At 44.7% G+C, this 144,179-nt stretch overlaps 1 protein-coding gene across 3 annotated transcripts; it reads left to right on the top strand.

The window, feature by feature from the left end:
* Window positions 1–15,903: 15,903 nt before the first annotated feature.
* On the top strand, window positions 15,904–100,774 carry DUSP10 (dual specificity phosphatase 10). Of its 3 annotated transcripts, none has more exons than XM_038761089.1 (4): window positions 15,904–15,977; window positions 74,399–75,243; window positions 98,119–98,493; window positions 99,567–99,832. In XM_038761089.1, the coding sequence occupies exons 2-4, from the start codon at window positions 74,442–74,444 to the stop codon at window positions 99,830–99,832; spliced, it is 1,443 nt and encodes a 480-aa protein (XP_038617017.1). In that variant the 5' UTR covers window positions 15,904–15,977; window positions 74,399–74,441. The 3 variants fall into 3 exon arrangements, with proteins under 3 accessions (XP_038617017.1, XP_038617016.1, XP_038617020.1); XM_038761088.1 differs by lacking the exon at window positions 15,904–15,977 and adding an exon at window positions 70,014–70,102; XM_038761092.1 differs by lacking the exon at window positions 15,904–15,977 and having other exon boundaries at window positions 74,442–75,243; window positions 99,567–100,774.
* The last annotated feature ends 43,405 nt before the right edge of the window (window positions 100,775–144,179 follow it).

Raw genomic sequence — 144,179 nt, forward strand, 5'->3', positions numbered from 1 at the left:
TCATTCATAACCTTTTCAGTCTCATCAGCTGTTTACAGCATATTGGAGTTTCAGGGTGGGAAGAGGCAATTCATAACAGGTCTCCAAGCTCAGCGGAGGGGCTGTTGAACTCAGCATGGTAAAAAGATGGCAGCCTAGAGACTGTTGCTGTATTTGTGAGTCAGGCCAAGGACTGTCCATTATCTGTGTGTGAATGGTTCTTCCTCTGGAGCTTCCGGGACTGGACATCCTAGATAAAGAGGAAGTAGCATATCTGAGGTACCTCCAGTTACAGCTGAAACAGGAATTCCATGGGGTTAAGACTCTACTGCATTTAACCATTTTCTGAAATATTCATTCATTCATTCAATCGTATTTATTGAGCACTTACTGTATGCAGAGCACTGTACTAAGAGCTTGAGAAGTACAAGTTGGCGACATATAGAGATGGTCCCTACCCAACAATGGGCTCACAGTCTATAAGTGGGTAAATATGGGTGTCTACCCAATCTATAGCTCCTCCATGATTGGGTCATACTTGTTAATCCTTGCGAACCATATTTAAAATCCTCTTCCCCATGGGCGAATTTGAACTTTTCTGGCCCTGGAATCTTACTGCTTCCAATGGCATTCCAAAATGGTAATGTGGTGGGCCTCCATCATTTTAATTATGTGGTAGTTTTCTGAGGTAATTACTACAGAATTGCTTGGATGCATATAATGATGGTGTATATTTACAAGATAAGTTCTGTGCACTGGCCCTGTCATTTACACTGATTTGGGTTCGGGGCTGTAATAATTATCATCCAGGGAACCAAAATGAGAGTTGTGCAGAAATTATGCTCAAGTGACCCTTTAATTTACCTTCAGGGTTTTCCTGAAATCCTCTACTTTTCCCTACTATCCAACAGGGAACTACCTATCTATAGGTACCCAATAAGTTTATCATAAGATAGGGTGGTGAATGCTTAAATAACACCTTCAGATTGGGTTCATTGTTAGGGGTAATTTCAAGTATCACTCAAATGATTTGACCTTCTACCTCTTCTGTGAATCTAGGTTGAGTCAATCAGGCAATCGTATTTATTGAGCACTAACTGTGTGCAGAGCACTGTACTAAGCGCTTGGGAGAATACAGTGTAACAATATAACAGGTATATTACTTGCCCACAGTGAGCTTACAGGAGTGAGCTAGTAGTAGTACATTCACCGGGCACCTACAGGTTACCAAGGACTGTCCCAAGTACTTGGAAAGAATAGCAGAAGCCAAGGCCTACAATTCCTTGTCCAACAAAATCTTATAAATCTAATGGGGTAGACAGATATTAAAAAATATTTGTGAGTCAGAATAACTGAATATTTAAGTGCAAAGGATGGGTAATATAGTATTTAGCACATAGAAAGAGTTTAACAAACACCATCATTTTATAAATATATCTGCTCACAGAGTGGCTGAAGGGTTGATATGACTTAGGGTGTAGGGAATTAATTAAGGAAGGCTTGAATTTTAGGAGAGCTTTGAACTTGGGTTGGAGAAGGGGGCAGATATGGAAGGGTAGGGCATTCCAGCCTGGGGGATCATGTGAGTGAAGGGTCAGCAGTGGTTGAAACCCATGTGTGCCCCTCTCCCTCTTACCTCCACACCCCAAGAGAATGATGGGCCAAATTTTTCCAAGTGGACCTGTCCCCTCTGTGTCCCTGTGACTTAGCCCAGTTCCATGGCCCATCGGAAGTTGAGGGTGGGATGGGTTGGGGCAGTACTCTTTTAAAACAAATTGCTCCCCAGGAGGTAATATACTTCAGAAGAGGAAATGAAATTGCTCGCATTATCCAACAGCATCAGGTAACAACCACAATTTTTGCAGGAAACTTTGTTATATTGGTGGTTGTGATGGTGCTCTGGGTATATGGAGGAGCTCAGTTAACAAATGACTGGGAAGGAAAGAGATTTGCCACTCCTCCATCAGTGTGAGCTAGAGTGAATAGAGTGGGTCATTTTCCTTCATTCAGGACTTGATGTCCTGCCAGCATCGATTAGAGAACTCCTCAGGTGCTCCTACTCCACTAACTCAACTCCTATCCTGCCTCTATTCCCTGGGTGCTAATTTGGAGATTCAGCCTGCCTTGTGGGTTGATGCCATTGTAAATACTGAATTCCACCCAGATATTTCAAATTATTTCAGGAAGCAATGGAGCGGTTTAAAAATGACATCACAACCAGGGATTACTGAGTGGAAAAAATGCGACATTATTCATTCATTCAATTTTATTTATTGAGCACTTACTGTGTGCAGAGCACTGTACTAAGCTCTAGAAAGTACATTTCGGCAACAGAGACAATCTCTACCCAACAACAGGCTGCTGGCAGGCATGCAAATGGAGACAAAGGGCAAAAGTGAGCTTTTAAAGAATTGTCTAACCAAGAATAGAACTGCTTCCCTATTATGTGTGTGTGTATGTGTCTGTAAATGTGTTTGTGACCATGTGTGTGTGAGTGTGTGTTTGGGCTTATGGAAGGCGGAATGACTCGGGTTTCAAAGGACTCAAATCTTTATCTGATGCAAAATGACATCTTTTAGGAATTTAAACCCAGTGTTTCCAGTGTGCTGGTCCAAACCTCAGATTTTTTTGTGTGCTTTATGCTTTTCAGTAAGAGGAAACACATTTATTAACATGCATAAGGAACCCAGCCAGAGAAACAGATTTTTTACTTATGTTTTCTCATTATCTGGGAGGACCTGAGAAGGTCTACATGCAGCAAAAAGTTCCTCAGTGGTGCCTTTACCCTTTGAAAAATCTGCCCAGAAAAACCTGATTAAATATGGATTACATAGTAGCAATGAAGGGCAGGGTGGGGTCTTTCACTGGGCTGCAACCCTAGAACTGCATTTTGGACTTTATCTTTTTTTTTCACAAACATCCCAGGACCCCAAGCTTCCCTTAGCAGCGTTGGAGGCAGGAATGCCACAGGTGAATGCATTTTTCCTCATTTCTGAAATGTGACTCGTCCAAGGTGACACAGCAGGCAAGTGAAAGAGACGGGTAAGGAGTGACAGAGGGAGAAAGCCCAAGTCACTCCCACAAACACAGAAATCAATATAAAGCACAAACAATAGAAGAATGAATCATAAATGTTACATTAGAACTGAAACCCATACATCAACATGTATAAACTAAGGATTCCTGTCTGTTTCTCTTGGACCTCAGCAATGTGCTTTGTTCGGCATTCATCTAAGGGTCATGGGTCATTTTACGAGATTCTTCCTTGGTTAGTCTCTGCTGTCTGCATCAGAGTCCCGACAGACAGGAAGCAGCCAGCAACTAGCTGTCTTGTGTGGAGCAATATTGGGCACTAGCTTAGTTCTTCAGTGACTCATTTGACCAAAGCCCCATGGGATACCCTCTTCTTGGCATTGGGGCAGCCAGGAGTGGGGAAGAGGTGGTGGGGGTGACGACAGGAATGAGGCCAACAGCAGTGGACAATCGTGTGGGAAATCTTACCAGGAAAAATGCCCGCAAAGTTTAGAGTCTCAAAATAGTTTTGAAATCAAAATGACTGGCTTCCCCTTCTGGGGGTGTTTTTAGATTAGGTGCTCAGACAGGGTGATGGAGGGGAGTATTTATAGTCTCCAGAATCCCTGGGGAATCCAAAGCTGGTTGGAAACCAAAAGGTTGAGTCTCCAATGGATGCAATACAAGTAGCCCAACTACTTGAATGAATCCCTTCCCCAGAGATGCACCGTAGCCAGGGAGAGAAGGTAAACAGTTCTAATCCCGGCTCCACCACTTGTCTGCTGTGTGTCTTTGGGCAAGTCACTTAACTTCCCTATGCCTCTGTTACGTCATTTGTAAAATGGGGATTAAGAGTATGAGCCCCATGTGGGATTAGGACTGGGTCCAACCTGATTACCTTGTATCTATCCCAGTGCTTAGTACAGTGCCTGGCACGTAGTAAGTGCTTAACAAATACCATAAAAGGTAAACAAGAAAAAAAGCACAAAACTTTAAACAAGTAGAGATAGGTGATCACAGAACTTGTTTACTGAGCTCATTGTTGATATACCGACACATTGCACAAGTTTGCAGACTGTGGGGATAAAAATAGGACCCCATGACGTGAAACAGACGCTGCGTTTTCCCCGTTACACTATGATCTGTGTTGGCTGAATCATAGAAATCAGAGGCAGGAAAATCCTACAGGCTGGTCTGACTGACCACTTGCCTGGTCTCATTGTTCCAAAGGCAAGTGCCCCAGCACTTGTCCGGGCTGGTTTTAAATGACTCATCCTGACTCTTATAGTGTCAGTGGGCAGAAAGGGACCCTGAGGTCTTTTAAATTCAGCCTCCTGCCTCCAGGTAGGCCCCCCCAAGTCACCACAAGTAGATTAGTGTCTGCCTGTTTATAATGACCCACTGAGAAGTCCTGCAGTCAGTCAATTATATTTATTGAGCTTTTACTGTGTGCAGAGCACTGTACTAAGCACTTGGGAGAGTTCAATACAACAGAGTTGGTAGATATGTTTCCTTCCCGCAAGGAAGCTATATCTAGAGGGGGAGAAAGACATTAAAATAAATTACGTATATGTATATCAGTGTTGTGGTGAATAAAGGGGACAAGTACAAGGGCAACACAGAAGGGAGGTAGTAGGAGACAGTGCTATGTACACAGTAAGCACTAAATAAATATGTTTGAATGAAATATGGGCTTAGTCAGGGAAGACCTCTTGGAAGAGTTCTGATTTTAGTGATGCTTTCAAGGTGGGAGACGTGAGTTTCTCTTGGATATGAAGGGGAGGGAATTCTAGACCAGAGGCAGGATATATTGCAAGGGGTCAGTGATAAGAGATCAAGGTACAATGAGCAGGTGGTGATAGAGTCAAGTGAGCGTGCTGAATTGTAGAAAATCAGTGAGGTGTTGGAGGTGGCAAGCTGATTTAGGCCTTTAAAGCTGATGGTAAGGCGTTTCCGTTTGGCAGGGAGGTGAATGGGCAGCCACACTGGAGGTTCTTGAGGAGTGGGGAAACATGAACTGAACCAACCTTGCGTGGGAACCCATTCCTCAAATAGCCATTATTATCAGTTAGTTCTTTGAAGAGTTTTACTTAAATGGCTCCATTGGCTCCTTGCAGCCCACTTAAGTTTTCAGCACTTGGTTACCATCCTGTGGGAAGCTCACTGATATTGAAAAAGGTACAAAATCTCCTCTCCACCCTTTTCTTCAAGGCTAAATAGCTCCTTATCCTTTAGAATTTTGAAGCTAATTCAGGAGAAAGCTAAGGGGAGGGGGCCAGGTGATGGAAAGTAGAATTGTTTCTGCTCCTGATTTGCTGTAAAATTGGAGGCAAAGATCAGGGTTAGTGATCATCGTTGCAAGGGTTTTGTGGGAACTTTTGATAGCAGTCCTCATATTCCTAAAGAAGGATATTTTACAATAGTTCTTGACGCTCTCAACCACCCCGTTCTCCTGGAAACGTTATTCAACCTCAGCTTCACTGACACTGGTGTCTCCTGGTTCTCCTCCTATCTCTCTGGCCACTTATTCTCAGCCTCTTTCGCAGGCTTCTCCTCTGTCTCTCACCCCCTAACTGTGGATGTCCCTCGAGGTTCTTCTGAGTCCTCTTATATTCTCCATCTACACTTACTCCTTTGGAGAACTCATGTGCTCTCATGTCTTCAATTACCACCTCTGTGCAGATGATTCTCTAAGCTACATCTCCAGCACTGATCTCTCCCTCTCTGCAGTTTTGCATTGCCTCCTGTCTCTAGTTAGATGGCCTGCCATCACCTAAAACTTAACATGTTCAAAACAGAACTCCTTACCTTCCCACCCAAACCCTGTCCTCCCCTGGACTTTCCCATCACTGTAGACAGCACCACCATCCTTCCTGTATCACAAGCCTGTAACCTTGGCATTATCCTTGACTCCTCTCTCTCATTCAACCCAGATATTCAATCTATCACTAAATCCTGTCAGTTCAAACCTTCACAACATGGCTAAAATCCACCCTTCCCTCCATCCAAACTGCTACCACATTAATCACGTGAAGCAGCGTGGCTCAGTGGAAAGAGCACGGGCTTTGGAGTCAGAGGTCATGGGTTCAAGTCCCGGCTCGGCCAATTGTCAGCTGTGTGACTTTGGGCAAGTCACTTAACTTCTCTGTGCCTCAGTTACCTCATCTGTAAAATGGGGATTAGGACTGTGAGCCCCCTGTGGGACAACCTGATCACCTTGTTACCTTCCCAGCCTTAGAACAGCGCTTTGCACGTAGTAAGCGCTTAATAAATGCTATTATTATTATTAATCCAAGCACTTATCCTTTTCTGCCTTGAATACTGTATCTGTCTCCTTTCTGACCTACCTGCCCTCTGTGTCTCCCCATTCCAAGCCATTCTTCACGCTGCTGCCTGAATTATTTTTGTACAAAAAGGTTCAGGACACATTTCTCCTCTCCTCAAGAACCTCCAGTGGTTGCCTAACCACCTCCGCACCAAACAGAAACTCCTTACTATTGACTTTAAAACACTCAGTTGCCTTGCCCCCACCTACTTCACCTTGCTACCCTCCTACAACAAACCAGACAGCACACTTTGCTCCTCTAATGTGACCTTACTCACTGTACCTCAGTCTCATCTATCTTACTGCCAACCTCTTGCCCACTTCCTTTCTCTGGCCTGGAACACCTTGCCCTCCCTTTTCATATCTAATAGACAATTATTCTCCCCACCTTCAAAGCCTTATTGAAGGCACATCTCCAAGAGGCCTTGCCGTAAACCCCTATTTCCTTTTCTCCCACTCCCTTCTGCATCTCCCTGATTTGCTCCCTCTATTCACCCTTACTCAGTCCCAAAGCTCTTGTATACATATCCATAATTTATTTATTTATATCAATGTCTGTCTCCCCCTCTAGACTGTAAGCTTGTTGTGAGCTGGGAATGTTGTACTGTTCTATTGTATTCTCCCAAGTGTTTAGTCCCATTTTCTGCACACAGTAATCATTCAAGAAATACAATTGATTCTCCACTTTCACCTTCACAGCAGGAGGAACTTGTGCAAACCTTTAGAGGAACTTTCTCAATTTGGGAAGTTTTGTCCCAGAAACACATGACCAAAGGAAACTGTAGAATCCTCATGCTGGAAAGTTTTAAAAATAAGCTAGGGCCATTTATCTTTTTGATGGGGTTTAACTTCAGTACTGCCTAAAGGCAGAGGCGTGGACCAATTAACCAGGGGTCTCTTCTGCTCTGAATTCGAGTTGATAATTTTGTCAGAGAAATGCCTGGTTTCTTTTTTTTTATGATATTTAAGTGCTTACCATGTGCCAGGCACTGTACTAAGCGCTGGGGTAGATACAAGCAAATCAGGTTGAACAAAGTCCATGTCCCACATGGGGCTCACAGTCATGAGAAGCAGCATGGTTTAGTTGATAGAGCATAGGCCTGGAGTCAGAAGGGCCTGAGTGTCAGAAGAACCTGGACTCTAATCCTGGCTCCACCACATATCTGCTGTGTGACCTTGGGCAAGTCACTTAACATCTCTGGGCTTCAGTTACCTCATATGTAAAATGGGGATTAAGAGTGTGAGCCCCATGTGGGACAAGGACTGTGTCCAATCTAATTGACTCTTATCTACCCCAGTACTTAGAGCAGTGCTTGGCACATAGTAAGCACTTAACAAGTACCATAATTATTATTACAGATGAGGTGACTGAGGCATTGAGAAGCTAGGTGACTTGCCCAAGGTCATTCAGCAGACAAGTGGCAGAGCTGGGATTAGAACCCAAGTCCTTCTGACTCTCTGGACCATGCTCTATCCACTAGCTCATGCTGGCTTCCATGATATTCAGCCCCCAGTAGTCACCCAGAGAGGTAGTCCTTCTGGGGAGAAGAAGAACATGGCCTTATTTTCTAAAAGGAAAGGAGGGTGGAAGACAAGTCAATCCATTTCTCGATTTGACTTTTGCCACATCAGTTAACGGAAGGCTGCAATCCTTCCTTCCCGAGTGGTTGTGGGGTGGGTGGGAGGAGAAGAGAAACTGTCAGTTTTGTTCTTGCAGTAGTTTTCATAAAGACTCCAGACCCACAAGATAGATGCTGAAGTACATTTAAGTATAACCATGGGGCAAGTCATCACCCCTGACAAACCCAGGGAAAAAAAAATGACACCTTGCTGGAAGAGACTTCTTTTCTGGGCACTGAAGACATTCTTAATAAAGTACAAAAAAAAATTCTTGTAAAGCCCATTGAGAGGCTTCTGAGATGAATCGTCATTGACTAGGTGCTTGTAGCAAATTTCTGCACGGAGCAGAGATGAATGATTTTCATCCTTGCTCAGGGAACCTGGAATTTCACTTTGGTTTCTAACATACAGCAACCTATAAAATTCTTAGCAAGTTCTGTCGGGTTTCCTTTTTGTTACAGAACTCCAGCAGGTACAGAACTGTTTTATTTTATACCGCGTCTCTTATATGAAGTATCCAAAGTTGCCTTTTGAAGCTGCAAGACGAATCTTGGAAAACAAGATGAATCAGCATCACAGATGTCTTGCCAAAGGGTACCTGAAGCAGAAGAGTCAAACAGATAGCCAGGCACAAGAAAGATGTCCATTGTAAGGCTGGCTTCAAACGAGAAGATTTCTGAGCAGCCTGGGAGCCACTGAGAGGAAGGACGGGTGGAGGTTGGGAGAAAGTTGGGAAGGCATCAGAGGAAGGATGAGGTAGTCTGCAGAGGAGTTGGAAGACAATAAGGGGTGATGCAGTCACTTTTCAAATCCAGGAGCAGCGAAATCCAAACTTGTCTCTCCCCTTCCCCTGACCCTCCCTTCTCCACTCCCCACTACCCCCGCATCAAAAGTCAACAAGGTGTTCATGGCTAGCTCAGAACTGTTCAAGAGTACATTCTGTGATTCCTCCCTCACTGTCTCCTTGTCCTCACCCCTATCCAAAGACTAGGCATACAGAGGTAAGGCAAAAAACCCAGGCCTTATGTGCACATCTGGAGGTTCCAAATGGAGTCACCAACCACCAGCTCCAACCGGCTCATCTCTCTGCCCCAGTTTAGCTCTTCTGATAAATGCAGAATGTTGGATGAGGTCACCATGAACTAAGTTGGGAAATTTAGATTTCTAAATTAAGTCCTAGCATCTGTGGGAGGGCTCTGGAAAACTGAAATGAAGTATTATGGAGTAATAGGATACGTGCCATTTATCTCCTAAACACCTTATTGATTTATGCTTGTGTAGTTTACCTTTGGCCGAGGGCTCTTGGACTCTAATTGTACTGATTGTGCCACAGTTAACAAGGTGATTATGGGTAAGACATGGCAGCAGCCCAAACCCTCAAATTAGAGGCTTGGAATATATATGCAAACCAGATGGACTGGCCTCGCCCAACAGTTGTTCATCACAACCACACTATTCTCTGTGGGGGCTCTCTGCAGGAAAACAAGATTGCCGGGGAAAAGCAGGGTGGGCTCGAGCTTCGATGGTGCAGCCCATTATGTTTAGGAACGGAGGGAGTCAGGCAACTCTAGACAATCTTGGTGGTTTTGCTTTGAGATTTGTAAGACTTTTCTGCTCCAGTGAGGCCCTCAGATCTCCCCTCTCCAACAAGCTCGTTGAAAATTATAAGCTTGGGTCTTTAATGGAAAAGATTTTGGGGCCAAGAGGCAGCCAGCTGAGAGGCCTCCATGTTGAGGGAGTTAAGGAGTGCTACTTCTTCCGGGAACTATGGCTTCTACTTTTCCAGTGATTTTTCTGGGAAGCCTGATAAAGACGAGTCTTATGCCTTTCTTCATACAAGTTGTGGAGGTTGATCATGTCCTTTCCAATTTTTAAAGCCTTCCTGCAAAACCACCTCCATCAGGAGGCATTCCTTGACTAATCTCCACCTCCCTTCAGCTACCCTTAGCACTTCATTCAATTCATTTTTCATTTATTCATGATCACTAATTTTCATTTATTTCTGATCACAAGCATATAGTAAGTGCTTCACAAATGGCATTTTTTTCTCCTTTGCCAGTTTGTTTTTTATGGTATTTAAGTGGTTAATATGTGCCAGGCACTGTACTGAGCCCTGGAGAAGATACAAGATAATTAGGTTGGACACAGTCCATGTCTCACATGGACTTTATCCTCTCTTCACTCTTCATCCTCATTTTACAGATGACGAAACTGAAACACAGAGAAGTGATTTACTCAAGGTCACACAGCAGACAATTGGCAGAGCTAGGATGAGAACCTAGGTCCTTTGATTCCCAAGACAGTGCTCTTTCCACTAAGCCATGGTGCTTGTTTATCCTCTTATTCCCATTTTAGGTATTCAATGTGTGTCTGCCAGTTTCCCCACTAGATTATGAATGAGTCAGCATTTACAGAACACTTGCTCTGTGCAGAACATTGTATGAGACACTTGGGAGAGAACAAAAGCATTAATAGACATCATCCCTGCCCCTGAGAAACTTATGATCGTGTAAGCTCCTCAAGGATAAGGATCATGTCTTCTATTTTTATTATATTCTCCAAGTACCCAGTACAGTGCTCAATAAAAGTTTATGATGAAGGGAAGATTAATGATGATGACAATGATGAATTTACTTTATGCAAATTTACCAGTGATTATGAGCATTGGCTTATGCAGCCTTTTACTGGGTTGCTCCACTTGTTCGCTTTTGACATCTGATAGCAATATGAGTTGTTGACCTGGACTTTTTAGTATCAGACTGGCTGAGCTCTTGCTTCACTATGTAGTAACCCTCCCTCCCTGTACTCTGCTATTGACCCTAGAAGCTCCTGGAAATCTCCTCTTGACAATCTTTGGGTTGGACTTTCCTGATTCTGGGAGCAAGCCATTTTCTCCTGTGGGATTACGGGTCATTACCGCTATCACATAGCTGAGAAAATGGAAGCAGTTGACATGTCTGAGGTTACTCAGTGTGTCAGTAGCAGAGCCTGGATGAAGAGATCTCCTTTCAATCTGTTTGTTGTTGACCATGACCTACTTTCTGTAGAAATGACCCCATGGGAAAGGGACAGAGGGAGGAAGGGGGCTGCCCCAAAGACCTGCACAGAATTTTAGATTGTGAGCCACCCAAGGGACAGGATCTGAGTCTAATTTTCACCTGTGTATTTTTTTTATCAGCAATTAGAACAGTGCTCTGCATACAGTAAATGCTTAATAAATATTACTACTTAAGGGACTCTCTCCTGAGAAGAGCAGGAACATGTCTACCAAATCTGTTGTATTGTAATCTCCCAAGTGCTAGTACAATACTCCAAGTGCTTAATAGAATTGATTGATTGGAGGGCAGGGCAGGCTTGAAACAGAACTGTTTTGGTATGTCACATCAAAGTTGGGAGCCATATGGCATGGAAGACCAAACCCTGCAATCGAAAAGTAATGTGAGTGGAATTGGTGTGCTCTGAGTAACTTGGAAACTTCTTTGTGATCCTTGTGACTCAGGGAGGGGAAAACTGTCAGGCTCAGGAGTCCAGTAGTCAAGAAGAGCCATCCTTTTCAGAAATGATGTGTTTTGCCCTGCAATTTGCTAATCCCTTTCAGAGTTATGGGATTTCCAGTTAGCTCCTGTAACTTACCTCCACCACCTATTAGTGTTCCCACTGCAGGGACCCTGGCACACACTACAAGCGTAATTACTACACGACAGGCAGTCTTAAGACAACTGTCGTGCTGCTTTTCTACTCTCAGCATTGTCTCTAAGGCTCTTTAAATTCTTCTGTATTATGGGGAGGTGTGAGGGGAAAGACAGGTAGGCACCAGTGGTGAACAAGGTTTCTGATTAGTTTCCAACAACATGATTGTGACCTAGTTAGATGACCCCAGACACTGTGGGGACACTTGGGAATCTGACCATTGCTCTTTGCTGAGATCACAAACTCGTCTTCTGACTCCTCATTCCTTCTTCTGCTTCCACCCCAGCTCTTTCCTTTCCATCATTTAAACTGCCCTTGGTACCAATTTTTTTATATGACAAGCAGTGTGGACTAATGGAAAGACCCTGGGCCAGAGAGGCAGAGGACCTGAGTTCTAGTCCCAGGTTTGCCACGTGCCTGCTGTGTGACCTTGGGCAAGTCATTTAACTTTTGTTTGCCTCACTTCTCATCTGTAAAATGGGGATTTAATTCCTGTCCTCATTCTTAGACTGTGAACCCAGTGTGGAACAGGAGCTGTTTCCAATCTGATTATCTTGTATCTGTCCCATCACTTAGTTTAGTACTTGGAACATAGTAAGCACTTAACAAAACCGCAGTTATTATTTTATTATTAGTATTTGCCCCAGGGAACCTCTCCTGACTTTCTCCACACCACCCAGTCCCTCTCAGATTAGACATACAACTCAGAGCCTAGGAGAAAAGCTTTCACTCTCAGTATACTGAGTAAAGAAAGGATATGCAATAGGAAATAATAAAAAAAATTAGTGATATTTGTTAAGCACTTTCTCTGTTCCAGGCACTGGGGTCAATACATGATAATGAGGTCGGACACCATTCCTGTCACCCCTGGTACTCAAAGTAAAGGGAGAGGGAGAACAGGTATTTATTGCACACTTTAAACATGGGGAAACTGAGGCACAGAGCATGACTTGACCAAGGTCACACAGAAGGCAAGTGGTAGAGTCAGGATTAGTGCCCAGGGCTCCTGCGTCCCAGGCCAGTGCTCTTTCCACTAGGCAACACTGTTTCTCACCATGTCTGTTCTTATTCAATCAATTCTACTTAGCCATGCTTAAGAATAAACAAAAGGACCAGAATCTAGAGTTTAACATAATTCCAATCGAGGAAAGCCATTGAACATACTATATTTTAGATTTTCATAAACGCTTGGTGAGGTTTCATGCTATAGTTTTTTTTTTAATTGAGTTACCATGGGGCTGAAACAGAATAATTTTTCACACAGTGGGTGGTAAACATTTACATTGCATTAGCCCAGGAAGTTGAACTAGTGAAAAATATCAATGGGTTCAGAAAGGGTTTGGTTAAATTCTTGGATGAATGGTGCATAGTGAGTTACTGGAGGAAAAATTAGAATTGTAGAGGAAAGGTTAGGGATTTTAGATGGGATGTCTTAAAACAGTAGAATGGGTTGACAAGAGAGGTGGCCACCCCATGGTTCTGCCAAGAGTCCCGCTGCCACTGGCCAAAACAGAATAATATGCCATTGGTCTGATCCAATATGGCACTACCCTTATGGTCTTAAGAGCTTCTAGTTTTCCAGAAACTCTTAGAACCCAATAAGCTCTTTAAATCATTTATTCTGGAACTGAGCTTTGCCCTGGAAATGCATGCATAAGAGCTTTGCAAGTGATTATGACTGGATTTGTCAAATCAGCAAAGACTATGAACTAACCTGAATGCTATTATTACCCTGAAAAAGACTGAGTTGCTGTAGCAGCCTGGATGAAAGAACATCTTTATACCAAGGATTGTCAACTTTTTTCCCCCCCAGCTGCTCCAAACATAAAGAAACTATTGAATGGTTGATGTGCAAGATCCATGTCAGTTATGGCTCCCTCATGACATGTGACAACATTATATTATGCTGGGAAATGTAATGACGTCATTGTGCTGTGAGGAATCTTCCTAGCAACAGCTACTGCTGCCTGTAGAATTCCAAGACAGATGAGGGGAGAGAGAGGGGGAGGGAGGCAGAAAGGAGGGGAAGGAAAAGGAGAGAAGAAGGAGGGCAGAGTGGGAAGAGACGGGAGGGGAGAGTGGGAATGATTTGATGACCAGCCCTGGCAGTAGCCCCCTAAGGGCCCTTAAAGAGGGGGCCTAGATTTGTGGCCTTCTGGGGGTCACCTGTCTCCCCTGGCAGAGGTGTCCTGGGTTGGATACCTATTGTTGACACCCCTCAAGACAACAGTGATGGAACAGTTGTAGGCCAGTTGGCTCCAAGCCATCTGGCACAGTTTTTAGTTAGGTTGCCGTTACAGGTTCATTTTTGCTCAAAGACAGCACCACTGACCTGCAAGCTTTTATCTCTGCATGTGTGTATATGCCCACGTGTGGATAAGACGGATGTGTGACCAACAGCTCTTTCTACATTGTGAAATGTTAAAACAAAAATGTCCTTGCTATGCGGTTGACTTTGTTATCATTACAGCGTGGCACCGTTTTGATTCCTTTTAGTGAAGAGTGAAAAAAATATATAAATGAATATACGTATACATATATATTATATTTATAAGTAGTGATCAAATTTATACAGTTGTTCTCAGTACTTGAGAAGCAGCATAGCCTAATGAGTAAAGCATGGGCCTAGGATTTAGAGGACCTAGGTTCTAATCCCAGTTCCACAATTTGCCTGTGGAGTGAGCTTGAGCAAGTCAGTTAACTTCTCTGTGCCTCACTTTCCTCATCTGTAAAATGGGGATTAAATACCTGTTATCCCTCCTTCTTTAACCGAACCCCATGGGAGACAGGGACTGTGTCTGATCTGCCTGTGCTGTATCTACCCCAGCACTTAGTATGGTGCTTGTGGCACATAGTAAGCACTTAACGTATATCACAATTATTGTTATAAAACTAGTTATTTGGGCATCTTGCTATTGTCCTGCCTCTCGAGATGTGCCACCCAGTGGCAGTGTGGTCTAACAAGTATTATTTGACTGTCTGCAGTGTTGTTTTGTCTTCAGATGTTAAGTGTTTGTGTTTGTGTATTTATGTAAACCCACCCCTCCCAGAAACAATCGTTCCCGTAACCTTCATCCCTTATGCAAATTTCTGTAAGAACTGCTCACCATCCTTCATGTAGTGTCTATCTTTATAGCTATATTATTCATTTTTTTGAGCACTTATGTTTGCGATGCCTTCCTCCATTAGATTGTGAATCCCTCTGGTGATCAGAAGCAGCGTGGCTCAGTGGAAAAGAGCCCGGGCTTTGGAGTCAGTGGTCATGGGTTCAAATCCCGGCTCTGCCAATTGTCAGCTGTGTGACTTTGGGCAAGTCACTTAACTTCTCTGTGCCTCAGTTCCCTCATCTGTAAAATGGGGATTGACTGTGAGTCCCCTGTGGGACAACCTGATCACCTTGTATCCTCCCAGCACTTAGAACAGTGCTTTGCACATAGTAAGCGCTTAATAAATGCCATTATTATTATTATTATTATCAGATCTTGCGTTCCTCTCAGTGTCAAGGCCCCTCCCTTGTCCTCTGTGGGGGCTAAGTAAATATTGTCTCCTGGCTCAGTCATTGAGAATTAGGATGGCAGAAGGCAACTGACTTTCCCTCAGCTGGAATAATCTCTTCTAACTGAACCTGATTAACTTGTATCTCCCCCCAGCACTTGGACTAGTGCTTGGCATGTAGTAAGCACTTAATAAGTACAATAATAATAATAATAATAGCCTCCATAGCTTTCTCCCCTTCCTCAGGGGCAGACGATGCATCATGACAGGCCTATCTGGGGAGGTTATGAGGAAACAGTGCAGCCATTTCCAGTGATTAGTTGCTGGCGTTATCCACTGGCTCCGCACCCAAAAGGCTTTCACAGTCCAGTGATTTGGCCTGAGAGCTCAGTCTGTTCTGAGGCGGAAAGTGGTAGTGCCAAAGCAAGATCCTTAAATACGTCTGCACGTTTTGACGTTGCAGGTCTATTATACTGCAGCCGATTTGATCTTTGAAGGCTGCAGCAGAACAGAGAATCTCATCCTGGGCAGTGATTTCATATTTCAAAGTCACAGAACAAATCCCAAACCCAGTGTGTTTCTCCACTGAATTTCACATATTTTACATTTGATCTCATTTTCCTTTTAATATGGTTTACATTGCATTAATAGCATGTGTTTTTAATGTCTCTATTTAAGCCTTGGAGGTGACCATTTGATTTTTCTTTTTGTTCTTTACATGTTCCAAATCAGTTATAACAGCAAAATTGGGAAATTACCTTCTGGTAACACGCATCTGCCTGGACCCCGCATGTCTTTCTGGATCCTGCATATCCGAAGTAACAACTGTCTGTAGGTGTGCAGCATTGGACGTGGGGTGAGTAAATACCATCATTATTATTACCTTAGCATATGTTTTTCTTTAATGCAGGATTCCAAGAGCAGGCAACCTTCATGTTAAAGGCCAACTAGGGGCATACCCAAGATGGTTACTGCTCTTGCAGTTTCCCCTAACTTGTCAACAGCTATTTTTCTAGCACTATTCCCCAGATATCTCAATGAGTCAGCTGTATCAACTTGACCTGCCAATAAAGAAATCTCAGTCCTTCACCCCAGAAATCAGATAAACTAACAGGTTCATCAAGGAATGCACAATGCACTGGAATTTTGTATAGACTCCTAGTTGACAAGAAAAATAGAAGCCCAGAGACAATCTGGTTGAAAATCTGGCAGGTGCTATACTGGTGCTATACTTGCTGTATAGTGGCTCTGGAAATAGGTGGAGCAAATAGTAGTTGTCTTTATTGAACACCTGAGTGCAAGGTACTATGCTTAGAACTTGACCGTGATGTTTCATTCATTTTACTTAATCATCAATCGTATTTATTGAGCACTTACTGTGTGCAGAGCACTGTACTAAGCACTTGGGAAGTACAAGTTGGCAACATATAGAGACAGTCCCTACCCAACAGTGGGCTCACAGTCTAAAAGTAATGTATGTAGGTAGGCATGTGGGAACAATTCACTTTCTGTACTTATTTCTAAAGCTGCTTTTTAGGTTGCCTGAGAAGCAGCGTGGCCTTGTAGAAAGAGTATAGGCCGGGGTGTCAGAAGATCTGTGTTCTAATCCCAGTTCTACAACTTGCCTTCTGTGTGATCTTGGGCAAGTCACTTAACTTCTCTATGCCTCAGTTTCCTTGTCTATAAAATGGGGATTAAATACCTGTTCTCTCTCCTACTTAGATTGTGAGTCCCAAATGGGAAAGCGACTGTATCTGATTCGATTATCTTGTATTGACCCTGGCACTGCTTAGAGTACTAGAACATAGGAAGTGCTTAACAAGTACCATTATTATTATTATTATTGTTATAATTAATAATAACAACAATAATAATATTTTAGATCTATGGATGAATCAAAGCTTCCCAAGAGAATTGCCTTCCCATCCCTCACCCCTAAGGTTATCTGGCTAAATGAAGCAAACTCACCTGCAGTCTGACTGACAAGGCCCTCTGCTTGTACTGGCTCTCATGGAAACATTTCCAGAGATATTGGACCTTCCTGTGATGCACCTTGGCTCCTAGACTATAGGACCAGCTGGGCAAGGGACTCTGCCCCCTTCCCCCTCAGCTGATTGCAAGAGTCTCAGGGGGATGGTGATGTCTAAGGCACCCTGATCTCAACCCATAAATGAGCTTTAAGGCAAAGAGCAAACCCCCTTCAATCTCATCTGGAAGCTGAGGGAGTCCCTGTGGTCTAATAGAGCTCCAAAACTTTAAGACTGTTAGCTTGGGGCTCCCTAAGGCAATAGTGACCCCCTCTCTGATTGGCCCCTGGGCACTCCTGCTCCAGAATAATATGGCAGAAGGGCAAAAGTGGTCATTTCACTGGCACAGCTTCTCCTAGAAAGAAATGCAGATGAGCTGGCTGAAGTTGTGGTATGTCTGGTTCTGAAGAGGGCACAGCTTCTCCTAAAGAAATGCAGATGAGCTGGCTGAAGATGTGCTCTGTCTGGTTATGGAGAGATGGGAGTCTCAGGGGAATTAGAATATTCTTCTGTTTTGCAGAAGTTATATTTCTGTTGGGAGTGTTGGGTTTCTTTCCTCAGCAGGAGAGGGTCCCTCCTCCTCCTACACCTCCTCTCCATTAATAGAGGGAAAATAGATTAATTTTCAAGCAAGGGTAAAATGTGCTTGTCAATATAATAACTCTCAGGCAATAGGTGAGGGAAGGAGGGAAGAGGAGGGGCCTCCGATTGCATTAGTAGATAATAGAGGAGTGTCTTTAAGACTATCCATTAGTTTAAAGAGTAAGCTTCTTGTGGGTGGGGAATATTTCTTTGTTTTGTCCTTCTCAAGTGCCTAGTATAGGGTATTACATCCTACACATCAGTAATATGCTTGAGGTTGGGGATACCAGCAGGCTCTGGCAGAAGGGAAAAGGGATCTGCCTTATCATACAACTTTCTCTAGAATGCTTGCCTAACAGGACAAGTAAAATTAGCCGCCAAAGAGGTCAATCCATCAGCCTACTCATCTGTTTATTTCCACTGTCCTTCGGGGAGGGGCTAGGAGGTGGGGAATGGGGAGAGGCTGAGTTTTGTCTAAAAATAGAAAGCTCCAGCAGAAATATTTAAAAGCAAAATAGTTGGGAGGCTTCTGGAATGTAGAATCAACTTTTTTTAAGAGGGTGTCAAAACGGGAACAACTGAGGATGTTGTCTGGAGAGGCCCCCCAGCTCTCTTCCAGTTCCAGCGGCAGCCACTGGAAACTGCTCCATGGCAGTCGGCGGGAGCTTATACGTGTGCGAGCAGGTTTGGGTATCTCCGAGCCAGCCTGCCCTGCGGGAATATCTGTCTCTGAGTCCTACAGAAAGGCGCAGAGCCTCTGGAGGAATGATTTCAACCTAGACTAAAAAAATCATTTGTTAATGAGGAACCAACCACCTGTGCATGCCCATCTCTGATGGTACATTGGGTAAACCTCTATTTTGGTGGCCATGTGTGGGGCAGGGACTGTGTCTGACCTGATTATCCTATCTCTACCCCAGTGCTTGGCTCATAGTAAGCCCTTAACGAATACCACAGTTATGTGGGAGCAGCCCAGAATTCCAGGAATCAGCTCTGTATTGAAATGGCTAAGAAGTGGAAGTGGTTATTAGACTCACTGTTGAGTGATATCTAAAGCAGGCCTTCCCCGACTGATTCACAAAACCCCAGCTTTGTCAGCCCACACTCTGCCTTAACATTTATGGATTTATTCACATTCTCAGCACATATCTGCATACCCTTCAGAACTTCAACTTGGAATGGAATTTTGAAAGTACCTAGGTTTTCAGAAAAATCAAGAACTGACTTTGAGAGGAGGTGGAACCCTTGTAGTATGGACCAGGGAATCTTCTTGATAATAGTGAACTGCTTCATGGGAGAGCTTGAAAAAATTGACTGGAAAGCATACTTTACTCAAAGATGACCATTGCTAAGGCCCCACAGCACTTATGCGCCTATCTGAAAATTATTTTATTAATGTCTGTCTCCCTCTTAGACTGAAAGCTCCTTGTGGGCCGGGAACGTGTCTTCCAACTAGGTTATATTGTATTCTCCCATGTGCTTAGTACAGTGCTCAGCACTCAGTTAGTGCTCAATTAATGCCTTTGATTGATCCCATGTATAGGCCATCAAGCACACTGGGTTTGAACATCTCTTTGCTACAGCCTTTCCCCCCACCAGAACTGTAGCTGTAATGAAATGGCTCATTTTCTTTTGGTAAAACCCCCCTACCTAGGTGGCATTTTAAAAAGGCAGAAGAGGGAGAGATTGATTGAGAGCCTAGAAGATTTAGGAGTAGCTGGCTTAATCAATGGAAATTCAGGTTTCTTTTCTGAGTTTAACAGCTAGCAGGACTAGGGCAATGAAAAGTGAAATTAAAACAGATAGGTAGACCAGTACCTCACCCCATCTCAGAGATTAGTCATGAGAAATATATTTGTATAACATCTGCAAAACAATGGGGCTATTATTAGAATGGTAAAAAAAAATCGACTGAAATGGGGAATAAGTAACTTGGGACTAGAAATTAAGCCCTGAGGCATACCAGAAAAATGAAACAAACGAGTTTCCAGGAAAACAAGACTCTTCCAAGAAATGCATCAGGAACCCTTGCTTCATATCATATAGGACCTTGGGTCGTGCCATTTCTCTTCTGCTAGGGCTGTATGGAATCCTTCATTGTGTGAGAACATGATCACTCTCTGTTCCATCCTGCTGTCTGTTTTTGAGCTATCCCAGGTCAAGTCATACAACAAGTGGTAAAGAGAACCACAGCCCAATTAGCAGTTAATCAATCAGTGGTATTAGGGCACTGTTCTAAGCCGTTCAGTAGAGTTGGTAGAAATGTTCCCTGCCCAAAATGGCCTGGCATAGTGAATAAAGCACGGGTCTCGGAGTCAGAAGGCCATGGGTTCTAATCCCAGCACCGCCAGTTGTCTGTTGTGTGACCTTAGGCAAGTCACTTCACTTCTCTGGGCCTCAGTTACCTCATCTGTAAAATGGGGATTGAGACTGTGAACCCCACGTGGAACAGGGACTGTGTCCACCCCAATTTGCTTGTATCCACCCCAGCACTTAGTACAGTGCCTGGAAAATAGTAAGCGCTTAACAAATACCGTGATTATCTTCTAGACTATAAGCCTGGTGTGGGCAGTGATTGGCTCTGTTTATTGCTGAATTGTATTTTCCAAGCGCTTAGTACAGTGCTGTGCACACAGTAAGTGCTCAATAAATATGATTGAATGAATGAATGAGTTTGTAGTATGGGGGGGTGGGGGAGAGACAACAGACAGGCATTAAAATAAATTGTAGATATTTGCATAAGTGCTGTAGAGGTGAGGGTGAGTTGAATACCAAGTCCTTAAGGGTAAGGATCCAAGAGCATAGGTGATGCAGAAGGGAAATTAGGGCTTAGTTGCAGAATGAGGACTTAGTTAAAGAAGTAGTGTAGCCTAATGGATAGAGCATGGGACTGGGAGTCAGAAGGACCTGGGTTCTAATGCCATTTGTCTGCAGTGTAACCTTGGGCAAGTTACTTAACTCCTCCGTGATTAGAACCCATGACCTTGTAACTCCCAGGACCGTGCTCTATCCACTGTACTCTGCCTCTTCCTGTCAGCTTCCTCTCCAGGCAGAAGCCCAGTCAGATCCTCGATCCCTTCCATTTGGAGATCAATATCCAGTCAATAACTTTCTTCAAATTGCTTTAGGAGACTGCCCTTGCCATCAAAGCCTTCAAGCTGTAATTGACATGTCTCGTTCAATAAAGGGGATGGTAAATGCTTTAGGCTTGCTCTCTGTTGGTCATCCACTGCTCTGACTTCTTTTTCCAGAGGATCCATTGAAGAATGCATCAAATGCTTTGTTAACAATCCGTGCTATTCAGCCTAATGAAATCCCCCATTGTTCACCAAGCTTGGCATTGGGTCAAGGAGCACCATAAAGTTTTTCTGACAGGATCTCTTTGTGCTATCAACAGGCTCCCCATGGCTCACCTCTGTGTTCCCACTGAGGCATGTTCAGCTCAGCCCTGTTAAATTGTGGCTCTGTAACTTTATCTATTGAGCGTAGATGAATGGATTAGTCATTTCCCCCTCCTCAGTCCCACACTCCCTTCCACCCATTGGTACCTCTCGTAAGAGTTGGCAGGGTTGTTGGAGAAGACTGTTGTCTTATGGTGCACACAACTCTTAAGGAACTGTGACTCTCCTTGCGATCAATCCTCTTATTCATTCATCTGCTCATTCACTCTCTCTATCATGATACATTCCCTAACATTGCCACATAACTGTGATTTATGGATGGAGCACAGGAAGTAATGCATCTTTCCAGCTCCCAGGACACTTAGTACAGTGCTGTGCACACAGTAAGTGCTCAGTAAATATGGTTGAATGAATGAACATATGAAAGAGAGTCTTGACCTGGGCTGTAGCCTAGAAACCTTACAGGTCCTTTGAGAGTGTTTGAAGTTACCAAACATTTTCGGAAACTTGGTGCCTCACGTGGTCTTTACCAAATAGACAACCAGTCCTGTAATGAGATTATGTTATCAGCTCATTTATAAATAAGGCTTGCTCTGGGAAGAGCTCACAATTGCTCCCTCTGAGTCTATAATTAGATTCAAGCAATTACCCTTAAAGATAAAAAAAAATGGTTTATAAAGATACCAGTGAAAATTCTCTTGTAACTACTTGTACAGGCTCATTAACAGGTACTTTCATCATATTTGAAATGGACAGGTTGTAGAATTTTCAGAATTTGCCTAAATCCTCCAATTGAAGATGTTTATGAGATTCTGGGGCCTAAGTCCTGTAGGGACAGATTTTCCTTCTGAATTTTAAATGGACCAAGTTAAATGGATTCCAGATCTTGGAAGTACCAAATCAGGGAAATCTTCATATGCTGATTAATTAAAACTTTTCCAGATTATTGGAAAAGGGGAAGTTTCAGATGGATGCTAAAGACCTACCATGGGGAGCCCACTCAAAACACTTTTAGCTTTTAGCTTTATTTATGTTATTGATTTCTCCAGAAAATCTCTAGAAAAAAGGTTGGGTGCTTTTCGTTGCACTAGTATAAGTGTAACTGCCAGTCTTTATTCATTCATTCATTCAATAATATTTATTGACTGCTTAATGTGCACAAAGCACTGAACTAAGCACTTAGGAGAGTACAATACAACAACCGACACATTCTCTGCCCACTGCGAGCTCACAGTCTAGAGGGGGAAAAGATTGTAATCTGCTTGAGGGAGAAGATGGTGTCTACCAATCGTATTGTACTCTCCCAATTGCTTACAACAGTGTCCTGCACAGAGTTCACATTCAATAAATTCCACTGATTGAATGATGGATGTCTCTTTGCATTATATTGAGAGTGATGATTGACTTTATAGCTCTCATAGTATCTTACAGGTGCAGCTCCTATTCCTTTAGCATCTTTTAAGACAAATGGCAGCTTTACAAGAACAATGATTCACTTTCAAAAGGCAAGAGAGAGTGACAAGTGGGAAACACTGAGGCAGGAGAATGCCCTGCCAAGAGAATAATTGTCTCATTAGTGTTAGCTTTTGGGGGCTTAGTGACTCCCACCCAGTTTTGCCTAAACATAAGGCGGCAAATATACCTTATATCTGGAGCTCAGGCCACCAGAGTGGTAGCTGGCTGACAGGAGATAAGGAAAACAAGCAACCAGATATCTACTGCCTGGAGAAACAACTGCTGTAAAAACATGGAAGAGGAGGAACAGTTATGGCAGATAAATAAACACATAGATACATATCAATAAGCACACTTTTCCCTTTAGGGGAAAATCATAGCAAGGAAGTACAAGGAAATGATCCAAAAGGAGGATATCAATATGCTGAAGGATTAGGGTAATTATCTTCCAACCCCTGGCCCAATGATCCATTTTTTCCTTAGACTGGATCCTCAGATTCATTCATTCAATCATATTTTTTGAGCGCTTACTATGTGCAGAGCACTGTACTAAGCTCTTGGAAAGTACAATTTGGCTAAAGATAGAGACAATTCCTATGCAACAACGGGCTGAAATGAAATTGAGAGAAGAGCAATTTTCTAGAGATTTCTATATGTGGAAAATTCAGTTGCTTTTTTTTGGAATGGCTACTCCAGATCAATCAGTGAGTGGTATTTATTGAGTATTCACTTTGTGCAGAGTACTATACTAAGCTGTACTAAGCACCTGGGGGAGTCCAATATAATAGATTTGTTAGACTTGTTTCCTGCCCATCAGGACCCTACAGTGTGGAGGGTGAGAAAGACATTAAAATAAATTATGGGTATGTGCATAAGTGCCATGGGGCTGAGGCCAGGGTGAATTTCAAGTGCTTTAAAGGAATCAATCAGTCATATTTATTGAGCACTTACTGTGTGCAGAGCACTGTACTAAGCGCTTGGGAAGTACAAGTTGGCAACATATAGAGACAGTCCCTACCCAACAGTGGGCTCACAGTCTAGAAGGGGAAGACAGAGAACAAAAGCAAACATATTAACAAAATAAAATAAATAGAATAGATATGTACAAGTAAAATAAATAGAGTAATAAATATGTACAAACATATATACATATATACAGCTGCTGTGGGGAAGGGAAGGAGGTAAGACGGGGGGATGGAGAGGGGAAGGAGGGGGAGAGGAAGGAGGGAGCTCAGTCTGGGAAGGCCTCCTGGAGGAGGTGAGCTCTCAATAGGGCCTTGAAGGGAGGAAGAGAGCTAGCTTGGCGGATGGGCAGAGGGAGGGCATTCCAGGCCAGGGGGATGACATGGGCCGGGGGTCGACGGCGGGACAGGCGAGAACGAGGCACGGTGAGGAGATTAGCGGCAGAGGAGCGGAGGGTGCGGGCTGGGCTGTAGAAGAAGAGAAGGGAGGTGAGGTAGGAGGGGGCGAGGTGATGGAGAACCTTGAAGCCGAGGGTGAGGAGTTTCTGCCTGATGCGCAGATTGATTGGTAGCCACTGGAGACTTTTGAGGAGGGGAGTAACATGCCCAGAGCGTTTCTGGACTAAGACAATCCTGGCAGCACTATGAAGTAACAGATTTAAGTGCATTGATGATGCAGAAGGGAGAGGGAGTAGGGAAAATGAAGTCTTGGTTGGGAGGGATTCTTGGAGGAGATGTGCCTCATTTTCCTTCTTGGTAAAATGGGGACTAAATTCCTTTTCTCCCTCTGCCATTGACTGTGAGCCCCATGCGAGAAAGAGACTGTCCCATCTGATTATCTTGTATCTAACCCAGCACTTAGAGCAGTGATTATTAGCGCATAGTAAGTGCTAACAAGTATCAAAATTATAATTATTGTTATTTAACCACCCAAACCTCTTCAGTTTGGCTCCTGTTACTGGGTTACACAACACAGAGGCAGCGGCCATATTCGTAGAGACATGGTAGGGGAACACCATGGCTGTGGAACAGGTGGTAGGATCAGGGGTTCCCTCCCCTGGGGAAACATTCTTGGTTTGATGGTCTCAGTTGGACATCTACAAAATGGTGAGTGTGACATCGTGACTGTGATTTTGGCCTAACTCAGTGACTTCCCTGGATCTGTCTGTTCCCTCTCCCTGAGGGACTAATGGTCAACTGACATGCTGAACTTTTTAGCCTGTATGGTTCCTTTCCAGGGTGCTGTTTGGGCCCAGGTCTGTCGAGGAACTGTCCAGAAAAACTCAAAAGACCAACATCCTCTCCCCTCAGTGACCCAGAAGACTCCTCTTCCCAGAGAGAGGCGCAGTGGTTAAGGGACTGCTTGAAAGAGCAGCCCCCACTGCCGGTGCTTTGCATCTGCAGGAAGGGAAGTGGGTTTTTGAGTCAGTTTTTCCAGGCCTGAGTTTCCTTTGTAGCTAAGCGCTCACTGACCCCAAAACCACACTCTTGTATGCTTTGTAGTGGGGCTCCTAGCTGAGGTATTCATATCTCACTGGAGGAGTAGGCCCGCACTATCATATAGCTCATCTTTCTACAGGTATTGCTTTAGCCCCACAGGGTTCCTGTATCTCAGGTTCTCAAGGTAGAGGACTCTGACCAACTCATGTAATAGGATTAGAGGCAGGTCCATGGCACGAATAGCAGGGGGAGAGCAAACATCTTCCTAGGGTCCCTCAAGGCCACCTCCATGGGTCCATTCTCTGTTTTGCATGATGTGTGAAGTCACACTCTGATGCTGATAGACTGATTCCAGATTCCCGAGATTTTGTTGGTAGTTTCAATCTGCTTGCCTTTGAGGTATGGTGGGGTGGGCTGGACTGATATGGCTTTTTGATTTGAGAAGAGTCAAAGAGTTGTTGGGAGGTGTTTTCTTTCACCTGAAGGGCTCCCTTCCAAGGGGCTCAGTGTTGTTGTCTCTCCTTTTCTTCTGAGCTTGTGAGCCCAAAGGGTCACAACCTTTGTTTGCACTGTTCCCCAGAGTACCTGGGTTTTTACTGCAGCAGGTGAGAAGTCAGGGTGGAGGCTAAGAAAAGGGAAAAATTGGAATTTACTGGTTGAAGTAGAAATAATCTGATGAGGACAAACACATCAACTCTTTCTCTGTCTTTTTTCTCTGATTTTCTCTCTCTTTCTCTCTCTGTCTCTAATAATAAAAACTGTGCTATTTATTAAGTGCTTACTATGTGTCAAGCACTGTACTAAGCAGGGTAGATACAAGATGATCAGGACCCATATGGGGCTCACAGTCCAAGTAGAAGGGAGATCAGGGATTGAATCTCCATTTTACAGATGAGGGACCTGAGGCACAGAGAAGTTAAGTGATTTGTCCAAGGTAGCACAGCAGGGAAGTGGGCAGAGCCGGAATTAGAACTTGGTCCTCTGACTTTCGGGCCCGTGCTCTTTCCATGCTGTTTCTCTATTTATCTTTCTCTTCTTGAAAGGTATCTTGAATGATGACCTTAGCTTTAAAATAGCTGAAGTGGAAATGGTTCCTAAGAAATCCAACTAAATCCAACTACCGTCTTAGGGCAGACAGACTGAGGGCATTCAGGGACATACTATTAAGACTATTTAGTTACTGTAATTCTCTCTCTCTCTCACTCACACCCCCCACCACACACACACACACACTGTACGTGTCCAGTTATTGGTTGTATAGAATTCACTACATGTTTTGTTTTGTTGTCTGTCTCCCCCTTCTAGACTGTGAGCCCGTTGTTGGGTAGGGACCGTCTCTATGTATTGCTGACTTGTACTTCCCAAGCACTTAGTACAGTGCTCTGCACACAGTAAGTGCTCAATAAATACGATTGAATGAATGAATGAATGAATAATGATGGTTTTGTTCCAATCTTCTGATGTTCTCACTCAGATCCATGTTTTCTGAATTTACATTATGGATTATTTGGGATATAGAATAAATCCAAGTATTTTCCTTTGAAAGTGTTTTTTGAATTGAGATGATTGGTAATGGACGAGGGATGCCATGAATCTTTTCAAAACCTTGTTTCCTGAATTATAGAGTCCAGAAAGAGGCCTGAAAGTGACACTTTTGGTTTTGTGCTCTCCTGTCAACAAAACACACAGGGAATTTCCATTGTTCGAGGCAAAGCAGGAAATAAGAAATAGGGAAAGTCTGCACCATTAGAAAGTTTACTGATAATGAAACCACACACTTGAATATTTCATCAGAGTACATAAAACTCCAAAATTATTTTGAGAAGTGGGTGGAGGGAAGGAAACAGGTTGACATTTCTGTTTCTGAGGAAATGTATAACTTGGTTTTTGGGAGAAGGGAGTTGAGAGTTGCCGGAGAATTTAGACATGTCCAATCTCCAGTTAATCCACTGCTCCATTCCTTCAGGGCAGACAAGTCAGCTGGGGCCCCGGGCCAGACTTTGAGGTCTAGAAAAAGTCACAGTTCACACTTTCCATCCCTCATGTCCTGCCTCTCATGGGGAAACACAGATTGGCATCCCAAACAGGAGAATTATCCCGTTGTTTTTTTTCAGAGGTCCTAATGTAGAAAAGTTTTAGGGACATTTTCGACAAGCAAGATGATGTTTCTAAGTTTGACATAAAGAAAAGATTTTAGGAAAGAATGTTGAACAAGGATTCTTGGCCCAACTGCTAATATTTGCCTTAACAATAATGTGATGTTTATGTGTCGAGTAGTTCTTTTCAGCCCCAGTAATTGCAGTGGTGGAAATTAGAGATACCTTCTACCCAGGAGGAAGCTAATGCCCTCACCCCTCAAAGTCTGACCTAAACTGACCTAAATATTGGGGGTGTGAAACATCCAGAAAAAGAGAAGTGTCTTCTGGGGTTGTGGTATCGGCAGAGAAGGTTTCTGACCCAGAAACCAATTAGGGCATCTTGTGTGGTGGACAGGCTCAACAGGAACCCTTAAAATAGTTTCACTTGGGTGGTGTAGACTGTGAGTGGCATGGTGCAAGCCACAATACAATAAACATTTCCTTCGTGCTCGCCCCCACCTACCTCACCTTTCTGACTTCCAGCCTGCACACTTTGCTCCTTTAATGGCAACCACCTCACTGTACCTTGATCTCATCTAACTTGCCACTGATCCCACATCTTCCTTCTGGCCTAGAACTCCCTCCACTATCATATCCAACATACCCCCAACGCTCCCCACCCTCAAAACCTTATTAAGAGCATATCTCTTCCAAGAGACCTTCTCTGACTAAGCCCTCTTTTCCCCTACTTCCTCTTCCATGGGGCTGGGAGTCAGAAGGTCATGGGTTCTAATTCTGGCCCCGCCACATGTCTGCTGTGCGACCTTGGGCAAGACACTTTACTTCTCTGGGGCTGAGTTAACCTTACCTGCAAAATGGGGATTAAGAGTGTGAGCCTTTTGTGGGACAGGGACTGTGTCCAACCTGATAATCTGCACTACCCCAGCGCTTAGAACAGTGCTTGGCACATAGTAAGCACTTAACAAGTACTATAATTGTTTTTAATGTATTCAGATCTGTACCCTTTAAACACTTGATATTCACCCCATCCTCAATCCCTCAGCCCTTATATAATTATCTGTAATTAATTTTAATGACTGTCTCCCCTTCTATTCATTCATTCATTCATTCAATCATATTTATTGAGCACTTACTTTGTGCAGAACACTGTACTAAGTGCTTGAGAAGTACAAGTTGGCAACATATAGAGATGGTCCCTACCCAACAACAGGCTCACAGTCTAGAAGGGGGAGACAGACAACAAAACAAAACATGTGGTCAGGTGTCAAGTCATCAGAATAAACAGAAGTAAAGCTAGATTCATTCATTCATTCAATCGTATTTATTGAGCGCTTACTGTATGCAGAGCACTGTACTAAGTGCTTGGGAAGTACAAGTTGGCAACATATAGAGACAGTCCCTACCCAACAACGGGCTCACAGTCTAGAAGGGGGGGGGGACAGACAATTAAACAAAACATGTGGTCAGGTGTCATCAGAATAAACAGAAGTAAAGCTAGAGTCATTCATTCATTCAATCGTATTTATTGAGCACTTACTGTGTGCAGAGCACTGTACTAAGAGCTTGGGAAGTACAAGTTGACAACATATAGAGACGGTCCCTACCCAACAGCGGGCTCACAGTCTAGAAGGGGGAGACAGAGAACAAAACAAAACATATTAACAAAATAAAATAAATAGAATAGTAAATATGTACAAGTAAAATAGAGTAATAAATCTGTACAAACATATATGCAGGTGCTGTGGGGAGGGAAAGGAGGTAGGGTGAGGGATGGGGAGGGGGAGAGGAAAAAGGGGTCTCAGTCTGGGAAGGCCTCCTGGAGGAGGTGAGCTCTCAGTAGGGCCTTGAAGGGTGGAAGAGAGCTAGTTTGGCAGATATGCGGAGGGAGGGCATTCCAGGCCGGGGGAAGATGTGGGTCAGGGGTCAACTGCGGGACAGGTGAGAACGAGGCACAGTGAGGAGCTTAGTGGCAGAGGAGCGGAGGGTGTGGGCTGGGCTGTAGAAGGAGAGAAGGGAGGTGAGGTAGGAGGGGGTGAGGTGATGGACAGCCTTGGAGCTGAGAGTGAGGAGTTTTTGCTTGATGTGTAGGCTGACTGGTAGCCACTGGAGATTTTTGAGGAGGGGAGTAACATGCCCAGAGCATTTCTGCACAAAGATGATCCGGGCAGCAGCGTGAAGTATAGACTGAAGTGGGGAGATCTCCTGCTGAGCAGGGAATGTATTGATCAACTCTTTTATATTGTTCTCTCCCAAGTACTTAGTACAGTGCTCTACACACTGTGTGCTCAATAAATACCGCTGATGGATTGATTGACTGATACCCAAGACTTCATGACTTGACCGAGGCTCCACTGACATTTATGATGGGGACATTCCATCCTTAGGGCCTCTTGAGTGTAAGGTTCAGAAGGACTCTGAACCACCCCATGCCTGCCTGGAGTGGAGGATTATCCCATTACCATCCCTGCGGTTGGCTTGGCTCTGGAAGAATAGTGCAACGACAGCCACTGTCAAATGCCTGGGAGGGGGGAAGAAGTGGTAATGTACCATTATTCCCCCTCCCCTGGGTAAACAGTGACATCATTCAGTCAAACATATTTATCGATCTCCCCCAAGAAGTCACTACCTCATCCCTTCAGGGAGTTATAGTCCAGTTAGGGAGACAGGGAGAACCCAAATCACAGATTTTTGAACAACAGACATTAAATTCAAGGGTCCTTATGAGGCTTTCCCCAGTCTAGTGTGCAGGGAAGAATCAGGCTCCAAAACCCCTGGTTTGCCTCCCCATGACTGCCTTGTATCTATACCAGCGCTTAGTACAGTACCTGGCACATACTAAGCGCTTAACGAATACCATAAGGAAAAAAAAGACTTATGAGGGTAAAATAATAATAATAATGGCATTTGTTAAGCGCTTACTATGTGCAAAGCACTGTTCTAAGTGCTGGGGGGGATACAAGGTAATTAGATTATCCCACATGGGGCTCACAGTCTTATTCCCCATTTTACAGATGAGGTAACTGAGGCACAGAGAAGTGAAGTGACTTGCCCAAAGTCACACAGCTGACAAGTGGCGGAGTCAGGATTAGAACCCATAACCTCTGACTCCCAAGCCCGGGCTCTTTCCACTGAGCCAAAATACTTTGTGCTCCGGAAATAGACCCTATATTCTGTGAGTCTGGAATGATTCAAGTTATCCTCCTCAGTCAATTAATCAATGGTATTTACTGGGCATTTACTATGTATAGAGTTCTGTACCAAGTTTTTTGGGAGTACAGTAAAACAAAGTTGTTTTACACAGAGCGCTGCACAGAGTGTAGAAAACACTCCCTTTTCCTTTTTTAAATGGTATTTGTTAAGCACTTACTATGTGTCAAGCACTCTTCTAAGTGCTGGAGTAGGAACAAATTAATCAGGTCAGACCCAGTCCCAGTCCTACATGGGGTTCACGACTTAAGTGGACTTGAAAGCACTATGGCCTAGAGAATGGAGCACAGGTCCAAGAGTCAGAAAGACCTGGGTTCTAATCCTAACTCTGCCGCTTATCTGCTATGTGACCATAGGCAAGTCACTTAACTTCTCTGTGCCTCAGTTACCTCATCTGTAAAATGGAGATTAAGAATCTGAGCCCCATGTGGGACAGTGGACATTGTCCAAGCTGATTAGCTTGTATCATTCCAAGTGCTTCGTACAATGCCTGACTCATGCCAAGCGCTTACCAAATTACATTAAAAAAATAGGATTAAGAAAAAGGAGAATTCTTCCTATAGACTCTGTTTAGGAGGCCTTCCCAGACTGAGCCCCTACCTTCCTCTCCCCCTCGTCCCCCTCTCCATCCCCCTCATCTTATCTTCTTCCCTTCCCCACAGCACCTGTATATATGTATATATGTTTGTACATATTTATTACTCTATTTATTTATTTTACTTGTACATATCTATTCTATTTATTTTATTTTGTTAGTATGTTTGGTTTTGTTCTCTGTCTCCCCGTTTTAGACTGTGAGCCCACTGTTGGGTAGGGACTGTCTCTATATGTTGCCAACTTCCCAAGCACTTAGTACAGTGCTCTGCACACAGTAAGCGCTCAATAAATACGATTGATTGATTTCTACCTGGCCTAGACTTGACTAATCCCAGAAGCCTCTGTAGCTGTCGGCCAGCAGAGGCTTGCTTATGCCATTTCAGGCATAGCACTAGAGAATCATATAAAGCATCAAGACATGTTATCTCAAGTGGTGGGGAAGATAAATCCAACCAGAACAACAAGGGAAATTTAGCTAGGCAGAAAGGAATGATCCACAGTTTTGTTGTCTAGTTTTCCCGATGCTCACCAACCACCCAAGCCCATCTCTTATGGTTGACACTGCCTGATATGAGCCTTTGGAGACTGATCCTCTTTCTAGACCCACTGGTTAACTTTGGTAGGAAGGATATTTTTGAGAGAAGGCCGTTGTCAATGACACTTCCTCCTCTGTTGGGTCCAACAGAACCATGACCAAAAGCTATCTTGAGCTTTTGCTTGATCAAATAACAAGCTTATCCATTTTGATCCTTATTAGGAATCCAATTAAAGTCTATTTCTGTGCTTATGTTCTGAGGCCAGTTTCGTAAACGCAAATTAGAAATGAGACAACTCACCAAAGTTTTATTCAGTGGCAGAAACTCTTCCCCTTGCTCCTTTGTATCTGTCCTCGTTGAGTATTTCACTGAATTTTGCTGAAAACAATCAGTCATTTCCCATCTGGACAGAACAGCTGCAGTTTTCTTCTCAACCGAGCACAAAATTTCATTATGTAGAAATTGTAGTATAATGCTGGCCATGTTATTTCTGAATTTTCTAACCTTTGGATAGTCCAATTAGAAGAGGAAATACATCTTTCTGTTAGTCTACAAGGAGGATTAGGTTAGGATGCATATCATTAAGATCACAAGTAGCTTGGGTTCTGATTTAATTAGAAGCAGTGTGGCCTGGTGGAAAGTGTACAGGACTGGGGATGAGAACTTGGGTTTTAATCTCGCGTTGACACTTCTCTGCTCTGTGGCTTTGAGCAAGTCACTTAACTTCATTGTGCCTCAGTTTCCTCCCGGGCTCTTAGATTCTGAGCCCCATGTGGGTTAGGGACCGGGTTAAATCTGATTGAATCTGGAAAGGGGTGGCAGAGCAGTTGACAGTTCTTTGGAGTGGGTTTGACATCACATCGGGATGAGCCAGCCTCCAGCTGGCTTCGTCTGCCAACCGTCTTTCAATCGATTACATCTCTCTGTGTTGTGGGTCTGGGACAACAGACACTTTGGTTTTTCCTTCCCCAGGACTCGAGGGAAACCCTGGAACACCTGGAAGGAATAGTCAGGCCCGCTTCTCTTTCAAACACTCTGTGAAAACCCCACTTCTCCTTCCTTCTGCATGGCCTTCTCCAACTAGGGGAAGTGGAAGAGAAGAGATGCACATATCCCATCTACCTCCCAGCCCACCTCCTGTTTTACCCCCTGCACTTTTGCATTTAGCTCCTGCATATGCTGTAACCACCAAACATTCAATTGTATCTGGTTCCTGGAGAATATTTCTTCAGTCCATTTTAGTCCATGTCAGTGTGATCCATTGTAACCTGAAAGCTCTGATGTGTGCAGCTAATCTTTGAAAATCAGATAATTAATAGTCTGGCATCAATGAGAACATTTCATCCAGAATGTCAAAATTCAATCTTCAACAAAAATCAATTGGCACATCAGTGCTAAAGTGAGGAATAGGTCTCAAGGTGAGGATTAGACCTACAGATAGAGCAAAAATTACAGGTTAGGGTTTACAAAAAGGCTGGGATTCAGTAATTGCTTATGTCCTTCCTTTGGTGTGTTGACTGGGTCAATGCCTAACCTTAATTTGTTTTTATTTTTCAATAATTTGTTTTACTACCCTCATGAGTGGCAGGAGACTGTGTCAAAGTCAAAATCTTCATCAGTCAGCATAGAACTACACACATGTGAGAGCCAAATATACCAATGTGTTCACTTAATAAACATCACCATATTAGGTAATGATGGTGCTTGAAATGCTGAACAGTGACATAAAGACTGAAAGACTGTATTCCGTCATTACAACACTGAGTCATACGTCTCTGGCTTTATGAGTTGGTCGAAATGAAGAGGCTATGAACCGAGAACTTTGCATATCCCTGCTGTGGTTTGGGGGTTTTGGGGAGGTGCTGACAGATATTCAAACACCAAATTAAAAAATGATCATTCAGAAATGGCTAGTCTATGACTTTTATGTGAAAGAGGCCCCTGGATGTGTTTCATAACCCCATTTTGCCTTGTTCTCTTGAGCACCTGACCTAAAATTTTGATCTTGGGTTCTGCATTCAGAGACTCTGCTTCTCCCCCAAATTCACCTATGCCCTTCCCAAGTGCTGACTTAATGTGGAAGCCTCTTAGGTTGCTATTTCCTTTTTTGTTTTGTTTTTTTTAATGGTATTTGTTAAGCACCTACTATGTGCCTGGCATTATACTACGTTTTGGGGTAGATACGAGCTCATCAGGTTGAACACAATCTGTGTCCCATATGGGACTCAGTCTTAATTCCCAATTTACAGATGAGGCTCAGAGAAGCCCAGTAAATTGCCCAAGGTCACACACCATACAAGTGGTGAAGCTAGGATTAGGAACCAAATCCTTCTGACTCCCAGGACCATGTGCTATCCATTACACAACACTGTACAGCCCCTGTCAGGACAAACTGGCTGTAGTTTTGGGTCCAGTGATGTTTCATGACTTTGGGGAGAGTAGATATAAGGGAGTCATCCTTCACTTCCAAGATGTTATTACTGATGGTAAGAGGAAGACTAGTGTGCTCTATCCACTATGTATATATATTATACATGGTGGGGGTGGGGGTGGTGTGTGTGTGATTGTGTGTGTGTGTGTGTGTGTGTGTGTGTGTGTGTGTGTGTGTGTGTGTGTGTGCCGTAATACGAATCTCCTTCACATTAAACCCATGAAAATACAGTAAGGTACTTTTTCTGGGCAATACTCACCCTTGGGTGTTGGAATGGAGGAGGAGAATTGTTCAGATGCAAATCGTTAAGAGAGAAGATGTAGACCTTCACTCCAGCACGCATACTCATGAGTTGGTTTTAGCAGTGATGGTTTGCACTCTGCCATCCACACTCTCCCACCCAGTCACTTTGTGCCACATTGCAAAAAGGCCAGCAGGGAGAATGGCAGCAGCCTGTGGCCACAGGTCAGAATATCCCTGAGGCCTTGATGGAAAGTGGGCACCTCTGTACCCTCACCCATTTTGAAATTTTGTGATCAGAAAAAGAGGAGGGGCTGGGAGGAGTGGGGGAAGTAAAACCAAAGCAGAGAGTTACTACAGACTTAGTGTGCCTGTGCTCCCCCTGCTATTGCTGCTCATAGGTTAGAGTTCTTTGAAACACCCCTTTTGGGCTTCCCTGGGAACCAGGCTTTTGCAAAGTGCTCCCCACTGTCTGTCCTATGCATCTCACATAATCCCAGGAGGTGGGTCATGAACTCAGCTCAGTCTGGAAGACCGTAAAAGGGATTTGGTGCTTGCCCTACCTCGGTATTAGATTGTGAACCCTGTGTGGGTTTCAGACTGTGTCTGCTCAGACAAGCTGGTGTCTACCCCAGTTTTGTACAGTGCTTAGAAGAATCAGTTGAGAATGGGAGAAGCTCTCTCTCCTGTCAGTTCCTCTAAGAGCACCATCCTGGAGGATCAGGCTCAAAATGACCAAGAGGCATCAAAGTCAAAATTGGTCTCAATCCAGTATTGTCCAGCTACCTCTTAATAAACCATCATGCCCATCTCTGGACGCCAATAGGGGACATAGGCCAGAGTCAATCAGTCAGTTGTATTTATTGAATGCTTACTGTGTGCAGAGCACAGTACTAAGTGCTTGGGAGAGCATGATATAATAATAAATGGACACATTTCCTGCCCACAATGAGTTTACAGTCTAGTGGTCTAGAGCCAGAGCTGTCTATGGCTTACAGGTTGGGGTCCAGTTGAGAAGGAGAAAACTCCTGTGGAGAGTGATTCAAGGGAATAAAGGAGATAAAGGCAAAGAAATCGAGGGAACAGCAAGAGCTGATGGAAGATGTCCAGTGGAAAAGGTGAGTTTTTTCCCTCGTGTGGAGTTACAGACCGCCAGAGTCAGGAGAAAACTTGATCGAGGCAGCCAACTCTTGGCTATTCAGGGGTTGATTATCCAACTTGTGGATTATCCTCCCTTTGCCTTTTAACCTTTTGGCTGTCTCAGAGCTGATTAGCACCACCCAGGTACCGAAGAGGGGAAATTCAAACCAGCCATGCTGATCCTTCTCACAAGCTCTACTGAAAGACTGGGTGAGGAAGACAGTTGCACCTTATGGTTGAAATGAAACTTTGGGATCATCCGTGGATTTCACTTCTGTCTATGATATCAGTTTCCTTGGATAAGCAAGAGCTGGCTGGACTCAAATGTCCTCACCATATCCTTGTTCCTGTTCTCGCTACCGCTGAGTTCTCTAAATAAACCTCTGGAAGCCCAAGCTACTTCCTGAGTCAGAGAGCCAATTTGACTCTGAGCTGTGACCTTTGGGCTATTGATATTAGTCCCACCCTCAACCCCAAAGCACTTGTATACATATCTTTAAATTATATATTTTAAATCATTTATATTGATTCCTGTATCCCCCTGTAGACTCTAAACTTGTTGTAGACAGGGAACAGTTGCCAACTCTGCTGTATTGAGCTCTTCCAAGTGCTTAGTACAGTGCTGTGCACATAGTAAGTGCTCAATAAATACCATTGATTGATTGATAGTACTCTCAGAAGTTTTGCAGTCAACCCCTTTCCTTTTGAGCTCCATAAAGTTCCTGCTCTCCTGGCCTCTCTCTCTTAAATTGTCAACTTCTTCAGAGCAGGGAGCGAGTGACTTGCTGTTGTTATACTCTCCCAAGCATTTGGTGAGCATTCAGTAGGCTGTTAATACAGCCCATTGATTGACTAGTAGATTTCCCCATGACAGCTAACCCTCTCTGCCTAGAAGAACTTGAAGCTTGACGTGAGACTCTGGAGTCTAGTGCGGTCCACACGGCCAGGAGAGTCCTCTTGAATTTTGAAAGTTAACATTTCAAAACACATTCTTCATTTCTCTTGCACATCCATTTTGGAACATGTTTCACAGGATTCCCCCATTTAGAGAAAATAATTTTGGAATTCCTTTAGGAATGAAATAGGTCTTCAGTTAAGAAAAGCCCAGTCAGCTTCTAGGATTCTATGATCATCGTGCATACAGACAGGATGGAATTCTCTTTCCAATATCACTGCATTTGGATAGGTGGAGGAACTGAGAGGCCTTTGGGATATCAGGATCTGGATGCTTGGGGACTAATGATTCCTGGGTCGGGCAGAGGATGATAATATTTATCCACAATGTTCTGAGATCAGTTGTGCTATTTTAGAGCAAGCTTAGGCTAACGGTGTAAATTTTTCAGAGCACCGCACAAATGAAAAAACAAAAACCAAGCAAGGCACATTCCATCAGTTTAGGCTCAGACTCTTCCTTTCCTGAAAGTCCAGGGACACAGACTACCTTGAATCCCAATTTGCTAATGAAATGGTCCTGCCTTAATATAGACAAGTGGAATCATTTTTTAATACTCTTCCAAGCCAATATTCTGGGTTCTTGTCAGGATTTAGCTACAAATTTATGATCAGGTTTTGTGAGCATAGAGAGGTATTAACCTGATGGATACATTGGAAGACTATGGGTTGTTGTTTTTTTCCCTTCCAGGGATGTAAACGAGATGAATGTGTAGAATGCCTATCAGTTCATCTGACTGTAATCTCCTCAAGGGTAGGGATTTTGTCTTTTAACTCTACTATACTCCTCCAAGGGCTTAGTACAGTGCTCAGCACATAACAGGAACCCAGTAAGTGTTTTTCAGTTGATTGTTTGGTTCATTAAATCTGGATGTCCCGCACCTCTCTCAAATGCATTTTCTCACGATTCAAGGGAATAGCCAGTGGCCTTTTCCTGAAGGATAGCTGGAGCAGGCCTCGACATTTCTGGTGGTCAGAGTGCTGCTGGAAATAGGAAGTTGGGGCTGATAGCCAAGAGGGAAATGTCTAATGAGTTTGCAGTTGTGGCTGACTCCCAGAACCACAATTTTGGCCAGAGCTCTGGGCTTCTGACTCCCTAACCCCATCATAAAGATTTGGAGTCCAATCTCAGTTCTGTGATCATGTGACTAGCAGACAATCTGAAATAATGAGCAACAATAATAATTGTGGTATTTGTTTAGTACTGTGTACTAAGTAGTGGGGTAGATACCATACAATAGGATTAGACACAGTTCCTGCCCCACCATGGGGCTTGCAGACTAAAGGGGAAAGAGAACAGATATATAATCCCCATTTTACAATAATAATAATTATGGTATTTGTTAAGCACTTACTACGTGCCAAGCACTGTTCTAAGTGCTAGTAGATAGAAGTTAATCAGGTTGTCTCACGTGGGGCTCACAGTTTTAATCCCCATTTTACAGATGAGGTAACTGAGGCACAGAGAAATTAAGTGATTTACCTAAGGTCACACAGCAGACAAGTGGCAGAAACTGGATTAGAACCCATGTCCTCTTACTCCAAAGCCCATGCTCTTGCCATTAGGCCATGCTGCTTCTCTGTAATTGGGAAAACAGATCAGAGAGGTGAAGTGACTTGTTAAAGATCACACACCAGGCACGTGGCAGAGCCGAGATTAGAACTTGGGTCCTCCAAGTCCCAGGCCCGTGCTTTTTCCAGTAGGCCAAGTTGGCTGGCTGCTAGGAGAGCAGGAGCCAAATGTGTGTGGTCATTGCTTTCCAGGCTGGGCATCATGCCCCAGTGACTTCTAAACCATACAAATTCTTAACCTCTGATCTGGATGATCCTATTTTTTTTTCAGGGTATTCATTAAGCATTTAGTATGTGCAAGGCACTGGTGTAGCTACACTATAATGAGGTTGTACACAGACTATGTCCCACATGGGGCCCCCAGTTTTAATCCCCATTTTACGGATGAGATAACTGAGGCACAGAGTTGTTAAGTGTCTTGCCCAAGATCACACAGCAGATGGGTGGAGCTAGGATTAGAACCCAGGTCCTCTGACTCTCCAGCCTATGCTCTTCCCACTAGGACACGCTGCTTCCAAGGGAAGCACTTTCCACTAGGCCAAGCTACTTCCTCTGAGGGAAGGATGCAAAATGTTGTCGAAAGAGACCAACCCCATTAGGAATGGACTCCAGCCTTCAACGTAGTCTTCAGAAGGAGTTTACCTATGGACTCTCCTTCTCTTTTCTGGACAAGCTCTACCAAGCGCTCTTTGCCTACCTTTCTACTCACTAAGAGATCTCTTCTTTTGCAGCTCTCTTGCTGTGAAATAGATTCAACTCACAACAGTCTCCATAGGGGCCAGGCTGAAAGAGAAAATTTTATGAGACTAAATCCCCATTTCAGCAATGTTATAGGCTTTTGTACACCCCCCTCACCCCCACCCTTAAATGCAGCTTTAAAAAATGTATCTGACAGAGCACCAGGAGCAGAATTAACTACAGCCTTGCATCGCTGAAACCATTTCACAATATTGTCCGGAAGATGATTTATCATATTCATTTATACCAATTTGGCAGCTGAATCAGTCATTTGTGTTTCTTCTGCTGCAGTTTTTGATCCGTGACCCTTGTTTCTGCCAACCCTGGGTAATTTGCCTTTACACCTGCAATCTTATTCACCCAACTGACGCCCGGGGCAAATGATGGCCACATGATTGTGTAACGGGGATGGACTAGTCCACGGTGGCTGGGCTGGTGCCAAATGACTTCATCCAATTTCATTTCCTGATTTTCCTAAAATTAATTGGGCCAAGGGTATCAAAGCAGAAAGTTCACAGCAAAGCACCGAGCCTGGATTCCTTTCCACTTTTGACCTGATGCAAACCTTTGAGCATCAGTGCAGACAATCGTTTCTTTGGATCCAACAATGACTCTCGCCCTTCTCAGCCTCTTTCCCCTCCACTGTCCTAATTCATCAGTGTAAAAAAAACCCTTTCAAGGCCATATTTGCCATTTCACCGTTCAGCAAAACAAGAGAGATTTTGGCACTAGCTTCCTTTCCCTCTCCCATTGCAAGGGAGAGGACTATTGGAAACTACAGCTCCAAGTCCTGAGGGCATTGGACCTTCTTTGAGCAGCTGGGACCTGTCATACAGAGTTGGGCATGGCCTAAAATTGGTCAAGGAGGGTCAGATGCCCACATTTCTCTGGTGATTCTACCTTCTATAGCAACTGTCCTTTTTCTCAACTACAGTTGGGAATTTGTTAATCTAATAAGAAACAATGGGGCCTGGTGGAAAGAGCCCAGGCCTGGGAATCAGGCAACCTGGGTTTTAATCCTGGTACTACCACTTACCTGCTGGGTGGCCTTCTCTGTGCCTCTGTTTAACTTCTCTGGGCCTCTGTTTCCTCATTTGCAAAATGGGGATAAAATACCTGTTCTTTTCTCCCACTTAGACTGTAATCCACATATGGGACAGAGACTGTATCTGATCCAATTGTATCGTATCTATCATAGCACTTAAAGCAATACTTGGCACATAGCATCAATCAATCAATGGTATTTATTGAGCACTTACTATGTGCAGAGCACAGTACTGAGTGTTCGGGAGAGTACAGTGCAACAGGGAGCTTACAGTCTAGAGGCTCTACAGTTATTAATATTATTATTATTATTTCATGCTGGGAGCGGAAGTGAAGGAAAGGCTTTTCCTTGCCTTCGATCAATTCTCCTGAATCTGGTTCCACTGATTTCTCCACCCTCACTTTCCCCTCAGTGTTTCTGTTCATTGTCTTTCTGTAAAACGCATGTGTGCTGGTTCCTGCTGCTTGTTCTCTGTTGCATCTTTGGTGTTCCAGGCCTTGGTCACAGTCACTTCATAACTGCTTGCATACTTGCGTATCTTTGTCTGCCCCAGGTTCCCACGACATCCTAAACAGGCCAAAGACAGGATGTTCTCCACTGAAAGAACTCCCTACAGCAGCAAGCCAGGGCTTGGCAAAGAGTGGACCGGAGACTGATGGACTTACCGCTGTTTCCCCTTTCACAACCAGAACGAAACAGGGCCCTGCTCTCTGCTTGCCATAGTCCGGCAAAGCCCATTTGATTAGAGTTATTATTTTTTTCTGGAATTCCCCTTGCCCCAGTCCACAAGGCTTTGTGGTCACCACCTTGCCTATATACTACAGTCTGCCTGAGAATGAAGGAATAGCATTCGCAGCCCAGCAAAAGGCACCCGGCCTGGGCAGATGGCTTAACAAGGAGGCACCTGGCTCCTAGTTACCCGTAGACAGCATTCCCACTGTTCTGGAGGGGAGTTTAATTGGGGTTTCTGCTCTCTGGAAAACTCATCCAGAAGGAGAGAGAAGCAGCATGGCTTACTGGAAAGAACCTGGGCTTTGGAGTTAGAGGTCATGGGTTCAAACCCCGGCTCTGCCAGTTGTCAGCTGTGTGACTCTGGGCAAGTCACTTAACTTCTCTGTGCCTCAGTTACCTCATCTGTAAAATGGGGATTAAAACTGTGAGGATTAAAACAACCTGATCACCTTGTAACCTCCCCAGCACTTAGAACAGTGCTTTGCACATAGTAAGTGCTTAATAAACACCATCGTTATTATTATTATTATTAAGGAGCATGGCCCTGATTCATTCTGGATTAAGAGTATGGTCTGTACACAATTTCAATGAGTAAGCTCCCTCTGGACTGTAAACTTGTTGTAGGCAGGGAATATATCTGCTCATTGTTATATTGAACTCTCCGAAGCTCCTAGTAGAGTGTGCTGCACACAGTATGTGCTCAATAAATATGGTTGAATGATTGAAAAAAACAGCAAATCTAAACTAGCCATTACAATCATCAGTAATGTGAGCGGCTTGAAATGCATAAATGCCAACTGAATTAAAGCAGGTCAGAGGAGCTTAGCTCCAACTCAGGAGAGGAGGCTTGAGGTTGCTGAACTCTGGTTGGCAACTACAGGTGTGGAGAGTGTTTTCATTTTTTCATTTTTAAGTAAAAATGAGTAAGGCCCGGATGAGGCCCACTATTGTTTTCCCCTGTAGTGAGGTTAGAAGGAGGGGACACTGAGGCATCATCTGGGCTTCCCAAGAGAAGTTAGAGCACTGTATGCAGCTTTGACAATCATTTCTAAATTGGCAAAACTCCCTGGGGGAATTTGTTTGATGAATACTTGAAGTTTGGACATTGAACAGTCTAGTCCTGATACATCCCATTATCAGGGTGATATCATCTACTCATTAAGAATCACACCAACAATGCTCGATTCCTATTTCTCATTCTGATCCTATCCGGAGCCCAAACCACCACTGGGTTCATAAGAAGAGGACCGGTCCAGTTGGTCAGCTATGGTTTTTGTTGCTGACAGACTGAACTTCAGCTGTTAATAATGATAATGTTAATAATAGTAACAGTGGTTTAACAGTGGACTATATGAAGAATATACTATATACCAGGAACTCTGCTAAGTGCTGGTGTAGATACAAGATAATCAGGTCAGACATGGTCCCTGCCACATATGGAGAACTGGCTAGGTAGGAGGGAGAACAGATGAGGAAGCTGAGGCACAGAAAAATTAAGTGACTTGCCCAAGGTCACACCGCAGGCAAGTGGCCCACCTGGAATTAGAACCCAGGTCCTCTAACTGCCATGCCTGTGCTATTTCTGCTAGATCATGCTGCTTCTCTGTTGGTGCTGACTTCCTGTACTTTTGTTTCTTGATTGTTGGGCCTCAGAATTTTGTCCATTTGCTGTTGTGCGCAAAGCAGCTTCTCCAACTCCAATTCCCATTCAGAAGAATTTGTAGTCCTGATTACCATGTTGCATATTTCTGCAGAGCTTCTCATGTCTACTTTCTCTGTACTGGAATGGTAAATTCCAGTAATGGTAATGTACTCTCCCAAGTGCTTATACAGTGCTCTGCACACTGTGAGGGCTCAATAAATACCGTTACTTGACTGATGGATTGTTTGATCGATCTGACCTGGGTGGAGAATATCAGCCAATTGGAACAAAACACATTACTAGTGATGATGAGAGAAAATAATCTGGACAGGATCCTCGGTTACTAGGGTTTGCATAAATCAGTTCAGACAGGACTTAAATTCATGGAGAGACTGTGGGTTGTTGTCACTTGTTTATAAGAATTTCACCAATTTATCGAATGTCCTTTTTCTTCCGTTCTCCATCACTTGCCTTAATGTTGCCATCCCTACTTTAACATTCACCTTGACTTACAAGAATATCAAGCTTCTGCTTCTGATGTTACATTTGACTTTGGTAGCCTCTTTTCCTCCTCTGCAGTTTGTACCATTTCTTATCAGGGACTTAATTTGCTGCAGGCTGCACATAACTTGCTCTGGAGCCATGAATGGAGGATACGGAATGGAGTTAATCCCCAGAGTTTTCTTGGACTTGGTCCCCTTAAGCCCTAACCCCAAAACAGGAAGCAAGTTATTATCACTGCTCTCAATTCTGGATTCAGAGGTCAGGAAGAAAAATTGCGCATCCCAGCTCTTAGCACAACCTCTTCCTCCCCTATCAGCTTCAGTAAATAGTGTGGGAACCCATTAAATGAAAACCTCTGTTTGCCAAGAATCAAAACTTCTTCCTGGATCTGCTGGCTTTTCCAGGTGGGGTGTCTGCCAACCCTCTGGTTCCCCTTTTCCTTTTCTAGGAAAGGAGAGAATGATCTAGCTCTTCCGCTAGACTGTGAGCTCCTTGAAGGCAGGGATCATATCTTCCAATTCTCTGGAATTCTCCCAAGTACTTAGTGTCGTGCTTTGCTCATGGTAAATGCTCAGTGAGTACTTTTGATTGACTGATTAATTTTTCATACCTCCCAGTGGGCAATTAAGGTGCCTGCACCATTAGAAAGAGGTTTGAGGTCTTCAGAGAAAGGATCTGTATTAATGCTAAATAGTTTAGTACCCAAATATATACATTTGGTCATTTTTTTTACCATTCCAGTTGGAAATATTGTTATGCTTTTCTACCCAAAGTGTAAGCTCCTTGTGGGGTGAGAACATGTCACTTCATTATTCTGTATTTACCAAATGCCTCTTACGTAGTGCCGCACCAATAATAATAATGACAATAGTATTACATTTTTACTATGTTCCAAGTGCCAGGGTAGATACAAGATAATCAGTCGGACACAGTTCCTGTCCTACGTTGAGTTCACAGTCTGAGAGGAAAGGAGACCAGATAGATAGTTCCCATTTTATAGATGAGGAAACCAAACCATAGGGAGGTTAAGTGACTTGCCCAAGGTCACACAGATGGCAAATGGCCGAGTCAGGAATAGAACCCAGGTCCTCTGACTTCTAGTCCATGCTCTTTTCATCAGGGCACACTGCCAAGTGTCAATAAATGTTGCTGCTCCTCCTCCCCCCCATTATTATTACTACAATGATTACTATTACTAGTATTGGGCTTTCTTCCCAGGACTGAGCTCCTTCCCTGAGATCTAACTTACTCCCATTAAGTAAGGGAAGGATATTCACTCTTTTGTGTCCTTTCCAGCTCATGGTCCATAACATAGCTTCCATCTTCAAAGATATTGCTCAGCTAGTGATTTCTGGGTGCACTGGATGAAGTGAACAATGCAAGACCATCAATTCCTTCCATGCTGAGCACCGGTAAAGACTTTGATTGTTGTGCTGCTGCTGGGGCTTTTCTCCGTTCTTCCTCCCAGGATCACTATCTCCCATCAGCACTGCTTAGCACGCTGCTTGAGAAGTGGCATGGCCTAGTGGAAAGACCATGGGCCTGGGAATCAAATGAGTTGGCGTCTCATACCAGCTCGACCATTTGCCTGCCGTGTGACCTTGGACAAGTCATTTAACTTCCCTAATCTGCAAAATGAGGATTTAATATCTGTTCTCCCTCCTACTTACACTGTGAGCCCCATGTGGGACCTGATCATCTTGTATCTATGCCAGCACTTAGTACAGTGCTTGGCACCTAGTAAGCACTTAACAAATAACACTGTTATTATTATCATGAGTATTATTATTATTATCATCATCATGGCAGACTTGCCTAGTGGATAGACCATGAGCCTGGGAGTCAGAAGGACCTGGGTTCTAATCCCAGTTCTGCTATTTGTCTGTTTTGTGACCTTGGACAAGTCACTTCACTTTCCTGTGCCTCAGTTACCTGATCTGTATAATGAGGATTAAGACTGTGAGCCTGACATGGGACAGGGACTGTGTCCAACCTGCTTATCTTGTATTTACACCAGCCTAGTTCAGTGCCTGGCATATAGTAAGCACTTAACAAATACCACAGTTGTTATTATTATCATCGTGAGCCACTCCATTCCTGACTGCGGCAAACTAGTCTGGTCTCCACTACTGCCTCCCAGAGAGCCCCAGCTCTACACCGCTGTTAGGGATGGGGCCCTACTCTGTCAAAACCTCTCACTGACTGCCTTGCTTACAGACGTGCCACCATTTAGCAGCTGCTTGGGTAGCATTGTTAAGGAACCTAATGGTCTCCACATCTCCTGAGTGAGGCAACCTCCTCCCTAAAAATTAATACAGGGTTCTGCACACAGGAAGCGCTCATTAAATACCATTGCTTGATTGGTAGGTAACTGAAAAGGTACTTTGGCCCTGGAGTGAGCCAGTTGATCATTTTTTGTGGTTGCTGTTGTTGCCCAAACATTGGACGTCTCTCTAAGTAGGCATGCTAAATTCACACTGGAGCCCCCTGAGAAACACTCAAACCACCCTTGAGTCATGAGACCTTTAGGTATTGTTCCCACAGACAAGAGCAAACAAAAAACAAAGTCGGTTAAAACTGCAATGGTGTCTACCCGGCCATGCAACACCACATCCCTAACATCATTTTCCTCCATGGGCCAAAGAAGGAAAGCAGTGGGTGACGGCAGCTTCAATCTGCTTACAAAGTGTGGCATAAGTATGACGTTGATTTCGTTTTGTATGAAAGCAACCTTAAATCCTTTTGCCCTCTCTGCTCTGAATTCCCCAGAAAGCTGCCCTCCAATCCCTGCTGACTTTGATGGGAAGCCCGGAAAGCCCAAACTGTCTCCTGAGCCCAAATTAAACTTGTATTTATGCAGGATTTACCAAATAAATGCAGGAAATGTGGCAGAGATATCATTAAGCTCACACAGCACTGCTTTCGACCTTTACTCTGGTATTTTGAAAGGCTGTGTGATCTTCTAGTACAGTGCAGTCAGGCTTTGATGAGCAGAGTAAATGAAAGATGACGAAGTTCTGTTGAATAAACGAACCCAACCAGAGAAAAGGTAGCGTGATGAATGAAAAAACTACCCATTATTAATATGTTGGCCTCTTCCTTATGTTTTCATGACCCCAATTACTTTGTCCATTTGTCTCCCCCCATTGGATTGTAAGCATCCTGGTGGCAGGGGAAAATGATAATAATAACAATAATAATAATAATAGCATTTTTTAAGGCTTACTATGTACAAAGCACTGTAATAATCACTGGGGTAGATACAGGATAATCAGATCAAACCCAGTCTGTGTCTTACATGGGGCTTCCATTCTAAGGTGGAGGGAAACTGGTATTGAACCCACATTTTACAGCTGAGGAAACTGAGGCTCAGAGAAGTGAAGTGACTTCCCCAAGGTCACTTAGGCAAGTGGAGGAGTCAGGATTAGAACCAAGGTCCTCTGACTACCGGGTCTGTGACCTTCTGTTGTATTCTTCCAAGTCCTTAATACAGTGTGAAGCATTTATCAGAATTTAATAAATACCATTTATTGATTAATTCGTTTATTTTTCTTTGGTAATGTGGATCTACATTGAACCAAGGCACACTTATTTTCGGAAATTGAAAAGGAAATTAATTGCCTTTTCTTTCTGGAATGGGATAGACCTTTTTCTCCTTGTTTCAAGCTGACTGGATAAAGGCAAAATCACAATATTCCTAGAGGGGCAGCTTCATATCCTCCCCAGCCCCCACTTTCTCTCTCTCTCCCCTCTTCACCCCAGTCGTCTCCACTCCACCAGGCCCTTTATAAAGAGGCATCTGATCTGATTTCAATTTATTTAGGCCTTTCCTGAGCAGGATGTGAAGGATTGTTCATCTGTGTGTTCCTGCTGTGAATTTCACAACACTCATTATCCCTGTCCTACAGATGAACTGGAGAGAAGCAAAACCTTGCTAAATAGGGAAGTAAATGAAATGTGATTAACAAAACAATAGCAAAGGCTGTCAGAGCCAATTCAGATAAGAGTTTGTTAGTGTTTCTCCCACCTTGTGATTTGGGAATTTTAACTGTGCCTTAATTGATTCAGTCTAAAACTGGCCATATAAATACTCACTTCAGAGTCTGAAACAAGCACAGCCCTTTCCTGAGTGTGTATGAATAGAATAATTACTATTACTGCATTTAAGCACTTACTATGTGGCAAGGACTGTACTAGAGAAGCAGCGTGGCTCAGTGGAAAGAGCACAGGCTTGGGAGCCAGAGGTCATGGGTTCTAATCCTGGCTCTGCCACTTGTCAGCTGTGTGACTTTGGGTAAGTCACTTAACTTATCTGGGCCTCAGTTACCTCATTTGTAAAATGGGGATTAAGACTATGAGCCCCACGTGGGACAACCTGATCACCTTGTATCCCCCCACCCCCAGCGCTTAGAACAGTACTTCACAAATAGTAAGTGCTTAACAAATGCCATCATTATTATTATTATTACAAAATACTGGGCTAGATACAAGACGATCAATTTGGATGCAGTCCCTGTCCCACATGAGGCTCACAGTCTAAGAAGTAGGGAGAGCAAGTATTGAATCCCCATTTTACGGATGAGGAAACCGAAGCACAAAGAAGTCAAGTGACTTGTCCAAGGTCACACAACAGACAAGAGGTGGAACTGGCATTAGAACCCATGTCCTCTGACTACCAAACCCAAGCTCTTCCCACTAGGCCATGCTGCTTCCCCTAGGCCACACACCTGAGGTCCGATTTGAATAGCATGACTCCAAGATCAAGTGTAACCAAACAAATATGCGGATAAACCCTTGTTACCTCTGCAACCCTGACACAAGGGACATGTATGAAGTTGATGTGGTGGAACAGCCAACAAGTTCAGAAGCATTTGGGACAAATGGTAGGGTAACAAGGCTAAAGAGCTCCAAACCCAAGACTTTTACCCATTTCTGAAGCATATACGTGGACTTTCACACACCAGCACAGCACCACTGAAGAACAGAGACAGCTCCACTCCCATCACAGATGAAGGAACCTTAAAGAAATGGCAAGAACATTTCAATGTGGAAGCTTCTGTCCATCAGAGTGTAAACTTGTGTGCTGAGAAAGTGACTTGTGCTTCTGTCTACTTTCTCAAGCATTTAGAGAAGCAACATGGCATAGTGGATAGCATGGGCTTGGGAGTCAGAAGGTCACGGGTTCTAATGTTGGTTCTGCCACTTGTCTGCTGTGTGATCTTGGGCAAGTCGCTTGACTTCTCTGTGCCTCAGTTACCTCATCTGTAAAATGGTGATTGAGACTGTGAACCCCACGTGGGGAAGGGACTGTATCCAGCCTAATTTGCTTGTATCCACCCCAGTGTTTAGCACAGTGCCTGGCATATAGTAAGCGCTTAACAAATACCATAATTATTAGTAGTACTAGTACAGGGTATTGCACCCGGGAGGAGCTCAACAAATGTCATTACTCCCCTTCTTTCTAAACATTCCTAGTAACCATTAAAGGTGATGTTCTGCAAAGAATAGCTTGCCTGCCAACATGTGTAGACAATGGTTGAAGTAACCCCTACAGTTACCCCTTCTAAGATTAGGAAACTAAGTCCCAGGGCCAGAGAATAACATGCTTTTCAAGGATATCACACTTAGAGTTCTCATTTGAGCAACTGTTCTTTAGAAATGTCCTGCACAGTTTGCAGAACTTGTCTTTAGCATCAGCGTAATACATGTGCTGAATAAATACTGTTATTATTATTATCATTATTATTATTATTATTATTTTCAGCCACCATCCAGAGTCTGAAATACGTGACTCCAGTTGAAACCAATGTGGGAGCTGTTAAGTCTCTTTGCCTGTAGGGTTGTGGTTGGCAGATCCGGACCAAATGTGGATGAGCCCAGGACAAAAGGAGGAGTTACAGGATATTTATATTGGTGTTAGTCTTGGCATCCTTCCTTAGCTTGCTGATGACTTCATCTTCACTGGTGACATTTTTCCAGGCTGTTTAGTCAAGATATAAGCTTAGAAATCATTCAACTGCTCAGAGCAGTCTAGCTCAGGACTGGTCCTTAAATAAAATAAACCAGAAACAACTGAGACTTTTACATTAGAAAATCCTTCCATTGTGCACTCTGGCCGGGGAAGCAAAGGGGCAGTTTGTTCCTTGGAGTTCCAACAGGCCCCTGGGCCTTGCTCAGATACCACAGAGAGGATTGAAAACTCCTTGAGGACAGGAGTAGTGGCTACCTGCTCTTTTTATGCTCTCCTGAGTGCTCAATCCAGTCTTCTGCACATAGCAAGTGCTCAATAAATCCCATTGATTGATTTAGTGAAAGGCTCTGGCAGCCCTTGGAGACGTGGCCCGATGGGACTCCAGGGCCCCAGAGGAAGAGGAAGCCAGTGTGGGAACCCTGAACTGGACCCAGCTGTGACCAGTGGGTCCCAAAGGACCCGATTCTGACACAGAGCTGAAGGCAGGTGGGTTTAGGCCAGTCTCTCCTCTCCTCCCACTGCCTGCATTCCTCTGCAGACTCGGCAATGAGCCAGGGTGAGGATGAAGGGGTTTTTTCTTGGTTTTCCTATTATTTCCCATCGAGGGTAAAAAACATTTGCCCTCCCCGACTGATTGCTGCAGCTGCCGCCACCTCTGCCAGGTACAGGGTGGGAGCTGCGTTGAGTGCACACACACATGGAAGTGAGCGTCCACTTAGAGGCCCGGTCTCCTGAGCCCATCGGTCATACTAACCAGACGGGGCTTCAAGAAATCCAGGGTGCAGGCAAGACAGACTCTGAATTGGCTCTGAGTATGGAACATGGACCAAGACAGGTGGAGGGCTATCCCTCATCACTGCTTCATCTACATTCTCCCATTGAATGAGGGGCTTGGGTGGGAATCGCCCCGGGAAAATCCCCATTTTCCAGAATAATAATAATAACTCTGGTATTTGTTAAGTACATACTGTGCATCAGGCACTGCACTAAGCGCTGAGGTAGATACAAGGTAATTGGGTTGGACACAGACCCTGTCCTACATAGGGCTCACAGTCTTAATCCCCATTTTATAGACGAGATAAATGAGGCAAAGAGAAGTGAGGTGACTTGCCTAAGGTCACAGAGCAGACAAGTGGTAGATCTGGGATTAGAACCCCGGTGCTTCTGATTCCCAAGCCAGTGCTCTATCCGCTAAAACATGCTGCTTCGCCCTAGAAGGTGTCATGGTGGTGCTGCGCTGCTGCTTGACCCTGGGGTAGATCCTGCCATTCTGGCCCTGATGGGGATGGCGTTTCTGCTGCTTTGCTCCTGGTGGGAAGAAGTGTTGGGATTTGGGGGTGTTAGACACCCCCATTTCTTGGGCTGAGTTACAGGTGGATAACAGTAGAGAGATGAACCATCTTGCCCCAAGTTCACCTCTGGGTTTCTAAAGAAATGTGGTCCCTATGATGGCACCTAGGAATAATGATTGACAAAGGGAATAATCAGACCTGACCCAATTTCTGGTTCAGCGTGGCTCAGTGGAAAGAGCATGGGCTTGGGAGTCAGAGGTCATGGGTTCTAATCCCAGCTCCGCCACATGTCTGCTGTGTGACCTTGGGCAAGTCGCTTAACTTCTCTGAGCCTGTTACCTCATCTGTAGAATGGGGATTAAGACTGTGAGCCCCACATGGGACAACGTGATCACCTTGTATCCCCCCCAGTGCTTAGAACAGTGCTTTGCACATAGTAAACATTTAACAAATGCCATTATTATTATTATTATCATCCAAGATTTGGGGAGGAGGGAGTCTGAGAGAGTTCAGAAAACCAGTGTTTGGGTAAACAGTTTCCTCTCACCCCACCCTCCTTAATTAACAAACTTCTTCCACGTGACTGGGGAGCTCAATTGTTTAAAGTATTGGCTGGTCTCTCAGTTAGTGGCTGCCCCAGGCCACCCAAGTGATGGCCCTGATTCTATAGGGATGGAATAAGACCTTGTGGCCCAAGGCCTAGGGATGAGAAATATACTGGTCCATAGTGTATTGTCTTAGGCAGAATGAGCTCCATTTTGTTCTCTGCAAGATAAGGGAGGGGGAGAGATTCTGTCCCTCCCTCTCCCCAACTATTCCCAGATAAACCCACATGACTAGGGAAGAGGGAAGGTCTAGCACATCTCTCTGTATAATCCTTGTTCTCTTGGGTGTCCAATGACTATTTTTTGATGATGGTGATTCATTCATTCAGTCATATTTATTGAGCGCTTACTGAGTGCAGTAATGATTGTGATGATGGCAGTGATGATGAGAAGCAGTGTGGCATAATAGAAAGAGCCCCGGTCTGGGAGTCGAGGATCTGGGTTCTACTCCTAGCTCTCCCATGTGCCTGCTGTGTGACCTTGGGCAAGTCACTTAACTTCTCTGTACCTCAGTTACCTGATCTGTAAAATAGGAATTCAAACCCCTGTTTTCCTGCCTACTTAGATTGTGAGCCCTGTACTGTATCTTATCTGATTGTTGTGTATCTTCCCCATTGCTTGACACATATCAAGTGCCTAACAGATGCCACTATTAATATTACTATTATACAGTATTTAGTTTTCAGAACAATAAGTCTGGGGGACAAGTCCACAAGTCACTCATTGATCTCCTGCCCCCCAGGTTTCCCCCCTGAAATAAAGGAGGACAGAGCTCCGCCACCTTTCTCCCTTCTGGGTGGGTGAAGAAAACTTGAGAGATCTTATCATCAATCCTCATCCTCAGTGGTATTAATTGAGCACCTACTGTATGCAGAGCACTGTACTAAGCACTTGGGAGAGTACAATACAACAGAGTTGCTTATGCTGTTCCCTGATTTTCTTTAAAGACAAGCACACCAACATAGAGCATCACAACCCTGGAAACAGTGTCCAGTCTAATCCTGGGGAACCCCAGCGGGGCTCAATTAAAGTCACAACCACACAAACACATACCTTGAAGAAATTTAACTTTGACACAGTATGGCTTAGTGGCAAGAGCACAGGCCTGGGAGTCAAAGGGCCTGAGAGTCAAAGGACCTGAGTTCTAATCTCTACTCTGCTACTTTGCTGTGTGATCTTGGGCAAGTCATTTAACCTCTCTGTGCCTCAGTTCCCTCATCTGTAAAATGGGGCTTCAATACCTGTTCTCCCTCCTACTTAGACTTGAATCTCCATGTAGGACAGGATCTGTGTCCCACTTGATTATCTTGAATTTGCCCCCGCACTTAATAGAGTGCACTTAATAAAGCATTCGTTCATTCAGTTGCATTTATTGAACGTTTACTGTGTTCAAAGTCCTGTACTAAGTGCTTGGGAGAGTATGATATAATAGCAAACAGACATATTCCCAGGCCACAGCAAGCTCGCAGTTTAGACTTGGTATACAGTAAGCGATTAACAGATACCACAATTGTTATTATTGGGTGTGGTTTATCCCACAGGTAGCATGTTCGGTGGACAGAGATCAAGCACCCTCAGACTTTCTGCTAAACACCCAGCTATTTGCACAGTTTGTTACAAGCCTTTCTTTCTGCCCCTGCCCTAGTTAACGGCGAAAAGAATGTTTTCTCCAAATTCTCTTCCAGGTGCTGGTCCCTCAACACCTGAGGAGGGCTTCATTCTACCTGAGTCACAGATTCATTAACCAGACTTCTGGGGAGGCTTTTATTATTAGAACTTGAGTTGTCCATGTCCTCCTTTTTCACATTTGGAACAAAATCACTCTGGGGCAGGAATGATGCCAAGTAGGGGCTAGTCAGGAAGCTCAGGGCCTGCTTAATTCAGGTGAGAGTTTCTGTTCATCCACTAGCACTTGACCCAGATAGGTCGCTCCCACTGAGGCGCACAGTGTGAGTATCTGGAAGACACTTGTGTTCATGATGCACAACTTGGGTGGGTGCCCCATAGGGAGGCCAGAGGAGAAGCCCATGGTAAAGTTTCGGGGTCTTGAACGGAGGTGAAACTGTCCCATACCACCTCCAGATACCGCTTCAGTAGAAGGAACAGTGTCTGTGCAGCCATTCCCCAACAAATTATTTCTAGGCTGATGCTTTTTTCCCTGGCCCTGGTCTTGGGAAGTCACTGTTAAGATTGTCGTTATTCTCCTGACAAGGACCCTGGGGAAGTTTGAAACATGAGGATCTGGAGCAGCACAGACTCTTGTAATAATAATGATAATAATAATAATAGCATTTTTAACTGTTTATTGTGCCAATAACTGTACTATGGCTGGAGTAGATATAAGATAATCCAGTGAGACACAGTACCTGAACCTCGTAGGGCTCCCTCTAAGTAGGAGAGACAAGTAGAACAAGTGTTGAATCCCCATTTTACAGATGAGGAAACTGAGGCACAGAGAAGTTAAGTGACTTGCCCAAGATCACACAGCAGACAAGTAGCTGGAGATTCGAAAGGAGGTCCTCTGACTCCCAAGCCTGGGCTCTTTCCACTCGGCCATGCTGCTTCTTGTCTATTTCGTGTTGCCATGTGACTTTTTAGGACAGTGCTCTGCACACAAACTATTATTACTACTTCTATAAAAAAATTAATCTCAGGTTTCTCGAAGATTTTATAGTCATTCAGTCATACAGCGATGAACTCAACAAAGCAGAAGCAATAAGAAATTAATAAAATCATTCCAGTTGTGCATTTTGTGTGATAGAAAATCGTTTCCTTAATTTAGGTCATAAAATCAAGGTATCTGCGTCTGGCAGGATGAATATTGTGGAAGGGTAAGTGAAGGTGGAAGGTGATTTTGTGGAAAGTGAAGGCATTCTCACTTTTTTGTTGGGCAGGTTGGAGGAGGTCACCCATAAATGCTCAATTCTTCCTGAGCTTCCACTGATCAATGAACAGTATTTATTGAGGGATTACTGTGCACAGAGCACTGTACTAAGTGCTTGCAAGAGTACAACAGAGTTGGTAGACTTGTTCCCTGCCCACATGGAATTTACAGAGAAAAACTTCATTTCATCTATGGATCAGATTGGGACTCTGGTAAGAGTAGCCTCCTCAGGGTTTCCTCAGTTTACCCTGGTGAGAAGGGAGTGGATTGGAGCTGGTTTGTGGATTGCCCTTCTGGTGTCTGTGTCCCATTAGCCACCCGTTTCAGCTGCTGAGACCTGGGGTACTCAGGCGGCTTCTGAGATCGCCGGGAACTCCACAGGGCGTCAAGAGTTGTGTCTTGAGGAGAGCAGCTAGGAGATTGGGGGCTGCCTTAAGGGTCCAAAGTGACTCTAGTCAGTCCTATCCAGTTTCAGGACTCAAGGCAGCATGGATATTTCTGGGTAACATGTGACTCCTGAGGCAGGTGTTTTCTCTCAACAATGTGCTCTCTGTGGCTCTCCCTCATTCTCTACAGAAAAGACTGGTCTTGTCTGCTTGAAGTCAATCCAGTAAGAATACAAGAAGAATGAGTAGTGGTAGAAGTAGTTGTAGCAGTAATAGTAGTAGTCGTAATGGCAAGTAGTATAATTAAAATCAATCAATCAATCAATCATATTTATTGAGCGCTTACTGTGTGCAGAGCACTGTACTAAGCGCTTGGGAAGTACAAGTTGGCAACATATAGAGTTAAAAAGTAGTCATAGTAGTAGCAGGAGTAGTTATATTAGTAGTAGTCATTCCTGGTTGGGTTCAGATGTGCCTTGCTACTTTCCTGTTTAATCCCAATTGGCCCCTGCCTCCACTCTTGCCTGCCCTCCTCTAGATTATTAACCCTTGCCTCCCCTGGAGGGAATGAAGCATTTCCTCACTGACCTACAGGGTAGAAGAGGAACAGCAAATAGACTGCCCACCTTCATGTTCCACTGTCAGTGCTCTGCCCAAGAGCCCAGAAGAAATCAAAGGCAGAACCTGGACGAGGTCTCAGCATCTCCCCATTGGGCACCATGGGAAGCCATCGGGGCCCCACTCCTAACCATCAGGGTGACAAGCCATAGCTGTGAGGGAGCCAATGCAGCCATCTAGCCCTTTGGTTCAGGAGGAGAGCCACACCTAGGAACTGAGGCATGAGCCTGAGACCGGGATCTTGAGGAAGGGTGAACTTTCACCTGGAAGTGGGTCCTTCCAAACTTTCTGTGACTAGGCTCAGCCTGTGCTTTAATCTAGCATTTCTGTTCCACTTTGCTGTCTGCTATGTCTCAATCCATCAATAAGTAATAATAATTGGGACACTAAAGGTGTGCTGAACACTGGCGTAAAAATAATCAGGTCAGACCCAGCCCCTATACTCCATGGGGCTCACAGTCTAAGGGAGAGAGAGAAGAGTTATGAAATCCCCATTTTACATCTGAGGAAACTGAGGCACAGAGAAGTTAAGTGACCTGTCCAAGGTTATATAGCAGACAAATAATGGAGCCAGGATTAAAACCAGTGGCTTCTGACTCCCAACCCTGTGCTCTTTCTGCCTAAGGTCATAAAGCAGACAAATGAAGGAGCCAGGAAAAGAACCAGGGGATTCTGACTCCCAACCCTGGGCTCTTTCTACTAGGCCACTCTGCTTTTCACCTAAGGAGATGTAGCAACTGCATTTTTTGGTTGCCTACTGTATTCAGAACACTGTACTAAGCTCTTGAGCCTGGATTTTGGAGGTTAAATAAAAAGCAGTTTGTGGAGAGGTCTTTTTTTAAAAAAAATGGGTTTCAATTTCAAATATTTCAAAAAATGCTGATTTTAGTTCAGCTTTTATTTTTATCATTCACACAGTCTGTTCGGCCAATGTTTCTTCAGCAATAGCATTCCCTTCTGGTGTAGGCGAATGTCACAATTGGCTAAATGGACACTCAGTATCCCATTCACAGCTGCCTGTTGGCACCCAGGGCATGTGAATTAATGAAGCCTGCACAGCAGTGGGAGCTGATTGCACCTGGGCCCAGCGCACTGCTGTGGCCCCACTCCTGTCCAGGCCTCAAAGAGCCAACCAGTTCACTCCCTCCACCCACACAGGCTGGCTTGTGGTCTGGCTCTTGGCATTTACATGCCCATAGGGCTTTGTGGGAGCAAATGAAGGGCCCTTAAACCTCCCTGCATGGACAAATGGGAGCCTTCCAGTAGGAGATTCTTCACTTCTCTGTGCTTCAGTTTCCCTGTCCGTAAACTGAGGGTCAAATACCTGTTCTTGCTCCTCCTTAGATGATGAGCCCCACCAAGGCAGGGACTGTGCTTGAACTGTTATCTTCTATCCACTCTGTTGCTTAGTACAGTGCTTGGCACTTAGTAAGAGCTTAACAAATATCACAGTTATTATTGTTAGTAACACTTTCCTGCTCTCTTCCACCTATAACAATAGTTAATAATAATTTTGTATGGTATTTGTTAAGTGCTATGTGCCAAGCACTGAACTAAGTGCTGGGATATCATCATCATCAATCGTATTTATTGAGCACTTACTATATGCAGAGCACTGTACTAAGCGCTTGGGAAGTACAAATTGGCAACATATAGAGACAGTCCCTACCCAACATTGGGCTATAAGATATTTAGATTGGACCCTGTCCCTGTCCCACATTGGGATCACAGTCTAAGTAGAGGGAGTAGGATGAGGAAACTGAGGCACAGAGAAGTAAAGTGACTTGCCCAAGGTCACACAGCAAAGTGGCGGAGCTAGGATTAGAACGTAGGTCTTCTGACTCCCAGGCTTGCACTCTTTCTGCTAGATGACACTGCTTCAGGCCACCAGGCTTCTTCAGGTTGCTCCTATTGGTTCATCCTGGGATGTGGGAAGAGAGAGAGAAAGGATGAGATTGGCCTGCCCAAGGAGGAGAGAAGAATATGGAAGGAGGAGAGAATAAGTCTCAAAGGCAGCAAGCAACAAGAGAAGCCAAATCCAACCATTCAAGTTTTTTCAAGTGTAAACCAAATTTTAATACAATGGATTGGGATGGGAGCTGGGGTAAAATCATGTAGGACCCCCCCCCCCACCCCCCCCATATCTATGTTGTGCTCATCACTTTTAAATGTGAGTGAAATTTGGACGGGATTCATTATGTCCACAAATCAAGTCAGCAAGCATTAATTGATGCTTCACAGGCACTAGGCAAAGGTGCTTGGTCTGCATGTTTCAGAATAAACATGGTGCCCACCCCAAAGAGCTTACAATTTAATAAGGAAGTCAAGATCCCCAAACATACCATCACTGAAAGTACCTATGATAGCTCCTAAAAATATAAGAATGGCTTGAAGAGGGGTGATGGATTGTGAGAGGGGTAAATGATGTAAGTCTTGGACTGTGATTTAAGAGGGAAAGGGTCGCTAAGGGAACAGAAGCAACAGACACTAGCACATATGTTTTTTGGATATAATGCTTTTGGGGAATTCGGGAAGGTTCTTTGGGCTGTGGGTATCTATCTAGAGAAGCAGCATGGCGTAGTGGTTAGAGCACGGGCCTGGGAGTCATTAAGTCATGGGTTCTAATTCCGGTCCGCCACATGTCTGCTGTGTGACCTTGGGCAAGTCACTTCACTTCTCTATGCCTCAGTTACCTCAGCTGTAAAATGGGGATTGAGACTTTGAGACCCACGAGGGATAGAAACTGTGTCCAATCTGGTTTGCTTGTATCCACCCCAGTGCTTAATACAGTGCTTGGCACATAAGTGCTTAACAAATATCATCATTATTATTATTATCTGGGTGGATAGAATGTCCAGTCACAAACGACTAGTCACAAAGGCAGGGTCTGAGAACCTGCTTGTTAGAATGAATTATAGTGCTACTGGTTATCTTGATTACCTTTAATCTACTCCGGTGCTTAGTACAGCACTTGGCACATAACAAGTACTTTGCTTGGCACATAATAAGCACTTACCAAATACTGCCACCATTATTGATTTATGCTGTGCCGCCCTCCCCTTCTCTTCCCTATCTGTGTTCCTAGTAGGGCAGTGAGAGCAACATCCTGAAGATTGTGAACTCCATGCTGGCAGGGATCGTGCCCACCAACTCTATCATACTGCGCTCTCCCAAGCACTCAGTACAGGGCTCCGCACATAGTAAGCACTTAATAGTCGATCGACTGACTGATAGGCAGGCAGTGGTGCAGGCACATTTCAGAGTGCGGGCAAGAATTTTAGACACAAACTCATTCATGCCCCAAGTGACCCCGGCATAATGCCAACAAAGTGCCGCAGCACTGTAACACAACAGGTAATGTTGCCTTGGTAGCTGCTGCCATCCTCATCGCCCTCATTAGCCCATTAATTTCTGAATTCCTCCTGTCACCCCAGGAGGTTCTTCAGCCAAAAACCTCTGCCCCTGCTGGCATAGCCCCAGCAGAAGAGAGCATGATACAACATTGAGAGAAAGAGTTATGCACGTACTAGGTCTTGTCAAGGTGCACCTGCTATATTTCAAGTTTTCTTTAGCATGGTGTTTATCAAGAAGGTAAACCCCCCACCTACCCCTGTGTTACAGAAGGACTGGGGTTTATTTCAAGTTTCACGTGCTAAGTTTCCTTGCTATCTGTTTTGAAGCACTCAATCACCTTGTCCCTTCTACCTTACCTCCTCGATTTCATACTACAACCCAGTCCATATGCTCCACTCTTCTAATGCCAACTTACTCCTTGTACCTCAAACTCATCTCTCTTTCTGCCCACCCCTTGCCCACATCCTGCCCCTGGCCTGGAACACCCTCCTTCTTCATATCCTAAAGATGTTCACTCTCCCCTCTTTAAAAGGCTTATTAAAAGAGCACTTCCTCCAAGGGGCCTTTCCCTGACTAAGCACTCATTTCCTCCTCTCCCACTCCCTGCTGCATCACCCTTTCACTAAGATTTGTACCCCTCCTTCGGCCCCATAGCACTTATGTAAATTTTCACAATTTCCATTTATTTATATTAATGTCTGACTCCCCCTCTAGATTGTAAGCTTGTTGGGGTCAGGGAACGTGTCTACCAACTCTGTTATGTTATACTCTCCCAAGAGCTTAGTAGAATGCTCTGCACACAGTGAAAGCTCAATAAATATGATTCATTGATTGATTTAGGTGGCTCTGGTGACATCAAAGGTTGAGAACGTGAGTGACCTGTCCTTTGGACTTGAATTCTTTAATCACCCAAGCTGCCAATTTGGCATCTCAGATGAGCCTCAGAATTTCTGATGAGCAGCTTGCCTGCTTACGCTTCCAGCCAGAAATAAGAGCTGCGTTTTCTTTTCCGAGCACATACTCCTAATTCCCAAGAACACTAATGAGTTGACTGCCTCTGCACAGGTCTTTGATGAAATGCCTCTTTTTGGCAAAAGCCATTTATCGGCTTCAGTCATCCACTGGATAATAAATACTGTACTAGCCTTCAGGAGATTAATAAATGAGGAACTGCATGTCAGCATTTGCAAGTTATAAAAAGGGAGATGTGGGGAGCGTAATGGGAAAAAGCTGTAATTCCATCAAAAGGACCTTAATTCTAATGAAATACATACATTGGGTAGAAGGAGAAAAATAGTGAATGTTTGCTAAAATTGGAGGCTAAAAAAATCTCCAAGAGGCTTTCTCCTATTAGCCCTCTTTACCCCAACTCCCTCTCCCTTCTGCGTCATCTAAGCACTTGGCTCTGCGCCCTTTGGGCATTTGGCATTCACCTCACCCTCAGCCCCACAGCCCTTAATATCTGTAATTTATTTCAGTGTCATTCAGTAATTCATTCAATCGTATTTATTGAGCACTGTATTGAGCACTTGAAGTACAGTACCACAATAAACAGACCCATTCCCTGCCCACAACGAGCTTACAGTAGGGGTGCGGAGGCAGACATCAATATAACTAAATAAATTACAGATATGTATTTAAGTGCTGTCTCTTCCTGTAGACTCTAAGCTTCTTGTGGGCAGGGAGTGTGTCTACCAACTTGATTGTATTGTACTCTCTCAAGCACTTAGTACAGTGCTCTGCACACAGAAAGTGCTCAATAAATAACATTGTTTGATGGATTGAAAGACTTCCTCACTTGCGTGTTTTAGTAATTATAGGGCTACGTATACTAATTATATATGTAATAAATGTATATAGTAGTACCATCCATATGTATTTTTATTGCTTGTACTCATTTGAATATTTGCTATTATAGGTGTCAGTCACTTGAGATAGTTAGAGAAGCAGAAGTTAGAAGTTAAAGTTAGAGAAGCACTTAGAGAAGCAGCATGGCTCAGTGGAAAGAGCACGGGCTTTGGAGTCACAGTTCATGAGTTCAAATCCCGGCTCTGCCAACTGTCAGCTGTGTGGCTTTGGGCAAGTCACTTTACTTCTTTGTGCCTCAGTTACCTCATCTGTAAAATGGGGATTAAGACTGTGAGCCCCCCGTGGAACAACCTGACCACCTTGTAACCTCCCCAGCGCTTAGAACAGTGCTTTGCACATAGTAAGTGCTTAATAAATGCCATTACTATTATTATTATTATTATTATTATTGTCTATTTCTATGATTTTGAATTTGTGTTTGTCCTGACTTTCCGGCTAGACTGTGAACTCCTAGAGTTCAGGAGGCAGATCACACTGCTCCTTTCTAACCCCTCCCTGGGCTAGAGCAGCATTCTGCAACCTATGCTACCACTCACCCTCAAGCAGTACTAGAAGAGAGGAGATGAGATGCTTGGGAGAACAGTATGATGGCTGCCCTTTTTGATATCCACCATAATGTTTAGACTAGGAGTGTTCCTTTTAATTTTTAACCACTCAATCAATGGTATTTATTGAGTGCTTACTCTCAGCGGAGCACTGTACCAAGCCCTTGGGAGAGTTCAATCTAGAGGGGGAAGACAGACATTAAAATAAATTTCAGGTAGGAATCCGTGTGGCTCTCTAATCCGTGGGTTTATCCAAATCCTTCTTGCTCCTACTGATAGTTTCTACCTGTACAACTTTCTGGGGAAAAAATTCCATATGTTTACCACTCACTTTGTGAAGGAGGATTTCCTTTTGTTTGAACCTCCTACTCTCTTATTCTCTCATATTCTCCCTCTGTGATGATCTGCTCTTGGACAATCAGAGAGCTGTGGGAGAAAAATATATCCTCCCCCTGTGAGCCCGTTGTTGGGTAGGGGCCATCTCTATATGTTGCTGACTTGTACTTCCCAAGTGCTTAGTACAGTGCTCTGCACACGGTAAGTGCTCAATAAATATCATTGAATGAATGAATGAATGAATGTATCTGCCACCAGCTCCTGCCGTTGCTATTAGGACTTGGGGTTTGCTTTCTAGGATTTCTGGAAAGGGGATCTGCATACAAGAGTGATCCCCCAAAATTACAACAACCACAACAATAATAATAGTGACACATTAAGTACTCACTATGTGCCAAGCAATGTTCTAAGGGCTGGGGTAGATTAAAGTTAATCTACTTGGGTACAATCTCTGTCCCACGTGGGGCTCACAATCTAAGTAAGAAGGAGAACAGGTATTTAATCCCCATTTTATAGGTGAGGAAACTGAGGTGCAGAGAAGTTAAGTGACTTGCCCAAAGTCACACAGCAGGCAAGTGGAGGAGCCGGAATTAGAACCCAGGTCTCCTGATTCCTAGGCCTGTGGTCTTTTTACTAGGTCATGCTGCTTCTCAGCCAAAACCCCAGAAACCACGAAGAGCAGTCCCCAGAAACAGAGGTGCCTCTGTCTGGGTTTAAGGTGCTGGGCCATAGGCAGAAGTGGGGATGGGGAAGCCTCTCCTTGCACCTGTTTTCTCCCACACCTGTCCACCAACTGTCCTGTGCAAGTTGAACAGGACTTAACTGGACATGTGCTCTGCAGGCTTGCACACTTTAGGGGTAGAATTGAAGGCCAAAGCTGGCTCAGGCTGTGAAGGCTTTAGTCTTTATTCACACACAGTTTGGTTACATAGCCGTTGACTGATCAGTACTTCAAATGCAAACAGCTGAGGCAGTAATTCAGCTAGGAGTCCCAGTACTGGTCCAAGTCAATGGTAGGAAGATAGAGGGCTCTTCAGTAGAAGGAATTTTTCCACAGCCATTTTAAAAAAGAGTTCAAGATATCCACTTGTGGACATTTAATAAGATTGAAGAAGTATGAGATATTCCACTCCCAATTCTTGGAACAGAAATATTTACTCCAGTTTGATAAACATAAAGGGGCTATGTAATCTTCTAAGTTTTTCAGCTTGAAGAGTTTCAATGATTATGCAATTAAATTATAATAATCTAGTGGTGAGAAAATAAAAGAAAATAATTACCCTATTAAATCTGAATGAAATTGCCATTTGAGATTTTTTTCATCTTTTGTGTTTGGAAGTAGCTATTCAGAAGATCTGGGAGATCAAGAAAATTGTCTGATTTGTTTCAGATAAAGAGGTGATGATCTTGTGTCACTTGGGTCAAAAGTAGTAGTGATGGTAGTTTTTGGGTCCCTACTGAAGGCATCATGGTACTAAGTGCTTGGGAAAGTACAACTGAAGAATGAGACATGAGACTGCTCCCTGCCCACTGGGAGCTTACACTCAAAAAATGTTTTTCTTAAGTGAGGACAAAGCTCTTAAAGACTTCACAGTGAAGGCTGCATTTCCTCAGCCCCTCCAGGCTCTGACTGATAATGGACATATGGGGAGGAAAATGACTCAAATTTGCTATGGATAGCAAGGTGCTAACCCAAAGGGTGGTTTTCTGTACTTTGCACATTATACGTGCTTAATAAATGCTATTATGTTCTCCCCCTCTAGACTGTTCTCCTCTAGACTGAAAGCTCACTGTGGGCAGGGAATTTTTCTTTTATATTGTACACTCTCAAGTGCTTAATACAGTGCTCTGAACACAGTAAATGCTCAATAAGTATGATTGATTGACAGATGTTTCGGGTGAAAAGTTACTACCGATTTATTAGTGTGGTGAGCTACATTTAGATTTCCATTGAATGCCATCAGTCATTTCTACCACTTAATCTTTACTCAATTGTAAATTCAAGTATTCATTTTGATTACTCAGTTTGTAAATGCTTTTGTGTCTGTCTCTGTGGGCAGGGAATGTGTCATTTACTTGTTCTGTACTTCCCAAGGGTTTAGTACAGTGCACTGCTCCCCAGTGGGTGTTCAGTTCATTTGATTGCTACTGTTATTACTGCTGCTACTCGATGGATCAGGTCCTGGTTTCCTGGTGATATCTTGTTGCACCTTCTGAGGGAGGATGATAAATCCCATGCAGATGAAAGAATAGCATTAGTAAGGGTGCCAGAAAGTATGAGTCAAATTGGACAGGGTAAGAGGATTCTCCAAGATCCCTCTTTCCTTCCCTGGGTAATTTATATTTATTGTTTGCTCCCTGGAGATCCTTTCTGTTACAGAGGCACTGGAGAGGGGTAAGGAACAGGGGATCAAAGGCAAGTCCTAGCCTAGGCTTTGTTTTGTTTTATTGTCTGTCTCCCCCTTCTAGACTGTGAGCCTGTTGTTGGGTAGGGACCGTCTCTATATATTGCCGACTTGTACTTCCCAAGCGCTTAATACAGTGCTCTGCACACAGTAAGTGCTCAATAAATATGATTGAATGAATGAATGGATGAAGACCCAATCAATTATTTTTATTGAGCATAACTCTGTGCTTTTGTACACCGTACTAAGCATTTGGGACAGTACAATACAACGGTTAGTAGATATGATCCCTGCCTCCAAAGAGCTTATCTTCTAACAGACCCAACGTGTTGTTTGCAAGTCAGTCTGCAGGAGTTTCCCAACTGAGCACCCACATTGACCATAGATTCCAAACCCAAGGCTGTAACTTCCTGTGGGCAGGGATCGTGTCTACAAACTCTCTTGAATTGTACTCTCCCAAGCAACTTAATGCAGTGCTCTGCACACAGTAAGTGCTCAATAAATATCATTGATTGACTGATGTGCCCTTTCACCACCTCTTAGTGCCTCCATTGTAATAGGGAAGGAATAGCTCCGGTCAAAGTTTAAGTGGCAGAGGAGTTGTAAATCAGTAGGTTCTGGGATTATCATTCTTCCATGAAAATCCAGTCCCTCATCATCCTGGTTGATGATGATGAAATTTTTATGATGATGATGTTGATGAAGTTTTCCACTGTAAATAACAGACAAGATTGTGATCCTCTTGTAAAGGACTGGGTTGTAGGGCTAGTGGTCTGCACAGTGCCACTCAAACTCTCTTGTCCCTACCAGTCACATTTCTGCTGTGGCAGCAGATGCAACAAACCTGTAGGTGGGCAGGGGTGGAGCACATTGTGAAATTCACCCAAGAATTTTATATCACAGATAATTGAAAGTTGACAAACTACAAGCCCTGAAGTGTAGGACCAGGGCTAACGGATGGTAGTGTGGTAATATCAAACTGTGATATAGACAGGTTGTCCTGGTCAGAGAGTGACCAGGAGAACATCTTGGGAGTGGAGGTTGGGATATTTATTACTCTTGTCAACATGACTGATATATGGTCACACAAAGAAATCTAGAGGTAGGATAGGTGTTAATTAGTCAGAAAATCATTTCACATTTTCATGAACTTTGGATAACCTATCAGCTTCCTTTCTGGGGTAATAGAGTAGGTAAACATTGTCCCCTTTTAACACATTTTGGGGCGGGTTGCTGGCTGAGGTTTGTCATTTCCTGATTTAAGTTTCCACTTAAGGAAATTGCATGCATATATCTTTGCCATTTAAGAAGCTTATGCATTCAGGAGTATTGAAATAAGTTTTTAACACTACTAGTCACTGAAAGAAAGAAAACATCTAGGACAACCATGCTGCTCACACATTATTACTCTGTGACTTCAAGAAGATTGCTGAAAATAATGATGATTGTCAAGCACTGTACTAAGCACTATACAAGATCATCAGGTTGGAAGTGGTCCCTGTACCACAGGGGGCTCGTGGTCTATAAAATGGCTACTCTTTCTCCTTCCCTACCTCACTGTTGGTCCAGTGGAAAGAACACTATGTCCACTGATTATTTTGTATCGACTCCTGCGTTTAGTACAGTATTTGACAAATAGTAAGTGCTTAACAAATACCACAGGGGATCCCTGTTTTTCCTGTAGTTGCCAAACATGGGTTAAGACTGTAAGTTTCTTGAGAGCAGATATCTTGTCTACCAACTCTCTTGTACTTTCCCAAATGCTTAGTTCAAGGGAATGTGTATTCCAACTCTGTTGTATTGTACTCTCCCCAAGTGGTTAGGACAGTGCTCTGCACTCAGTAAGCACTCAATAAAAATGATTGATTGCTTTGATCACATTAGGCGCTCAGTAAATACCACAGATTGACTCACAAAGTGCTGCTTACTGACTTGCTAATTACAGTCTTTGCCCCAGCTGGAACGTGCCGGGCAGGGACAAGAGTGTGTGTGGCACTACACAATCCGCTAGCACTGTAGTCAATGGCTCTGTAGAGGTTTTTGGTCCTTTTGATGGGATATTCCATCATCATCATTATCATCTCCTCCAGAGGGACAGAACCAAAGCTTCTTATCTAAGAGCATTGTAGTGATCACTCATTGCCAGGATTTTGTCCCCTATTTAGCCCCCAAATGGGCAGACGTTGGCAAGATTTTTTTGCTGTGCCGTTTGTCATTTCAATTAGTGGGAGAAGCTGTGAGGAAAGAGGGCAGGGTGCCAGTGGTTTCCCAAGTAACAGCAGAAGGCTGCCACTCAATCGCTTCTCCCGTGGTATGTCTTTGGCTGCCCATGGGGTCACTGCTTCAAGGAGGAGTTTGGTAGGAAAGGGTGGAAGGAGATGGGGGGAGAGGAAGTAAAAAAAATGGGAAGTGGGGGAAGGATGGGAAGGGGGGAAAGGATGGGAAGGGAGAGGGGGGAAATAATGGGAAGGGAGGGGAAGGATTCATTCATTCATTCAATCGTATTTATTGAGTGCTTACTGTGTGCAGAGCACTGTACTAAGCACTTGGAAAGTACAATTCAACAACAGAGTCAATCCCTACCCAATAACGGGCTCATAGTCTAGAAGGGGGAGACAGGCAACAAAACAAAACAAGTAGGCATCAATGGGAAGAGGGAATAGGATGGGAAAGGAGGGGAAGGATGGGAAGGGGAAAGGATGGAAAGGAAGGGGGAAAGGATGGAAAGGAAGGGGGGAAAGGATGGAAAGGAAGGGGGGAAAAGATGGAAAGGGAGGGGGAAAGGATGGGAAGGGAGAGGGGGAAAGGATGGGAAGGGAGAGGGGGAAAGGATGGGAAGGGAGAGGGGGAAAAGGATGGGAAGGGGGGAAAAGGATGGGAAGGGAGGGGGGAAAAGGATGGGAAGGGAGAGGGGGAAAAGGATGGGAAGGGAGAGGGGGAAAAGGATGGGAAGGGAGAGGGGGAAAAGGATGGGAAGGGAAGGGAGGGGGGAAAGGGTGGGAAGGTGGAGGAAGTGAAGGGGAGGGCGTCAGGGGGATGGAGGGAGGGCGGTTAGCTCACGGTCCCGCGCTGCCACCGTGTCGGTCCGTCCCCGTCCTTTCAGGCTTGCGGGGCGGGCCCAGTGTCCGGGGCGGGCTCGGACCCGGGGGTGGCGGGCGGGGGGCAGGCCCGGCCGGAGCGGGATGCCGTGAGCAGGGCCGGGGGCCAACGCTCAGCCGTCCCTGCTGCGGCAGCCTGCGCGGCGGGTGGAAGGACCGCCCAGAGAATCAATCAATCATCAATCATATTTATTGAGCGCTTACTGTGCGCAGAGCACTGGACTAAGCGCTTGGGAAGTACAAGTTGGCAACGTAGAGAGACTGTCCCTACCCAACAGTGGGCTCACAGTCTAGAAGGGGGAGACAGAGAACAAAACAGAACATTAACAAAATAAAATAAATAGAATAAATACGTACAAATAAAATAAATGACAGAAATAAAAAGTGTCGCGTGATGCCCCTCTGGCCACGCCCTCAGGAGCCCAACCGTGCCCCTTGACCACCTCACCTCCTCCGGGAGCAGCGTGGCTCAGTGGAACGAGCACGGGTTTGGGAGCCAGCGGGCATGGGCTCTAATCCCGACTCCGCCACTCGTCAGCTGTGTGACTATGGGCAAGTCACTTCACTTCTCTGGGCCTCAGTGACCTCACCTGTAAAATGGGACTTGAGACTGTGAGCCCCACGTGGGACAGGGACTCAGTGGGAAAGAGCCCGGGCTTGGGAGTCACAGGTGGTGGGTTCTAATCCGCCACTTGTTAGCTGTGGGACTTTGGGCAAGTCACTTAGCTTCTCTGTGCCTCAGTTACCTCATCTGCAAAATGGGGATTGAGACTGTGAGCCCCCTTTGGGGCACGGATTTAGTGGCAAGAGCACGGGTTTGGGAGTCAGAGGTCGTGGATTTTAATCCCGGCTCCGCCACTTGCCAGCTGTCTGACTTTTGGGCAAGTCACAATTTCTCGGTGCCTCAATTTCCTCAACTGTAACATGTGGATTAAGATTGTGAGCCCCACGTGGGACGACCCGATTACCTTGTATCGACCTCAGCGCTTAGAACAGTGTTTGGCATATAGTAAGCGCTTAAATACCATTATTATTATAGTAAGCGCTTAGTATTATTTATTATTATTATTATTATTATTGTTACAGTGCCTAGCACATAGTAAGCACTTACTACATGCCAAGCACTGTTATAAGCGATGGGGTAAATTCACGTTAGATTGGACACAGTCCCTGTCCCACGTAGGACTCACACACCTAATCCCTATTTTACAGATGAGGTAACTGAGGCTAGAAGTGAAGTGACTTGCTCAATGTGAGCCCGTTGTTGGGTAGGGACCGTCTCTGTTGCCAACTTGTACTTGCCAAGCGCTTAGTACAGTGCTCTGCACACAGTAAGTGCTCAATAAATACAATGCCCTACTGAGAGTTCACCTCCTCCAGGAGGCCTTCCTAGACTGAGCCCCTTCCTTCCTCTCCCCCTCGTCCCCCTCTCCACCCCCACATCTTACCTCCTTCCCTTCCCCACAGCACCTGTATATATGTATGTATGTTTGTACATATTTATTACTCTATTTATTTATGTATTTTACTTGTACATATCTATTCTATTTATTTTATTTTGTTAGTATGTTTTGTTTTGTTCTCTGTCTCCCCCTTCTAGACTGCAAGCCCACTATTGGGTAGGGACTGTCTCTATATGTTGCCAACTTGTACTTCCCAAGCGCTTAGTACAGTGTTCTGCACACAGTAAGCGCTCAATAAATACGATTGATTGAATGAATGAACGTGGTGGAGTCGGAATTAGAACCCACAACCTTCTGACTCCCCTGCCCTATCCATTTTACCATGCTGCTTAACAAATACCCTAGTAATTATTATTATTTAAACTCGTTCCGCGCTGGGCCACCGATAAGACTCGTAAACCGTGTTCACGAGGGGAATATTTATTACTCTAGTAATAAATAGTACAGTTTAGTACAGTGCTCTGCACACAGTAAGCGCTCAATAAATACGATTGATTGATTGAGGGCTTCGCCATCCTGAATCGCTCTTCTCTTTTCCTTCGAGCCCGTCTCCCCTCCCGAAACTTTCTCCTCCGGCCCCTTTAGTATTATTATTATGGAATTTGTTAAGCGCTTACTATGTGCCAAACTGTTCTAAGCGCTGGGGTAGATACAAGCTAATTGGGTTGACCCACGTGGGGCTCACAGTTTTACTCCCCATTTTACAGATGAGGTAGCTGAGGCACAGAGAATAATAATAATAATAATGATGGTATTTGTTAAACTCTTACTATGTGCCAAGCACTGTTCTAAGCATTGGGGTAGATAGATATTGTTTATAGCTATCATTCTATGAGCCCACTGTTGGGTAGGGACTGTCTCTATATGTTGCCAACTTGTACTTCCCAAGCGCTTAGTACAGTGCTCTGCACAAAGTGCTCAATAAATACGATTGATGATTGATTGTTCTGACGATTTTGACACCTGTCTCCATGTTTTGTTGTCTGTCTCCCCCTTCTAGACTGTGAGCCCGTTGTTGGGTAGGGACCGTCTCTATATGTTGCCGACTTGTACTTCCCAAGCGCTTAGTACAGTGCTCTGCACACAGTAAGCGCTCAATAAATACGATAATAATAATAATAATAATGGTATTTGTTAAGCGTTTACTATGTGCAAAGCACTGTTTTAGGAGCTTGGGGGATACAAAGTAATCAGGTTGTCCCACGTGGGGTTTACAGTGTTAATCCCCATTTTACAGATGAGGGAACTGAAGCCCAGCGAAGTTAAGTGGCTTGCCCAAAGTCACACAGCTAAGAGGCAGAGCCGGGATTCGAACTCATGAGCCCGCTGTTGGGTAGAGACCGTCTCTATATGTTGCCAACCTGTACTTCCCAAGCGCCTAGTACAGTGCTCTGCACACAGTAAGCGCTCAATAAATACGATTGAATGAATGAATGACCTCTGACTCCCAAGCCCGGGATCTTTCCACTGAGCCACCCTGCTTAATGACTGCAAACTAATCAGGTTGACCCACGTGGGGCTCCCAGTCTTAATCCCCATTTTCCAGATGGGGTAGGAAGAAGTTGTGACTTTCCCAATCAATCAATCGTATTTATTGAGCGCTTACTGTGTGCAGAGCACTGTACTATCAATCAATCAATCGTATTTATTGAGCGCTTACTATGTGCAGAGCACTGTACTAAGCGCTTGGGAAGTACAAATTGGCAACACATAGAGACAGTCCCTACCCAACAGTGGGCTCACAGTCTAAAAGGGGGAGACAGAGAACAGAACCAAACATACCAACAAAATAAAATAAATAGGATAGAAATGTACAAGTAAAATAAATAAATAAATAAATAGAGTAATAAATATGTACAACCATATATACATATATACAGGTGCTGTGGGGAAGGGAATCAATCAATCAATCGTATTTATTGAGCGCTTACTATGTGCAGAGCACTGTACTAAGCCCTTGGGAAGTACAAATTGGCAACATATAGAGACAGTCCCTACCCAACAGTGGGCTCACAGTCTAAAAGGGGGAGACAGAGAATAAAACCAAACATACTAACAAAATAAAATAAATAGGACAGATATGTACAAGTAAAATAGAGTAATAAACATGTACAAACATATATACATATATACAGGTGCTGTGGGGAAGGGAAGGAGGTAAGATGGGGGGATGGAGAGGGGGACGAGGGGGGGAAGCGCTTGGGAAGTACAAGTTGGCAACATATAGAGACAGTCCCTATCCAACAATGGGCTCACAGTCTAAAAGTCCCAGAGTCACGCAGCCAAGTAGTGGAGGCGGGATTGGAACCCACGACCCGGGTTTTTGCCGCTAAACCACAATGCTTCGCCTCGGGAGGGGAGGGAAGGGGCGGGGATGGGAAGAGAGCCACCATTGACAATTCGGGCCAGGAACAGGTTAACTGAATCCTGCCGGTTTGGTTTACATGTAAATAGAGAGCAGCTGCTCCGCTCCGGCCCCGGGCGGCCTCTTGAGAGCCGTTGATTGGCTGCCAATGACATCATCACCCGGGCTCTCACCCGGCGGGCCCGAAGGGGCCACGGGCGAGCCGTCCATCAAGAGGCGGAGCCCCGCCCCCCGGCGGCCAGGCCACGCCCCCCTCCCGGCCCACTATTGGTCAGGAGCCACCGGGGGGTCTCCCATTGGCCCAGCCGCCCGTCCTTCACGGCTCGGCCCGCCCCTTTCGAATCTTACATTTACAGTGTAGCCAAAAGAGAAAGTAACTATGTTGCGGGCGGAGATCAATGAAGTGGAGTGAATGGGGGCCGAGCGCGCGAAGCCGTAGCCGCCGCCGCCGCCGCAGGCCGCCAGATGGTGGAGGGACGTTTGGATGAAGTAAGCGGGAGGCGCCGAACGGGCTTTAGGCGGAGCGGGGAGAGCGGCAACGTGCCTCGTCGTGGTTTGGGAGGGGGGGGTTTGGGGACGTGGGACTCCGCTCCGTTGGGAGCCGGTCGAGGGGACGCCGGGGGAGGAGGTTCGAGCTCATTCATTCATTCAGTCGTATTTATTGAACGTTTACTGTGTACAGAGCACTGTATTAAGCGCTTGGGAAGTACAAGTCGGCAACATACTCGCTCTCGCCTGGAATGCCCTGCTCCCTCCGCACACCCGCCAAGCTAGCTCGCTGCCTCCCTTCAAAGCCCTACTGAGACCTCACCTCCTCCAGGAGGCCTTCCCACACTAAGCCCCCCCTTTTCCTCTCCTACTCCCCATCCCCCCGCACCCTACATCCTTCTCCTCCCTACAGCACTTGTGTATATCATCAATCATCAATCGTATTTATTGAGCGCTTACTATGTGCAGAGCACTGTACTAAGCGCTTGCATTGTATATGTATATACAGCACTCTCTTCCTCCCTTCAAGGCCCTACTGAGAGCTCCCCTCCTCCAGGAGGCCTTCCCAGACTGAGCCCCTTCCTTCCTCTCGCCCTCGTCCCCCTCTCCATCCCCCTCATCTTACCTCCTTCCCTTCCCACAGCACCTGTAGATCTGTTTGTACATATTTATTACTTTATTTTACTTGTACATATCTATTCTATTTATTTTATTTTGTTAGTATGTTTGGTTTTGTTCTCTGTCTCCCCCTTTTAGACTGTGAGCCCACTGTTGGGTAGGGACTGTATATGTTGCCAACATGTACTTCCCAAGCGCGTAGTACAGTGCTCTGCACACAGTAAGTGCTCAATAAATACGATTGATTGATATGTTTGTACAGATTTATTACTCTATCTTACTGGTCCATATTTACTGTTCTATTTATTTTGTTAATGATGTGCATAGAGCTTTAATTCTATTTGTTCTGACGATTTTGACACCTGTCTAAACGTCTTGTTTTGTTGTGTCTCCCCCTTCTAGACTGTGAGCCCGTTGTTGGGTAGGGACCGTCTCTATATGTTGCCGACTTGTATTTCCCAAGCGCTTAGTGCAGTGCAAACTGTAAGCGCTCAATACATACCATTGAATGAATATAGAGACGGTCCCTACCCAACATCGGGCTCACAGGCGGGGACCTGCAGGACTCCCCTTTCTACCCGAGCCCCTGGAGTTTGGGGAAGAAAGAGAGACGAGGTTTGTTAGGAAGGTTTTGCCGCAGGTCTGAGGGCGCTTAGGAGATGGAAGGGTGCAGAAACAGAGTGCCACGGAGCTTTTTAAAATTAATCTCATCCCCTCATCGTCTCGACACCCTTTTTTATGTAGAGGGTCCCCCCTTCTAGACTGTGAGCCCGTTGTTGGGGAGGGACTGTCTCTTTTGCCGAATTGTACTTTCCAAGAGCTTAGTCCAGTGCTCTGCACACAGTAAGCGCTCAATAAATACGATCGAATGCGTGAATGAATGAATAAAGGGGGACAGGAGCGGCGAAATGATGAAGAAAGGTAATAATGAGGATGGTATTTGTTAAGCTATTACTATGTGCCAAACACTGTTCTAAGCGCAGGGGTGTATACAAGGTGATCAGGCTGGCCTACGTGGGGCTCACAGTCTTAATCCTTATCTTACAGCTGAGGGAACTGAGGCACAGAGAAGTTAATTGACTTTCCCAAAGTCACACAGCTAAGTGGCAGAGCAGGGATTAGAACCCACGACCTCTGACTCCCAAGCCCGGGCTCTTTCCACTGAGCCACGCTGCTTCCTGTACCTCCTGTAGCATTGCCGGGGACTTTATGGGTTCATAGGAGATATACGACCCTCTGATGCAGGGATGCTGATTTGCTTCTACTGCGTGTGGGAGATGAGTTTATCCACAGATCTCTGGACTGTATTAAACGTAATGTAGTTGTGTGTCCATGCGTCTCCGTTCGGGCCCCTCTTTGGAAGAAAGGAGTCTGTTGATGTGGGGATTAAACCGCTGCAGCCAAAATAAGAGTTTTTACCGTTTCGTGTGCTTGTGGACTCGAAACGATTATTACCTCTTGCCGCAGGACCTTGTTTTTCAAAAATATTCTCCAAGTGGAGAAGTTTTAGTTCGGCATCACCGTCCACATTTATGGAAGGAAAGTCTTAAAATTGGTAGAGGGGAGGGGTGTTTTGAAGGCTGACTCCTGGATTTGGAGTGTCTTGAGAAGCAGCGTGGCTCAGTGGAAAGAGCACGGGCTTGGGAGTGAGAGATCATGGGTTCTAATTCCGACTCTGCCACTTGTCAACTGTGTGACTTTGGGCAAGTCACAACTTCTCTGCCCCTGTTACCTCATCTGTAAAATGGGGGTGAAGACTGTGAGCCCCATGTGGGGCTACCTGATCACCTTGTAGCCTCCCCAGCGCTTAGAACAGTGCTTTGCACATAATCAATCAATCAGTTGTATTTATTGAGCACTTATTGTGTGCAGAGCACTGTACTAAGCGCTTGGGAAGTACAAGTTGGCAACATATAGAGACAGTCCCTACCAAACAGTGGGCTCACAGTCTAGAAGGGGGAGACAGAGAACAAAACCAAACATATTAACAAAATAAAATAAATAGAATAGATATGTACAAGTAAAATAGAGTAATAAATATGTACAAACATATAATAATAATAATAATAGCATGTGTTAAGCACTTACTATGTGCAAAGCACTGTTCTAAGCGCCGGGGAGGTTACAAGGTGATCAGGTTGTTCCTCATGGGGCTCCCAGTCTTAATCCCCATTTTACAGATGAGGGAAATGAGGCACAGAGAAGTTAAGTGACATGCCCAAAGTCACACAGCTGACAGTTGGCGGAGCTCGGATTTGAACCCATGACCTGTGACTCCAAAGCCCGGGCTCTTTCCACTGAGCCACGCTGCTGTGTGTGTGTGTATATATATATATATATATATATATATATGTACACATAGTAAGCACTTAACAAATGCCATTATTATTTACTTAAGGTGGTTATATCTTTCTACATGACAATATTTTTATTTGTAGGTAACATTTTTCTCACATAAAAGGTGTTTAAGCTTTTTTTTGTGGGGTAGATCAGCTCTCTTGGCTGGGGTTTTTGCCACTTCTGTGGGAGAGTGTGTCTACTAAACGGTGGAGACTTAAATCGTGTATGAGGACCGGGATAACGCTCTCTCAAAACAAGTATGTCACTGGCTTCTTGCAGATGAATAGTAAAGTGCCGAGGAGGAAATCTGAGTGTTCAAATTTGAATCCCAGCTTTTAAGAAGAGTTGAAGACAAACTCATTTTAGGAGGATCAGCAAGTCAAAGTTCATTTAGTGGGATCTGGGAGATAGGTGTGGGCGTTTGAGAACAGAAATCGTTGGGTGAAGGACCACTGTTCAGGAAAGGTGGTCAAAAACTGGCCCTGAGTGACTGAAGGGAGGAGGAGAAGGAAAATCGTTCACTCCCTGAGGGTGGACAGGCAGTGGGTGGAGGATGGTTTTGCTAAATCCCCTCTGGAGTGGTGGGGCTCCCAGATTTGACCCTATTGCTCTGGTTTTACAATCCAGTCATAGCCTGTGGTGAAATGGGAAAACTCAGTTTAGCATGCAGGGAAAGGAAAAAAAGGGAGAGAAATTTGTAAAAACGTTTTCTATTCTGGCATATTGTTTTCCTTAAAGGAGTGAGTGATGTTTGAGAAATCCACCTGGGGGAGGCATATATTCAGGAGGGCATTTTTCATTTGGATTTGCTTAGGAAAGTTGACATCCTCTACACTGATGCTTGCCTGCTGTGCATTCCTGTGGATTAAAGAGTTGGGGCTGTCCCCTTTTCCAGTCTTAAAAGCTACAGGGGCCAAGCCAGGATTGTCCACCATGTCCACTCAGAACTGGAGGCAGATGAGATCACCTCTTGAAATCCCTTCTAGCTTCATAGTGCCCTGGTTCTCTGTGCTTGTTAACAATCCTCACAGCTGAATGTTCTGTCAGAAAAACGGTCTGGAGTAGTAGATCATCACCATTTGATCATCCTCAGGTGGAGCACCTGATGACCAGAGTGAGGGGGGAGGGGTGGCAGTGGCAGTTAGTCTTGTATCATCTTTGCCTTCATAAAAAGGAATTGAAAGCTTTTGCAGTTGCACGCAGAGGTCAGAATGATCAAGTGCAGTAATTCCCTGTCCCCAGGTTGAGGAATAGAGTGAGATGGGATATTTTCAGGCTGCATGTACAATCCTTGTGGTGTGTGACTTTTTCCCCCTTTTTTTTTTTTCCCCTCTACAGACTATCTTGAGTTCTTCCTGATTCGCCAGTTTTCAGCCTCCTCATGCCTCCATCTCCTTTAGACGACAGGGTAGTAGTGGCACTGACCAGGCCCGTCCGACCTCAGGATCTCAATCTCCGTTTAGACTCCAGCTACCTTGAATCTGCCTCTTCAGTCGGGGATAGCCACACGGCCCTGATTACCACCACAGTAGTGTCTTTAAAGGCTGCCAATCTCACGTATATGCCCTCATCCAACGGCTCTGCCCGCTCTTTGAATTGTGGATGCAGCAGTGCCAGTTGTTGCACTGTGGCAACCTACGACAAGGACAACCAGGCTCAGACCCAAGCCGTTGCCGGCACCACCACCAACATCGGGACTTCCACCACCTGCCCTGCCAACCAGATGGTCAACAACAATGAGAATTCCGGCCCCCTGAGTCCAGGCCGGGTGGGGAGTCCGGTGTCCGGGACGCCCAAGCAGCTAGCCAGCATAAAAATCATCTACCCCAATGACTTGGCTAAGAAAATGACCAAATGCAGCAAGGGTCACCAACCAAGTCAGGGACCCGTCATCATAGACTGCAGGCCGTTCCTGGAGTACAATAAGAGTCATATTCAAGGAGCTGTTCACATTAACTGTTCCGATAAGATCAGCAGGAGGAGACTGCAGCAGGGCAAGATCACCGTCTTGGACTTGATCTCCTGTAGGGAGGGCAAAGACTCTTTCAAGAGGATCTTTTCCAAAGATATCGTCGTTTATGATGAGAATACAAATGAACCAAACCGGATGATGCCTTCTCAGCCACTTCATGTAGTCTTAGAGTCACTGAAGAGAGAAGGCAAAGAACCTCTCGTTTTGAAAGGTAAGAAATCGCTTCGTTCTTTTGTGCTTATGGTGATTTTATTCTGTGAATGTAGTAGTATTTCTCAGACTTGATCGCCTCGCATACGTTGCACAAACACACACCCTTTGTGAACCTCAGGCTTTTCCATGGTTTTGTTAGTGGTGGGGGGTGCCGGGGGTTGTGGGGAAGAAGAGGGGAGCCGAGGATGCAAGAAGGAAATGAGATCCTAGTTGAATCCCATCACAAAGCGTGCAGATACTCTCCCTGTGGGGAGTTCTTTTTCCTGGTATCTTGGGTGGTGGTAGCTCATAGAGGGAAAGATTTAAAATATTAGGCAGATTGGTTCAGATGCTGTCTGCATGACACTGGTGAAAACAGCCCCATTACAAACAACTTCTACCATTACTGTACCAGAGCTCTACAAGGGATGTCTCCTTTTCCAATCAATAGTATTTACTGAGCACCAAGAACTGTACTAAGCGCTGGAGGAAAGTACAGTACAATAGAGTTGGTAGATATGATCCCTGTCAGCAAGGAGTTTAAAATCTCTTACCCTTCTATCCTTTGGTAAATGGTATGCTGGTATTGGATCTCTAGATTTCCATAAAACAGTTAAACTCTACAATAATCCATTAATAAATAAACGGAAAGATCTAAGAAGGGGGTGTCTTTATTCATATCTACCAACTCTATTGTATTTCCAAGGGTTTAGTCCAGTGCTCTGCACACTGTAAGTGCTTGATAAATACCATTGATTGTAGGCAGGGTAATATTATTTACCTAAAGAATATAGTCCAGTACCTATACCGGGGATGGGATGTCCTTGCTTTTTGTGGAATCAATTAGAAAGTTCTGTGATACTCAGCCTAAACTTGACCTGCGCTCATGACAGCCACTCCTTGTTTCACAACCAATCATTTAAGCGCTTACCATGTGCAAGAATACTGTACTAAGCACTCGGGAGAGTACAGTCTGAGGTGGTAGATGTGTTCCTCCCCACAATGAGCCTTGTCTGAGCTTTGGTATTCCCTATTTTGTAAATATTAGTTTGCGGTAATCCTTTCTCCTCCAGCCTCTCCTGTATTTTAGCCAAGTTATTCGGACTTGGGGCAGATCCTCAACCTGCCAAAGTATTGATGAAAGGCTATGGAAATTTGCATATGCACATCAAACAATTGCAAATGTCCAGTTAGGTGAATAACTTAAGCACTTTGTATATGCCACCAGCAAAACTGCCTCTTCCTTATAGCTTTGGGTCCTTCCTGCCCCCAGTTTGATTCTCTCCCTTCCATACTGTGAGCCCGTTGTTGTGTAGGAATTGTCTCTATCTGTTGCCGAATTGTACTTTCCAAGCATTTAGAACGGTGCTCTGCACACAGTAAGAGCTCAATAAATACAACTGAATGAATAAATGAATTAGCTGTTTCCTTCCTTCTTGCCTCCATAAATCCCACTGTGGGAACAATCCATCAACAGTATTTGAGCACTTACTGCATGCAGAGCACTGTATTAAGCACTTGGGAAAGTATAATACAATAGAGTTGGTAGATATGATTGCTGTCCACAAGAAGCATACAGTCTATTGGGGGAGATGGACATGAAAATAAATCACTGATAGGGGAAACAGTAGAGAGGGAGGATTTGTACACAGGTGCTGGGTTGCTGGGGTGAGTATCAGAGTGCTTAAGGGCAGTACAGCCAAGTGCATCATCAACACGGAAGGGATGGGGGGTGGGGGGAATGAGGGCTTAGTCCCGGAATGGTTATGTCTGTGAAGCTAAGTGGTTCCATCCTGGGACAAAAGACTCTTTCCTTTGGGGAATGTCTCCTTGGCTTCTGATTCAAGGACCATCGCAGGGAGTTCCTACCATCAATCAGTGAAGAGTACTTGAGCACTATTCAGCAGCATAACCAGCATGCACTCAATGTGTGCCGAACACTGTACTAAGGGCTTGAAGAAAGTAGGCAGGACGAGCTGATGGCCCACCATGTTTGTGCCAGCCCTATTGAGATCTCCTTATCGTTCTAAAGGGATGAAGTGGTTTTCCCTGGAAGGCTCCCATTGGGGAAGTGGGTGTGGGTCTCTGTGGTTTGTTTCCTCATCTGTTGCTTGATCTGGTTCTTATGTTTTTGTTTTTCCTCTCATAGGGTAGATGTTCTTGATAGAAAGTAGTCCGGTCTTCTGTCTCGACCCAAGGAGCAGTCACCTAAATGTCAGGATGTCTGTTCACCCCCAAACTGAACGTGGGGTGACCTAGAGCTGTAGAATCACCCCCACTGCATGGCAAGCCACTTCCTGCTGAGGGGATGGGAAGAGGGATTTAGAAATCACCGGAAAAAGTTTGTGAAGGTATTGGTGGGGAACAGGGGGAGTGACCACTCCCTGGCCACATAGGATGCCTCTCGGACTCAGCCTGGCGTGGTTCCTTTGGGCTGGGAGTCTGATCGCCTTAGCGGGGCGGGCCAGAGTAGTGACCTCACCACTGAGCGCCCTGGGCCGCTGCCACTCTGGACCAGTCACTTTCAAGTTGGCGGGGAGCGGAAGCGGCTGGTTTAGAAGGTGCTCTGGCGGTAGGAGTTGGATTCTCTCTGTCTTTTCAGGTGTCATTCTGTGGGTTGGGGTCAAAATCTAGAGCTTGATCAGCAGGGGTGGGGTTGCCTCTTCCCTTCGTCCCCTTTTTCATTTCTTTGGAATGGCCTAGAGGGAGTGAGTGCATGCTTGGGGAAGAGTGCTCTGTTCATACGAGTCTCCATTTTCCTTGTAGGATAGAAGAGGGTCAAGTACAAGGGTCTTCGGAAACTCAATTGGTGCCAGGGAATAGGCGTATCCTAAAACCAGAACGTGAGTCTCTGGGGCCAGACAGACTGGTTTTGCCTTGCTGTGGGTTCTTCAGTTAAATCTTTCCTTTATAGTTTTAAGGTTTAGCTTCATTCATAACCAGAGAAAGGGAGGGGTCGATTGTGGCACCATTTTGATGAGGGAGCGAAGACAGACTTTTTTTTTCCATTTGTGCAGAGGGGAACTGGGTGAGATGGGGGAAAGGACTGAAATATAACAGAAGCCCCTCTAAAGCCCCTTCATTTTGAGAAATTGTCTCGCTCAGTGCAGGTCAGTGGTAATTTATGGCTAGCCCATTTGATCCTCTGTTTTATATTTGTAAACACTGGTTGCTATCCTGGCAGTCCAAGTCTTACATCCCGTTCTCCCCCCCACCCCTTGTTCCGGTGCCATGTTCTCCATTTTTGGTGCTGCCTGTCAAGTAGGAGGCTGCTCTGTTGCCATTTTAGTCATGCAGTGTCAGGTTGGGAAGAAATTGATCAGCAGCCTTCTGAGGACTTTGGGATTCGATTACAGTTCTAATTTACAGTTCCCCTGGTGGGTGACCGCCTGCGTCTGAAACTGTGTTGTATTCTTATCTTTGGGAAACTGCACCAAGCACATGCTCCTGCTTGACCTGCCTCCATGGATCAAGAGGGACATAACTGCCAGTGGATCCCCTTGGCACTTTTGGCAGTCTGTTTAGAGGGAAAGAGACTTGTTGGCATGGCTTAGCCTGAACCAGCTCCACATATGTGCTCCAGGGAGAAGGCAGAGCTGAAGGTGGTCAAAATTGCCACTGCATCTCACTCTGGGTGTTACATGAGTATCATCTGGACAGTGTAACCTCATCCCCTGTCTCTTTTCTTCTCGCTCTTTTCTCTTTCCTCTCTCTTCTGTCTCCCCCTGACACTTGTCAGTTTGAAGCAAAACAAACCCATCCTGATCTTGATTTATACTGTTGACTCTTTGTGTACTTCTCTTCAACATGTAGCCAATTTTGGAAATCTCTTATTGTACCCTCTGTGTGTTGAGCACTCTGAATTATTCTCTTTTGGCAAGAGTTTTGTGGATTCAAGAAGAATCCTCCCAAGTCAAGGTGCTTTTCAGAATCTTGTCCTTTGAGCCTCCACTTCCACAGAACCCCAGTTAATTGATTTTATTTACTGAGAGTACTCTGTGTGCAGAGCACTGTACTAAGCACTTGGAAGAGTACAATATAACAGAGCTGTTAAACAATTCCCTGCCCATACCCACCTTTTTATCTTTCCTCTGCCAGGATATTGTAGTAAATCCAGAACAAGGTACTCATCTTCCTGATGGTGAAGCTAAGGGACTTTATTAGGAGGGTTGAGAAGAAAATGGTGGTACTTGGGGAGACACAGAGAAAGAACCCAGGACGTCAGGACATGGAAAGGTTCCATGATTTGGGGGGTCAGAATCTCATTCTGTGAAAACCCTCTGGGGAGTCTCCAAGGAGATGAGTTACTTAAGATGAAATGATTCCCTAGCAAAAAGGAACTCTGAAAGGAAATGCTTGTGGCCTTTTAAAATACATCATTTGGTGACTGGAGTGGGCTTAGGTCCAATAACAAAGCTAAAGAGCAAGTCGTACTCTTCTCCCTGCCTCTTTTTTTTTTTTTTTTTGAGTTTTTGGTGACTGTTTCAAGGCCCTCCTTCCACTCTGGTGTGAGCTTCAGGGAATGAAATCAAACCATACAACATTTATGTAAACATCAGTATCCCTCTCTCAACACTCTAAAGTGTTGGGCATCTGCCTTCTGGCATTAGCAGAAATGAAGGTGACCAGAAAAAGGGAAATTTGTCAATAAATACCATTGTCTTTTAGGGGGCCATATGTACTATACCACACCAGAGATTTGGGGGGGGGGGGGTGTATGCGTTGCTATGACCTAAAAATAGCTTGGTGACTGCCAACTAATTTAAGTAGCCTACAGTTGGAGCTGCGAGTAATTATAAAAGCACGCTAGGGCCAAGAGGCCCAGACAATTCTGGCGGGTTTAGAGTTGTCTATTTATAAAGGGATTTGTAAAAAGTGATTAGAAACTGGTATCCAGTGACATCACCCAACTCGCCAGATAATGAAAGAATGCGGGCTTGCCTTTCTACCCACTCATCACTGTGGCGTTTCTTTTGCTTCTGGGATTAGCAATCTCACCACCAAAAATGCATTTCTAAAAGGGTGGGATGTTCTGAAATCTGAGAATGAATCAAAGAAGTAATCTTCCCCCACTCACCCACCCTATCATCCCTTGCTGGGCCATGGACATGGGATTTTTTTTTATTTTTTATTTTTTGAAGGAAATCATGCTTGAGAGGCAGCACTGGACTTGCATCCAACATGTTTCATCCTGGTTCTCTTTCCCCCTCTCCCTCCCTTCACACCCCTCAGCCCCACCATTTTGTAGTTTTGTCCTTTTCTTGTTCATTTTGTTACTAAAGTAAACTGACCTGGTGCTGGTTTTCTTTCCCCTAATTTCGTGGTGTGGGGACTCTGGGCTGGGAGGTGACTGTCTATCCAATCTGATTTCTCCTGGCCAATTCATTCCCGCCACTGGGAATTTCTGGGGACATCTTTGTGGGATTAAAAAGTATCCTAGCTTGAGTGCAAATTGGTTCCTTCCACTCTGGTTTGCTTATGCATGTGGATTTGGCTTGAAGCAAGGTTGGCTGTGTGTGTGTGTGTGTGTGTGTGTGTGTGTGTGTGTGTCCAAGGCTTGATATTCTGAAATAACCAGTATTTTTTTCTCCATTGGCAGACTGACATGTAGGGGCTTTCTAACTGTTCACAAGTAAAGTCAACCCTTTGTGGATGATGGACATTTTAACTTCCAGAGAAACTGGAATCTTTTGGTGTGAAACATTTTTAGTGCTAAAAGCCAGTTAAACATTTCTTTCCCCCCTTAAGTTAAAGATTTATTTTCCTTGTTTAAGGTAATTTATCTGTGAGCTAAAGACTCTAGAGCTGAGAGTTCTGGAACCTGAAGCTCTTTTTTCATCATTTTTGTTGCCTTTTCCTTGGCTGTGCAAAATGAGGTAGAAATGAGTCTCCTCCTGCTTCATTCCACTCTTTTTCCTCATCCAGGGCTAATCAAGAACGACTACAGTGCCCAGGACCAGTGATGGAGCTTGAGGGGCATGTGAGGGGAGGGTTGTCTCAAGCGGTTCTGGAATATCATGTTCTAGTCACAGTAACCCATGATGTGCCAGGCACTATACTAAACACTGGGGGATACAAGCAAATCAGGTTGGACACAATCCCTTTCCCACATAAGGCTCACAGTTTCAATCCCCATTTTATGGATGAGGTAACTGAGGCACAGATAAGTGAAGTGATTTGCCTAAGGCCACATAGATTAAGAGCATTACTAAGGCGCTATGTCCCAGGAAACTTCTTGGGCAGTGATGTGAAGCTATAAAAGTGGTTCATGCCTCTCTGCTTTCACAGATTGGCTTGACTGCAGTGGGGTGGGGGGTGGGGGGGTTCTCCAAGGTGGAGGGCAGGATGGAGGTCGGGGGGAAGTAAGAGTGTGAGGTGCCAGGCCCCTATTACAGCCACAGGGCTTGGTCCAAATGAACTGCTTTAATGGCTCAGAGTGAGAATCCAATTTCATCATCTGTTTTGACCCTAGGCTCTGATTACTGTCCTCGTTGGGATACTGAGGTGATGTTGGTCCCCAGGACAGATGGTGTCTCGTTCCTTCTTGGTTTCTTTCCTTTCAGCAGGACTTTGGGTACATACTGATCTTGTTCTACAAAGGGGTTAGGTTAGGCCTGGAAACTATGTAGTACTGAGAGGGCCATGCCTGACAACTGAGTATTTCCCTTTTCAAGGAAGAGGGTGACCTTATTCTGCGCTACCTCGTTATAGGCTCCTGGTTCCATTTCCTGGTCTCCATCCCAAACTACAACAATTGGTGCAGAAATAAACGGCCTGCATAAAGGGGAATGTGGGTTACAAGTCTTATTTTATTTTCCAAAATTATACACCCCCTCCATGTCTTCATGTATATCCTGCCTCTGTCCTTTACTCAAGGCTTTCACCTGATTTCTGTGATTCATTGACAGTATTTTCATTCAAAAGGTTCTTAAGGTCTGTCCATATCGTCTTTCATTACTCAGAACTTGGCAAGTCAAACAATCTCCCATCTAGAAGGGGAATTGATTTATTCACTTTCAAGGGAAACCAACTTTGAACTTGTGCCTCAATTTAGGAATGGACACGTGGGTGCATTTTATTTAAAGGCTATCACCCTATGACAGGCACCCGGAAATGTGGAAGAGTACTTAGAAGGAAAATAGGGGATTGAATGTGTGATGGTGAATGGAATACATTTGACTTTGAAGCTGCAAAATCTTCACTCATGCACCATTAATCGTGTTTTTCAAACTTGAATTTTAGTGGGGGGAAAAAGTATCATCTATTGAATTGTGTGTCCTCCAAATGAGATCCAGGGTTTGTTAAGATGGTGGGGGCTGATCACCAATCCATTCGTCTTCATGGCTGGGTGGATGTTGAAAGCTCCTCCAGGGAGAAGATTCCTCACTCTGCTTTCACTTCCCAGTCTTCTGTCTGACACCCTTTTTAGAGAAGTTCTTCCTTATGGATAACCTTAATCTCTATTGCAGTAGGCTGACTTCATCTGGATATACTGGGTGTTCTTAGTGGAGACAGACCAGCAGGCCAGCAAGGCCCTAAGTCAGTATTACACTGAAGACCATTTTAAGCCCACCCACCATCCAGACTGATTCCTTCTCCAGAACGAGTCACACCTCCTTCACTTCTCCTTTCGAGTTCTACATTTCAGACCTCTGATTCTCTGTCCTTTTTCTCTTTAAGAGGTCCCAGTTGGCCCAAGTGCTCTGATATTGGAGAAAGGTCATTCTGTGCTGGCATTCTAACTTGCGCTAGTGACTCCTAGTGTCAAATCTTTCACTCTTTTGATAAGAACATTGCCCTGCTGAATTGGTCAGATTGTGGTCCGCTGTGATGCCTCCCTCATCCCTCACGACATTACTGGCCAGAGCCCATGCCTCCGGCTTTTCATCTCTATCACCGAGTGCTCCGTGCTTATTACTCTGAATACCTTTCTTCTAATGCTAAAACATTGAGTCCTTAGCATGTTTCAATGATACTTCTCCAAAGGTCTCCAAGTTCGCTCAAGGGTGATTGGAATGGGTGAGAGCCTGAGATGGCCATTTTATTGGGGGAAGGTGCCCTATTGGAGGATCATCCTCCACAGGCCCTTTCTCCTACCTCTGCACACAGTAAGTGCTCAATAAATATGATTGAATGAATATTACCGATGTACAGTAGCCACCTGTGTGATACTATTAGCTGGCCAGTGCAGTGGTGGCTTAGGAAAGCCATCTTGGTGCTTTAGGATTGAAAGGCCTTGTCCATCTGGGGGTAGCAGTGGATGTTGAATTTCTTGAAGGCTGCTGCCTTGAAAAACAGTTGAGGCTGCCACAGTTTTCATTCTCTTTCCGCAGCATTTTCCTTCTGTCAAAGCTACCCAACCCCAGGGAGCAGAAACAGAAGTGTCCAGTCCAGTGTCCCTTAGTTCCATCCAAGGGGACTTGGACCATCTGTTGAGCACAGGTCTTGCTTGGCATGATGCAGTAGCCAATTTCCCCCTTATCCTCCCTTCCTCCAGCCTGGCAAGGTCCTGATGAAATTAGAACAGAATGGACAGAGGGGCAAGGAATTCCTAATCTAGGGATGTCTGTAGTGGACCAGGATACTGCTCCTTCATTCCCACTTCTGTTGATGAGAAGGATGTTCCCTTCTTGGCCCAGCACCATGTTGTCATGCAGAATAAAATATAGATGGAGGTACCCAGAAACTTGTAATTTGACCTCAATCTAATCTCTATATATTAGACTGTGAACCCTGTGTGGGATGGGGATTGGGTCTGACCTGTTTATCTTGTCTGTGCCCCAGTGCTTAGTCTGTTGTTTGGCATGTTGTAAGCATTGATTTAAAAAAAAAAAACCAAGATCATTAGTTGTTCTGAAGCTCCTAATGCACTTAGAAAACAAAGTCCTGGAAATGCATTTAGGGAAATCTGGATTCTATTGGACACCCTGGTCCACCAATAACTTAGGCATTAGAAAATAAGTTGACATCTTCATGGAATCACCTAGGGGAGAGGAATTGGAACTTTCCTGGTGCTGAAGGTCAGAACTTGCTGGAAGAGAACAGAGGAAATCCTGTGGGAGTGGGCTGAACTAGATCACGCTTGCCACTTTTAATATCAGTGACCATTTCTTATTATGAACAATGGGTAAGCTACTCACAGAACTGGGCTTCTTTTCTCTTCAAGGCTTGGGACTGCCTAAAATCACCTCATTCTTTTCCCAAATTTTCAAGCCAGCTGGAACTGAGCCCTATTACAAGGAGCAACACTACCAGGAAAGGGAAAATAAAATTGAGTTGATTTTTGAAGATTAACTTTTTTTAACTTCAAGACCAGAGAGTATAAAATTTTGATTTGTAGCTCTGAATTCTTTTCTAAGCAAACAAGTCTTATGGTTAGGGAATACTGGCAAACCTCACACTTGCTCCACCATGGTTTTAGTTGTAAGGCCTTCTAATAATTGTCTGTCTTCATGGAGCATTTGCTAAACCCCAGTTCCTGCTGTGCCCAATGATTTAACCAGTCTTTCCCACTGTGACTCAGGAGTGTGAACTGTTCTAAATCTCAACAAGAAATCTTGGGGAAGATCTTGGAGGAGCAGCTTGGCTAAGGGCAGGAGTACAGGACTTTGAGAGAGAAGACCTGGGTTTGAATTCCAACTCCACTTCTTGCCTGCTGTGTGACAGAGCTGAGCTGCATTAGATCCAGACATTGCAGCCACAGGGAAGATCCATAATTTTCAGCAGACCTCCCCGAGGGCCGGGCGCATTCATACTATAACTGCATATTCCCAGGCACCTAGCACAGTGTTGGTGCTCAAAAATGGAGGATGGCACCTGGGCCCGGATCATCAAAGTTATTTAGTGAGCTGTATTTGTTCATCTGTATTTACTGTACACCTACTGTATGTAGAAGACCATGTCAGATTCTGGTGAAACTAGAATAAAAGGCACAGTCCCTGCCTTTGACTTGGTTTCCAGTCTAAAGGGGAATTATAGTCCATTGTTGTTGTTTTTTTTCCAAAATAGATCCAAAACCCCAGCATGAGAAACAAACTTACACCACACATGTTACAAAGAAGGCTAGGCCATACATCAGCATGATCATTTTGAGAAACTCTGGGTCTCCCAGCAGCCCTGGATAGATGCTTAGATGGAAATATGTTATATGTAAATATGTTTTATGTCAAATGTGGCCAGAGAGGGCTGCCTTTTGAGGGATCAAGTACAGGAATATAGTTGCCTGATTCCCGACCTCCTTACTGTGTGTACAGGAAGCATTGTGTTTTACAATCTCACCTGCCATGTATTGGCCTCACAATCAGAGTGGAGCTCTCTCCTAGAACCAGAGTGGCTTAGGGGCAGAGAGCACAGGTCTGGGAATCAGAGGACCTGGTTTCTAATCCCTCTTGACCCTTGCTTGCAGTGAGACCTTAGGCAATGCACATAACGTCCCTGGGCTCAGTTGCTTTATTTGTAAAATGAGAATTAAGCACCAGATATCACTATCCCACTTAGATAGGGACCCCCATATGGGACAGGATAGGTGTCTGACCTGATTGTATTTATCCCAGTGCTTGGTACAGAGTGCTGAACAATGCAGTTATATTATCTATCAATAGCACTTACTATATGCACAGCACTTTACTAAACACTTGGGATTGTACAATAAGTAGGCATAGATGATCCCTGCCTACATGGAACTTAGACACTAGAGGGGAAGACCAACATTAAATTACTGGTAGATATGTACATAAATTCTGTGGGGCTGGAGGAGAGGAGAATATCAAAATGCTTAAGGGGAACAGATCCAAGTGCATAAGTGACATACAAGGGAGGTTTAAGACAGGGAAATTAAGGGCTTAGTCTAGGAAGGCCTCTAGGAGCAGATGGGATGTTAGGAGGGCTTTAAAGATGGGGAGATAATTAAGAATACTTCCCAACATGGTGGGGCTTCTTGGGTTTAAAGGAGCTACCAGAGTTGAGGGTGTTTGCCAGGCTTGCGCAGGAGATCGCCCTATACCACAGGCCCTGGGCTACCACCCTGACTGCTCTTGGGAAACTCCATCGCTGGTAAGATGTTTTTAACTTTCCCTAAAATTGACACATTAATTGCTGGGTATCATTATATATGTACCAATTCTGGATTTAAGCCATGGTTCACAAACATGTAAAATTAACAGAGGGGAAAGTATCAATGTTTGATATAGGAAGTGGGCTTGAGTAACAGACCTCACCAGGTAACTACAGGTTAATCCACCAGCCTCGCCATTTCATGATAGAAGGGCAGCTAGGGTCTGGTTTAGGGGGAGACACTGACTGGCCAGCAGAGAGTCGTTTTCCTAAGAGATGGATTTGTTTCCATCTCATTATTTAGGTGGCTTTGATGGTGCTGCTGTCACAGGCCATGACAAATTCAGCATTTGGTTTTGAATACAAATGGGAGGAGCTGGTAGGCCAATCACTGGCCTGCATTGACTTCTAGGGATCCCTGGGCCGCTCCTTCACCCGAGAGCCACGGATATGTGTCCTCAGCTGGAGGCTCCAACCCAGTCTAAGGAGAAAATGTACTCTTCCAAGTGCTTAGTATGGTGCTCTGCACAGAGTAAGTGCTCAATAAATACAGTTGAATGAATGAGAAGCAGTGCTGTACCTCTCTCCCAGTTGAAAGCTAAGGACAAGGAAGGTCACCTCATGAGACTGCACTTGGTCTTTGCTCTACGACGGGGAAGATGAATAATAATAGAAAACTTGATCCTGATTACCTAAATTCAATAAGTATGTTGACAGGCTAATTATGTGTGAGAAAATTAGTTTTCCACTCTATAGGGCATCTTGGGCCATCTTAGGAAAGAAAAATATTCTCCAAAGTTAACACGCCAAAGTGGCCTCTCTGTTCCGAAAACTTCTTACTACTCTAGTCTTTCTAAGCATTTATAAAGATGCCTCAAGGCACTGAAGTGATACACTGAGCAGGAGCGCTTACAAAGAGGAATAGACCACCCCATGTCATGTTCCCTGCCTCCCACCATCCAGTGAAAAAATGCAAAAAAACTTTCCCTCCCCAGCAGTGTTTCCTAAACATTGTAGTTTCACAGTGAAGAAAGGAACTCATATGTAACAAACTGTGTTCATCAGAGGAACAAAGACAAGGAGTGACTTCTTATTTATGAGAAAACGAAAACCGCTATCCTCTTCATCCAGATCCCTGGCTTTGGCCTTTCTCTGCTCTCTGTTGACTGGTTAAGTAAGGGCAGTTTTCTGTGCTGTGGCTTACTGAAACAGAGGACAAGTGAGAGAGGAAACCTGGATGGTAACTTAAGAGTTCTGAAGCTTGTATAGGAAGCATTCATAGAAAACACTAGTTGAACTGCCCTTGCCTTGGGCTGGGAAGAGAGCCCGGGGTAATGTCCTCAGTACCTAGAGAAGCAACATAGCCAACAGCAAGTAAGAGTGAAAACTTCAGCATCTCCCACCTCATCTGCTGCAGTGGAATGGCCCTGATGGCTGTGACAGGTTCTGTCATCATCTGGTCTGGCTGCTGCTACTTCTCCATGGAGTCTCCCTCCCACCAGAAGCCTAACAAGAAGCAGTTCAGAAGGGGCAGGAACAAGTAGAAATAGAACCAACCAATCAGCCAATTGTATTTATTGAGCACTTACTATGTGCAGAACATTGTACTGAGCACTTGGGAGAGTACGGTACAGCAGAGTTGGTAGACGTGTTCCCTGCCTACAGTCTAGAGGGAGAGACAGATATTAAAATAAAGCAAGGTCTTCCCCCGGTAGACTAGTAGCTCCTTGAGGGCAGGGCTTAGGCCTTCTGACTTTATTGTATTCTCCAAAACACAACAGTGCTCTGCAGTGAGCACTTTAATATTACTGCTTGAGAACTAGCCACCATAAGCCTGGGGCTCTTCTGGGGTGGCCCAGGGTGCCCTGAACTCTGAGTCCAATCTGAATCTTGTATCTGCCCCAGTGCTTAGCACTTAGCAAGGGTTTAAACGATATCATCGTTATGACTGTGAAGCTTGGGAAAGTGAGGGTTTAATCAGGGAAGGCCTCTTGGAGTAGATGTGATTTTAGGAGGGTTTTCTTCCACTTATCCTTCCCTCTGTCACTTATGCACCTGGCTCTGTACCCCTTAAGCACTATGATACTCACCCCAGCCCTACAGCACTTATACATGTATGCTTATACTAGATTATTTCCCCTATCTGTTATTTATTTTAATGTCTATCTCCCCCCAAAGACTGCAAGTTCCTTGTTGGCAGGGACCCTGTCTACCAATTCTTATTGTACTTTTCCAAGTGCTTAATACAGTGCTCAGTACTAAGTGCTCAGGAAATACTCCCCCTCTAGACTCTATGCCCCATGTGGTCAGGAAATGTATCTAAGAACCCTGTCATATTGTTCTTGCCCCAGTGCTTAGTTCAGTACTCTGCACACAGAAAGTGTTCAATAAATATGATTGGGGATTCCAACCAGACATCTGAACTCTGAGCAATGTATTCTTCTGCAGCTGCTGTGCCCGCAGAATACAGCTGAACATTCTTGGGCAGCAGGTGCCTCTCTGGTGGAAGCTGGCAGGTTCCTGGGTAGGGATGTCTGGGGGCAGGAGCCAGTCACCTTTCCAGCCCAGGTCTGGCCAGTGGATTGGAGAGAAGAGAAATGATCAGTGGTATTTATTGAGTGCTTAGTGGGTGCAGAGCATGTATTAAGTGCTTGGGAGGGCTAAGAGCACGTGTTTGTCCCACAACAGAGCTTAAGAGCCGAGCAAATGGTCCCTTAGCCCAGTTCATCTGCATAATCTATCGACAAGCCAACTTCAGGTGGCCATTTGGTGTCTTGGACACCTGGTCTACCTGGCCAACAGGCGCAAGGGGTGCAGTGACCAAAGACCTGGTACTTCCAAGCCCTGACCTGGTTCGTACCAGCCTCTCTAGACAAACCGTGGCCACGTATCTATTCTGTGACTCTGCTGCGAGTCAGGTACGCCAGTAAGTCAGTGTGTGCCATGGTGACCCCTACCCTTCCAGACATACTCAGTCTCGTTAAAAATAACTGTTCTATTCTGGAAACAGCTCTCTGCTTTTTATCAGGCTGAATTCTGGCAAAGGCTGGTCTGTGCCTAATAGGAATAGATAAATGGTTGCCTTGTCCACGAGCAATAGAGTAGCAGAAGACCATGGAGAGGTGTCAACTGTGAGATCACTTCATACTGAATTTTGAGGGGAAAGAGGAATGTGACCTATGGCTTATCGACAGTGAGATTGGTGACACTGAAGCAGTAGCAGAGGGGGCATAATTCTCTCTTCCGCACCCTTTTCTTTGGAATTGAGGTTATCCAAGTCTTAGAACTGACTTTCTGTAAAATGGTGGGTTTGGTGGAGTCAGTCCAATGTACGACTCGGTGATTTGGCAGAAGTTGCCTGCAGCCTCCGGATGGTATCTGTTAGGCACCTACTATGTGCCAGGCATTATATTAAGCACTAGGGTAGTTTCAAGCCAGTCAGGTTGGACACAGCCCGTGTTCCACATGGAGCTCCCAGTCTTAATCCCCATTTTACAGATGAGGTAACTGAGGTAGAAAGTAGTTAACTGACTTGCCCAAGGTCACACAGCAGACAAGTGGCAGAGGCAGGATTAGAATCCAGGTCCTTCTGATTCCCAAGCCCGTGCTGAAGACAAATATGTGGTTTAAGTAGAACCTTCTGAACTTTGACAACCAGAACTGACTCTCCCCTCCCCACTCCTTCCCAACTTGAGCTCACTGCATTGTTGACATTTGACCTCCAAGGGAATGTTACAGGATCATTAAACACATAAGGATAGAACAAGGGGCTTGCCGGTGAAAGCACGTAGTTTGTGGGTTTATCACTAAGGTAGTTGGTGAAACTGTTGGAAAACCCACAAACTGCTTTAGGGGTGGAGAGGATAGGATGTTGAACAATTTCTCAAGTTCCGTTGCTTCTGCCACTCCAGGAGCCGTCTAACAACAATGAAAGAACCAAACCAACTCCACCATGGTGAAGTCTTGTCCTCCTGATCTTCCCTGTTTTTGAACATGGTGAATGTTTCTGGCTGACCTTTTGTAAATGTAATTTCTACTGGGAATATTTCACAGTAGAAATATGTGCTCCCCTGGGCCTGGGGCAAGGTTGGGGGTTTACTCTTGACATTTCCAGTGATTTATTTAATTGGGCTTAATGTTAGTTTAAGTCCCGTTGGGAAACATACTTCTGCTGTGAAGTTGTGATGTGTTTAATTTAGGGTTCTGAGATGAATGTCCACCCCCCTGGGAATTGGAGTTGTTTAGCGCCACTCTTCCTGTTCCCTCCCTTTGTCCACTGGCCATACTTAATGAGGAACTCTGTTGCTTTTGGGGTTGTTTATTTAGTAACACGTAATCACTTGGCTTCATCTGCACTGAAAAGCTAAGAATGTTGCTTTCTGGATGGGGAGGGAAAACTGTAAAATGGGGAATGTTGGACTCCATCAATCTATAATACTAAGTCCATACAGTGTGCAGAGCACAGTAAGGAGTGCTGGGAAGAATGCATGGAGAGTGAGAGAGAGAATGAGAGAGAGAGAGAGAGAGAGAGAGAGACTCAGACCCAGCCCCTGTCCCACAGGGAAATCACTCTCTTGATGGGGAGAGACGGTGAGGGTGAGACACACACCTAGAGAAGCAGGCTAAGATAGGCGAATCAGTAACAGGAATAGCGGATTACTGATTGGCAGAGAAGGCCCTTGGCCCTCTGGCTGTGGTATAGAGCTTTTGCCTGCTTTACTGCGGCTTTGCGAAAGGCTGCCCCTGCTTTCTGGGGGACTCTGGAGACCCAGTGATGTGGAGGCCCTAATCTGCATGGGGCCCGACTTGTGAACCGAGCTTTGGGAAGGGGAAATGCCACTCGGCACATGCCGGCCCTCTGGCTTGCATGTCCAGAGCAGCCTGGGTTGGTTCTGGAGCGTTCAGGTGCCCGGGAGGGGCAGGGTTGGGTTAGAATATGCCTGGCATCTCCTTCCCAATCTGAGTGACTTGAAGTTTCAGTTTGGGGCTGTTCCCAGTGATTCACAGGACTCGAGGGAGAAGGTCTGGCTTCCTGCTTCCTCTCTATCCTCCTGTCCCATTCCCCCAACCCTCTCCATATCAAGAATAGACTGAAACTCTCAAGAGGATCTCAGACCCTGGAATGGGTCTCTATCTCTGGTCTCTAGGCTGGGGGTGAGAGAGTTTGTCTATGTGTGTGCACACTGAAAGAGGAGACTTAATGCTGGGGCATTTCAGGGGAACCAAAGGCATTTTGGGCAGTTATCTCCTTGGCCTGGCACAGACTGTGACCTGGGATATGTAATAAGGGGCAGTCCTGAGCCTGGCATATTGGCGGGGAGGGGGCCATGCCAGGCTCCTAAACCAGTCAGCGGCTAGCACATTCAGAGTGAGGGGCCTATCTTCCCCCACACCCTCCCCATTGGGATTTTACGGTTTGGAATTCTAACCTGTTTCTTACCCTTTTGTTATGGTGTTTATTGTGTGCAGAGCGCACTTGGGAGAGTACAGTTCAGCAGAGTTAATAGACACATTCCCTGTCCACAACAAGCTGGCAGTTTAGAGGGGAAGTAGACTTTGATATAAATAATTTATAAAATATAATTTATAGATATGTACATTAAGTGCTGTGGGGTTGAGGGTGGGAGGGCGAATACCAAATGCCCTAAGGTCACTGATGCAAGTTCATAGATGGTGCAGAAGGGAGAGGGAGCCAGGGAAAGGCAGCATAATCAGGGAAGGCCTCTTGGAGGAGATGTGACCTTAATAATGCTTTGGAGGTGGGGAGAGTGGTGGTCTGCTGTATATAGAGCCGGAGGGAGCTCAAGGCTAGTGGGAAAGGGGTCTCAGGGGAGACAGACGAGAGGGGGGCAAAGAGTATGCTGGTGCCAGAGGAGTCTTCCCTCTTGTACAGTGTGGAGTTCCTTGTGCAAATGTGAGCATCCATAATATCTTTTCTGGTTTAACTCTCCCTCAGGCCCATCCCTCAGCTGCTGCTCCTTCCTCCCTGACCCCCAAACTTATCAGAAGTTGGGGCTCCCAGTGGACCCCTTGCCCTCTCCTGTATAGCCTGAGGAGGGGATCTTAGGCCTTGAATCATCCTGGCATAAAAGTCACCGGCTCATTAAAATAACACAAAAGCTGTTTAATTGTTGCCGTCGTGGAAAATTACCACGACTTAGTGCTTTCCCTTCTAATATAAATAAATGAGGTAACAGATTTAAAGGAACAGACTGTATTTACACACATCCAAGTGTCCTCTCAAGCAGCATGCCTGTGTTATTTAAATATTATCGTGTTAAACCTCTTATGTCCAAAACATGTTGGCCTTGGCCACTGCTCTTGGTGAACGACAGGCAATCTACTTTTCCACAAGAGTTTAACCCATAAATTCTCTGGTTCTGCTAACTGCATTTAGAAAGCATTCACCCCCACTGAAGTTGAGCCCAAGGCTTAGTGATCTCCATTAAATATTTGTGCAAATGGGGTTGAAGGCTGAGGTTTCTCTGGCACAGGCGTGTTTCAAGGAAAATGAGTGAATGCATAATAATAATAATAATAATAATAATAATAATTGTGGTTATTTAAATGTTTACTATATGCCAAGCACTTGAGTAGGTACAAAACAATCAGATCAGACAGTGTCTGTCCCAAATGGGGCTCCCAATCTAAGGGGGAGGAAATCCAGGTATTTAATCCCTGTTTTACACATGAAAAAATTGAGGCACAGAAAAGTTAAATGACTTGGCCAAGGTCACGCAGCAAGCAGAGTGGGTGCAGAGTTGTCAAGGGCATTTTACAGTGATTTTCCTGCTTCCCAGAAAAGCAGGGAAGCAGTGTGGCCTAGTGAAAAGAACATAGTCCTGGAATTCAGAGGATTTGGGTGTTAATCCCAGCTCCACCATCTGCCTGCTGTGTGGCCCCTTTGGGCAAGTTATTCAGCTTCTCTGTACCTCAGTTTCCTCATTTATAAAGTACAGTGCTTGGCACACAGTAAGCACTCAATAAATATGATTGAATAAATGAATGAATGGGGATTCAATACCTGTTCTCCCACATGCTTACATTGTGAGCTCCATGTGGGACAGGGACTTTGTTGGCCCTGATTATCTTATATCTACCCTAGGGCTTAGTCCAGTGCCTATGTCCATAATATGCAATAATAATAATAATAATGATGGCATTTGTTAAGCGCTTACTATGTGCAAAGCACTGTTCTAAGTGCTGGGGGGATACAAGGTGATCAGGTTGTCCCACGTGGGGCTCACAGTCTTCATCCCCATTTTGCAGATGAGGGAACTGGGGCACAGAGAATAAGAAATGTAAGAAATAATAAGAAATGTGGTATTTGTTAGTGTTGCCCTTTGATTTCACAGTGAAAGACTGCACCCCTTTGCTTGATTTGTCTGGCACCCTAGGGCAGCCGCCCATCTCATTGGCCAGTCCTAAACTGCCAATTCTGGGAGGTGGGTTGGCATCATTCCCATTTTACAGCTGAGCAAATGGAGGCTTTGTGATTCACGGGATGGAGGGAGGCAATAACATCGCTGGGAACTTAGGAATTTCCTGATTAAGTCAGAGAAAACTGCTGAGTTCAAAAGGGACCATTTCTCCAAAATCAGGCACACCAAATCTGAAAGGAGTCAATCAATCAATTGTATTTATTGAGTGCTTACTGTGTGCAGAGCACTATACTAAGCACTTGGAAGACTAAAATATAACAGGGTTGGTAGACACGTTCCCTGCCCACAGTGAGCTTGTGTGCTAGAGTCTTGGTTTTTTGAAACATTGTGGGCAGGGATTGAGTCTACAAACTCCATTGTATTGGGAACGGGGGAAGCAGTGTGGCCTAGTGGAAAGAGTACAGTGCCTGGGATTCAGAGGACCTGGGTTCTAATCCTAGCTCTGCTGCTTACTGGCTGATGACCTTGGGCAAATCACTTCACTTCTCTGTGCCTGTTACCTCAACTGCAGAGTGGGGAATTCAATACTTGTCCTCCTTCCTACTTAGACTGTGAGTATCACGTGAGACCTGTCTTGTATCTACCCCAGCACTTAGTACAGTGCTTGGCACATAGTGCTTAACAAATGCCATAATTATTATTATTTTATTTCCCCAAGCTCTTAATAAAATGCTCCATACACAGTAAGTGCTCAACATGGAAGAGACTCAGGTCTTAGTTTCCCAAACCTGCCACACAGAAGAGTGCTGGCAGGTAAAGTCTCTAGTGGCCCTCTGTTCCAGAGAGTGCTCTGTCCAGCAGGGCATTAAGGAGCTAAGTCTCTAACACAAACAAAACTTTTTCACAGAAATCAGGATTGGGAATTGGTCCTCTTCAATGGGGCGTTTCTTGAAAGCGGCCCTTTAGAAAGAGGTATGTGGCACTGGTCAAATAGTCCTTATTAGCGGTTGCGCCATGACACTCTGCCTTTTGGAAATTAAACATTGGACTGATGAGCATATTCATTTTAGCTGATTAGAGAGAGACTCTGGGGGCTGCAGTCAGAAAACACTTGACCCAAGCACCGGGGCTCAGGTTTTGAAAATGTTTGCTGTGAAAACTCCAAAAGGGTTGGGGGAGTTGGTGAAGTAACTAATGTTCTTTGTGTCTACTGAAATATACATATTCCCCAGGTATTTACTGTAAATGAAAATTTGAGAGAAAATATCTTGGGATCTAGGGTGTGTGTTTTTTAAAAGTTTTCAGGGATTTGCTGAACGGTGGGTCTTTAATACGTTAATGAGATAAAATGACCAAAGTCTGGAGCTCTGTAACTGGATGTGTTTTAGATAAAGAAAAAAGCTTCCCTCTTTTCCACTGTCTCCCCACCCAGGATAATGACATGGGTGGGGAGAAAGTGAAGGAAGCAATGGTCCTGACTTGTGCATCTCTGAGATTCTATCTTCTTAAATCCCAGCCCCTGGGTCCCCCTACCTGCCCAGCTAAAAGGAGGTAATGTAGAGGTTTATGTGTACCAACTTTAGTAAAATTGAAGCAACTGAGTCAGCAAGTGAGAAGCAAGGAAAGCAGCTTGGCCTAGTGGATAGAACCTGGCCCTGAGAGTCAGAAGGGCCTGGGTTCTAATCGTAGCTCTGCCACTTGTTTGCTGTGTAGTCTTGAGCAAGTTACTTCCCATCTCTGTGCCTCAGTTCCCTCATCTGTAAAATGGCGATTAAGACTGTGGAAGCCCATGTGGGACAGGGATTGGGTCCAACCTGATTAGCTTGTATCTACCCCAGTGTTTAGTACAGTGTCTGGCACATAGTAATTAACAAATATCATTTTTAAAAAAGTGAGTCAGCTGGGGCTGGTGATTTAATCTTTAGATGCTTTCCTCTTACCCTCCAACACATGCCTTGCTTTTCAGTCGTTTGAATTTAGTTTAATTTTTTCTTTTCCTTCCCCACCTTCTCCCACCAAATATTGAGAGGAATGTCTATTGACTGGCTTACAGAAAAGTATACTCGTGTGTGTGTATAAACATTTTAATAAAATTATTTAGAGCTTTCCATCTGCATCGGTTTTGCACCCTATTCCCCTCCCCACCCACTATTTTTCCCCTGGTAGGCAAATGCAAAGCCCGAGCCACCTGTTAGCATTACATCATTGGCTCCCAAGAACACACTTGCACCAAAGGCCTTAAACAAAGTAGTTCTTCTTGTATTGTTTGCACTCAAAGAGCTGCCAACTGATGTCATTGTGTGTCTTTGTGTAACTGCTATGGCAACCAGGCAGGTGGGGAGTCTCTAGCTGATGTCATCGCTAAAGGAGGTGTAGAAAGAGAATTTTAAGAAGCCTTATGCTGCCTTTGTGTGGGTTTTTTTTTCTAAGCCACCCTCTTTAAAACAAAGCATTGCTTTAGTGTCCAAAGAATGATAGCAGTGAGAAAGCCTGTCGATTTTGAGCGTCTGGACTTCTTCCTCTTTTCATATCTATATAGGGTGGGAAGACTGAGATTCTTCGTGGGAAAACAGGACACAAAACTCCGAAGCATGAGGCAGAACTGTATATAAATGGAGGCAAAACTCAGCAGTACTTTAGTAACTTTAGTAACTTCTAGCTGAAAGCCAAGGGGTGACGGAGTGTGTTAAGGAATGCTTTCAGACTAGTGTGATCCTCTTGGGGAAGAGTGTTGGTGAACTGGCAAAGGGGGGATGTTTCAGGACAGTCCAAGTTGGAGGCCTTTCAGGTGTTAACACCTAAAATGGGCTGGCATTCTTCCAGCTCTTTCCTGGGGCCATACTATTTTAATTGTTACATTTAATAGCTCAATGTTAAAATGAATTTTATTTCCACCTTATCATTTTCTTGACAAAAAAATTCCAGTTTATTCCTCCCCTCCACTTATTGTTCATCAGAAGCTGTAATGTTGGTTATATTACTGTTGAGCCTAGATTATGTTTCGAAGCTTTTTCTGGTTGCTATCGAGGAGCCATGGAACTGATGAGATTTTGAGCAGATTGCTTTAGGTTCAGAACATGTGGGGCAAATGGGCTTATTTTTCCATGTCAACATGCTGTGTTGTGTTCACACTTTGGGTGTTTCTTGCTGTACTGTTTTGATCTAGTTGAGGCAGATTGGGTGTGTAAGTGTCTGTGGGTGTAGATGTTTGTTTTTAGCTGCACAGAAAATGACAGCAATGGAATATGCTTGGAGCAATGGACTCCCACACCATTCTTCTCCACATGATTTCTCCATTCAGCCTCAGCCAGAGGGCACGAAGTCAGTACCTGTTCTGGTTTTTACCCAGGGGCTTAGAATTCTATATTTCCCTCTGGATGCAGGTTGCAGAAGCAGCATGACCTAATGGAAAGAGCACTAGTTTGGGAGTCAGAGGACCTGGGTTCTCATCCCAGCTCCGCCACTTATCTGTTGCATGACCAAGGGCAAGTCACTTCACTTTTCTGTGCCTCAGTTCCCTCTTCTGTAAAATGGGGGTTAAAACTGTGAGCCCCTTGTAGGAAATGGACTTTGTCCACCTGATTACCTTGTTCCTACTCCAGTGCTTAGAACAGTGCCTGACCCATAGTAAGCGCTTAACAAATACCATAAAAAAAGGAAGCACAGTGAAGTGACTTGCCGTAGGTCACACAGCAGACAAGGGGCCATGCTCTTTCCACTAGGAAACGCTTCCCCGGGGTCTGACCTATCTCACCTCCCTTCTCCAAGGTACCCATCTCCTCTCCCTTGAACTCCCAGGATTTGGAAGTCCTTAAAAAAAATCAATCTAATTTTGACTCCTTGACCCCCTAGAGAGATAGATCTGCTAGGCCATGTTGCTTTCCAGAGTTGGCAACTCCATGGGTGGCTGACCCTTAGAACTGCCCAGGAATTTTGGAAGCACCTCCAGGAAGTGGAGGTCTTGGAGCAATTTTATAGCATGCTACCCTTCTATGTGAACACGGGCTGGAAAACATAGCTTGGCAAGTTGCTGTCGCCCTAATGCCCCATTTTTGATGAGACTCAGTGTGGCCTAGTGGAAAGAACATGGACCTGGGAAGCAGGAGACCTGAGTTCTAATTCCCATTCCACCACTTGCCTGCTGTGATCTTCTGTGAGTCACTTAACTACTCTGTGTGTTTCCTCATCTGTAAAACGGAACTAAGATACCTGTTCTTTCCCAGACTTAGACTGTGTCTGATCTGCTTATACTATGTTTAGTACAGTGCTTGGCACTTAGTAAGCAGTTAAATACCATTATCATCATCACTGTTAGTTTATAAGCATGGAGTTTAAAAACCAAGAAGACCTAGTCATCCCCAGTGTTGTGGTGGGAGGGGAAGAGTGTTGATATGCTTGGTGGGGAGACATTCCGTGTTACTTCCAGCCTGAGGTCACTTGTTCATTTTTCCTCCCTGCAGGTGGACTCAGCAGTTTTAAACAGAACCATGAAAACCTCTGTGATAATTCCCTGCAGCTCCAGGAGTGCCCGGAGGGCGGGGGAGGGGCCTCCGCATTGGCCCCCTCTGCACTACCTCAGTCCATCCCCACCACACCCGACATTGAGAACGCCGAGCTGACCCCCATCCTGCCCTTCTTGTTCCTCGGCAACGAACACGATGCTCAGGATCTGGAGACCATGCAGCGGATGAACGTGGGCTACGTCATCAATGTCACCACCCACCTTCCCCTCTACCATTATGAGAAAGGTGTGCTCAGCTACAAGCGGCTCCCAGCCACTGACAGCAACAAGCAGAATCTGCGGCAGTACTTCGAAGAGGCGTTTGAGTTTATCGGTAACTATCTCCTCTGGCCATTCCCAGGTGCTCGGTGTTGGTACTTTGCGAACACTGCAGCCCATGTGAGTTTAGTCGCACTAACACCACCACTGAGTGTTATCCACTGGGCTGGTTGAAGACAGATGAGATTGATTTTTCTGTTTTGAGGACTTCCAAATCCTGGGAGCTCAAGGAAGGTGAGATAGGTCAGACCCCGGGGAAGTGTTGCCTAGTGGAAAGAGCATGAGTCTGGGAGTTGGAGGACCTGGATTCTGATTGCAGCTCCACCACTCGTCTGCTGTGTGATCTGGGACAAGTTGCTTTACTACTCTGTGTCAGTTGACTCATCTGCAGAATGGAGTTTCAATACCTGTTCTCCCTCCTACTTAGACCATCTTCCTCAGCGCTTAGTGCAGTGCTTGGCACATAGTAAGCGCTTAACTACCACGATTATTATTACTACAGGGACATGGATTTATGGGGGAAGGGTACAAATGCTTTTGTTCCCCAACCTGTTACCTGGCTTAACCCCTGTTTTTTCAGGGAATGACTCTCCCACTGAGCCTACTCCGGGTGAAAGGTGATGAGCAGATTCTAGGACTCCCTGTCCTCTCTTAGGTCCTGCCAAGGGCTTAGTACAGTGCTCCGCACACTAAAGGCACTCAGTAAATTGACTGCGCTCAGTAGGTTGACACCCAAGTTTCCACTGCTTTTCAGAACAGGTCACGTGAATGCCACCTCTGTGTCTGGTGTCAACTTGCGCTAAAGGAGGAAGATAGCCTCTTTCTCTAGTGTGGTCCAAATTTCTGTGCATTTAAGGCTCATTTCTGGAAAACCTTCCTCAGTGCTAAGTGACAGGTCAGGGAGAGTAAACTACGCCAAGACTGACTGGCGTAGGGCAATCCACAGTATTTATTCAGTGGTTGGGAGAGGATCATATCATTAGAAGACACAATCCCTGCTCTCAAGGGCCCATTTCTGTGGCAGGGGAAACCACCCCCCTCCCTTTCTTTCCCCTCCCCCCCCCCCTTCTTTCCCCTCCCCCCCCCCCCCCCTTCTACTAATTTCCTTTTTTCCTCTTCTCTGCCCAGAGGAAGCTCACCAGTGCGGTAAAGGGCTGCTGATCCATTGCCAGGCCGGAGTGTCTCGCTCAGCCACGATCGTCATCGCCTACTTGATGAAGCACACGCGCATGACTATGACTGATGCCTATAAATTTGTCAAAGGCAAACGACCAATTATCTCTCCCAACCTGAACTTTATGGGGCAGTTGTTGGAGTTCGAGGAAGACCTCAACAATGGCGTGACCCCACGAATCCTCACACCAAAGCTTACTGGAGTGGAGACGCTCGTGTGACCGTGTGTTAGCAGGACAGCATCCAAGGAAGGGATTTCTGCTCTTTGCTTGCTCTGGAAGTGAGAGTCGAGACTCTTTTCTTTTGAAGGGGGTAAACTTTGAATTTAAACAAACTTGTTTAAAACCATATTTTTTTAAGCAAGTGCAAGAAGAATTTCACTTATTTTGATGCCATTGAGATTCTCTTCCCTCCAGGCTGATAAAAAGGGAGGTGGAGAAGTCATTTTTAAAGGCAACAGTAAAACAAAAAAGACTTTCCTTTCTTCTTTTCAGCTACTTGTAGAGTATATGACTAATTAGTCTGTGCAGGTTCATAGACGGAAGAAACTACACTTCAAAAAGAAAAACAAAAGCCAAAAGTAAGCAGAAGAGATACTGAAACATACTGGCCTTGATTCTGCCAAAGGTTTTTTTGTTTTCCTAAGGAAAACAAAAAACCCAGCAGAAAGAGCCAATAGCTGTCACTGCTCAAAGAGAAATCAGAGCAGCTTAAACTGGAAGGGTAGAACCCTTCTCTCACTCTTCAAGGAGACTAAAGATAATGTTTATTTAGTGTGTTTTCAGGTTCTAGGGTCTATTTTTCTATTTGGGTTTAAGAGGTTTTTAACCACGAGGAACTTGACCATTATGCCTTTCCTGGCTTCTTGTGCAATAATAAAGGTGTTTGAGTGTGCAGAATGAGTTAGAGCTGGCTGCCTAATATAAAAATAGTGCAAAACTAGCCAGTTTGGATTTAGAAAGGAGTAAGACACAAGCAATTACTTTTTTTGGTTTCATTTGATTTGATTCTGGTTACAGTGCCATAACCCTTGTTAAATATGTATATCAGAATGTACAAAAAAAGACAAATTTATTTAAAAATATTTTTCGCACAATATCCGTGTGTTTCTGTTGTCTGTGTAAAAAAATTCTTTTGGACTATAAAAATGAAAATTCTTTTGGCATGTGTGTCCTTTTTTTCCTCCTCCAACTGGCTCCACTGACTTCTTGCTATCCATTGTTTAGGTGATAGAACGATGTCCCCACCATTTTTCAAAGGATTATTTTTAGGGAAGGCTCATCTTTTCCTACTCCTGATTGAAGGTGAGAGTTGGGGGCCAGGGGTGTTCACTCTCTCCCTCCACCCCTCAGACTCTTTGTATCTGCTTCTGGAGAAGCAGCGTGGTTCAGTGGAAAGAGCCCGGGATTTGGAGTCGGAGGTCATGGGTTCAAATCCCAGCTCCGCCACTTGTCAGCTGTGTGACTCTGGGCAAGTCACTTCACTTCTCTGGGCCTCAGTTCCCTCATCTGTAAAATGGGGATTAAGACTGAGAGCCCCCGTGGGACAACCTGATCACCTTGTAACCTTCCCAGCGCTTAGAACAGTGCTTTGTGCATAGTGAGCGCTTAACAAATACCAACATTATTATTATTATTATTATTATTATGGAGGTTTCCATCCAATCTCTGGTGGACACTGGAAGGCAAGTGTGGGGAGCCACCTTGAAGTTTGAGCTGGGTGAGATTTCTTGGAAAGAGGTGGAAGGGTTGGCAGGGGGAACCCCAGTTTCTAAATTTAGAGATCGAATGTTGTTGTCATCGAGTAATGTGACAAGCAACGCTGTTGAATTTTACTCTCCCAAGTGCTTAGTACAATGCTCTGCACAAAGTAAGTGCTCAGTGAATACCACTGATTGATTGATGTGCTGTGACTGTATCATAATTGTTCCAGGCAGAGCTTACTCTTGCTTCCTAAACTAGCCCAGTTGCAGCATCTGTTTCAGAACATTTCCACCACCATTCTTCCCTTCCCCTTCCTTTTGCCTCTCCCATTCCACTGCATTCACCTTTTCAAATTTGCTCTGGACTTGGGGTTACCTGTTCAGTGTAGTGGGCTTGGTAGAATTGGAGATGACATTTCTCACTGCTCATTGGGCATTCACATTGCTTGACTCCAGAAGTACCCTTTCCCTGGGCCAGACCCTTGGCCGGTAGCAGCATGTTTGTGTCTGGTAGGATGAAAGAAACACATTTGTTCATTAGGACAATTTCATTTTCCTGATTGAGTCACTCATCTAACCCAGCAAACCTGTATCTTTGTTGCCTTTTTGCTTACAGTTACAAAGTATTTTCTTGAAACTCATTATTTTATTAAATTACCTATATACTATAAGTTATTTTTATTTTCTAATAGTCTAAGAGGTTGGATTACCACTAGCTTCATTACCCCCCAACCATTTTCCCAAGTGTTTAGCTACGGTGCTCTTCATATAGTAAGGACTCAAATAGCATTGATTGATAGCAAGCACTTCTTCTTGCTGACTGCCCATTATGCCAGAGATCTATTTTACTTCCTCCCTGCCCCCTAAACTTGCCTCTCCATCATTTCATGTTTACATGCCAAACATCCTAGTTACAGATAAAAACACAAGGAGTGAAATTCCACAGAAACAACTGTGCCTCTAGGAGTGGCACCCTAAACAGACAGACAGGCCTGGAGAGCCTAAGACAAGCACCTGTTCTCGGGACGGGGTAGAGAGACTGGAGGAAGAATTTGGTCAGTGTGGAGGAAGAGAGGTAGGGAAGGAAAAAGCAAGACCCCTTTTGGAGTCAAAGGACTTGGGTTCTAATCCCAGTGCCACCACTTGTCTGCTGTGTGACCTTGGGCAAGTCACTTAATTCTCTATCTCTGTTACCTCATCTGTAAAATGGGGATTTAGACTGTGGGCCCCACATGTTACATGGACTGTGTCCAACTTGACTAGCTTGTATCTACCCCAGGGCTAAGTACAGTGCCTGGTATGTAGTAAGTTCTTAACAAATACCATTAAAACACCAAAAAACAAAGTTGAGTTCACATAGCCCCACTCTTTAAAAACCCCTATTTATTGCCAATCCACCTCTGCATTAAACATCGACTTAAAGCACTTGATCCGGAGCCCCATATCTTACCTTGCTGATTTCTTACTACAACCCAGCCCACATGCTTCATCCCTCCAATGCCAACCTACTCACTGCACTGTAATCTCACCCATCTCACAGATGACCCTTTGTCTATGTCCTCTTTCGGGCCTAGAACTTCCTCCCTCTTCATAAGCAACAGATCATCTTTCTTCACCTTCAAACCCTTATTAAAATCACATCTACTTCAAGAGGCCTTCTCAACTAAACTCTCATTTTTCCTACTCTCTCTCCCTTCTGTTTTATCTATACAGTTGGTTCTGTACCCTATAAACCCTTGATATTCACCCCATCCTCAGCCCCATAGCACTTCTTTACATAACCATAGTTTATTTTAATATTCATCTCCACCTCTAGACTGTAAATTCCTGGTGATCAGGGAATGTGTCTGCCAGCTCTCTTATTTTTTACTCTCCCAAGTGCTTACTACAGAGCTGTGCACATAGAAAGTGCTCAAATATCATGTTTTTTTTAAACTTTTCTAGTTTGCAAGCTCTGTGAATGCAGGAATCATGTCTACCAACTAAATAATAATAATGATGATGATGGCATTTGTTAAGTGCATACTGTTCTAAGTGCTGGGATAGATACAAGCTAATCAGGTTGGGCCCAGTTCCTGTCCCACATGGGGCTCACAGTATTAATCACCATTTTACAGATAAGGTAACTGAGGCATAGAGAAGTTAAGTGACTTGCCCGAGGTCACACAGCAAGTAACCGTACTGTACTCTCCCAGATGCTTAGTACAGTGCTGTGTACACAGAAAGCGCTCAATATCATTGATTTATTGGCTCATTCAATCATGAGTCTAAGATGCCGAATACTCTTCATCTGTAATATATATTAGACTGAATTACCCTTTAGCCAAGGTCAGCTGGATAATAAGAGCCCATAAGCTTCAAAACATTTTTCTGCAGTCGGGGATGATATAGGTTCCGAATTACCTGCTATGAACCCACTCCTGGCTGAAGGAGCAGTGGTTTTAGCTTCAGGTAAGTACTAGCAAAGCCCAACAGATTAACCCGCTGTGCCACATTTCTTATGTGTGTCCACAGATAACTCACTGCATCTTCTGCTCCTTTTCTCCTATATTTAACTCCACCCTGAGAATCCCAAGGCCTTCAAGTGGGCAGCGTCTGAAATGCAGTTCAAGTTCCCTGCATAGAAATAGCCTGAAAATAGTTTTAGTGTTGTTTCTAATTGCAACGGATGAGCAGACTGGTTCATTAATCCTTCCCTATCAGCAGCACATAACTTATCTGCCCCAGAATAGCCCTGATCTCAGTTACCCCTTAATCAGCCTGAGTGCTTGCGTTTGACGTATTTAGAGAGATGAGTTTGCCCCACTTGGGCCCAGAGAGACTTCCTCTAGGTCAGGCTGGCTTTATATGGCTAAGAAGCCACGGGACTCTGCCATTTTGTTAAAAAAAAAAAAAGTACCGTGGAAGGATGGGTAATGCCACTGGAATGGTGGATTCCCCCTTGGGTCCATTATCAGTAATGTCTTGCTTCCATCTTGGGCTCAGAACGGAGAGAATCCAGTCTAGGGCAGAGGAGCAGTCGTGATGCAGACCCTCAGACAAAATGATACCAATAAAGCTATTAGTAAAGACATTTCCCAGCACTCTGGTAAGAAACATTTACCCTGGGAGAACAATCAGTTTTGAGCAGGGAGGAGGGTTAATACTGCGAACCCGAGATCAAAGTCATGATCTCTCCAGTGAGTTGACTCAGGAGAGTTCATTTCCTGGTTCCCTTCCACAGCGATGGGGAAGCAGTTAATTCCCAGAGCAGTTCATATTACAGGATTAGACCCAGTCCTGATCATCGTTAAACTTTGATGCAAGATGCCCAGCGATCTCCTTGGGAAACGTTTTGATGGAGCACTGGTGGATCAGGCCACCCCACATCCTGTCTCCATTTTCGCGGCTGGCCATGATATTGATCAGAAGGAAGCAGAGAAAGCAGCCTGGCTCAGTGAAAAGAGCACGGGCTTGGGAGTCAGAGGTCATGGGTTGAATCCCGGCTCTGCCACTTGTCAGCTGTGTGACCTTGGGCAAGCCACTTAACTTCTCTGGGCCTCAGTTCCCTCATCTGTAAAATGGGGATTAAGACTGTGAGCCCCACGTGGGACAACCTGATTACTTTGTATTCCCCAAGGGCTTAGAACAGTGCTTTGCACTAGTAAGTGCTTAACAAATACCATTATTATTATGATGATTGGATGTTTGACTGAGGACAGGGATCGAGTCTACTTATTCAACTGTTGTCTCCTAAGGACTTAGTGCAATACTCTGCACATAGCATGTGCTCAATTAATATTATTGATTGGTCAATCTCCCCAGGGACTTTCAAGGAGCTTTAACTAACCATTTTTAGTGATTCTTGGGCAAGACAATGGTGTAGCCTAGTGGATAGAGCACAGGCTTAGGAGTCAGGAGGACTTGGATTCTAATCCCAACTTGGCCATTTGTCTGCTGTGTGACCTCAGGCAAGTCACTTAACTTCTCTGGGCCTTGGTTACCTCATCTGTAAAATGGGTATTAAGACCGTAAGCCCATGTGGAACATGGACCACATTCAACCTGATTTTCTGATATCTACCTCAGCGCTTAGTACAGTGGCTGGCACAGAGTAAGTGCTTAACAAATACCGTAAAACAGTCACTGATTCAATTAGATTCCACTTACAAAATGCCTCCGGAAATTGCACTGAGGAACAGCATTCATCACTTCACCCTAACGAACTGGTGCTGCCTTAGGTGTCTGCTGTTTCCCTCCTCAGAAGCATTTGCACATCCGTCATTACTGTTGGCGATTTCTAATTCACCTCAGGATGCGACATGCCCTATAAAGGGAGCATATTATTAACATAAGACCTTGTTTCATCGTTCAAAATACTTCAACAAACCTTCTGCTCACCCTGAAAACTCACCGAAAACAATGGGGGCTGTGATCACTTATATTTTTCATAGCAACTGACACTTTGGAAATAGAGTGATACCATGAGTTCCTCCTCCAGACTGTAAGCTACTTAATGGGCAGGGAACATAGCTCTGTTTTATTGTACTCTCCCAAGTGCTTAGTACAGTGTTCTGCTCAATAAATATGATTGACTGTATCTCATTAATGCTGTTGTTCCTACTACCAGGTAGTATGAGCATCACTAGAAGAAAAATAAAAGTGCTTGGTGATAATAATAATAATAATGATGGCATTTATTAAGCACTTACTATGTGCAAAGCACTGTTCTAAGCACTGGGGAGGTTACAAGGTGATCAGGGTGTCCCATGGGGGGCTCACAATCTTCATCCCCATTTTACAGATGAGGTAACTGAGGCAAAGAGAAGTGAAATGACTTGCCCAAAGTCACACAGCTGACAATTGGTGGAGTCGGGATTTGAACCCATGACCCCTGACTCCAAAGCTCGTGCCCTTTCCACTGAGCCATGCTGCTTCTCTATTTTTTCACCTGAGGAATTCTAGGACTTCACTACCAGTGAAGCAATTCATCTGCAAAACCTTCCTCTAGATGAACTAAGGGGGTGAATATCCATCCCCTCAGAGAGGCAGCATAGCTTAGTAGATAGGGCATGGGCTTAAGAGTCAGAAGGACCTGGGTTCTAATTCTGGCTCCACCACTGGTCTGCTATGTGACCTTGGGGAAGTCATTTAACTTCTTTGTGCCTCAATTACTTCATCTGTAAAATGGGGATTAAGACTGTGAGCCCTATGTAAATCAGGGATTGTGTCCAACCTGATTAGCATGGCGCAGTGGAAAGAGCCAGGGCTTTGGAGTCAGAGGTCATGGGTTCAAATCCTGGCTCTGCCAATTGTCAGCCGAGTGACTTAGGGCAAGTCACTTCACTTCTTCGGGCCACAGTTCCCTCATCTGTAAAATGGGGATGAAGCTTGTGAGCCCCCCATGGGACAATTTGATTACCTTGTACCCCCCAGCTCCTAGAACAGTGCTTTGCACATAGTAAGCGCTTAATAAATGCTATCATTATTATTATTATTATTACCCCAGCATTTTAGTACAAGGCCTGGCACATAGTAAAGTGCTCAACGAATACCATAAAAAATGTAACAGCCTTTACATTCAGGGATGGGAAAACTCAGAGGCAAAAGGCAAAAATTGCTCATTTCTGCTGATGGAGCAGCCCAGGAGAGGGAATACCGAACAGTTACCACCTTTGGAGGAACCAATAAAATGCTTACAAAACCTCTGTCAGAACTAGAAATCACACTGAAAGGCTAGCTCTGATTTCCAACTGGATCAAAATCTCCTCAGCAGAGACAGCATTGAAGAACAGCATTTGCAGTTCTCCCTTTGGCAGCTAATAATATAAATATAGGTGGCATGTGGTACTGGAAGGGAAGGAGAGTTTAGGTGTAAAGACAGACCAAACTTGCATCTAAGTGAAAATAATAATAATAATAAATAATAATAATAATTTTGGCATTTGTTCAGTGCTTACTATGTGCCAGCACTGTTCTAAGACCTGGGGTGGATACAAGCAAGTCAGATGGAACACAATCCCTGTCCCACATGGGGCTCACAGTCTTAATCCCCATTTCACATCTGGGGCACAGAGAAGTGACTTGCCCGAGGTCACACAGCAGACAAGCAGCAGAGGGGGGATAAGAACCCAGGTCCTTCTGACTCCCAGGCCTGTTCACTAGCCCACATTTCCCCTCAATGAGGGAGTTGATTGTTCCTCTCTTCTCTCTTTGTATTCCACTCTACTGAACTAGAAAACCTGACCCTCTTTCCCTTCCCAAGATGGCTACTTTCATTCATTCATTCAATCGTATTTATTGAGCGCTTACTGTGTGCAGACCACTGTACTAAGCGCTTGGGAAGTACAAGTTGGCAACATATAGAGACTGTCCCTACCCAACAGTGGGCTAACAGTCTAGAAGGGGGAGACAGACAACAAAACAAAACATATTAAAATAAAATAAATAGAATAGTAAAAATGTACAAGTAAAATAAATAGAGTAATGAATCTGTACAAGCATATATACAGGTGTTCTGGGGAGGGGAAGGAGGCAGGGCTGGGGGATGGGGAGGAGGAGAGGAAGGAGGGGGCTCAGTCTGGGAAGGCCTCCTGGAGAAGGTGAGCTCTCAGTAGGGTCTTGAAGGGAGGAAGAGAGCGAGCTTGGCGGATGTGCGGAGGGAGGGCATTCCAGGTCAGGGGGAGGATGTGGGCCGGGGGTTGATGGCGGGACAGGTGAGAACGAGACACAGTGAGGAGGTTAGTGGCAGAGGAGCGGAGGGTGCGGGCTGGGCTGTAGAAGGAAAGAAAGGAGGTGAGGTAGGAGGGGGCGAGGTGACAGAGAGCCTTGAAGCCGAGAGTGAGGAGTTTCTGCCTGATGTGTAGGTTGACTGGTAGCCACTGAAGATTTTTGAGGAGGGGAGTAACATGCCCAGAGCGTTTCTGCACAAAGGTGATCCGGGCAGCAGCGTGAAGTATAGATTGAAGTGGGGGGAGACAGGAGGATGGGAGATCAGAGAGGAGGCTGATGCAGTAATCCAGTCGGGATAGGATGAGAGATTGAACAAGCAGGGTAGCGGTTTGGATGGAGAGGAAAGGGTGGATCTTGGCGATGTTGTGGAGGTGAGACCGGCAGTTTTTGGTGACGGATTTGATGTGAGGGGTGAACGTGAGAGCAGAGTCGAGGATGACACCAAGGTTGCGGGTGAAGGATGGTAGTGCCGTCAACAGTGATGGGAAAGTCAGGGAAAGGGCAGCGTTGGGGAGGCTGCTTCCATTGACAGGATCAGGTGACAGACAACCATGAGCTCCTCCTTCATCAGGAGTGGAGGGCACATAAAAGAAGAGAGCAACCTGGGACCCCAATCATTGGATCCAGGCTAGTTGGCAGGGGTGGAGGGGAGATGAGGGATTTTCTGGACCTCCCCGCCATCCTGCCATCATGGTTAAAATGTAGGAGCAGAAGGTGAGTGAAGATGGTGTCTGATTGTCATACAAGTTAAACTTACTGAAGGGACTGCCTTTTATTTGGTTTTCTGTGCTGAGCCCCAAGCATTTAGTTCTGTGTTATACTGCCTGATAGACCTCAGAGGTGACCAGAATCTCCAATGGTCAACTAATCAGTAAATAGCATTCACAGCCTGTAGTGTGCATTGTATTGGGTGCTGCAGAGAGTAGCAAACAAAGAAACTTGGCCCTGTCTTTGAGGAACAAACTTAGAAAAATAAAATGTCCTTCCTCTAATGAGAGAGCTGATATTTTCCTTTTACCTGGGGTGATTTTATAGGCTGGGGCTTTTTGGAAAGTCAGATCTTCACTGCCTTTCCTACTGGCATAGAAGGGAAGCTGGGATGCTGCCTCTGATGAGTGGCTTTTTATTGAGGAAAAGCAAAGGGGACCGGCTGCCATCTACAATCATTAGAAAATGAATCATTTATGGGGTGGGCATATGCCTCGGTTAGGGGACAGAAGGGAATTGTGTGAACATGGGAAAAGCCAAGAGGCACTGCGTCTTCTGCAAGCCTTCATTGGTTCCCTTAATTAATCATGGATCCAGCATGAAGCAGCCCCTCCCTCCACGTTAACATATGTAACCTGTGGGTATTGGCAGTAGGGAGAAGACACTCTTACCTCCGATGGGATTCTCAGAAAATGCTAAGAGACATCACGCAAAACACCTAGAGACACCCACCACCTACCACATGAAATATTCAAGAGCTGGAGCCTTTTATTTGGGGAGAGAAATGAGTAAGGGGGTAGGGAAGGGGAATGAATAATTGAATAGAGCTGCTCTGCATTATGAAAGGGTTCTGTTACTGTGGATAAGTAAACCAGCCTAGATCAGTTATAGGGTGTCACTTTCTGATAAATTTCTTCTCATAATAAACTAGAATTCACAGCCTAAACTACTGCTATTGGTCCAGTGGCACAGCAGAAGCCAGAGGGACTCATCTCAATCTACTGGAACAAACAGGTCGAGAAGGTCATCCTTCCCAGCTGTATTGCAAAAGATCTCCCACCTGTTCTTGGAAATCAATCCCCTCCACCCATACCTTCCACCCCATCACTTATCCCTCCCTTCTTCCCTCCCTGATCGCCTCATTTTCCTCATCTGTAAAATGGAGATTAAATCCTTTGCCTCATATTTAGACTATGAGCCCCATGTGGGACAGAGAATATGTCCAAACTGATTATCTTATACCTACCCCACCGTTTTGTACAACGTTTGGCACATAGTAAATGCTTAATAAACAACATTTAAAAAAATCCTGCAGTGAGCCAGCAAACGAGTCCTGAAGGATTCTAAGTGAACACAGTCTCTGTTGCTGCATTGATTACAATTATTTTACATATTTAGAGCTAGGATGTAGTGAACATAATTTGCAAATTTATGCAAAGGAACCCACAAATCAGCATGATGAGCAATTGCTTGCTAAACAGGACTGCAGGAGTGGGTGCTAAAGAGGGGTGTCAGCTTTGCATATTGAATGAGAAAGCTGGGCTTCTGTTTACGAACTTCTGGGGGACAGAGGCAGAAAGAGGTCAGAAAGGAGAAGGAGGAGGAGTCAGACAGACACACACACAGAGGAAGAGAGAAAGAAAGCGAGAGAAAGAGAGGGAAGGAATGTGTCTGTTATATTGTTCTGTAGTACTCTCCCAAGCGCTTAATACAGAGTGTCAGCACACAGTAAGCACTCAGTAAATACAACTGATTAGTTGAACGTGGAGAGCAGGTGAAAAAGGAGCAGAAATGAAGACTTGTGGAATTGTACTCTCCAAGTGTTTAGTACAGTGCTCTGCACACAGTAAGTGCTCAATAAATATGATCGAATGAATGAAGGAGAGAGAACTATGGAGAGGCTTAGGGAAACAGAGATAGAGAAAAAAAGTCCTAACCCTAATCAGTTGTCCCCCAATCCCTGTCCAGACCTAGTCTTCCCTGACTTCACTGTGTCTGACCTGATTTTCTTGTATCTGCACCAGCGCTTAGTTCATAAATTGGCACATAGTAAGTGCTTAACAAATACCACAATTATCATTACTCCCTTCCACTTCTCCCTCCATCTTGTGCTTCCTCCCTGACGGCTGGTTGAGCAGAAACATGAAATTTAGCTGGCTGGTGCATTTTGGGTTTCTTCAGCTCCTGTTCCAGGCTACTGCCTGATTCTAATCCCAGGTCCGCCTTGCCAGCTGGCTGTATGAATTTCTAAGCTTCTGTTTCCTCATGAGCAGAATAGAAATTCAATATTGATGCTATTGATGCCTGTCTACTTGTTTTGATGTCTATCTTCCCCCTTCTAGACTGTGATCCTGTTGTTGGGTAGGGATTGTCTCTACTTGTTGCCGAATTGTACTTTCCAAGCACTTAGTACAGTGCTCTGCACATAGTAAGTGCTTAATATGATTGAATGAATGAATGAATGAATACCAGTTCTCCCTCTCAGACAGTGAGTACCATGTGGATCAGGGACTATGCTTGACTTGACTATTTCATATGTAACCCAGTGCTTGGCACACATTAAGCACTTTCTACTTCAATTTTTTCTAGTTATTATTATGATCATGATGCTAGGAGACTTGCTTCCTGGTTCAGGTCACTGCTCCAGACTGTAATTTCCTCCTCTAGATGGTAAACTACTTGTGGGCAGGGAACATGTCTAACAACTCTGTTGTACTGTGCTCTCTCAAGTGCTTAGTACATGCTCTGCACACAATAAGCACTAAATACGCACTATTTATTGACTGATTAACCCTGTAGCAAAATCCCACATCCTCAACAATTTTCTGCCTCTCTTACGGAGGAGAAGAAGCCCTGAGAGCAGGCTGAAGACATGGCCTGAGCCTAGGTAATAGTCAGCCATCCTGAAAGGAGCAACCACAATAGTGATGGCTGCATCGTGGTTCTGCCCCTTCCTTCCTACTAGGTCTCCTAGAGATTGGTATGGTAACCGTTTCCCATTACTGCTGTCTGAATCCATCAGAGTTACAGGCCGGTTTTATCACCAATTGTGGATAGGTAAGCGGGAAACAAACTCAACCGTTAAATACTTTATCACCTTAGTAAGTCAGTATCAACTCTTTATAGTTTAAAAAACAATTCCCGCTTGTCCTGGTCCTCCTTCAGAACCAAAGAAACTTCTTGGTTTTTCAAAAATCTCAGAAGTATGTAACATTAAGAAGTAAATGCATTCAATTGGCATGTTCATGACAAATTAGATCTCAGGATTAGTTGGAGTTTCTATCGCTTCTGCCTTCTCTTTTTCCCCTTCCCTTTCTCCCTTCTCACAAACACACACAAAACCCCCCAAAATCCTCAACGGGTGGGTCCATACATCTAGATGTGTCATTTGACCAGAATGCATTGTTGAACGGCAAGAACTAATTTAACAGAGCCGGTTTTAATTCAGTGCATTATGGGTTCCCCAGGAGGATGTGGTTAGGACAAAAAGTCTCAGACCCCCATCCCCTGGAGCAGTTTCAGTCCACAGGACTCAAATTGGCTTTCAGCAGTTATTGGTGAAAAAATGACTTAATACAGGCATCACAGCAAAATGTGGGGAGTTAGCTGGGGGCCCTGGAGAGGGATTTGTTTGACTTGTGCTTGACATCAAATTAGATCCCAGGATTAGTTTTACAGTTCATGGGTGCCCTGACTCTGAAAGATAGAAAGACTGCAAGTAACGTTCAGAGCAATCTGCAGAAATGAAAAGGTATGCCGGGCCATTGAGTCCACCTTGACCTCCTGTAGGTCCCCTGGCATTACTCTTTTCCATCTGAATTTTGGGTTTCCATCACAGAGATAAGGCAGAGAGCTCTGTGCCAAGGTCTAGTGTGAGGGTCATCGACAATTAACTTTTACTATCTCATTCTTTCTCCTCTGCTGCCCACGGTTGATAAGCCTGTCTTTAATATCGCAATGTAACAATAATTCACTACTTCAAAATGCCTTTCACATGGAAAAATACCCGGAGCCCTTGATAAATGAGAAAACAAACAGGCTCCCATTCACCCAGGCTCAAAATGCAGTTGTTTCTGGTATGGAACAGAGTGACTGTTAAATGAACATTGCTATTTCACAGCTGCTCCAAAGAGGAAGTGATGAAGATTGGCACACCAACTGCAGGGGGCCCAGACGGGGCTCCGGCCCTGCCAACAAATTGAACAGCCGTATTCTTGCGAAAGGGACTGAGGGTCATCGGAGAGATCATGTGACATCTGTCCCATGAGCCTCCTGGAGCCTGCTGGGGTTGGCGGTCAGCACTAGAGCACTGCAGCAAAGCCAGAGAGAGAGAAATGGCCTACTACAGGAGAAGCTCTTCTCCCTCTAGATTCATGAAAATTAGACACTGGCCAAATGTCAAGGCCAAAATGAAAGCAGGGCTAACTAATAGAAATAGGGAAACAGGCCTAATGAAAACCAGTCAAGAGGAGATTCTTGGCTCAAAGCATCCCAAGGAAGTGCTAGAAGGAGTTACATTCGGGGCCCAAGATGTCTTACAGGATAATCAGTGTCAGGTTGGACAATGTCCTTGCCCCACAGGGAGCTCACTGTCAAGGGGATGAGATGCATCTCTAGACTGCATCTTGGCCATTTAGAAAAACCTGCTATCGAATTGCAGGCTGTTATAGCCCCGGGAAGGGGTTGCTCTGTCAGGGCTTCTACCCAGGACTGACAGGAAGTTGAATTACTCTTCCACCGTTCTTCATGGTCTGTGGTCAAAGAGTGGGCATCACCTGTCTGAAAATAAGGGTTGGGAGTGTTGTAAGCACTCTCACTCTTCCCCCTTCTTATATATCATGTCCAATCAATACACTGCTATGGTAGAAATGCTAGCTACAGGCCAGGCTCTGCTCTCTATTGCCTTGGGCTCTCCCTTAGACATCCACATGCGTGAGTGTCCAGGGTGGCCGAAACAGCACAGATGCTAGGAAGAAGCTTCTGGAACAGTGAGAGGCAAGGAGGCTTTTACCCCACCCACTCTAAGGGGCTAATGGACCACCAACCACATTCATTCATTCTACTGCTTACATATCCCTTACAAACTTCATATTACTTTTTGAAAATGCTAGACATTTGTTCTTTTTTTAAATATAGCTTTATGAGGATGGTTTATACTTCTGGGGTATCACTTTGTGAATACAGATGCAGTTGCCTGCTAATCGCAACATTCATAAACATCTGGGCAACATCTTACTTAGTAGATATGGGTATGCATAAAAAAGGATCTCCATAGTTAATGCTAAGATATGAGACTTTAGTCTTGATTGCCCAGATGCTTGAGACATGAAAGTTTTGGAAAATTGAGAAGTCACTTTGATAAGTTACTTACTAGGTGAAAGTGTAAATAGAGGTATTTCTCCTCAAAGGGCTTTCTATTGTGAGCATCCTGAGGGCTAAACACCCGATCTTGCTAATTTCCCACTACACCCCAGCTTGAAAACTTTGCTCCTCTAATATCAACCTACTACAAAGTCCAAACATGGGGCCGATCTCAGCTGATTGCTCTGCCTAGAGGATTCTAGAGTCTCTGCCTAAGCAAACCCCCTTGTTGCTATGTCATTTCCAGGCTAACTTCAGGCTACAGTCCCTAGTTTTGACCCGATGCCCTGAAATTTCCATCTTCCCATACGGATGCCTTATAAATTCACCCGTCATACCTAGCGCTTTTTCTCAGTAAGGAGTCAAGGAAGGATGTTTGGGTTGGGCTGGGACTGGGTATGTTTGGGTGTAAGCCAAATTGAGTGGGGAGGAAATGCTGAGGAAAAAACGTGCAAGCTACTTTTCAGAAGGGAAAGTCACATACCCCTGGCAGCTGTGGCCTTTTTGAATGAACCCATAAATAGCGAGTGTGTAACCAAACTAGGAGGAATGGCAAAAGTGATTAAGTGGCTTGGGTATGCCTCCTGGAGAGGGCACGTTTGTTGTGGGCTGGGAACATGTCAAGTTTCTGATACTTCTCACAAGAGCTCAGTACAGTGCCTGGAACTCAATAGGTGCTCAGTAATTACTACTACTACCACTATGGGTGGTGCAGGTGCACTTAAGCCTTCATGGGAGCCACACGTTTTCTATTACGTAGACTGAAATGTTACACTACAAATGGATTCAGATTTCAGCAACCCCAGGAAGTTTTGGTATTCAAAAAAAATCCCACCTTAAGTGAATCCCATAATTCACACTATTTCCTTAATGGTGCAGCTACCTGGAGACAATGGATGAGGACAAGCCAGCCTGGAGAGCAGCTATCAGGAGAGAGAAGAGGTTTTTCTCAAAAAGTAGCTACAACAGATTGCGATACTCAGAGGCAGAACACTACCAGGTTATGCAAATAGCAAACGTTGCAGTCCATCAAATCAATCAAGGGTATTTACTGAGCACTTTCTGAGGGCAGAGCACTATACTAAGCATTTGGGAGACTACAATACACAGTGGAATTGGGAGACATGATCCCTGCCCTCATAATTCATTATGCTACTGGGATCATTTTTCCAACAGTTCAGTGCATATCTCTCCTCACCTCAAAAATCTCTGATCTCTGATGTCCATCCATTTCTGTATCAAACAGCTCACCACTCTCTGCTCCTCACTTTAAGGCAATCAGCTCCCTATTTCCTACCTAAGCTAGCTCTTCTTCTACAACCACCCAACCCTCACACTCTGCTCCTCTAACACCAATTTACTCACTTGTACCGCAATCTCGTTTATCTGAGCCTTTTGCTGACATCCTCCCTCTGGCCTACTTCTTATTCCTCCTTCTTCATATCTGATGGTTCATCACTCTCCCGACTTTCAAAGCCCTCCTAAAAATCACATCTCCTGCAAAAGGCCTTCCCTGAAGCAACCCTCACTTCTCCCACCCAACCTCCCCTCTGTATTGCTTATGCACTCTGATCTGTATCCCCTAAACACATGATATTAACCCCAACCCCACAACCCTTATACTCTGCTTCTTCCCTATATAAATTCACTTTAATGCCCGTTTTCACCATTAGATTGTAAGCTCATTGAGGGCAAGTTTAGTGTCTACCTAAATCCGTAGTAATCTGGTGGAGGAGATTAAAAATCGTAAGAAGAGTTTTACTTACCCCTTCATAGTCTAAGGAAAAACACTTTTCTTGTTTGTCTCTGCCTCTCCATCCCTCCCACACTGTCCCTGTCTGTTCTTTGTATTTAGTACTGGATACAGTACTTGTCCCACCCAGAGCTCCTGGTATATATTTTATTCCAACTTTACAGAGGAGGAAACTGAGGCCCAGAGAGCTTGCCCAAGCTCGTGGAAAAGCTGGGTCTCAATCCAGGTGACCTGACTCCCAGTCCTGGATTCTTCCCCCTGGGCCGCAACAGAGACCAAGTTTGTTAGGGAAACCCTGTCTCTCCCAACAGAACAACCAAATATGTAGCCACTTAGAATCCATTCAAATCAACTTTAACAGGCAGAAAAGACGGAGCTGATGAGATCATCTAATATATCTCCCTGCCAGGAAGAAAATGATCCAGATTCCAAATCCTCTGGTAGAGTTTACGGAAGGCCACAATTCCAAAGGGGAACCAAAACGATTAGTAGATCCTGGTAAAGCTGCTGAGAGACCTCAGAATTTTAATTTTCCATATCATTTATTGATCTGTGTAGAATTTTGCACTATCTTATAAAGAGTTTAAATTAGAAGCTGCAGGAAATGGCTCTCCTCTAACTAACCTGCTTAATCCTGGCTCTGACTGGCTGGGGGGGAGTTCAAGAGATCACACGGCCTTCTTGTGCCTCGGTTTCCTCCTCTGTAAACTGAGGATAATTACTACAACTTTCTACTGTCTCATAAACATCAGAACCACACATTTATAATAGTTTGGAAGTATAAAAGAACAAATTATTGGACAAAAGGATTTTCATAAATGCAAGCATTAATGTTGTCAGTGGTAAATACTGCTGCCTGAATAAAAAAAAATAAGAGGACTCTGGGTATTGGGTAGAATCTTCAGGGTTTGGTGAGGTCAGTATGGAGATGTACTTCCCAAGTTCTTAGTACAGTGCTCTGCTCACAGTACGTGCTCAATAAATTTGATTGAATGAATGAATGAATGAATGAGGCTTTTGAGATAGGTGGAAATACTATTCCTCCCTAGAGTGCTTTCAACTACTAAAGGCTTTTAGAGAACCAAGAAAAGAAGCGTCCTACTTCTACCCAATAAAGTCAGGCCTTTTTCTGACTGGTAAACCAGTATGTTAAGGTCGCAGCCTGTCAAATCCCAGTCTGGCTGACATGAGCTACACAGCCAATTTTAGCTCCAGTAAACAGCAGTTTCTCTTGGAGCAAAGCGGCACATTATAAACTGGCTTCTGAAAAAAAGGAACCAGATTTATCTGCCAACAGTTGTTTAATACTGTTATTTCTGTCTGGGGCCTAAATGCGACAGATGTTTGTTCAAGGAGATTTGATCCAGAGTCACTAGATTGTCTCCATCAGACACTCTCTGCATTTGATCACACGACTCATATCTCTTACAAAACACCATTTTCAGAAACATCTCACATTGGTTCCTGGGACTCTTAGAGAGAGCGGCTGGTCCCAAAACTCTTGAAGAAGGGCTCACCCTCTTCTACCTAATCATGCTCCTTTCCCACTACAACCCAGCCTACAGACTTCACTCCTCTCACTCCAACTCTTCTAATGCCAACCTACTTACTGAACCTCAATATTACCTCTTGACATCAACACCTAGGTCACATTCATTCATTCAATCATATTTACTGAGCACTTACTGTGTTCAGAACACTGTACTAAGCACTTGGGAAGTACAAGTCGGCAATATAAGTCACATCCTCTCTCCATCCTGAAACAGACTCCCCTTTCATAACCAACAGCTACAGGGCCTAGTGGATAGAGCCCAGGTCTGGGAGTAAGAATACCAGGCCTGCCTCTTGTCTGCTAGGTGACTTTGGGCAAGTCACTTCAACTCTCTATGCCTCTATTACCTCATCTGTAAAATGGGGAAGAAGACTGTGAGTCCCATGTGGGACAGGGACTGTGTACAACATAATACTAATGGAATTTGTTAAACACTTCCTATGTGCCAGGCACTGTTTTAAGTGTTGGGACAGATGCAAGATATTGGGTTGGATACAGTCCCTGTCCCATATAGGGCTCACAGTCTTAATCTCCATTTTATAGATGAGAGAATTGAGGCACAGAAAAGTTAAGTGATTTCCACAAGGTCACACAGCAGATGAGTGGTGGAGCTGGGATTAGGACCCAGGTCCTTCTGATTCCCAGGCAGATTTGCCTGAATCTACCCCAGAGCTTAGAACAGTGCCTGGCACATAGTAAGCACTTAAATGCCACAATTATTATTATTATTATCTTCAAAGCCCTCCTAAAAATCATGCGTTCTCCATGAAGCTTTCCCTGACTAACCTCATTTCTCTACCCTTGTCTCCCTTCCTTCTGTGTCACCTGTGCATTTGGGTCTGTGATCCCCCAGGCATTCCCATCCTCACTACACTCCCACAGCATTTATGGACATATCCTTATATTCTGCACTTCCTTTATCTGAACTTTATTTTAATGCTTACTAGATTACAATGTCCTTGAGGGCACGGATCATGTTTACAAACTATTGTATTGTACTTTACCAGCATACTGACCAATGATAAAGTGATAGAAGGCTGGACAAAAGAGGGAGGATGGCTGGATGGCTCTGCACAAACCATCACCACTAATGAAAAAAATTCAAAAGCAAGTCCTACTGATAGTGTGATGCCTCTTCTTGAACTCAAAAAAGTCCCTTGTGAGCCAAGAAATGAAGCAGCTGTGGTAGCCTTGCTTATGGATTTCAACTGGGAACATAGAGGAAGATGAGTAGAGTTTGTGCTCCAGGATAAGGTTTTAGAACAATGAGTTGTGAAGAGGAAAATATTTACCTCTCCAGCCTTGACCTCTCCTTCTCTTTAGCGTCACATTTTCTCCCGCCTTCAGGGCATCTTTACTTTGATGTCCCACAGAAACATTATGCTTAAGGTATCCTAAACAGAACTCATCTTCCCACACAAAACTTGTTCTTTCCCTGATTTTCCTATCACTGTAGACATTACAGTGGACAAGCAGCATGGCTCAATGGAAAGAGCCCGGGCTTTGGAGTTTATCCTTTCCTGCCTTAACTCTGCCCTCTCCTCTGCCAGACAAAACTATTTCTCCTCCCTTATCGATACCAATGCCCATCATCCCTGTCAGCTCTTCCATACATTTAATTCCCTTCTCAGGCCCCCTGTTCCTCTCCCTCCTCCTTCCCTAACCCCCAACGATCTGGCCTCCTACTTCATTAATAAAATCAAATCCATCAAGTCTGAGCTCCCCAAAGTCACTCACCTGCCTTCTCCAACCCCCCGGCTCTCAACCCTCTCCGCTACTCTCCCATCCTTCCCAGCAGTATACTCAGATGAGATCTCCTCCCTCCTCTCAAGTGCTACTCTGGCCACCTGTGCTTCTGACCCCATTCCCTCTCATCTTATGAAATCTCTTGCTCCGTCCCTTCTCCCCTCCTTAACTTTCATCTTCAACCGCTCACTCTCCACTGGTTCCTTCCCTTCTGCCTTCAAACATGCCCATGTCACTCCCATCCTAAAAAGCCCTCTCTTGATCCCACCTCACCTTCTAGTTATCGCCCTATCTCCCCCATACCATTCCTTTCCAAACCCCTTGAATGAGTCGTCTACATGCACTGCCTCGAATTCCTCAACGCCAACTCTCTCCTCGACGCCCTCCAATCTGGCTTCCGTCCCCTACATTCCACGGAAACTGCCCTCTCAAAGGTCACCAATGACCTCCTGCTTGCCATATCCAATGGCTCATACTCTATCCTAATCCTCCTCGACCTCTCAGGTGTCTTCGACACTGTGGATCACCCCCTTCTCAATATGCTATCCAACCTTGGCTTCACAGACTCCGTCTTCTCCTGGTTCTCCTCTTATCTCTCTGGCTGTTCATTCTCAGTCTCTTTTGTGGGCTCCTCCTCCCCCTCCCATCCCCTTACTGTAGGGGTTCCTCAAGGGTCAGTTCTTGGTCCCCTTCTGTTCTCGATCTACACTCACACCCCTGGTGAACTCATTCGCTCCCCCATGGCTTCAACTATCATCTGTACGCTGATGACACCCAAATCTACATCTCTGCCCCTGCTCTCTCTCCCTCCCTCCAGACTCATATCTCCTCCTGCTTTCAGGACATCTCCATCTGGATGTCTGCCCGCCATCTAAAACTCAACATGTACAAGACTGAACTCCTTATCTTCCCTCCCAAACCCTGCCCTTTCCCTGACTTTCCCATCACTGTTGATGGCACTACCATCCTTCCCATCTCACAAGCCCACAACCTTGGTGTCATCCTCAACTCCACTCTCTCGTTTGCCCCTCACATCCAATCCATCACCAAAACCTGCCGGTCTCACCTCCGCAACTTCGCCAAGATCCGCCCTTTCTTCTCCATCCAAACTGCTACCCTGCTTGTTCAATCTCTCATCCTATCCCGACTGGATCACTGCATCAGCCTCCTCTCTGATAATAATAATAATAGTAATAATAATGGTATTTGTTAAGCACTTACTATGTGCAAAGCACTGTTCTAAGCGCTGGGGAGATACAAGGTGATCAGGTTGTCCCTCGTGGGGCTCTGATCTCCCATCCTCCTGTCTCTCCCCACTTCAATCCATACTTCACGCCACTGCCTGGATCATCTTTGTGCAGAAATGCTCTGGGCATGTTACTCCCCTCCTCGAAAATCTCCAGTGGCTTCCAATCAACCTACGCATCAGGCAAAAACTCCTCACCCTGGGCTTCAAGGCTGTCCATCACCTCACCCCCTCCTACCTCACCTCCCTTCTCTCCTTCTACAGCCCAGCCCGCACCCTCCGCTCCTCTGCCGCTAATCTCCTCACTGTGCCTCATTCTCGCCTGTCCCGCTGTAGACCCCTGGCCCACGTCATCCCTCTGGCCTGGAATGCCTTCCCTCTGCCCAACCGCCAAGCTAGCTCTCTTCCTCCATTCAAAGCCCTACTGAGAGCTCACCTCCTCCAGGAGGCCTTCCCAGACTGAGCCCCTTCGTCCCTCTCCCCCTCCTTCCATCTCCCCACAGCACCTGTATAAATGTATATATGTTTGTACGTACTTATTACTCTATTTATTTTACTTGTACATATTTCTTCTATTTATTTTATTTTGTTAATATGTTTTGTTTTGTTGTCTGTCTCCCCCTTCTAGACTGTGAGCCTGCTGTTGGGTAGGGACCGTCTCCATATGTTGCCAACTTGTACTTCTCAAGTGCTTAGTACAGTGCTCTGCACATAGTAAGCGCTCAATAAATACGATTGAGTGAATGAATGAATGGAGTCAGAGGTCATGGGTTCAAATCCTGGCTCTGCCAATTGTCAGCTGTGTGACTTGGGGCAAGTCACTTAACTTCTCTGTGCCTCAGTTCCCTCATCTGTAAAATGGGGATTAAGACTGTGAGCCCCACGTGGGACAACCTGATCACCTTGTATCCCCCCAGCACTTAGAATAGTGCTTTGCACATAGTAAGTGCTTAACAAATACCATAATTATTATTATTTATTTATTATTACCACTACCCTCCCTGTTTCTCAAGCCTGTACTGTTGGTATTAACCTTGACTCACCTCTCATTCAACTCACTCGTTCAATCTGTCACAAAATCTTGTCAGTTCTACCTTCACAATATCTCTAAAATTCACTTTTTCCTTTCCATCCAAACTGCTGTTCCACTGACAAGTACTTTTGTCCCAACTTGACTACTGCATCAGCTTCCCCACTGACCTCCCTGACCCTTGCCACTTTTCATTCCAGTCTATACCTCACTCCACTTCCCAGATAAATTTTTTTTAAAAAAAATTTACTACATATCTCCCCATTCCTCAAAAATCTCCAGTGGTTGCCCATCCACAGCTGCAACAAAGAGAAACTCCTTACCATTGACCTTAAGACACCTAATCAGCTCTTCACTCCTACCTTGCTGATCTACTACAACCCAACATGCATAGTTTGCTCTTCTAATGCCAACCTACTCTCTGTAACTTGATCTCAATCTGTACCACGTCCTCCATCTGGCCTGGAATTCCCTCCACCTTCATATCTAACAGACTACCACTCTCCCCCCCCACCCACCTTCATCATAGCCCTCTTAAAATCACATCTCCAAGAGGCCTTCCCTAGCTAAATCCTCATTTCCTCTTCTCTCTTGCACTCAAATCTGTACCTCTTAAACACTTGATAGTCACACAACCCTCAGCCCCACAGCACTTATGCACACATACTTACACTCTGTCAGTTCCCCCTATCTGTAATACATTTTAAGGTCTGTCCCCCTCTCTAAATGGTAAGCTCCTTGAGGACCAGGATCATGTTTACCTACTCTACTGTATTGTACTCTCCAAAGTGCTTAGTGTAGTGTTCTGCAAACAGTCAATCAAGGGTATTAATTGAGCACAGTAAGTGCTCAGTAAATACTACTGAGTTATTATCAAGGTCTGCTTGGGGTGTGGTCATTTGCATCTCAGTTCACAACTATATTCTCTGGTTATTTCCTGGCCCTCATGGTAAAGCCAACCTTCAATTAGATGGTGTCCTTACAGGGAAAATCTTCATCTGAATTGCACTGCCACTACACATTGACATAGTTGGTAAATTAATACATGGAGCCCGTGCTCCTCAGTCTCTCCATCCAGTTTTTGATCAGAATCTCAGAGTCGCTTCTCTCAACCATCCAGCGATTGCTGTGATCTAACCTCCTCCCCTCCCCAGCCTGCTGTTTCTTGGCACACTCTTTGCTCCCTCTCTGGGCCACATATAAACCTCTTGCCCCTCACTGACTCAGCCCTTTGCCATCTGTGCATACCTTTCTGATCTGGATGACCACTTTACTCCACACTCCTCTCTTACCTCCCTCTCTGTGGCATGTTGAGTACGCACACCAGCTGGTTTGAGCTTCTTTAGCTGCCAACATGAAAACAAGGGGACCTTCAGAAGAGTCTCAGTCCTTTGATACATAGTTTCCCCCTAAATTCAAGCTCCTGATTTTTCCTCATGTATTGGTGGGATCAGACATATCCAACTAAAGATATGAAACTGAAAACCATGTTTTCAACCCCCTTTCCTTTCCCAACAGGCTTCACTTTGGACCACCTTAGTTACGCCATGGGGTAATAAGAGAACATTTTTAGTGGCCAGGGAATTACGGGAGAGGATGGTGGAAGAAATCGTGGAGCTATCCACATGCACAATCTGATGGCTGTTTGCAGACCTAGCTGAAAGCGAGTAGCAGAGCTGACTACCACAGCAGAACCTCCAGGAAGAGCCTCGACTTGAAGACCATAACCTTCTCTTTCTGGGTCACATTCTGCCCTTCTCAGGGGAGATTTGGAGAAAAAGTTGCTTGGGAACACTTGGAGCTGAGGTTCTCGGCACAGAAAAATCTTCCATCACTAATGCATAGTAATGTCACTGAGTAGTAGTAGTTGTATTTATTTAGCACCCATTTGGTGCAATGCATTGTACTAGGTACTTGGAGAGTACAGAATGTAGTGACATTCTCCTCCCCCTGCCCCCCTCAAGGAGTTAGCACTCTGAATGGGGAGACAGACATAAAAATATTTACAACTAGAGGGATCAAGACAAATAATTAAGCATACATGTAGACATAAGACTGGGAATAGATATATTCTTAAGTGCTAGAGTTAGTTGGCTGATGGGATTATGAATTCAGAATGGCCATAAGAAAATGCTAGGAGGAGAAAATGATTTCAAACTGAAGCAATTAGAGAGAGAAAGAGGCTTATCAGAAGGCTTGTGAGCCTTCTTATTTTCAGGGCCAGAAAGTTCCTCCCACTGGAGCACACGTAGCTTTGTCTGTTCTAGTTTAGAAATCTCAAGCAACGGGGCTTCCGGCATTTTCCTTTAGGAAATATTGAGCACGTGGACAGCCAGCTGCAAAATGTTTATAGTGCAACTATCATGGGGCAGAATTAATTATATCATAGAGATTTGCAAGCAGAATCTGCCTAAATAGATGCAATGGTACCTTACCCTTCAGTTTAATCTTTTGGATAAATATTTCCTTTGCACAATCATCAATACCTGTGTTGCCTATAGCATTCCAATCCACTTTCCAATCCACTGCAATTACAAGAAAGGCTTTCCATAATGATCCAGACCCAAGCAATAGGTCTAGAATAGCCACAAGCCTGCCTAAGAATTTGTTTCCTTTTAAACTAAAATGTGCAAATATTGGCATATACCCAAAGTTTTCCTCCTCACAGCCCACAAAATAATTTTCAGATTTAATAGGCAACATGTTTTGGAATAACGACCTGAAAAGGACTGATCTCTAGCAAGCTGGACATCCAATCAAAGGAGCTCCATGGGAGAAAGAGTTGAATACCATCACTGGAATTTGGCTGTCACTGAGTTCTGCTACTGAGGCACGATATCGTCCAAAGTTGTAAAAAGTAGAAAATTCAAATCAAGGAGGCCTGCTTGCCCTTTGGGAGAGGGATCCTTGTTGTGGAATCAAACTTTACAAGGGGAAAGGCTTCCACTTAAGCCTTTTACTGAGGAATGGACTTCATACATGTGGAGGGCGGGGGGGTTGAGGGGACAGGGAGAGTAGTTTGAGGCCAAACCCCAGGAGCTGAAGCACCATCTCCTTTAGGAATACAGGGAGAATGAAAAGGGACTATAACGTTAGTCAGCTTCACAGTGTTGTAGGGGGATTGTATTCCTTCTGTTGACCACAGTGTGGAGGAAAAATGGGTGCTAGCAGGAGAGGGTGACCTCAGTTTTGAGCAATTCAACTGAGCAGCCCTGGTTAAAATGAGGACAGGTTATCTATGACACTTATTTTCCCCCCGCTAGATTGTGAATGCTCTGTGGCAATTTTTCCTATGGACAGTCCAGGTGTCTAAATCAGTCAACACTATAAGCACTGAATTAGTGATTTTGATGATGCTATCCAGACCTGATTACTTTCACAACCTGACTTTCATAAGTTAAAGGCTGGCATTTTCCTTTTAGTTTTGCTGGCATTTAGGACTCAGCTCTGCCATCTCTCATGCTTTTTTTCCTGCCACCTCTGGCAAATATGAGCTTATTCTTGCTCATCCTTAGCCCTTTTGCATATATAATAATTGTGGTATTTGGTAAGCACTTGCTATGTGTCAGGCACTGTACTAAGTACTGGGGAAGATACAAGAAAATCAGGTCCCAGTGGGGCTTACAGTTTAAGTAGGAGGGAGAACAGATACTGAATCTCCATTTTGTAGATGAGGGAACTGAGGCACAGAGAAGTTAAGTGACTTACTCAAGGTCCACAGCAGGAAAGTGGTGGAGCCAGAATCAGAACCCAGGTCCTCTGACTCCCGGGCCCATCCTCTTCCCACTAGGCTAAGCTGTTCTTATTGAATACATTAAGTAGTTAATGTATTTAATACTTCTCAATAAATCTATGTCTATTTCATGATTTATTTTTATTAGTCCTGCAAATAGTGTACACTTCTCCTCCCCATTAGAGTGTAATCAATCAATCAATCAATTGTATTTATTGAGCGCTTACTGTGTGCAGAGCACTGTACTAAGCGCTTGGGAAGTACAAGTCGGCAACACATAGAGACAGTCCCTACCCAACAGCGGGCTCACAGTCTAGAAGGGGGAGACAGAGAACAAAACCAAACATACTGACAAAATAAAATAAACACCCCCGGATTCCGGTCCCTCGCTCAACAAGGGCGGAGATCCCGGCTACCCACTCTGTCGCGTCGTCCTTTCCCCAACGCTCAGCACAACGCTCCAGTGAGCGCTCAATAAACCCGATCAGCCGACTGACGGCCCCTTGAGGGCTGGGAACTTGTCACCTCTTTATTTTATAGTTCCCAAGCTCCCAGTATAGTGCACTGCATCCAATGGGCATTCACTATATACTTCTACTCTCTTTTTCTCTCTCCCCTCAACCCAAGAAAAAAAAAATACACAGACTAATCACATGATGCAACCCCTTCACGTTTACTCTGGCTTCATTATTAATAGCTGCCCTTTGGTCTCAGAGACCTTTGACATTTTCTGACAGCTCTGAGGTCCAGTTTCAGACCTGCTCCTTTCTCCCGAGGGGCTGGATAATATACAAAGAGCCAGAATGCAGGGATGGGGATGGATTGTCTTAATTCTTGTGGTGAAATTTCAGTGTGGCTCTGGTGAACATTACCGGACTGAAAGTAGGGAAATCTGCATAACTCCATCTTAGTGTCACCTGTGCTCCTGAAATGGAAAATTGGGAGCCGAGCTAACTGCTGTCTAATTAGATTCTGCTAATTAGACTGACAATTAGTGGATTTGGGTATACAGAGATCAGCAATCAAATTTTCCAGGATGAGTCAGTGATAAGTACATTTATCCTCTCGTTCCTCAGCAGGAGCTCTGATAGATTAATCAGAGGTCCCCACCCCCAGTGAAAGTTTCAAACTTCTCTACACTGCCACTGTCCCTTCAGGGAGCCCTGGTATGGCTCTCACCCAAACTAGCAAGGCAGGGGGTGTGGTATCAGCGTGCAGTAACTGTTCGTCTGTGACCTGATTGATAGCTGCTATCAGAGCCAAGTTGGAGTGGCTCAGGTCTGGGCTAACAGCCCCTCAAATAGTTTAGCTTACTTTGACTTGTGAGCCCCATGAGGGGCAGGGACTGTGTCCAATTTGATTAGCCTGTATCTACTCCAGTGCTTAGAATAGTGCTTGGCTCATAGTAAACCTTTAATACCAGAATAAAAAGCAAACTATGTACACAAGCTGTGCCACCTCCCACCCAGAACAGTTCTGAATCAATCAGTGGCATTTGTGGAGAATTTACTGTGTGCATTTACCTAGTACTTGGGAGAGTCCAGTACAACAGAGTTGGTAGGTGAAGAGGGCTGGGTTGTCACCTCTGTAAGAGCAGGGTGCAGCTCTATGAGCCCTATTGTGGTCTCACAAATGCTTAGTGCAGTCTTTTCTGCACATAGTAGACACTCAATTGAAGGCCAAAAGGTCTGTTTCCATCTGTCATCTCAGGGAATAATTGCAGTATTTGTTAAGCATTTACTATGTGCCAAGCACTGTACTAAGCACAGACGTCCTTACATGACAATCAGATTAGACTCTGTTGCTATCCTAATACTAATAAATAACTGTGGTATTGGTTAAGCACTTACTATGTGCCAGGCACTGTACTGTGCCTCGGGGTAGTTACAAGGTAATTGAGTTGGACACAATCCCTGTCCCACATAGGGTTCACAGTCTTAATCTTGTTCACATGGAGCTCACAACTTAAGAGGGAGGGAGGACAGGTATTAAATCCCCATTTCTCAGGAGGGAAAACTGAGGGACAAAGAAGTGAAGTAACTTGCCCAAGGTCACTCAGCAGGCAAGTGGAGGAACTAGGATTAGAACTCAGAACTCAGGTCCTCTGACTCTGAGGTCCATGCTCTTTCCACTGAGTCACACAATTTCCCAAGCCTGCTCAAGAGACTCCATTCAGGTTGCAATCAAAGACCCTGTATCTCAACTAGGTTGTACCACAGTGTAGTATGAAATGGAATTAGCCAATCATTTCCATGCAAAACTGAACCTCCTGGAGGATAGAGAAAGAGGGGACAGTAGTGGTAATCAGGTTGGAGCTAGCCAACTAACATGGGGAGCAGAGATCAGGTCAGTGCTGGCAGCATTTGTGGTGTTGGCTGCAGGAGTCCTTGAACTAAATCTAACTTGTGTGGTTTTCCCTTAGGGGAGATGAATGAACATCAACTCCTTTTGCTAAACAGTTCACAAGAGGGACTGCCCATTCTGCAGCACCAGAGAAAGTGCATATAAGAAAGAGGAAAATGTCTCAGAATTTAACATCATTAGGTGATAAGGGGAGTTTGGGAATCTGAGCAGAACATCTGCCCACATAGAAATCATATAAATATTAGCATTTATTGAGTGCCCACTGGATGCAATACATTGTTCTTAAGTACTTGGGAAGGTCAAAAGTTTGTAACACATTTCCTGCCCACAAGGAATCTTACACTCTAATGAGGGGGAGAAAAAATAAAAGTATTTACAAACAGAATTCAAAATAAGTAATTGAATGTACAATTGAAAAAGTACTTGTACACATACATAAGTGCTGAGGATGGGTATAAGGACATAAGTGCTAGAGATGACTGATGAGTTTCTATGACTTAGGATGCTGGTGGTGGGCTTTGAAAACAAATGAGGTCATCATCAGAGATGTGAGCTCAGAAAATTAACAGCATTCTGTTCACTATAGATTTAACTACTAATCTATATGGACAGGTACCTTTTATTCTAAGATAAAAAAGTCAAAAGGACTGCTAAGGACACACACACACACACACACACACAAGCAGGAGTTTGTGCTGGTAATTAAGAGTGAATCACAACCAGAAATAAATTACCAACTAAGCAGTGCCCACAACTGAATCTTTAAAACATCACCACATCAGAAACTGCCTATCGGTGGAGCCACAGTCGGCAGAGTTGGGTACGGGGAGAGAGCTTCTGTTTCTTGCCAGACTTTTCATACAAAATGCCTTTGCTTCTTTCTGCATCACTCTTCCCTCCCCTCATTTTGCCCATCGGCTACATTCTTTAAAAGCAAACTGGATGTCACTACAAGGAGTTCCCCTCCTGCTACGAACCACTGGGAACATGCCAAGTCCTAGTTTTGCTTGGGGCTATGAGCTCATCCAGGGGCTTCAGCCAGTTCTGAACTGATTTCATAAAATGGCTTCAGTCCATATGGAAAAATCCTACGCAGCTTTAATACCCAGCACAGAATGACCCTCTCTAATGAGCACAGAGTGCTCCATGGACAATGTGATCTAATTATTTCAATAGCTTTAAAATACCCTTGCCAAGAAAGGAAAGGAATCAACTACTACTTCCATTTTGCAGGAGGGAAAATGGGTTCTAAGGGGACATGGGACTTACCCCAAGTCACGCAATGGGCTCCTGGATCTGCCCACCAGATCACTCAACCTCTTAGAACCTTCCAGGAAGAAGAACAATAAAATCTCCTCCAAACCATCCTGCATGACCACATAGGATCCTAACGTGGCAAGCTATCCTAGAAGATGGCACCAAGATTTGAACAGTCAATGATTTGGGCCAATGAGAGTCAAGCAAAATATGAATGAGCAGCATCTCATAGCCAACAAAGCCCTGGACATTTTTCACTGAGAATAATTACTTTTGTTACATGAAAAAAAGTCAGTGGGTGTCCAATGATGGGGGATTTTTTTGCTTTACTTGGTTTTGTGATTTAACAGTCCCTAGGTTTTGTGCCCTCTGAAGTGAGATGGAGGATCTCTCCAGGGAGAGATTCTCTAAATACTTGAGTTTAGGGCTGACCAGATGATGCCTTTGGAATTCTGTTTAATTGCTCTCCTGGAGAGGGAAATCTTGTAAACATTCCTTTGCCAAGAGTTTACTTCTATTTCACAGACAGGAGGAAAGGAGGAGGCGGGTAGAGGGGAAAGATTTTTACGGCCATTATTGACCCCGCTAGCTGTCCACGTGGAAGAGTGGCCTACTTTGGGCAGGGAGAACTTCACCTTGCTCAAATTCAAGAGTCTTAACCCCCAACCTCACTCCAACTCTCTGGCAGCAGACATCAATCCCATCCCAGTCAAGAGAAGAATTGGGAGCTGGTACATTTCCTGCACCACTTTCAATTGGTTCAAAACTTAAATGTACCTGCTTGGACTATTGCAATAGCCAAAGCAAGTGCCTCTTGAGTGGTCAGGGCTTGGTTCCATACTTCAAAACTAGGAGGTCTGTGGTCATTTTCATAGTTGGGGGTGGGGCTGGTGACCTCAGGGAAAGGACTCACATTCAATTTTTATTTGCCCCTTTTGGGATGTTTGTTAATTGGACTGTGTGCAACCCGATTTGCTTGTAACCAACCCAGAGTTTAGTACAGTGCCTTTCACATAGTAAGTGCTTAACAAATACCACAATTATAATCATCACTAAATCTGTAAATTCACTGTGGGCAGGGAACATGCCTGCCAACTCCATTGTATTGTATTCTCTGCAGCATTTGATATAATGTTCTGCACACTGTAAGGGCTCAATAAATGCCATTAATTGATTGATTTGCCTGTCAATACAGACAGCCCAGTTCTGTAGACACTCCTGAAAATTAGTAGTAGCAGTAGGTGGCTTCAAATATCAAGAAAAGTAATTGAATTAATGAATTCAAATCCTGGCCCAGACTGTCCAATTAGTCTATAGTGCGTGGGCTTTTTCATGTTTTTCTGACTCTGGTGTTACACTACCAGCTGCTGCTTTTCCTCTTTAGTCATTCTCAATTAGACTCATAAATCTCCTCACTCATCCCAATGACCCTTCCAACTTTACTCTTCAGAGGCCCCATTTCTCTCTAAATTGCTCCCTCCCTCTCTGTTTATCTGTTTTCAGGTTCACATTTGCTTTCATTCCGTCTCTGACCACTTTATCTTCCAAATACTTCTTGTGTTTAAGCTCCCGATTTTACAGCCTTCCCATGTTCATTGCCACTTCCACCCCGGGCAAAGTTTCCATGCCATTTTTCCTTTGGATTGGCCATACTATAATGGAACTATAGATCAGACATGACATGGGTGATGAAATTGTTGTTTCTTTGAGGTATGTAATAATAATGATCATAATAATAATGAATGTTCCTTATTAAGTGCTTACTATAGGCCAAGCACTGGGCTAAATATAATACAATCTGGTCCAGTATCTGCCCACCATGGGATATGGCTTCCTATGCTCTTTCAGGCCTCGCAATAGTGATTCAGATGAAATTAGGAAGCAAGACAGTGCTGTTTGTTTACTTGGAAATCTACGTGGTAGTTTTCAAAGACCGTTGTCAGCTGTTGACTTGCAATCCTCAACCCTCTCAGGAAGGAGAATCCCTGGCCACCAGTACGTTAAGGGAGAACACAGTACAGAATGGACACAACTTTTTTTTTTTTTAAATGGTATTTGTTAAGCACTTACTATGTGCAGGCACTGGGATAGATACAAGGTAATCAGGTTGGACACAGTCCCTGTCCCAAAGGGAACTCCCAGTTTTCATCTCCATTTTATAGATGAGGTGAGACCCAGAGAAGTTAAGTGACTTGCCCATGGTCACAAAGCAGACAAGTGGCAAATCTGGTATTAGAATCCAGGTTCTTCTGACACCCAGGCCCATACTCTATCCACTAGGCAATGTTGGTTTTCTGCCAGGTTGGGGAGGAGGTTGGAGGGGTCGGGGGAAATCACCTGATCAGTCAAGGGTGAAATTGGATAGTGGGAAATAAATAAACAGTATTGTCTGAGCATCTAACATGCAACCAGTACTGTGGGATGTGACAACATGGTTTCTGCCTTCAAGGAGTTTACAATCCAGGGGAATTGGGTAGTTTCTCTGTGACAGATCAATCTGATTTTTTGATCATCTCAAGAACTAAATTTTATGTAAGTGGGTATCTTCCAGCAACCTCAGCTACATCACATTGCATGAGGTGTACTTCACTGTACAGTTTCTTCTGCCCACACTATTTACAGTCTCACCATTTCATGGCATCGTACAGAAACTGCTCAGGCATTCTCCTGTGCCGCATGTCACACATGACCAGCAGATCTTGGTTACAGAAATCAGTACTTTTCTGCAGAAATCTTTAACAGTTGGATACCCAACTAATGAGTGCTGGGATCCTCGTGGGAGGCAAGGTTTTTGGGCTTGAGGGTCTGGCAGTCTGAGTCTCAGTCTACATCACGCTTGAGTCTCCACTTGTGGAATGCCAAGCTATCGCTTGGCACTTTGTATAACGAGGAAGGAAATGGAAAGAGCAAAGGGCTGGGCACAGATTCTCCATATTCCTGCTGTGTGACCTTGGTAATTCACTAAACTTTTCTGCCTTAGTTTCCTGAAGAAGTTAAGTGACTTGCCCAAGGTCACACAGCAAGCTTTTGGCAGACTCAGGATTTGAACCCAGGTCCTCTGACTCCCGGGGCTCCACTAGACCATACTGTTCTCCCAATCCCTTCATACTCTTCCCATCTCTATCCCCCTTGGCTCTGCTTCCCTTAGTATCACTCTTCTTCCCTCCCACTGCACTCATTTCCCACCCATATACCCTCATGTAAAAGATGATATTTCTTAGGAATCCCTAGGATCTGATTTTTAGAACAATGATAACAGTGGTTTTTTATAAGTGCTCTGAGGGTGTCCAGTACTGCATGAATCATTGAGAAAAGTTGGAGATAATCAGGCCAGGCAATCCCTGTTACATCTGGGGCTTACAGCCTAAGAGGGAGGAAGAGCAGACATTGAATCTCCATCTTACAGATGAGGAAACTGAGGACCAGAGCAATTAAATAATTTGCCCAAGGTCACACAGCATGTCTGTGATAGAGCCAAGCAAGGCCTGAACCTGGGTCTTCTGACTCTCAGCTTTATGCTCTTTCCAATAGGCCGCACTGATCATCCCATAGTGCTGCTGCAGGACTCTTGGCTGACACTTTCACAGGAAAACTGCATTGTTGGCAGCTGCAGAGGCCATCAGTTCTGAGAGAGCTATTCTCTCCTCTCCTGAAGGACCTGTGGCTTGGCTTCTCCTGGCACAGAGTGCAGAACTGGTCAAAATTAGCCTCTCCTTTGTCTACAAGATTGACTGATGCTTGGAGTGTGGAACATATACATGATGTGAATGTAAAAAATGATTTCCCTTTTTCAGGGATTGAGGGAGGTAAAGAGAAATGCTACATGCAGCCCCAGGGAGGGTTTCACTGTGTTTCATTTAGAAAATCAAAATTCAAAGCTACTTTGAATAGGTTATTCATTCATTCATTCAATCGTATTTATTGAGTGTTTACAGTGTGCAGAGCACTGTACTAGGCACTTGGGAAGTACAAGTTGGCAACATATAGAGATGGTCCCTACCCAACACGGGCTGGTCTTCTTGAACTGGGGGCTAAGGGATGCTGAATGGTTTTGTAAGTTTTTATTGCAAGAGTAGATTGAGATGATAAATATAGAATGGAAAGCAAAGAACAGAGTGCCAAATTATTAAAATAATTGTAACTTCAAACAGAAATAATCTGTAAGACAAAAATGCAAGAACAGTATAGAAAGATTTGGACTCTCACCTCCGGCCAGATGAAGCTCTGATGTTTGTCAGGGGACAGTTGTGCAGGCAAGAGCCTGAGGGGCTGGGGCCCACAGAGGGGGCAAGTACAGGGGTATGTGTAAGGAGGGAGGGGGTGCCTAGGTCAGCAGAGTGGTCTCAGTGCCCCTTGAAGTAAACTGAGAGCTGGCGGGAAGGAAACTGGGACTATTTTGGGAAGCCACCAAAGTAACCCTTCCTCAGTACCCTTTTCTTCCTGTTTCCCTCCCAGCAAAGAACACAATTTATGATTTCTATGTGTACTGCTCTTAAGATACACATCTTTCTGACTGGTTGTCATGAAGGTGAATGACGATACAGTTTCCATTAGAGGTGAAATCACAAACTGATCTGAGCTTACAATGAACAAAAACCAGGTGGAGAGGTCATTATCCAGATGATCTTTCCACTTAGCACTTTTCTTAACGGGCCCAAGAAACCTTCCCTTGGCCTGTTTACTCCACCTATTGATGTGAGAGTTTCAGACTGCTCCCGGCTGGCTGAGCAAAGTTCAGTGCCTGTTGTCATTAACTTGGACTTCTTTCCCCCCCTGCCTCAAATCAGTCCGGTTAAGTGGGTCCTGCACTAATTTTAACTCCAGCAATCTGTCATTGGGTGCTTTAAGTAACCCTTTGCCATATGAGCTGTCATGTAATAGCGTTGAATTTCAGAGGGGTTGCTTTGATGCTCTTTTAGATACTGAACTCCAGTGTAAAGTGCCAGTAAGTCCTGAGCTCAGTTCTGCAATACACCTACCTCTGTTGGGGCTGATGTCCTTGGGAAACATAGTTTAGAACTGAACAACCATAGAATCTGTGGGGAATGGGGAATCATGACTCTTCCCATTTCAGTCCTCTGCAACTAACCATGGCCTATTCACCCTACATGGAAATAGAGGCCAAGCAGGGTGGTGAAGTGGAAAGAGTGAAGATGAGAGAGTCAGAGGATCCAGGTTCTAGTCCTGGCTCTGCCTCTCACCAGCTGGGTGACATTGGCAAAGTCATTTCGCTGCTTTGTGCCTTCAATTCCCTATTTGTAAAGTGAAGATAATAATGGTACCCCACATTTCTGTACCTGACAGTGTTGTTGTCTCCTGATAGCCAGCAGAGACCAGTAAAATCAAGTTGTAGGCATTCCCTCCCCACAGGTCCCCCCCTCCTGCCACACACACTGTAGTCTCAGCAGTGTTGCATTTGGCATTCCAGGTTAGGTGAGCAGCAAGAAGTCCTGATCATCAGGCACATAAACAGTCTTTATAAAGACACCGCCTGCAGCATGGAAGGGAGACCTGGATTTCAAAAAGCCACACCCACAAAGACCTGGACTTCAGCATGACTAGGAGCCCAATTAATCAGTGAACTCCCTCTCTCCACTAAGTTCTGAGCCTTGCAGTCCTTCTTCTAGGGGCCTGATTATGCAGCCCTCTCTAGCCTTCTGAATGACTCTGCAAAGCCTTTTCCCCCAAGTCCTGACTATTAGTTAAACAGCACTTTTGACTAATTGGCACCTCCCATTCCCTCCACATCCCAGAGAGCGAAGCTTTCATTAAAACTCTTAAAGACCTTCTGTTCGCTATTTTCCTCATTAAGCAGAAGGGAGGAGTAGCGGGAGTAGATGAAACTGTAGATAGGATTAGACAGAGGACAGAGCTGTGGGGAAGGAGGGTAGTGAATTTAGGACCAGCTGGGTGACAGGCAAAAGAGGCCTCGAGAGTGGAGGGCATCAGGAGAAAACCACTGTTACCACTGCAAGGGCTGAGGCTTGGGAGAAGCTCAGAGGGAAAGCAGCCTAGCAGCTGGTGGGAACTTAAAAATGTGTGGTGGATAATCCATTCAGAGAAAAGAAGGAGTTAAATGATTGCCTAAAAGGCAAATAATCTACCTACAGATGTCTGCCAAGGACAAGCATACTTTTTGAGGTGATATCAATAGAAAAACTATTTTGGGGCCAACTCTGAACCAAGAAATTTTGCGCCATCACAAACGCTAATCGCACCTTCTGAAAGCATCCTGGAAACTGTAACACCAGTTTGCCTACTTGCTTAGCAGATTTTAGGCTTTTAAAGCCATCAGCCCACGTTTGATATCTCATTGCCTCACAGGGAAGCACAGAAGAGCCTCAGACAAACTGACAGTTGGGTGGAAGGGTCCACACAGTCCGTATAGCCCTGGGCAACAGTTGTCTATCAGGAAGACTCTCCAGCCAATCAGGAATAAAGCATTTGGAGGGCAAGAGTCCCTCCCCTCAGGAACTCAGCATGATATTTTCCAGCCCCTCAGACTGAGCTGGGCCAAGTGGAACCGCTTTCCCTAGTACCAGTTGACTGACCATTAGATCCCATTAAGACCATGAAGACCCAACTTGGATTTACCACCTTTCCCAAAGAGTCCTTGAAATTTCCTCCAGAGCACCCAGCCAAGGCCAGTATGATTCTCCTTCTGGGGTTTGGAAGAGCTCCGTCTTCCTGATCCATGAGTCATGTCTACTCACTTTATTGTGTCATTCACTCTCAAACACTTAACACAGTCCCCTACAAACAATAATCGCTACATAATTATCATTAAGGTAGCTAAAAGGAGCTGGGTTTCCTGGTTCCTTCTTTCCCAAATTCTGCCTAACTCTACTTAGCTAGAGGGGAAAGCAACAGGTAGCCAGGACAGGGACATGACTATGGCCCCTTTGAAATGTAGCTGATCCCCTATAGAGGGAATGGTTTCAGCAACAGCAGACACTCTATAGCCTCACCCACATCACCTCCACCCAACCTGCCCTAGCCACCCAAAAATCCAAGCTGGGAAACCACATGGGCTTAACCCCACAGTGCTGGGGTGCTAAATTTTGGGATGAGCCATGAGAAGAAGGAAGGAGGGTTAGTTCTCTCCAAAGAGTAAGGGCCCATGAGGACACCCAGGTTGTCCTTAGGTGGTTCCCACTGGCCTCTGTTCCAGAAAGGGCTGGAAATAGAACTAAGGTTTCTTGAATTCTAGCCCAGTGCTCCAACCACCAGATCAGGTTGCCTCTCCAGGCTCCCGGGAATTTCTCACAGGCCTTGACTACACACCATTTACAGAGGTATACAAATAATTGGTCAGAGGTTCCTGGAGGGATTGGATTGACCAGAGCTACTTAATTAGGGAATACTTCGTGGGACAGGGGATCAACTGGAGAGGAGAAACCCTCACTTCACCTGGCCCTCATCCCTCCTAACAGTAAGTGTTCAATTTATACCATTGATTGATTACTAATTATTATACGGGAGTTCGTTAAGCACTTACTCCATGCCAAGCACTGTTCCAAGGACTAGGACAGATGCAAGTTTATCAGGTTGGACACAGCCCTTGTCCGATTAAGGGCTCACAGCCCAAGTACAGTTAAGGAAACCAAAGCTCAGAGAAGTTAAGTGACTTACCCAAGGTCACACAGCAGGCATGTGGCAGTACCAGAATTAGAACCTGACTCCCAGGCCCATGCTCTATGACATGCTGTTCGAAGATTGCTTTAGTAGACACTATTCCTGTCCTCAAGGAGTTTACCATTGGGTTTAGGTGATTGGAAATATGCCTATAAAACTCATAGTGTCAAGCACTTAACCTGTTTGTAATCTTGACTTGCTATTTGATGTTAAACATCCCTTGTAGGTAACACTGGTGGAATAACCAAAGAAGCTGGAAAGCTATAATAATGGTATTTGTTAAGCACTTACTGTGTCAAGCACTGTACTAAGCACAGGGGTAGATATACAAGATAATCAGGTTGGACACAGTCTCTGTTCCATGTCAGGCTCACAGTCTAAGGGGGAGGGGGGGATATTAGGTGATATATCACTACTTTGATACATGAGGAAATGAGGAAACAAAGAAATGACTTCCCTAAGGTCAAATGGGAGGTAAATTAATGATTGGTACAGATCTTGTAGAAAATTCTCCTCAGGATTTCAGGTCATTTTCAAACCTAATGATGGGCAATGAGGTAGAATCTCAGGCAATTCAAGGGATGGGGTCCACAGAAAAAAGGTATATAGTAGTATTTATTAAGTGCCCCCTGGTTGCAAAGCCCTACAAGAAATCTTTGGAAATATTCAACAAGAATATGACACATAACCTGCCCCAAAAGGAGTTTACATTCTAATGGAGGAGGAAAAAATAAAAGCTGAGGTACATGAGTATCCAAACATAGGAACATTCCCATGCCTACCTCAGCTGGGATGTCATTACTACTGATCTGGGTACCAAACTACCACCATTGCATTGTACTTCTGTCTACATCTTTTCACACTGTATTGCTTCCACTAGTTTCTTTAGTGCCTGCCCCTGCCTCTAGAATACAAGCCCCTTGAGGGCAAGTCTGCCTGCTATTTTACTTTCCCAAATACTTAATATGGAGCAAGTGCTCAATAAATATTATCATTAGATTAATATTCACTGATATTGAACAAATGCTGATCTACCAAGGTTAGCGATGGCAGAGCCACAGGAAAAATGTTAGTAACCCAGTAATGCCTTAAACAGTCATACTCAGGCAAAGGAGCTTAATTTGACACATGAAGAAAGTCAAACCAAACTTGAATGTTAAACCCCACTAAATATACAGGTTTGAATACATACATAGACTACAATAAATAGACAAGCAAAGTTCCTTAGAAAGACACACAAAGTTCTGAGAGTGTGGACTTACAAATCAGGATGTGAAGTAGCCCCTCCAGCGAGACATCAGTGGACGATCAGTGGAAGAAGAGAGTGAGCCACACCTCCTTTCCCTTAGTTTAAATGGTTCTGCTAGTAGGCCTCTGAAAAAAGTAGTTGGCAGGCAGCAGGCTTTGTGAGTTCCCTACTTTTGCTTCAGTCCCCTAGATTTCATTTCTATCTCTAATATGCAATAGGGATCTGAAAATTTCCCTGACTGTCATGGCTTAGGTAAAGAGCATGGGCCTGGGGAGTCAGAAGACCTGGTTTCTAATCCTGACTCCAACATTTGTCAGCTTTGTGACCTTAGGAAAATCACTCAACTTCTCTGTGTCTCACTTACTTCATCTGTAAAATGGGGACTGAGACTCTGGGCCCTATGTGGGATATGGACTGTGTCTAACCTGATTATTTCCCACTGCTTAGTATAGTGCCTGGCACACAATACAGGCTTAAAAGGACTAGACTGTAAGCTCACGGGGGGAGGGAATGTGCCTGTTTATTGTTATATTGTACTCTCCCAATCTTACAGTAAGCACTCAATAAATACAATTGAATGAACAAATACCATACCATAAACAAAACAGATTTTGGCCAGTCACAGGTGATGCTAACAGAGGTAACCATTCTTGAAGATGGATGCATCCTAGGGGATAGTTCCAAGTCACCTAGCCATGTGAAAGAGAAGATATCACCATAATGATGATAATATGTGGTATTTGTTAAGCACTTAGCATGTGCCAAGCACTGTGGTAAATATAATACACGTATATCAAACACAGTCCCTGTCCCACATGGGGCTCCCAACCTAAGGAAGAGAGAACTGGTACCTTGTCCTCATTTTTCCAGAAAAGAATACTGAGGCATGGAAAAGTCAAGTGACTCACCTAAGGTCACTCAGCAAGTAAGCTGCAGAATGGGGAACAGAAGCCAGGTCTTCTTTCAGGCTCATACTCCTTCCATTAGGACACACCGCTCCTCCTTACAGCAATTTAGACTTTTAGAGTGCCCTTTAATGGATGTGATCTTAAACAAAACATAATACTCTCTACTAAATACCTACATGGGGATTTAATAGCTGTTAATCCTTCTTTAGACTGTGAGCCCCGTTTGGGACAGGGTCTGCTTCTGACTTGGTTATCTTGCATCTACCCCAGCACTTAGTACAGTGCTTGGTATGTAGTGCATGCTTAACAAATACCTCAATAATAATAATTATTAGTAGTACACATGGTTGAAGAAAGGGGCCTACTTTTAAGTCTTTCCTAGGTATATCCTCTATTTGCAGACCTCTTCATCGTGCTTGATTTTCAGTGGCCATTTTGCAGTGCTGACTCATAAGTAGCTAAATATTCAGTATGAAGATCTCTTTTGGCCAAGCAAGATCTCCACTCTTTCTGATTCACAAATAATCAGGATAACCCCAATGTCAAAACAGCCTGGAGGAGAGCGGCTAATCCAGTTGTAGGTTTGTCAGGTGATCAAGCCCCTCCACAGCAGTAAGTGGGTAGTTTGAGGGTGCAAATAAGACACTTGTTAACAACACTTGGCCTTTGTGCTTGACAATGACCTCATCTAGAGGTGGGAGTCTGTTCTAACTGGTCTTCAGCTGAGGACCTGACTCAACCTTAGCAGAGCCATGGTTTATCTGGTGTATCGGTGTATCTGTATCTTTACGATTTGAAGTTGCAGCTGTGGAGTTCCGGGGACTCAGTAGGCCAAACCCGGATCAAGAGGGATGGTCCAGTCATTATATTAAAAAAAACCATGACCTTTAACAGAGCCTCAGACTTCAGCTGCCCCCACTAGCTGACCAGGCGCTGGGCCAGCTAGAGTACAGTAGCAGCATAAGTGTGATGTTGGCCGTGGAGCAGGCTGGTGTCGAAAGTGTGCACTCTAAAAATAGAGCCAGGGTAGAAAGACCTCGAAGCCCTGTCACATAGAAATAGGTCATTGACGACCCACAAAGTAAAATAGCAACATCATTGCCATGAACTATGAAAGAGCAATCTTTCCAGACAACATGTGCCCAGGAGATCAGCTAGGGACTGAGCTTTCTCAGCCTTAGTTGAGGTGAGAGTCCCCGGCTGGGCAGCAGTGAAGACTAGCCTGACTTTAGTCTCCTGGTTTTACCCTTTTACTTCACAAAGGAGGGTCAGGACTGACTTTTTCCTGGGAATTTTTTTTCCCCAGTTGCTATCCTTCCTATGACTTCTTTATAACTTTGCCTAGGGTATTTGAGGTTGGAGTGAATGGTCTTCAGGAACAGGTGAAGGACAAGGCCAGTGTTGGTGTAGTTCTGACCCTTTTCCCTTCCAAACACTTAGAGAGTAGAAATTTGCTGTGAAAACAGATGGGGAAGGAAGGGCAGTTTCTTAAGGACTTGTTTGATGTTTGTGTGGCTGTGGGGGACAGAGGCTCCAAACCCATAACTGCTATAGGATGCTAAATTCTCTCTCGTTTATATTTACATTTAGGACTAAGCACTCAAGAATGACCTGATTGTGGTTTAATGAGGAAACATAATCCTGCTGGCTTGTTGACAAATTTTGACATGGAAAGGATGACAAAATGCAGAAAGGAGTACTTGGAGCAGGAAGGAGGTTGGCAAAGAGGAGGAAATGGTGTTAAATTGAGTGGGGGAGGGCCCCAGAGCAATGGAGAGAGAAGAGAATTCTGTTCCTTTCCTGAGTTATTTGTCTGCCCTTCCTTGGGGCTCCTATTCTCTTGCTGGGATGTGAAGGTGACCTGAGTTTTAATCCTGTCACAGCCAGAATTTGTTAAGCGCTATATGCCAGGCACTGTACTAAGTGCTGGGGTAGATTCAAGCTAGTTAGGTTGGACACAATCCATGTCCCATATGGGGTTCGCAGTCAATTCCCAGTTTACAGATGAGGTAACCGAGGCACAGAGAAAGTGAAGTGACTTTCCTAAGGTCACACAGGAGACAAGTAGTAGAGCCAGGATTAGAACTCCAGTCCTTCAGATTCCTAGGCCCCTTTCCTATCCACTAGGCCAAGCTGCTCCTCTGCTTCACTGGCATCAAGAAAGTGCTTTCCCCTACTCTGTCTGGACCACCCATGACTGTGGGGTATAAAGGCCGTGAGTCGAACCCCTTTGCTTTTGGGGAAATGTAGCCTCTCCTTTCCTTCTCTGAAATTCCCTCACCAACCTATGACAGGACCTTGCGGGGGGGGGGGGGGAGGGAGAGAGAGAGAGGGAGAGGGAGAGAGAGAGAGAGAGAGAGAGAGAGAGAGAGAGAGAGAGAGAGAGAGAGAGAGAGAGAGAGAGAGAGAGAGAGAGAGAGAGAGAGAGAGAGAGAGAGAGAGAGAGAGAGAGAGAGAGAGAGAGACATAGGCTGTAATCTCATTGTGGGCAGGGAATGTGTCTATTATACTGTTATGTTGGACTCTTCCAAATGCTTAGTATAGTGCTCTGCATATAGTAATTGCTCAATAAATTATAACTGACAGAGAGGGAGTGTTGGGGGGTGGCAGTGGTGGAGGATGGATTTTCAAGTTACATCCCATCTATGCTCCCTCCACCCAAGAAGATGCACTTGCCAATTGAGTGGAAGCAGACTTTTTGTTTGCAGAGACCCTGAGGGCCAATCAGTCTGTTCCTGACTGACTAGGGACTGGAATAAAGGACTCACTGCTCGGAATAAAGATGAGAGGAAGCAAACTGGAGGCACTTTCCATTTCCAAGGCAGTGAGGGCTTGCAAAGGATGGATTTGATGCAGAAGAATCCTTTCTTACAGATTTTCTAATGAAAAGTGAAATTAACATATCTGGAAGATAGAGCGACCAGGGCATATGTTTTTGCACGCTGCAGGCATGACCTGTCCTCCTAGGAAAGTCGGGACTTTAGTTTGTGGTGCCATGGCTAGTGGGACGGTTATGTAACCACACCTGCTGGCTTGGCCAGACAAATATCTTGGTCACAGTAATAAAATCATCCATGAAGTGACAGGCGGTGGCTCTGCTTACAGTCAGGACCAGAGGGAACACTGACTCAGAAGCAGAGCAGAGTTAATGTCAAATGAAAAAAAGGAGATGAAAAGTCCCATTTTCCCTTGGTAGCAGGAATTTGCCTTGCCCCTATCCAAAATCAGGTTTGGAAAATTAAGCTACTCTCCCTCCTCTAAACCCAGGGTAAAATAAAAGGGAAAACTTTTGCTTCTAAGGTGACCATTAGTCCTGTTTATGCTGAACAGCACAGTTTTCAGCTGAGCCATAATATGTGTGCATGTGTGTTTGGGGGAATGCATGTCCTGGGAAGGACAGTATAAATTCTGTACTGTAAGTTCTATACTGCTGGGTCAAGTTAGGTAAGCCTAGAATAGAAAAACAAATTATTGGGCACTGTTTCTGTTACCCCAACCTGGAATATAGCACTACCAAGCAGGATGACTTGCTCTGCTCATTGCTTTGGCTTGTCCCCGCCCTAGTGCGGAGGAGAGATGCCTCCCCCACTCTAAGGAAATATTTCTCTGTTTAGCTCCTCCATTAGACTTTCCTGTAGGCAGGGAACATGCCTTGATCCTGTGATTTTCTCCAAGAGTTTAGTAAGGTGTACTGACTCAGAGAGAGCTCAATAAATATAACTTCTACTATTACTGAGAAGCAGCATAGTCTAGTGGGTAGAGCAGGGGCTTGGGAGTCAGAGGACCTGGGTGCCAATCTCAGTTCTTCCACGTGTCTGCCATGTGACCTTGGGCAAGTCACTTAACTACTTTGTTACTCCTACTCAGCCTGTGAGCCCCTGGTGGGACAGGGACTGTGCAAACCTGATTAACTTGTATGTATCTCAGCACTTAGAATAGTGCTTGGCACATAGTAAGCATTTAACAAGTACTATCGCTATTATTACTACTATGAAAACTAAGCCTGAATGTCTCAATCCCATCATCCTATTCTATTGCCTTCTGAATATTTAAAGTTCTCCTTTGATGGCTAAGTGATCCCCAGCAGCTTTTCTGAGAGCTTTTCTGGATTTGTACGGAGGGTTGGGTCAAGGCAGTTGATTGAGTCCATTCCTTTATGTATTATGTCCTTTCTCCCTTTCCACCCAAAAGGAAAACATGAAAGAGATTTCCCAAAGAGATTGCCTTTCCAGAACCATCCCCCAGCAGAACTGAATTAAATTCAATTGATAGAGTTCCCAGTTGAGCTCCAGTTTAATTATTGCTCATTTTATTTAAATGAGGTTCCTAATCTCCCCAAATCAACTAGTTTTTTTTTCTTGTCAGTCAATCAGTTATGAAGAGTTGATGCTGCCCCTAATTTTTAAGACCATCCAGATAAAGACCCTCATAAATCAACCCATAGCTCATCACAGGAAAAAAAATAATCCTGGAAATTCTAGTTGGGCATCTGATAAAGCCAGCCAACCTTCCACCAGTAGTCTATAGATATCTCCATTTTTCCAGTTTGTTTCAGACAGTGAAGGTCATGTTACGTCTAATTCTTCACATACTAGTGTGTGCTCCAGATAAGCAATGAATTGAGGGAGATGGGGAAAGCTAACAGCTTTCACTCCCAGAGGATCTTAAAAATCAGAATCACAGAACTGGAAAGGACATCAATAGGTCAGCTAGTCCAGTCCCTTGCCTCTACACAGGTGGATGATTAAACTTCCCAATGCAGATGATTACTTATTCTTTCCTTAAAGATATCCAGAGATACAAATTTCATGACTTCCCTTGGTAACCTATTCCAATATTTTATCATCATCATGATCAGTATTTTCTGAGCACCTCTGTAGGCGGGGTGTGCTGGAGAATATACGGCAAAAAAAGGATACAGTCCTTTCTCTTGAGGAGCAAGCAAAAATCGTCAAATATATGATAGGCAAAGAAAATAGAAACAAATGTCAAAGAATACAAGTTTGCAATTCAATATATAACACAAATGGATTTAAAAGGTCTGCTGAGGTGGTTGGACCAGGGTGGATGAGTTTAGTCAGTTGTTAATAAAGACTAGTGTTTTCAGTTCTTTCCCAGTCTTTCTCTGTCTTCCCCTCACCCCTTTCCATTTTTGTTTAGATTTTAATCTCCTTCTGGGCTCCCAGTTACCTGAATTTGTTTGTGCCTCTCTCCCCTGGTGAACTGTAAACTCCTTGCAGGCAGGGATCGTGTCTACTGTCTTGTACTCTTCAAAGCACTTCAACTGTTAGCCCCCAGAGGGTCAGAGACCACATTTATATTTCTAGCTATGTATTCTTTCCCAGCATTTAGTACAATGAGCAGTGCTTAAGAGATGTGATTACTACTTAGTACACTGTTCTGCACAGAGCAAATGCTCCAGAAATACTACTGATTGGATGGGCTGAGCAAACTGTGAGGAATTTGCTGAATCCTTCCTGTTGCTTCTGCTGCGTCTACTGGCCATTAGTAGAGTTAGAATTCATTTAACATATTAACCCTACACAAATCTGGGAAGGAGGAGGTGGGCAGATTCCAGATTTTTCCAGACTTAGGCTGCATCAAAGCAGGGGTC

Source organism: Tachyglossus aculeatus, chromosome 19 (genome assembly GCF_015852505.1).
Source record: "Tachyglossus aculeatus isolate mTacAcu1 chromosome 19, mTacAcu1.pri, whole genome shotgun sequence".
NCBI classification, from domain to species: Eukaryota; Metazoa; Chordata; class Mammalia; order Monotremata; family Tachyglossidae; genus Tachyglossus; species Tachyglossus aculeatus.

Excerpts from the sequence above, each read along its gene's own strand:
- DUSP10 (XM_038761089.1), top strand. The coding sequence starts at position 74,442 with ATGCCTCCATCTCCTTTAGACGACAGGGTAGTAGTGGCACTGACCAGG. Across the intron at positions 75,244-98,118 it reads AGAACCTCTCGTTTTGAAAG|GTGGACTCAGCAGTTTTAAA; the intron begins GTAAGAAATCGC and ends TCCTCCCTGCAG. Across the intron at positions 98,494-99,566 it reads AGAGGCGTTTGAGTTTATCG|AGGAAGCTCACCAGTGCGGT; the intron begins GTAACTATCTCC and ends TTCTCTGCCCAG.